This window comes from Salvia miltiorrhiza, chromosome 2, assembly GCF_028751815.1.
Source record: "Salvia miltiorrhiza cultivar Shanhuang (shh) chromosome 2, IMPLAD_Smil_shh, whole genome shotgun sequence".
In the NCBI taxonomy this organism is placed as follows: Eukaryota; Viridiplantae; Streptophyta; class Magnoliopsida; order Lamiales; family Lamiaceae; genus Salvia; species Salvia miltiorrhiza.
This window is the reverse complement of record NC_080388.1, coordinates 67,549,457-67,693,635: the sequence shown is the minus strand read 5'-3', so window position 1 is coordinate 67,693,635 and position 144,179 is coordinate 67,549,457. Positions and strand designations below refer to the sequence as shown.

Below are 144,179 nucleotides of genomic sequence, written 5' to 3'. Positions count from 1 at the left end.
TGTTCAAACATGGCATAATGAAAATATGAAAGTGGAAACAACAGATTTGATTACTTTAAAGTCACCGGAACAATATAAATGATGTGTAAAAACGAAAACACAAGCACAAGGGACAGGGTAAATATAAGTCTCGTTACAAAATTTTGCTAGCTTTTGAAGGTTGAATTTTGCACTGGAAATTATTCATGCATTGGATCTACAGTACACGCGAATACCATAGTAATGGATTTAAGATTATTTGCTACACAACAAATAAGTATGATTATTGTGTTTATTATCTCTACACATGAATTAATTTATATCTTTAAATTGTATTTTTAACTATTTCTTTCATTGTGTATCATCAAATGATGTGAAGAAATAATAATATTACACTAGAAAATATACACCCAAATATGTTCTTAAATGCAAGTCTAAATTATCTAATTTTTTTTAAGAAAATCCTTTAGTGGCTCTTGTAAAAGCTTAAATTATTTAAAAAGCACCTTCGTAGGGAGCTAAAATTTAATGAAGTTCTCTTAAAAGTTCCATGATGCCCGAGTCTAAATTGTATGCTTTTTTTAGCCCACACGAGTTTAAAACTACACATGACACCACAAGGATAATTACAAAATTGTGTAAACTCTTGGGAAAAAATGTACCATTGATCTTTGATATGGGTTGAATGTACATAGAATTCTTTGTGAGAGCAACATCATTTATTGCCGTAGTTTATTTATCAAATTTCCTACAATTCTAGTGTTATACTGTGCTTTATTAATTTAAATTTAAATTTTGTATAGATTGATGATATTACAAGTGCTTGACAAACTTGGGCTAAAAGTGGACATTTGGGAGTATAAAAACATGGCCCAAAGCTTGTGAAAGCCCAATAGAAGAGATCATGCCAAGTTGGCAAGTTCAAAGAATCATAATTGTACACTATTAGAATTATATCTGAAGAATGACAAGAAAAACATAGAATAAAGGAATTGAATATATAATATACATGTAGTTCTTAAAAAAATATTCTGTAGAAACTAGGATGCATCTATGTAATACAATCATACATTTTTTTTAATAATAACTAGCAGAAAGAACATAGGTTATACGTGTAATTAATGTTATTTTAATTGATAATTTATTATATTAAAAAATCTATTAATTCATTTTTTTTATTAAATAATTTATTGGATGAATATATTTATTTATAAGCTTTATCAATAACTATAGATATAAAGTATTCTTTATAGATTTTGGTGACAAATAAATGTATATCAAAATAGATTTATATTTTATAAATATAATAATAAATATATAACATGGGTAAAATAGGCAATTCACAAGTTGTACCTTAGACTGCCTTAGGCTCTTTTTCTATTATATACTAGCAGAAAGAAGTGTAATTAATGTTATTTTATTTGGTAATCTATTATTTTAGAAAATCTATTAATTCATTGCTTTTATTAGATAACTTATTAAATGAATATATTTATCTATAAGCCTTATCAATAGCTATAGATATATACCACATAGATTTAGTGTAATATCTAATGAATTAATAAATTTTTATAAATATATAATATGTAAAATAACCTTAAAATAAAATATATAGTAGAGGTAAAATAGGCAATCCACAAGTTGTGCCTTAAAATGTCTTAGGCTCTTTTTCTATTAGTATATATAGATTACATAGCTCTTATAAGTTATAATGAAGTGCAGTATGTTAATAAGACGCTTATCCTCCAATCAATAGGTCAGGGGTTCGAGTCACGTAGGGGTTAGGGTATGAGCAGTGGCGGATCCAGGGGGGCTAGAGCCCCCCCAAATTTTGATTTTTTTTTTTAAATATAGAAATTAAAAATAATAGTAATAAACTAAATACTCTGTTAAGAAATACAAACGGGACAGACTGAAAGCTAGCACTAATAATAAACTAAATACTCTGTTAATATTTTAGGTTGTTGAACTAACAATACAAGAGCTAAACACTCGGTTTTCCGAAGCTAGCACTAATTTGCTTAGATGCATGGCGTGTCTTGATCCGAGAAATAATTTCTCCCAATTCAACATTGATCAACTTTGGGCCAGGTGATTATTTATTATTTCCACAATTACTAGCTCGGGTTCGCCAAGTGTCTATTCATAGATTATTTGTAATGTAATAGACATGGTAATGAATGAAACTATTGTAGGTTTTTATTATTGTTGTTGATCTAATGACAAAAAAACAATTATTTATTAATTACTATATATTATATCCCAAAATTTTTTTCGGGGGCGGAACCCCCGTGCAAGTTCAGCCCCCCCCCCCAACAAAATTCCTGGATCCGCCCCTGGGTATGAGTGAGTTTTTTCCTTTCTTTGGTTGTAACAATTTTTTTAAAAAATAAAATAATAATAATAATAATAATAATAATAATAATAATAATAATAATAATAATAATAATAATAATAATAATAATAATAATAATAATAATAATAATAATAATAATAATAATAATAATAATAATAATAATAATTGAAAGAAATGTATAGTCCCCTTTTAATACATATACCATAGAGGAAAAACGATACATATTAATTTTCAAAAACAAAATATCAAATATGCCCATATTTTATAAAATTTATAAATTTAACCCATTGATTATATTTTAATAATTTTATTTCATGTCTATTAATTTTAATATAAGGATTCCCATCAAATCGTCATCGTTGGCTGATGACCACTGCACCATCGCCAACCAATGATTACCACCTCGCTTCCGAACGCAACGCTTTGCAACATCACCACCACAACAACATTAAATCCACTGTCACTATACTTTGTTGTAAATCCATCACTACCATGTATACTCAAATTGAGGTTCGACGCTCGATTAAACATTGATTAAAAAGTTCGAACGTTAATTTTTCAATTATATTGAAAAAAAAAAAAAATATATTGATTTAAGGTAGCATGTTAAAAAGGAGCCTAATACTATGACATGCGACTGTCAACATAAACAAAACGATGTCGTATTCAATTTGTGAGGTGAATGTACAAGTAGTTTATCTTAATAATATGATTGTGGGGTAATTTCAGCGTGATAAAAATATTTCTTAAAAACATATACTAATAAATTGTTGGGCTAAAAATACCACAAATATATTAAATTAGGGTAATCCTTTTAAAAAATGTGTAACGATGTGGTTTCATCCACATTTATCCACAACCGAATGTCATCTTCCGTCGTCAACTATGCTATTGGTCTCTACACTGGCTAGGCATGTGAATAAAGGGTTTAGAAACTCTTGGGCTTTGGGTCTGGCATAAGATTACAAATATTTTTTGAGCACGATATATTTAAATAGAAATATATTTTAGTTCTTAGATTCTGAAATTTATTATGGGTTCATAATTTTTTCGAATTAGTTTATGGTCCAAAATTTATATTTCATAGGTGGCAAAATTCCATTATTTTTAACTTCATTATTTTTAAGTCTAATTTGCATAATAATATCCCTCCCTTGAATACTAAATGCGCCCCATCAATTTATCACGCATCTTTTCATAGTGACCAAATTATTTTACATAAAATACAAAGTAGAACGAAAACGACTTCGAAATTGGACATATTCTATCTTTGTTGCAAAGCGCAAATGTTGGGAATCAATATACATGTGACATTTGAAAGATAGGGGTCATTTTTGTATAATTGCTAAAAACTTGAAATTAAGGTGGGAATGACTTTTCATAAGTTATTTTGTTTTTCAATTAAAGTATTGACTGCAACTTCCAGCAAACCAACTCAAACATCGTGAGAGATTTTTTTGCTATTTGTTTATTATTTTTACAACCAACAAAAAACATATATAGTAGCAATCGAATAATTTTGGTAGTATACATGTAGATGAACTTTCAACAAATTGATGCATTAATTTGTCATGAGGAGTAATATGTGCAGAGCAGAGAAATGATCTTTATCAGAAAAACGGACCTCGCCAGAGGAACGGATGTTGTCAGAGAAATGGTCCTCACCAGAGAAATGACCTTCGTCAGAGAAGTCACTCTTGCCAGAGGAATGGCTCTCGCCAGAGAAATCACCAAAGAGCAGAGGAATTGCCCGCCTGGGAGCAGATTTACCATTATGCCCTCGACCACGCGGGGAGCATGTTTTTAAAGATGAATTTACTATTTTGCCCTTAGCATGTAATCTATAAATACTCATGCACACGCACTCTGTAACATACGCTCTCATTACTTTTCAATACTATTGCAATTTACTCTTGTGCTCTCAGCAATTTAGCAATTCTCTCTCACTTTTTCGATCAAACACTAGGTATAATTCACGATTCAACGACAATTCACCGATTAATTCCATACCTGTTCATTTATAATTCACCAATTTGAATAAGATCGAAAATAAAATCATACAAACTCAAACACAAAGTAGATTTATATCACATTCAACACACGTACTATAAGCCAATTTTCCTAGACATTTTTCAATTCTATAACAGTAGGCTATACAAAATCTATTGAATTAGAGGGTGTTTGGCAGAACTTATAAGCTCCTCAAAACAACTTATAAGCAGTTTAGGAGCTTATAAGCTCCTTCAAAGTGTTTGGCAAAATAAGCTCGTAAACAACTTATAAGCTTCAAAAATAAGCTCCTCAAAAAATAAGTTCCTTTATCCCAACTTATTTTTTTATAATCTGCAACAATCATTTTACAAATATTTTTCAACTATAATTTATTATTTTCATCATTAATCATTTAGGTTCATTTCTCTTCGATTTTCTCTCTCTAGATTATAAGCTCAATTATCCAAACACTTTGACAACTTATAAGCTCTTAAAAATTACATCTTATAAGCTCTTGAAACATTTTATAAGCTTCAAGAGCTTATAAGCTCTTTAAAATAAGCTTAGCCAAACACTCTCTTAGTTAGATATCCTATAAATAAAGTGGAAATTTAACTACCAATTCAAGTACAAAGTGGATCAATATCATTTTGAAATACGATAAACCAATTTCCTACACTTTATAATTCAGTTATATGAAAAATATTTGTCTTAAATCTTAATTACAAAATCTGAAGCATGAGTTAAATATCCTTTGACATAGTATAGCAAATCAAAAGATAATATATGAAAGCCGACCAAATAAAATGCCAAGTTGCTTGGTTTCATTTTTAGGATCTACTTCAAATTTCCACCTTTCAACTGGGAATTTCGACTGCAAGGTTATGTTGTTTGTTTGTTTTTTTCTTGTGAAAAAAAGTGGACGAAAATTTTGAAATATAAACATGTTTAGTTTAAATATGTTTGGTTAATTGGTTACAAATTTTTGTATTTTTTTTGGAATTGTTTTGAATTTAAATATTGTTTAAGAAAAGACGATATGAATAATAATATGTAGGTGGAGTGAGTTTTACATAATTGTTCCTCTATCTTCGATGACGTGAACGTCACATAGAATTAATATGTACATATCACAATTTATAGTGCCGGCGGGCATGGATGATGGATGGGAGGTTCTTGCAACTAATATTAATGTTACCACCATATCGTAAAAATTATATAGCTAGTATGAACGGTTTAAAAATTGAAAATGAGAAAAAATGATAAAAAGAAGAATTTTTTTTAGTAGGGTTGTCACATCTTGCGGGTCGGGCTAGCCGGGCCCAACCCAGCGGGCCTTGAAAATGAAGCCCAACCCAGCCCTATACGGGCCGCGGGGCGGGTCAGGCCAAAACGGGCCAAAAAATTGATAAATTAATAAATATATATATATATACATATATATATATATATTTACTTCTAAAAATTAATAAATTAAATCAAATTTAAAGAAAAAAAATTGAAGACAAATTCGATAAAACAAATAACAACCACCAAAATAATAATACAAAAATATTACTCCCTTTCAAGTCAAAATAAAGTCCTAGATGCGGCAGTGGCTCCGGTCCTAGCGGCGGCACCAGTCCGGCCTGGCCATGAGGTTGGTGCACTGGTCCAAGTCCAAGCAACTGCTCCAGTTCAACCACTTGTTGCTCCAGTCCAAGCAACTGCACCAGTCCAACCACTTGTTGCACAAGTGAAAGTAGCTGTTGGATGATAGGCCCAAGCTGGTGTTGCGGTGGCTGCCGCTGGACCATTAGCCCAAGCTGGTTCTGCACCAGTCCAAGATGTGGTTGCTGCTACGGGACCATTGGACATAAAGTATAAATCTAAAATTTAGAGTTGCTTTACAGCCATTTTGGAGGGTATTGTGAATTCTTCTTAGACCTATTGTATGGCTTTCAACTAATTTTTGGGAATTAGCTAGTGGGGATTTTCATAATACATGATCACTAATCAAAAACCTTTTTTTTTTTTTTATCAATTTAATTCAATCATTCGGTTTTATATCCGGATCATGAAAAATTTCCTAGAATATAATGAATCGTATCATAAGATGGTTTCAGAAATATTGCATGTCCTGTTTCTTTAGACCTTTAATAAGGGAATTGAAAGATTCATAGGATATAAGCCATTGAAATACAAAAAAATAAGAAGACTAACGAAAGAACTTAACCAAGCCTCAACTATTTTATTGTTTAGGAATGGCACGAAGCATACTGTTCATATTGAGTACAATGTTCCTGTAAAGACGGCGTTGAATACATCCTTGAAATTTATTAATTTATTTTAAAAAAAAAAAATAGGGCTAGGGCAGCAGTAATCCAGACAGAGATTAGGGTGCCCTTTGATGATGAGTAGGGCTGTCAAACCCTGCGGGCCGGCCCAGCCCGGCCCAACTCAGCGGGCCTAGGTAATTTTTTGGGCCGGGTCGGGCCGGCCCAATGTTTCAGCGGGCCTCGAAAAATAAAGCCCAGCCCTATACGGGCCGCCGGGCGGGTCGGGCCAAAAAATTGATAAATTAATAAATATATATATATTTTTTTTACTTCCAAAAATTAATAAATTAAATCAAATTTAAAGAAAAAAAATTGAAGACAAATTCGATGAAACAAATAACAACCATTAAAATAATAATACAAAAATATTAATCCCTTTCAAGTCGAAATAAAGTAAAAGGACCACCAATTTGAAAGCTTAATCACGTTCGTAAGATGCTGAATTAGAAAAGAATATATTTTTATAATGATTAGTAGACTAAGAGTCTAAGACTAGCAGATTAGGGAAATTTAATTAAATAATGATTTAAAAATCATAATTGGCTAATTATTACTTATTAGACTTATTTTAGTTATTATATTGAAAAAAACCCGCCTGTTTTCTATTAATTAACCGACCGGGCCAATTTGCCCCAAAAGCCCAACGGGCTTTTCGGGCCCGCGGCCCGATGGGCTGCATGGGTCAGGCCAGATAGGCCCGATTTTTTTTGGCCTAAAAAACCCTAGCCCAGCCCAATCAAAATTACGGGCGGGCCGGGCCACTTTCGGCCCATTTTGACAGCTCTACTTTTAAGAATAAAACAAAATCAGCCAATTTGTGCAGAAATTAAAGATAGGCCGATTCAATCGGTAAGATCATAGGAGTTTATATGTGTTAACTATTGTGGCATTTTCTGAAATGAAAATCACTTATTTCTCAAAAGAAAAAGAAAAAAAAGATTGGTCCTATCCAATTCAAAGAGTGAAATTGAAGATAAATTAACCTACAATTTATCAACCAACATGTTTAAAAAGTGAAGTTGCATATGGTTTGTGGTCCGAAGGAAATTTATATATGCCAATGGATCAAAATTGTTGTCCACAAATCAAAGTTAGCATCATTATGAAAAGATATGTATAGCAAAATCTATAGTTTGGAATAATTTTCTCAACTCAGGCCAACGGCATCTTATTTTCACATTAAAAGAAAAAAAAGAAAAAACTTGGTTTTTTGGAAGTATATATAATGATGTCCGGTACTACATGTGAAAAAAAGCAGGTCTAATGTTCTTACCTACACCTAAAAATATACCGATAAGTGGTAGACAAGATTGAGGTATTTCGAATGTTTGAATTGACACAAAAATTTAAAAGAACTTCATTTCTTTGCCAACCATAGATTTATCATTTCAATTATTCACAATTTATATATAGAGGAAAATGGATGGACTGATTATTAGCGTGAATCTGTTCCCACTTTCAGATCATTTTCACTTAATAGTAACGATTCTCTTTGACAAGCAAGACGTGTTTAAAATGACTTCCCCAAAAAATAATTAACTAGTTAATTTCTGGAGTAGTAAAGGAAAAAAAACCATTTTATATCTCATAGTTTGACCTTTTTAATAGCATACCCCTACTCATGAATAATTATCCTATCATATCTTTTTCAAATCTAATATATGACTGCCATTGTCGACGACATCCTTCTCATAAATCCAACAATGACAACCAAAAATTGCGAGCACCTTCACAATTTGAATTTGTGTTTTGGAGGTCGCTAACAAGTAACAATGGAGGTCGTAGGGTAGATTTGAAATATATATATACTGTATATGATAGTATAGGATTTTATTGCACTTTTTTTTTCAGTTTTGTTGACCTTATAAAACCCTGCTTAATTTGTTAAAAGTGATAGCTTAAAGTTATTCAGGTTCATTTAATTATGTTCTCCACCTATCATTCAAAGCGAAACTCATTAGAAATAACTTGTTTTAAATATTAAATATATAATCATCTCTTACACCTTCAAAATCGATTTAAATCATGCATCCGCGTTTTACTTCTAGGAAGAAAATAAATTTAAAGGACAAAAAAAGTAGCACTTGGTTTATTTATTTTTAAACTCCCATGCACATCATAATATTCTTGATACAATGCTCTGATTTGTTTGCATAGAAAACACCAAAAGTTTAATTAGTTTGATGATATTAAAAACAAAAGAAAAGAAAAAGTTATTCTTACATCGATCTATCATCTATCACCGCTCTTTAGGAAATTAGGACCTACGTTATAAAATTCAATAGAATTCCACATTGTTTTTATTTCATTATTTCAAAATCGTTTTTAAAATAAAAAGGCAAGCTCTGCAATAATTAGCAATATCATATTCATGATGCAGTAAGCCTCAAGTTTAAGGTTGTCCGAGAAGATTAATCTAAGATCAATATCTGCAAAAAAAAAAACATCAACACAATAAATCTTGGAAGATGAAGAATGCTTGTTCAATAAAGGCGAACGGCAGCTAGCTAGTCATGTAAGAACCACCGAACATACAGAAAAAAGTAAAACTTGAGTGTGCGTGTGTTGGTCAAGCAGTAAGAGTTTAATGTCTAAGGCCAAGGTCTTGAGTTCAAGTCCCCTATGACACGGCTTTTAAATTTCTTCATTTAATACTGTTAATAAAAAAAAAGTAAAACTTGACACAGATAAATACTCCTATTATATAAAATTAAAGACAAACTTTCTCGGACGAAAATTACGAAATCTATTCAAAACACAAAATACATGAATCAATGTCTCCAAAACCATGAAAACAGTGTGTTTAAAACGAATCCTATTTTGAAAAAGAAATCAAAATTCTAAAATAAAATCAAATAAAAAAATATCTAAAAATTAAAAGGGCCAAAAAAGGCTTGAATTGATAGAATATGGGCTTAGAAGCCCATATATGACTGCAAAACATTGTGCGTTGTCGTTTCTTGCCTCGCTATTCCACTTTGGAAAATATCTTATAATACTCCCTCCGTCCGCCAAAAGTAGACTACTTTGGTTGGGCACGAGATTTAATAAAATTGTTGATGATTTTGATGTAGTGGAGAAATGATCCCACCACTTTATGAGATGTGTGGTTGAGATTGAATTTGGGGTGAGTTTTTTTGTAAAAAAAGAGTGTTTGTAAGGATAAAAGATTAAAGTGGGTGGTGGGACCATTTCCATAAAAGGAAAGTGGTCTACTCTTTGCGGACGCCCAATATAGTAAAAATGGTCTACTTTTGGCGGACGGAGGGAGTAGTAGCAATTATGAGGTTGGCGTCAATCCAGATCCTGCCACTGCCCCAACTTCACTCCATCCTTACTCATCAGATACACATCACTACTTACTGCACATAAAAAAATTATCTGTTCATATTAAAACCAGTATTTTTATCTTAATATATAATATTGCATGTGTCCAAAAACAAAATTTGAGATGGTTAGCTAAGCTATGTAGCTGCTCCACCTACACTACCCTGTATATATGTTTCCAAATGAGATGTGAATAAATTTTGCAAGAGTCCAAAAACAGAAATGAAGTCTGAAAGAGCAGATCCCAATGTTATTAGTCCACCACTAATTGAATAATGAGCGCACGTTGGCTCTCTCTCTCTCTCTCTCTCTCCATCCATATCCTGCTGGTAAGGAGGTGCAGACAATGGTTGACTCTAATAGAAGAGTGAGGTGCAGATTGATTGAGTGGAAGAGAGACCCAATGACTTATGTCCCAATGGTTCAAATGTTGTTTCATATATTCTTCATGTAAAGCCCATTGTCCCACCATCCTTTCTCTCTCCCTCACTTCAATATCATCCACCAAATACTATACATACACATACAACTTTTTCTTGGATCTATTGATTGGGATTCCCAAAGTCAACTTTCTTGCACCTACTATAAATTGGTCCAATTGAGGGCAATGTAAATCACACTTGAGCTCGTCTCTTCACATTAAGTTTTCTTGATCTACTAATATAAATAGACATATGGAAGGCGAAGACGGGACGTCCGCGCCTTCCACGCCTGTGACGCCTGGAACACCAGGCGCCCCTCTCTTCGGAGGCTTCAGGAATGGGAATGGGAATGGGAGAAGATCTTCTCTCCTTAAATGCTTCAATGTTGAATCTTGGTCCTTGGAAGAGGGGCCCTTGCCCCCTCTCTCTTGCTCATTGCCTTCACCTCCTATCTCTCTCGCTAGAAAGGTAATTCATTTCAAATATTTACAACTCGAGAGTTGTTAGCTGATGCATGATCATAATATATAGGTGGGAGCGGAGTTTATAGGGACACTCATATTAATATTCGCGGCGACGGCGGCACCAATAGTGAACGAGAGGAGTGGAGGGGCGGAGACGCTGGTGGGGCTGGCGGCGTCGTCGGGGCTGGCCGTCATGATAGTCATTCTCTCCACCGGACACATCTCCGGCGCGCATCTCAATCCCTCAGTCACCCTCGCCTTCGCCGCTCTCCGCCATTTCCCCTGGAAACATGTAATTGTAGCTAATGAATTTTGATGTGAGAAACTATATATATATCTAATATATTGATTTGCAGGTGCCAGTGTACATAGGTGCACAAGTTATTGCATCAATATGTGCTTCGTTTATGCTCAAGGCCATATTTCAGCCAATGATGGGAGGCGGGGTTACTGTTCCTGCAGTGGAATATGCTCAAGCATTTGCATTGGAGTTCATCATCACCTTCAACCTTATGTTTGTTGTCACTGCAGTAGCCACTGATACAAGAGCTGTAACCACACTTTCTCTTGCTTTTTTGCATATATATTTCTGCCAATTACATAACATAAAATTAAGTCCAAATTTCGATGACCATTAATTGCAGAGACAAACTCTAGCAGTATTAATTTCCTAGACAAAGAACCCAGTCGTCCAGCTGATGCTCACTTTCTATTCTGCCAACAATACAGTAGAGAAATTAATTGTCTAAAAATCTAGTATTTGTTTTATAGTTGTTGCTTGTAAATAAATTGTTACTATAATTATATGAAATCAAGGGAAGGATCTCAGATCCCACCTCACTAAGATGTAAGGTTAAATTAGTAGAACTCGCCGACTTTGGAATATTTTATTTTGACTTAAACTCAAAGAGTTGGAATTATTACCTTGTATGTGTATATCTGTATTATATTAGTACTTAAATAAATGTAAGTTGTTGTGGCAAAACAGGTGGGCGAGCTTGCGGGGATTGCGGTTGGAGCTACTGTTATGCTCAATATACTCATAGCCGGGTAATGCTATCAACTCTCTCTCACCAATGTCACATTTTATTTTATTTTTTGACAAAAAAAAATTAGGGGATATTTTTTGACAAATTACTATCCAATATTTCAATATTTTTTTTTCATAATGTTACGAAGATCAAATTACGACATATTAAAAGTGCAGCAGATATAATGTGGAAAAATAAATATGGAATACAGAAAAATAATTTCCACAACAAATGTGAATTTTCGGGTGCAAAAATTTGAATCTCATGACATTATTTTTATTTATTTATTTTTGGTTCCAAATCTCATGATATTATTGAAAAAAATATTATGACAAAATATAGTAATTTCCCCCTCTCTTTTTTTTAGACGAATTTCCCTTTTTTTTTAATTGAATTGATTTTCTGATTATTACTGCCCTAAAAAACCTTTAGAAAGAGGGAGAGAGATTGCAAGATGGTGTAATCTACTTGAATCGAACTAAGACTAATATTACATTTGTTTATGTAGAATTGCATATGATATATCATAGTACTTTTTTTTTGAGGTGGTATACGAGGCTAAATGTAAGAGCTCACGCCTCTTAACTTGTGTTATTTCAAAAAAGTCATTGATTTGTTGAGAAGTCATAAACTTAAGTAAAAATCGTTCAAAATAGACAAGTATATAAAATAAAAATAAATCAACACAAAAAATACCACACTTGGATTATTAGGACGGTCCGAGAAGCTTTTGGATCATAAATGAAAACTGTAGAACGAGAAATAAATATGAGCTATTTTTACTGGATACATATGTAAACATTCAAATGATTTTAAAATACCAGTCTTTAATATTGAAACATCACATTATTATAAATTTATGACTGATAGAGTCAATACTAAAATCACGTTATGCTTAGACATGAATTAAAAAGAAAAGAAAGAAAGAAAGGAAAATGATAAAGAAAAAATCACGGCGGCATTAGGCTTAAATCACATCCAAGATTTGGTTGGAAATCCTAGAAGAACACTCAGTTTTGCTTGTCAAATTGCAGTAAAGATGTGGAAGGACTGAGTCACTGAGGCAGGTACAGAACCAACATTTCCCTTTATAGCCAACCCTTGATTGTAAATACTCTTTCATTTCAATGATAATACTGACATTGAAAACAACGTGTTATTCAATATTCATTACACAACAATCCTACTAAATATAAGCATAGTTGTGGTTTGGTCAAAGGCTCCAAAACCTCTTGCCTTTTACTTTAAAGTACAGTTAGGATTCTATCTCCTTACGTGGTGAACTGAAATACGAAATAAAACACCAACGAATCTCATTCCACGAAAAAGGTGGGAGACAGAATGCGTGGAAGGAAAAAGTCGGCAACCAAACTCACTAACTTCTACAAGAGAGAGAGAGCATGCATCTTGCATCTCTCAAACTTAGTGGTGCACGTGGTCGGGGAAAAAGCTCCATGATCATCAATCATTCAAAGTTTTAACACAATTTTCAAACCAAAAGCCATAAATTTTCATAACATGACACTCTTGATGTCTTTGTGATGCAGGGAAAGTACCGGAGCATCGATGAACCCGGTGAGAACTTTAGGGCCAGCGATTGCTGCAAACAACTATAGAGCCATATGGGTGTACCTTACTGCACCAATCCTTGGAGCTCTTGCCGGCGCTGGTGTTTATTCTGCCGTTAAGCTGCCCGATGAAGGCGACAAAGCACACGACAAACCTTTGGGAGAACATAGTTTCAGGAGATGAATTCAGATGACCTGGCATTAAGGCAGGCAAGACTACACATATATGTATACATAAGTCACATGTAACAAGATGGTCAATGTGCGCTCTCTCTACTATGTATAGATCGAGCAATATATCTGAATACTACTTGGCTGGGAAAAGAAGTCCACATGTTTATGAACACTCCTGTAACTTGAACCTGCACACACAAACATGTCTACTCAACTTATTTCCATCCCTAACTCTAGAGTGTCACGAGCATCTTTGTATGAGAGTTGGAGCTTGTTTAATGGCAAGAAGCTACGTGAATTCCTCTTATGATAGCAGCAATTAAGTATTGGTACATCATCAGCATCAGACTCGATAATTAAACTCTGTATCAAAGGCAAACAGTGTTGCTACTCCAAACAGGAACGACAATCAAGTAATCAACAAGCAAGTCTACAACTCCATAGAGATCCTAAGATCCATTTCACAAGTATAATGATATCACTGTCAGCATTCTTCTGTCACAAAATTCTTTTCCTCATGCTAATTCATCTTGATAATTAACTCAATTATGTGATTCTCACGATTTTCAGAGTCTCCTCCATCTTCAAATCGTTTTTTCTTACCATGCAGAGACTTTTCTGGATTGTTCACCAAAATGGGGCAGAGAAAAGTTTTTGACTGCCTTAGAATAATGGCCAACACGAGCAATGTCATTCACAATATTCTTCCATGCATATGGTGTTGTACTGTCGTTGTGCCTGTTGGAAGGGAAATAGAAGGTGGAGTTAAGATGTACTCTGAAGCAAACCAAGTCTAAACAAACACCATAATCAGTAACGATGGCTGCACCTGTTGAATCATGTTGTTCTCAGTTAGGGGAACCCATTGCTGTCAAACTTTTACTACACCTTTCTTGTAAATTCAGTCCTTCACCTGTCCTAAGTTCTAATGTTGGGATAACTGCAAACACAGATAATTATGCTAAGCATATGCTATACCAGTTTATACCATTCTCTTAAAAGACGACAACAAAAGATGAAAAATATAGCATAAGGCGAAAAGGAGAGCAGCAGGCAACCACAAAGAGTGCAGTCCAAACCAGTATGAAGAATCTTACCCATGGAACTACAGTTAAGCTCAATTTTCTAGTGGATTATAAAGTTCTTTCTAGCAGTATGAAGAGCAGAGTAGAGCCTAATTTTCTACAACTCACAATGGGAAACGGGCTTCACTCTAACAAGAACGTTTATAAAACGAGTTTATTACCACAAAATCAGAGTCAATAGTAGGAGTTACTCACTTTTACATCTCTATGACATAAGTCCTTTTAGTCTATCTTATAATAATGCATTATCTTTATTTCAGCTAATCCAGCTCAGTCTAACACACAGCTTTGACTCACAAAACTTCTCCTGCACAGCGAATTAAAGAAGCCACAACCAAAGCAAACTAGGTGAACTTCAAACTTTTTTGCAACAGAACAAGGTATAGTTATATCATATGCTTATAATACCAAAACATAGAATACAGTCACCAAATACACTTTTAACATACCTGTAGGTTATTAATGCTCCACCTTCTTCAAGATTTAACGAATAATCCCTTTATTTTTCTTAACAAATAACCCACTGAATATTTATCTCAATCTCATGATCATAAAACTCATCTCGAGGCCAAATCCGAAAAAAAAAAAAAAAAACAATAAACAGCAATACCAAATTAACCAAATCTGCGCTTCCAAAAATACTCTAATTCGCATATTCAAATATTAATTTGTATCTATGAGGATGCAAAATGAAATCATAAACCAAGGTTACTTTCTAATTTTCATCGTGGATGCTAACATACACAGTTTTCGCCATAGTGTGTGAATGTGAGTTTACATGGAGTGGATGATGCATCGTAGCATCGATACGGGATTCTTAATGACAAAAACTGCCCGATTGTGGCGTTTAGCCCTCTCATGTATGATGTTGCTGTAGTTTCCTTCTGATTGCCCACGGCTCGTTGTTTTTCCTCTTATTCAACACCACCTCCGGTAATGTAGCTCAGAGGCAGCGGCGCCTCCTCCAAGGCCATGATTCTCGATTGATTTTGTGGCGGTATTGCTGCTGTAAGTCGACGCAAAATAATTGATACTCTTGGAGAGAATAAAGCAGAAATGGAGGGGAACGGCGACCGCGAAAATGGTTTGAATCAAAGCCCTGACGAAATATCGAGCAAGTTTTCTTATTTATATATTGGCCTCCTAACTCTCCATCTGCTGCTTTTCTTTTCTTTTTCTTTTTTTTAAGAAGAGGCTCCATCTACTGTTATTTAGACTTTAGCCTCTCTCTTTTGTTAGTTTGGTGCAATTGGATCCCAACCAACCTCTTGGCTGAGTTTGTAAGCTTTTTGCGACAATTTATAAGTTGTTTAGGAGCTTACATGCTCATTTAAAATATTTGGCAAAATAAATTATTAAGGAGATTATAAGCTATAAAAATAAATTATAAGTGCTTATAAGCTGCCCAAAAAATAAATTCCTCTATTTCAACTTATTTTCTTATTATCTTATAAGTAACACTCATTTTACAAAAATAACTCATCCATGATTTTTTATTTTTATCATATATAATTCTAATTTCATCTCTCTTCAATTTTTTCTCTTTAACAAAGATTTTCTCTCTCTAACTAAAAATTCTTTCTCTAGCTTATAAGTTAAATTATCCAAATACTTTGACAATTTATAAGAGCATCCACAATGAAACACGCGAACCCCTCACCATTGCCGAGCTAAGGAGGCGCGCATTGGGCGCGGTGCTATGCACCGAGCGCGAGAGGAGAGAGAGAAGGGTGGGGGACGTATTTTACACAACCCAATCAAAAAATAATGGACTAAAGAAAGAAAAAATATTGATTAAGATGAGATGGGGCTCGCTGCTGCAAACAAATTGGCTCGAACGAAAGGGGCCTACCTGCGAGCCTGGAAGCTTGGCTTGCGAATATCAATACTTTAAGCTTTTAAAATATTATATCTTATGAATTCTTGAAATATTTTATAAGCTTAAAAAACTTATAAGCTCTTCAAAATAAGCTTAGCCAAGCATCCTCTAAGTTTATCAGTGATAATTGAAGAGGTGGTCGAACGCCGCATTGAAAAATGAAAAATAGAATGAAAAGGATGAAAATGATGTTGGTCCACCGAAAGTTATATGAGATCAAGATAGTATCTCTCTCTTCTCTACGTTCTACAATGAAAAAGAGATGGAGTATTTGTTTCCATTCGATTGGCTCTTTAGATTTTATATAGATAAAATTATCGTATCTTTTATTCTTTCTTCGTTCATGTTAAGTGTAGTATTTTTATCATTTTGGTTCGTCCACAATAAGTATAGTCTTTATAACATATACCCTTATACTTTATTCCATTCTCACAATATTTACAAAAAAATTACCTCATAAACTATTTATTTATCACCTAACAAATCAACTTAGCGGGCCATTTCTTTACTTTATATGCATTTCTCAATACTTTCTTAAAATCTGTATATTTCCATCCACACCACACTTATCGTGGACGGATGGAGTAAAAAATATTACAAAAAATTCAAAATATCAAAATTTATATTTTTCATTCTATATAAACAGAGACCAATATTTCTATATTTCAAGTTTTCAACACACTTTCAAGCTCTCTTATTTTTTTTCCTCTACATATAACATCTATTATTTCATTCTCTATTTTTCAATTAATCGATGCAATAATTTTTTTTGTACAATTCTCAAAATTTCAATCATTTTCAAGACTATTATCCAAATTTTGCTTATATTCCAATCTCCAGCGAATTCCTAGAGTTTAATTATTATATGAATTATGAATTCTCACATAATCCACTTCATTTCCCTATTTCTGAATATCACAAAACCTCTGGAAACATCTTTGAATGGTCACTTCAAAATATTCAACAAACACGCACAAACTCTTCAAACAATCCACTGAGTTAGATTGATCTATAAGATATAACACTAATGCCTACTTTGTATTTCGCTAATAACAATTCAATTATTAACATCAACTAAAATAGTGCCTCATTTTAGAAAAGTGATGAAACTATGTATAAGCAAGCAGATAATCTAGAAATTAGAGGATAAGGTCCGTGGAATCATTGATGCAATGTTTCAAATGCCTCAACAAAAATATAATATTATAAATTACTGCATACAAGAAAACGTATGATCGAGGAATGAGCGGGCAATTCAAATAAGAAATTGAGAAAGCAATTCAAACAATTTATACAAAAACATAATTTTAAATTTATTAGAATAAGTTTAGCTAAACACCAGGTAAGTCCTCTCTTTGTTTTAATGACTTTCTAGCATTCTTTATTTGATTAATCTTTCAAACAATGTGTAATATCTTATGTGCTAATCAATTGTATAGTCGTTCTCTAGAATTTTAATTTGCTTTTGCTTTTTTTTTTTGGGTCTATTTTGTGTCTGTATATGTGACGTTTCATGTGAGGATCCAACACATCCAGTCATCAAATGTTGGTTGGACTTTTCGTCAAAGGTTATAGTACTTGGTAAAAAATGATATTTTCGATCAAAATAAAAAGTTAGATACTTGACGTAACTATTGAGAACAAAAACATGATTACATAGTCATAGACTATAATATTTACATAATCATATATGTTTGTGTGAAGATATGGAGCTCATATTAGTGGATTGATGTCCTCCAGTTGTGATCATTGAAATATATTCAATTTATTGGTGAATTTGAAGCATCATACTAGAGGTTTCAAACTCAATCATGTGGCTTTCCATATTGAACCGGACCGGTTTAATATTCTCGACTCACACAAAATGGAGTCTAACTATGGGCTCATCAGGATAATCGACGAGCCCAAAGACTTGTCGGTTAAACCATGCACCCACACTTCATTGCCCAACTAATTTTTTAAGACCAACAAAAATACTATAGGCTAACTAAAAAGGCGATGGCCCTCTTCTAAGTAGGACATAATACCGAGGTTGGAGAAATCAAAAATGAAAGAAAGGGTATTAAATTTTGAATTATATTTATTTTATTAAAAGTATTTTAAATAAAAAAATATTTAAAATTTCGAATTATTAAGTTCGTATCAAAAATATATCGCATCTATTTTAACGAGGGATAATAAAAATTTATGTCTTTAAGTGTCTTCTTTCTTTTCCCTAATTTTCTACATGATAAATTAGTGAATGAATCATACTCCTCAAATTGTTATCCCTCAATATGATAAATTTATTAATAAAAGAGAACACCCTTATAATAAATGCTGATGGGGCGATTTAAACAAATTAAAAGCCTTATTTATCTAGTAAATATAACTATAAATTCATTCTTCTCTCCAAAAAAAAAAAAAACTATAAATTCATTCCACTGTTGATAGTATCTCTTTAGTCTTTTAACATTATTATGATTTGTGCAACTTGCTTCTATAACATCTGTTAAACCACCATTAAAAAAAAGTGTAAATATATGAAACTACCCACTTTGATAAAATGTCTATGGAAACTACCCACTTTGCTTTGATGTTGATAGGTAGACATTGAAATTTGAAAAAGTTCTTACACTTTCTTACACAAGTACAATTGGTGTAAGAAATGTGTAAGATAGGTAGTTAAGAATGGTTCAAAATCTGAGAAAATGACATTAATTGCTAACTCACGTCAGTTTCAAGCACTGTAGGTTTAAAAAATTTGATAAAATAGGCTACGTTTGTGCGTTATAAAATATCAATACGCAGGAAAAAAGTTTCAAATTTAGGTATATTGTGAACAAAAAATATTCTAAAGCCAATGGAGTAACAAGCCTCCCATAAACCCAAGCCGCCTGCATAAGCCTCGAGGTATTTTCACGCGCGGCTTTTGCAGAAGGCTAGGGTTTATGGGAGGCTTGTTACTCCATTGGCTTTATAATATTTTTTAGTTGACAATATATCTAAACTTGAATTTTTTAGTTTTTTTATTAATGTTTTATAACCCACAAACGTGCCCTCATTTCGTATTTTTTTTTTATATATATATATTTTCTAAAAAAATACATTATTAAATTGAGGTTTATTATAAAAGAAAAAGAAAAAAACCCTTGAGAGCACAAAACGCAGACTAAGGGCAATTCTAAAAAAATACATATGAGTGATCCAAAATGATGATATTTATATAAATAATTAAATAGATATAATCGAAAAATATATATATATATATATATATATATATAAACAAATACGAAATTAGGGCACGTTTGTGGGTTATAAAACATTAATGCAAATGCTAAAAAATTCAAATTTAGGTATATTGTGAACAAAAAAATATTTTAAAGCCAATGGAGTAACAAGCCTCCCATAAACCCAAGCCTCCTGCAAAAGCCGCGCGTTAAAATACCCCAAGGCTTATGCAGGAGGCTAGGGTTTATGGGAGGCTTGTTACTCCATTGGCTTTAGAAAAAATAATTTGTTCACAATATACCTAAATTTGAATTTTTTAGCATTTTTATTAATGTTTTATAACCCACAAACGTGCCCTCATTTCGTATTTTTTTATTTTATATATATATTTTCTGAAAAAATACATATGAAAGACCCAAAATGATGATATTTATATAAATAATTAGAATGACCCAAAATAATTCACGGATATATATACTGGAAATAATTCACAACAAATAAACAATAGGAATCCACATTGATTTGTAGTAATCCACATTGGAACCAAAAAAAGATAAATGCGCCTTTTGAGATAGATTGGACGGCAAGCTTACGGGTTTTGCAAAGGGGAATTTGACCCAATGAGTACAAGAGGAATTCAAGGCTTTTGTTATTATAAGGCTCACGGGTTTAATTGAAAGAGAATCTCATGTCCACTCAAGGCTTGAAAGATAATATCACGGGTTTGAAGAATGAATTCAAGGATTTTGTAATTCAAGAGAATCTCACCCTTAGGTTAAATATACCCAAGCCGCCCCACTCATTCAAACCAAAGCCGCCCATTTGCAAATTTTGTGCTCCTTCAAGAATTCATTCGCGGCTTCAAGAATACAAGGCTTCAAGTCATACTCCATGGCTTCTTCCTCAAACCAAGTAAGCATCGAATCTCCTTGAGCATATTTTATGTATTTTAAGCATGTTTATTCGTATAAATTGAGCTTCTTCTTTTTTTGAGGCGATGATTGACTGTTGAAGCATGTTTGTTTAGAACCGTTGCTTTATTTTACTTTCTTTGATTTTTTTAGTTCGGTGGATTTGATTTTTGTGAATAGGGATATTACTTTGGTGGATTTATTTAGTGTATACAGACAATTCTCGTAATTAGCTAATGGAGCTTTATATTAGTTTGGTGGATTTATTAGTTTAGGTCCTTTTATATGTTAATTACGCATAAAATAATAACATTTTTTAGGTTTTTCATAATTATAAAATTAAATACATATTATGTGGGGCGATCAGTTGATTTCAGGGTCGCCGAGCATTAAGTGGGGCGATCAGCATGCCACTGACTATAGGCGTAAGATAGCCAGTAGCATCTTCGAGTTTTGCGTACCAGCTGATATTTGATTATGTAGTTTTGACATTTTTATGACTATTTTATGAAAAAACAATCCTAGTTGCTTGATATTTGAATATCTGTAATTCAATATTTCATTTCACTTTTTGATCAATTGAATCTTACATAAAAGTGAAAAATAAGCTGAATTAACCAACAAGCCTCCCAAAAATGAAGGTCTGGAGGCATAAGCCTTTGACCAAAACGTCAAAGGCTTTTAGCGCCGGCATATCATTTTTTGGAGGCTTGTGGGTTTTTTGAGCTTATTTTTCAGTTTTATGCATGACCAAGGCTTCATAAGTTATATTATGTCATGTACTCAACTTTTGTTCTAAACATTATATGTTTGTCAAACTTCTTAGTCATAATTACAACTCATAGTTGTCATGACATGTCAATGGTGGTCATAACTATAGAAGTCTAATTTCTAATTACAATTTGTAAAATCTGAGAGTTGAAAAACTTCTAAAACATCATAAAAACTCTAAAACTCCAACAAGCCTCCCAAACATTTGTGTGGGCGATCACAAGCCGCCCATAAAATGATGAACGGCTTTTGCTCGTGCACTCAACTTTTTGGGAGGCTTGTTCAATGTTTAGAGTTTTTATGATTCCTTAAATATATTGCAATTGATATCCCAAAGAAAACCATTTATTATTATCCGTCATGAACATATCAATTAATCCAATAAGTGTGAATATCTGTAATGTTATTTTTCACTTTTATATCGATTGAATCCTATATAAAACATGTAATTAATATGAATTAACCATCAAGCCTCCCAAAAATGAAGGTCCTTCGGCACAAGCCGTGCACAAAAAAAGACAAAGGCTTGTTCTTAAGTACAATCATTTTTGGGAGGCTTGTTTGTTAATTCATATTAATTCCATGTCTTACAGATAAATTGTTTTCACAATATACATAACTAGGAAGAATATGAGATAATCACCATGAATATAATGTAAAACATGCTCTTTTAATTAAAACCAACATACAATCAAACATGAAAACGATAATTTATACGAAGAATATGAGATAATCACCTTTTGAGGCAGAAATTCAACACAAATTGCACCACCTCTCGCAAAAAATCACTTCTCAAATCTATGAGTATTTGAATTTGTGTATTCTCATTCACACATGCAGCCTTTATAAGGACTAATATTAGATTCCTTACAAATTCACGTGAAATTTATTGTTCATTTAGTACAATTCAACCTATTATTTCATGTGCAATGGAATGCGTGCATAAAGTGAGCATTAAAGCCTCACTACCATCCAACCTTTTGCAGAGTCACATTCTCTTACATTTCATGTCAGCATGTACTTTTTTTTCTGAAAAATTAACAAAAAAAATACAAATACAAAATAAGGATATGTATGTTACGTTGAAACATTCATGACAATGCGAAAAATTACAAAATAATATATATTGTGAAACTAAAAAGTATTTCCTACCTAGCAGACCAACAAGCCTCCCAAAAATCGTTCGCGGGAATCACTAGCCTTCGGTGAATTTACACGAGGCTAGTGACGTCGACTAATAGTTTTTGGGAGGCTTATCACATTTTTAGCTAGATAACATTATATTGGTTCAGAATATATGAGGTTGGATATTTTTAATTGATAATTTCCTATTATTTTATGTGCAAATATATATATAAAAAAAAAATACGAAATGAGGGCACGTTTGTGGGTTATAAAACATTAATAAAAAATCTAAAAAATTCAAGTTTAGATATATTGTCAACTAAAAAATATTATAAAGCCAATGGAGTAACAAGCCTCCCATAAACCCTAGCCTTCTGCAAAAGCCGCGCGTGAAAATACCTCGAGGCTTATGCAGGCGGCTTGGGTTTATGGGAGGCTTGTTACTCCATTGGCTTTAGAATATTTTTTGTTCACAATATACCTAAATTTGAAACTTTTTTCCTGCGTATTGATATTTTATAACGCACAAACGTAGCCTATTTTATCAAATTTTTTAAACCTACAGTGCTTGAAACTGACGTGAGTTAGCAATTAATGTCATTTTCTCAGATTTTGAACCATTCTTAACTACCTATCTTACACATTTCTTACACCAATTGTACTTGTGTAAGAAAGTGTAAGAACTTTTTCAAATTTCAATGTCTACCTATCAACATCAAAGCAAAGTGGGTAGTTTCCATAGACATTTTATCAAAGTGGGTAGTTTTATTTTCGTCCCTAAAAAAAATTGATTCTTTTTTCTACCAATGATCAGTCTGATTCAAATATAGTTCCTTCAATATACGTTTATTACTTGAACATTCATCCATATAATATAGAGATATGCATACATAATTACATATACAAAGAAAAATAATTACAATAATATATATGGAGAGAAACGCGATAATAAGAAATGTCGTTTTAATTATTTCGGGTCCCCTCCTAACAAAAAAAATGATGATTCTGTTTAAGAATAGATGAGAAACAGTGATTCTTATCCAAAAACCCTACTTTAGAAACATGGGACATGTGATATATGAAGGCGAGATTTTTGCATATAATTAATATTATATATAGCCTTATAAGGCGGCAGTAAGGTAGCAGAGCAGCACCATATTTACATTCAGCTTTCCATCAAATTGTCGGCCACTCCTAATTTTACATTGGCAATTAAGATTACTAGCAATCATAGCTAACAATATAGTACTCCCTCCGTCCATGAATCATCTTCCTATTTGGGGTTCGGCACGGGTTTTAAGAAAGCTGAAAAAGGTGGTGTAAAATTGGTGTAAAAGACTAAAAGGGTAGTGATAATGTATTGTGATTACTTTTAGTAATCTTTCACTAACTATTTGGCATATTTTATTAGGTGAATTAAATGAAAGCATTTAAATGAATAAATTGGAAAATAAATAAACTGAAAATTCAAAAATAAATAAATAAATAAACTTGAAATTCAGAAAATAAATAAAAAAATAAACAGAAAATTCAGAAAATAAATAAATAAATAAACTGGACATAAAATTTTCAGAAAATAAATAACTGAAAATTCGAAAATAAATAAATAAACTGGAAATAAATAAATAAATAAACTGGAAATAAACAAATAAACTGAAAATTTAAAAATAAATAAATAAATAAACTTGAAATTCAGAAAATAAAAATAAAAAATAAACTAAAAATTCAGAAAATAAATAAAAAAATAAACTGAAAATTCAGAAAATAAATAACTGAAAATTTGAAAATAAATAAATAAACTGGAAATAAATAAATAAATAAATAAACTGGAAACAAATAAACTGAAAATTCGAAAATAAATAAATAAACTTGAAATTCAGAAAATAAATAAAAAAATAAACTAAAAATTCAGAAAATAAATAAATAAATAAACGGAAAATTCAGAAAATAAATAAATAAATAAATTGAAAATTCAGAAAATAAACTAGAAATAAATTTTTCAGAAAATAAATAAACTGAAAATAAATAAATAAACTGGAAATAAATAAATAAATAAATAAACTGAAAATTCGAAAATAAATAAATAAACTTGAAATTCAGAAAATAAATAAACTGAAAATTCAGAAAATAAATAAACTGAAAATTCAAAAATAAATAATTAAATAAATAAATTTGAAATTCAGAAAATAAATAAATAAATAAACTAAAAATTCAGAAAATAAATAAATAAACTGGAAATAAAATTTTCAGAAAATAAATAAACTGGAAATAAATAAACTTGAAAATTCAGAAAATAAATAAATAAATAATTTCGGAAATAAATTTTTCAGAAAATAAATAAACTGGAAATAAATAAATAAATAAAGTGGAAAATAAATAAACTGAAAATTCAAAAATAAATAAATAAACTTGAAATTCAGAAAATAAATAAACTGAAAATTCAGAAAATAAATAAATAAAATGGAAATAAATAAACTGAAAATTCAAAAATAAATAAATAAATAAATAAACTTGAAATTCAGAAAATAAATAAACTGAAAATTCGAAAATAAATAAATAAAATTGAAATCCAGGAAATAAATAAATAAATAAACTGAAAATTCAGAAAATAAATAAACTAAAAAATAAATAAACTGAAAATTCAAAAATAAATAAATAAATAAATTGAAAATTCAGAAATTAAATAAATTAATTAATAAATAAACTGGAAATAAAATTTTCAGAAATTAAATAAATTGAGAATTCAGAAAATAAATAAATAAATTGGAAAATTCGAAATATCCTACTCCATTTAATTAACTTCAAAATTGGATTAATTAGACAATTAATGGTAAAGTGTGGTGGGTTCAATTGGTAAGGTGTAGTAATTTAAAAAGTAAGGGAGGGTATATGTGTCCAAAAAGCAGAGTAGGAAGTTAATTGGTGGACAAAATTTGAGAGGCAAACAGGAAGTTGATTCGTGGACGGAGGGAGTATATAGGAATAGATTAAAATAAAAATAACTCTTAAAATATAAAATATAAATTATTTTTAGTTTGTAGATCATTAAGATCTTCGATATTGATTTATCACCTTATTGGATGAATTCATGGTCTCAAATTCGAATTTTATTGGTAGCAAAAATATTAATTTTTATATACGTACGCAGCGAATTCATACGTGTTTTATATAAAATTCATACATTTAAACTAGTTCGTATTTTATATGTTAAGAAGTGTTTATGCCCTAACTCATATATATATATATATACTAGCATTTGCATCCCGTGCAATGCACGGAAAAACATTTTTAATTTTTGTATTTATATAAAATTAATACTAATTCAATTATTATACTTATAAATATAATAAAAAATTAATTTTAATTGAATCTATTTGAATTGAATATTGAATAAATTAAAAAAAATCACAATTATAAAATTTGATATTATGAAAAACAAAAAAATAAGTTAAAAAAATTAAAAATAAAATACTAATTAAAAAGAATTTAAAATATATTTATTCAAAAAAGATGAGAGAGGAGAGAGAAATTTATAAAACTTTAATATTTAAACAAATTTAATTTTTACATTTTAAATCAAATATTTTCATAAAATATATCATATTAAAGTTCTTATCGTGATCTTTAATTTGATATGCATATTAAATATTTTATAATTAATCGAATTTCACAATTTTGGAAAGAAATGTAACAGCAAATAAGGAGTTAAAGAAAATGAAAATAAAAAGAAAAACATAAAGTTTAAACATAAACCTTCAATTTTATTATAACTACAAAATTGTCACTCAATTTTGAAATTAATGTAAAATTGATTTCAAATTGAAAACTCCCTTTTTAATATAGTATAGATATATATATATATATATATATATATATATATATATACTAGTATGCCAGTCCGTGCGATGCACGACGATCATCGAAATTAAACAATATGTTTAAATAAATAAATATAAATATTAAAAAGAATTAAAATATAAACAAATACTAAATATGTTTCAAAAATAAAATAAAATAATCATCAATTAATCCAATAACTCAAATTTGAAAACATTAAATTTTCAACTTAATTTATATAAAGTGTAAAGATAATTATAATTATTAAACAATTGAAAATTATTTGATAAAATTAGCATTAATTATTATTAGTAGTGTTAGTATTATTATAGTCTTTATTATTATTATTATTATTATTATTATTATTATTATTATTATTATTATTATTATTATTATTATTATTATATGTCATAATAAATCAATAAATATTTTCATACACAAACATAAATAAAAATTCATATTTGAAATTATATTTTGAATATATATAAATAATTATTAATCTACAAAGTTATATGAAAATTAATACAAAAAAATTATTCAAACAAAGATTTATATAGTAAACCAATATATTTTCATTCACCTTTGTTACATTCTAAACCATTGTAATTAAAAAAAAAATATGTAAAACACAAAATATGATATCTACTTATTTTAATTTTAAAAACATAAAAATAAAAATAAATACATATATCGAATATATATATAGATGTCTAAAATTTTATATAAAATCGTAGCAAAAAAAATTCAATTATATCTATGAAATCATACATAAACATGTTATGCACAAAAAAGAGAGGATAAAACCACAAAACAAAAGAAAATGAAAAATTAACATTATATCTAAATGAAAAAAAATAAGTGAAGGATACAACGAAAACAAAATATAATAAATCAAATTAAAATAGATCATTAAAGAAATCTGTTTTTATTATCTTAAATCTGTTTTACAGTTATTATATCAAATTAAAGCTAATTTTATGATCTTTAATTTGATATGCATATTAAATATTTTATTATTACTCATATTAGTAATTTTTAAAAAGAAAGAAAGAAAAATGTATAAGATAAGATAAAAAAGAAAAGAAAAGAAGAACACAAGTTTGAATTAGAAACTGAAAAACTGTCGACTATGTAGTCAAAGTAAGTGGATATATATTTTAATAATTGAAATTTAAAAAATAACTATAATTTTAAAATATGGTGAAAAAAAGTAGTCGTTAAACTGCTCTTTTATATAATACTATATAGATATATAGATATACTATATTTTATTCAATAGAGATTTTTTATATATACTATATTTTATTCAATAGATAGCTTGTGAAGTTGCAGTCCCATTTATGGCCCTAGCTAGATAGCTTAGATCTAGACAACAACATGCATGTACAACATTTACCATAAGTATTTCTAGAAAATGGGCAAAACCCACAAGACAAGACATGATAAATTAAAAATGAGATGTCGTGACAATACAGAAGAAGATCAATAGTAAAAAAAAAATACACAAAAGGAGCATCTATATATATATATATATGCAATACAAGAATATTACCATTGCTGATGAGATAAGAACTTTGGTAGACATATATGCACCGTAACACCCTCCTCTCTACCCACTTGCTTCTACTGCAAACCATCACCTTCATATACACAGCATACATTACTCGTCTATATATTAATAGCCACACATATTAAAATAATTGAAATTGAAAATTCCAGAATTTTTTTTCCCAAAATTAAACAATTTCTTGTGCCCCCACCACACCGTACATTCACAAAGTATACCCTAGCTATCTATTTCCGCATGTGATTATTGTTTTGAGACAATTATATATATATGATTTGTAGTTTCTTTTATTTTTGTAAAAATAAAATATAGTCAGATTTACATTCTGTTAATTAATGAAATTGATTTGGAAAAAACAAATTAAAACAAAAAAACACCTTCTTCCACAAACCTCACTTTGCTTGATGAAAGAAAGATAGTAGCCACTACTTATTACTAGTAGTAATTATTTCAAAAGATAAAAAATAAAATTTGACGGAATTCTTCATGGGGCAAAATTTGACGATGACGCGAAGGTGTGGATGAGATCCATGCGTGTTTCCGAATGGGATCAATTTGCACATTCACATCACAAAATCAAAAAACTGACGTGAAGGTGGATTAGATTCGTTTGTATTGTCGCATAAATAAAAGTTAGTATTGGTTTAAACTTAATTATGACTACAATTATATATGGTCATATAAAAACTAAAAATATGAATAACATGCATTTCATATGTTTATATATGTCCCCACCCCACATGATGATACCTAGCTAGTAGCTATATCCATTCAATGATTAGCTAGGTGTTTGTAAGTGTAAATTCTAGTTCCTTACCTAGTACAGCAGTATTTATATTGCAGTGAATTAGCATTTGCAAAGTTTGTGAGTAGCTCAAAATAGGTTTGATGGAGTCAGAGCGATGCAAATCATCACACTCATACTTGATGGAGAAACAAGAGAAGATGAATCCGGTTTTGGATCTATGCCTCTCTGTCTCAACCAAAGAGTTTGAAGAAAACCGAGTATTCTCATGCAACTACTGCACCAGGAAGTTCTACAGCTCGCAGGCCCTCGGCGGCCACCAGAACGCCCACAAACGCGAGCGCCGCGCGCCGCCGCTCCACCCATCTCTCACTATGCATGGACCCAATCTTAAGTACTACAAATTTGGTGGGAGGAGAGCGGCCCCTCCGCCGCTCAGGGACACCACCGCCACTGCCGCCAATCAACAAGACTTCAAAATCTTGGATTTGTCTCTCACACTCTAACTCTTATTAATTACTTTCCTTGTCTTCTTCTCGCTACTTTCTCTCTAATAATGTATCAATTACTGAATTTATTAGCTACGATCGTATTTGATTTTTTTTTCTTCTCCCTCACAATATTCTTAATTTCTAGCTAGGTGTTCTCGCTATAAAATTGATCCCGTTTTTGGGAGCAAACAACATTTTGTTACTATATGTGGAATTACCTTTGTTTGTTTAACTTAGTCCAAACCAATGAGAATTAATGACTTGAAATGGGAAAATTACGTTTCACATTCTAAACTATTGATAATTAATTATCATGGGTTTTGGCAAATAAAATCAAAAATACAATTTTGACGTAACTTTTAAAGTGCGGCGAATTAAATCACCATTTTTTCAATTTTTACAATTTCGTCCCCTCAATTTTTACCGATCGCCGGAGTTTTCCAGTTTGTGTGGATTAGATTACATCATTTTTGTGAGTCCTAAACGACTGTGTTTCGTACAATTTTAATTATTATTATTTTCTATATTATGAAAGGACCGTATCATGAATCTGCACCCTAATTCAACTATTTTATTGCAAACGGTGTCGTAACATAAATATTGAGTGGTTTTCTGAGCAATGTATGAATGTAATGTGTTGGATGTACGATGTTTGAATGAATTAATGTATGAATTTTTAGTATTAATAAATATATTTTTAGCTTTCGATTCTGAATTTTTAGATTTAATGAAACATATATTCGAAAAAGAAGAAAATTTAAATATAATTACAAAACAAAATTGTACTCCATCTGTTCCATTGATCTTGTTCTGTTTTTCTTTTTGAGTTGTCCCATTAATCTTGTCATGTTTCTAAATTTGATAATTATTTTACACTACAAACAATATGGTCCCACACATTTACACACTTTTACTACATTAATTATACTTTCCTTAATCATCGTGCAAAAAAAAAATGGGACAAGCCTAATGGAACAGAGAGATTAATATTTGAAATATACAACAAATAGACAACGGTCGATCGTTTGTTGTCTATCAGAGAATAGACGACTGTCAGCCCGATCGTCGTTTATTAGCGCCCCTACATAGACTACACCTTCCTTTATGACATGCGTTTTTCTAATAGATGACGGTTTTAATTTGGCCCGTCATTTATTAGCAAAATTCTTGTAGTGACGTAAGCTCCAATTCAACAATCCGACAATCGATAATAATTGGGAGGTACGAAATTGCAAAAATTAAAAAGACAGTGATTTAATTGGCTACACTTCAAAAATCACATTAAAATTAAAATTTGAAATAGTTTATGATTTTATATGTCAAAATCCCTAATTACAATAAATATTCCAACTATCTAAAAACTAACTAAACTACTCTGATTTTTATTTTTATTATTTATAATTTCAATAACTACAAAATACTATCGAAAATTAAGAAGAAGAAGAAAAAAATAGTCTTTCGTTCGATTTCTAATGAGTTATTCCAGATTGTCCAAAGACCAACAGCTCAATTGTTTTTTAATAAATATATTATACTATCATTTAAAAAATAATTAAAATTCCAAGCTGGATGCCAAAGGGACGCGTCATAAATCCGTTGCTGTAAATCGAACAAAGGAGATACATATTGTTAGTCTTATTACCAATAATTTAAGGAAAATTTGAGGTAGTTTCGTTAATTGAGTTATAATTTAGATGTAGGTTGTATAATTATTTTCAATTGAAAGCTATATATGATATCTCAAACTATTTCCATATTTGTTGTACATATGAAATTATGAATTGGTTAGTATTGGAATGAGAAGAAGATGATAAATGGATGGAGACAAGTAGGTTTTCCGTATAAATGAAATATTAAGTACAAATGATGGAAATGAATCATTTTAATTGAATTCATGTGCAAAGTTTTAAATTTTTTGTCACTTTTATATAAGGACGTTGCATTAAGTTATCAAGCCGTACACGCCGATAAGAGTGGGTGCATGTGTAATAAAATCATACATGTGAAATGGATCCTTCGTAGATATGCATAACGGGCCCTCGATACTTTATTTTTATTAATTGCTCCCAACAAATATATATATATACCAAGTTACCAACATATATTGACCAATTAAGATTAAATACCAACAGATATTGAAATGATATATATGACTCCTACGTAAAGATTCGCAGTCACTATATTGGATGCTCATGGTTTTCTATCCCAATCCATAGTAGGTAAAATTCAATTTATATCATTGATATTATAGATATACGATTATCATCAAAAAATGTACTGATATTATAATATATAAAGCTACGATCCAATTTGTGTAATCCGAATGTCTATTGTATATGTTGGAATAAATAGTTTATTTAATGTCGTAATTACTTTGGTAGTTAATGGAATTAAATGATATTTTTGGAATCTACATGTTGAGTAGATTAATTTGGTATATTTACTTATTCAAATCTATAAAGAATTGAATGAGTAATTAATGCCCAAAGATAATCATGGTTCTGAGCACCTGTTTGCTCAAACCGTGCACGTGGCGACGGTTCAAGACCAAAGAGACATGATGGTTTGAACCTGTTTGTCCAAACAGTGCACGTGGCAACGGTTCAAGACCGAAGAGATACGATGGTTCGGATTTGTTTATCCAAACAGGGCACGTGGCGGCGGTTCAGGACCGAAGAGACACGCTGGTTTGGAGCACCTGTTTGGCCAAACAGTCACGTCAGTTCAAGGAAACCCCTGGACTACTATAAATAGGACCCTCCAGAATGAGATTAAACACACCAACAAATTCAGATAATTAATCTTGTCATATTAGTCTAGTTTACATACTCAGTCCCAAGTATCAAGCCGTTCGACCGAATAGCAATCTCCTAGTGCTAAGGACTCGTCTATCATCCCTAAATCGTTGTATCTTGGGGGCAATTACTGTAGATCCGCGAGCACATAGCGGAAGTAATTTTGGCTTACGGAGAGAGAATTTATTCTCGCCTCAGTTCTGCATCTTTTTTATTTATGGTCATTCTATTTTCTACACTACCAAATAACAGTATAAAGCTACCATGTTAGATGCACCATGCCAAAAAATTATCTAGCCAAGCTACCGTAGGATTTCAAATTAATATACAAATTATACAAACATATATGGATACAAAATAAAAACATTTGATATTAATCACACTCAGGGCCAATCCTGAGAAAAATGAGGTCCTGGGGCTAAATTATAAAAATAGGCCCTTAATATATTAGCGCATCAATATATTAAAAATAAAAATTTCCATTACTTATAAAAATGATTTCATCTAGCATTTTTACTTGCAAAATCATTTACGATATCGTTCAAATCTATGTTATCTAAAATCTCTTAATAAAGATAATAGAATTAAAATGAAGATAAAGCCATCTTATAATTGGAGGATATAAAATGAATGACCAAGATCTTGACAAAACCATTTTAACTAACGATTATTATTATCTATTTAAAAAAATTCCACCAAAATATCTAGATATTTTTCTTTCAAATTTTCTATTAATTTTGAAAGGGGTTTTGGAACTTTTAGTTACTTTTTACTGATTTGCATTTCATAATATTTTTTAGGCGTTAATTGACTGTAAATCCACAAACTATTAGTGAATTTTGCTATTTTTTCAACTACATAAAGTTGCAATATGAATACATAAACTTTAGCTCATTCATGAATTTGCCCTGAATTTTAATTTTGTTCATACATGACAAAATTAAAGATGATATAATATATACACATTATATTAAAATAACTTATACAAAATTTCTACTGAAATATACACAATACTATATATATAATGAATATATAGTTTAATTTTAAAATTTGTATTTTGATAAAATTAACAAATACAACCTAGCAAAGATGAAATTTAAAATTTGTCATGATCAAGAATCATAACATTTTAAAATTTGTTTATTTTATTCTGCTTTTTTTTTTACTATATGGTATTATTTTTATATTTATATTTTTTATTATAACAATTTAATGCAGTTACTAAGATTAAACTTATATTTTTTTCATTTTAGAACTCTTTAGCTTAAAATATAATTTGTAGATAAATAATTATATATATATATATATATCTTAAAAATAGAATTTCTAGTATGATTTACATTTATTAAATTTTTAGTACGCTTTTGTATGATTATTATTATTATTATTATTATTATTATTATTATTATTATTATTATTATTATTATTATTATTATTATTATTATTATTATCTTGATAAAAAAATTAGAAAGAAAATATTATTTTCAAAAATAGTAAGGTGATTTTTGGCAGGAAAACATAACTTACTATTTTTGAAAGTGATTGAGCTTTTATATATGTATATAGATATTGTCAAATCATTGAGCTCTTTAGTGACATTGACGATCTCAAATACGTTTTCAACAATTTTAAATTTGAGAAGCTCATTTTAGAAGTAACTAGCATTGTCAGCATAATTTTACATTTCGATTTGAACTTTGAAGTTTTAATATAATATAAATTTGATAATTTTTTTTGGAGTATTGCCTAATATTTTTAGTATATATAAAGTCTATAATTAATAAGATATATTTAAAATTTTGGGCCCTCAAAATTATGTTACAAAATTATCATCAAATTAATTTGAAATTGATTTTAAATTGAATTTTGAATTTTTGACAATAAATTATGTTATCTAATATTGTTTAGTATATATAAAGCATATGATTAATGGGATATATTATAGGCTTTAATGGTATATATTAAAAAAATTGGGCCCTCAATTTTTTGGGGCCCTGGGCCGTCGCCCATGCCTGCCCGCCCTCAGGGCCGGCCCTGATCACACTCAACATACGTACTCCTCGTCTAAAAAAAAACATACGTACTCCTGAAATTAAGAAAAGAAAAAACCAAAATGAATTCAATTTTTTTTTCGAACCCTTATTTTGTGACTACGAATTGAATCTCAACTATGGTAATGGTAAACTTAATATGGTGTATATATGATATATATGATAAATAACACTTGTAACTTTATAGCGCACCAAGTAAAAATAAATTAATGATACTAACTACCTTTCACATACAAAAGTAATTAAGGTAAATATTACTTTATATTTAAATTATAATTTATACACCCGATTTATAAAAAAAAATATCATAAATAAAAAATATTTATTTAAATCTCAAATTATCAGCTTTATATAAAAAATGTCTCACGCTAGTCTCCTCCTTTCTCCCTTGATCACCAGCACATCATCTTCCACGATTGATTAAGATTAGCTCGCAGGTAAGGAAATGTCTCACCTAAAGGAGTTACGACGGCGACAGGCCTTCGCATTGTCCGTTGGTAACATGAACATCGACGGTGTTATCTCCGGTGGCATGACCGATGATGGCCTGCTTGTTCTTAGTTTTCACGGCAAAGGGCCCACAATGGCTTTGCTTGTTGTAGCAACAACATTGTTTTTTTTTTTTTTTGATAAATTACATAAGTAAATAAAGAAATTTAAAGACCGCGCGACGGAAGACTTGAACCCAAGATCTCAGGTTTTTGGACATTAACCTCCTACCACTAGGCCAACACACGCACACAACATTGTTTGATGAAAGCACACATAAATTTAGATCATAATATTTTTTTTAAGTGTTAGTGGGATATTGTTTTATGCCATGTCATTTAAAATATAAAAATAAAATAGTTATGTAATGGCATCCAACCACATCAAGATTTTGGGGTTCGAAAAATGGATGCGCAATATTTTTTGTATAAAGCTGATAATTTGAGGCAATAAGGTGGTCTTGGGTACACCCGGGTCGACTCGTACCCAAATCCTGACCCGCATCCTGATCCAAACATGCATCCTAACTCAAATTGTGTAAATAACACTATTCGGTTATACAAATGACATTGTGTATAAATGACACTATTCATAAATATAAATGACAATTCTTGTAATTAACTCTATAAGATTGTAAATGACTTATTAAAATGCGGTTTTATATAAAAGGAAAAAGAAAAAGGATCTCATGAAAGCACAAAGACGCAGACTATGAGATAGAGACTCAAAAAGAGATCAAGGAAAAACAACGAACAAAGAACTCCCAAGCCTGAAACAAGGGGCCCGAGGTTCAAGAAGGAACTCGTCAAAAGAAAGAAAAAAACAAAAAGAGGAAACGCAGGAAGCCTAAAACTTAAGCGTACAGAAACTCAATCTCAAGAATGATCCATGTTGTTGCAGAAATCGTCCATCTCCATTTCATCCGACCAACGTCCTTTGGAGATATTATTCATAACACAGATACTAGCACTTCTGCTATTATCGATAACAAACTCCCTCGGCTTCGCATGACGGAGTCGATTCTTTATGCTATCTTCCAAAGGTTGTTGGAAGCGCGGGCGCTCCATACCCTTTGGAGGACGTCCCCGTCGTTTAGGCGGTGATTGATCAACAAGTAATTGTATTCCCTGGCTAACCTGCTCTTCAAACCGATAAGTACGACTTGCAAAATCTGTAGTAGGATAGTCTTTAACATTCGTCCCAGACGGGGTCTCCATCTCAAGATCCTCGTTCACCTCCTCGTCACTATTAGCTGGCTGAATAATCGGCTTCAAAACAGCCGTATCCGGCCCGTAAACTGTAAGGTCAGCCATCTCGCTTGATTGCTCCGCCGTCATCAAAGGGGCAAAGGAATTCCCAGACTTCTGCTCTCCCGTGGTCTGCTCCACTTGAGCACGCTCCGTCAGAGCAGACTTCACCTCAAAAGCTTTAACAGATGCAACTTGCAAATGATCCGAAGAATCATTATTATCTACCGATTCCAAAGCCTCAGTGTTATGCAATACCGAAGCTTGTACCACCGCCTTCCCGATAGCGTGCCATTCCGGTCCGTTGCCACTCTTTTCCACCTCATCTGTTGTCTTTCTCTGTGATTTGTCACCCTTGCGACATTTCTCCATCGAATGGCCCGTAATCTTGCATCGATGACAAAAAATAGGTATATATTCATAACTGAACTCCACCGAAAACTCGTAGTCCCCTCCATCAATATTAAGCGTCATCGGCAAAAGCTGTGCCAAATCAATTTCCACCAACATACGCACAAAGTGTCCAACATCTTCAGTCATAGAATTTCCATCAATTTTCAACGGCTGTCCAAGCCAACTTCCAATACCCGAAATAATTTCAGGATGCCAAAACTCCACAGGCAAACAATAAATCCGAACCCACACCTGAGCGAGAGAAGAGGATTCCTTGTAGGGATTAAAGTAACGTACCCAATCACGTAACCGAAGCGATCCAACAGATAAATTCCATAAAAGATTAGCTTTGGCAGTGGCTTTATCCTCTTGCGACTGAAATCTAAGAGTATAGTAACCCTTTCCCATCGGCATCAAGTGCCAGGGAGAAGAAATTTTCCAAAGCGATTGAAGTTCCGCCTTTAACTCACGAGATTGCCTCGGCTTATCGCCTTTATTTAACAAAAGTCTGCCTATAAGAGCATGCTTAAACTTCTTCAATTGAGAATCCTGAATATCACGTGGTATAACAAGAGTACCTTGATCACCATGCCTAACCGGACGAAGGGCACAAAAATTATGCGCTGGTAAATCCGGCTGTCGAACCGTTTGAGGGGCAGTAATCCGAGCGTATGAGACGTTCTGTTTTTCAGTCAAATTCACAGAAACAGGTGCAGCAGGGACATCCACCGTGCTCTTGAGATTAACTTGAAAGTTTTGCTTAGAAACCTCATTTGAGGGTTTCAAATGATGTTCAAAATTTGCAGAAACCGAGGGGAGATTGAGGGCTCCTCTGTCTGATGTCGGAGCGGAAGCAATCGTCGCAGCAACACGAAAATCGGCGCTGGAGTCTTCAGCCTCACGCAGAGCAGCAGGATGAGGGAACTTCTGGGGAGAAAGAACAGTCGGGGGACGCTGCTGGGGAGACGCTCCCGATGTTCGTGGAGAAACATTTCCGGAGACCTCTGCCGTCGAAACCATCGGAAACTCGGCGCTGGAGCGTTCTGCCTTACGCAGGACCTCCGCCGTCAGCGGCGCCATCAGATCCCGAAGGAAAGATCAGATCGGCAGCGGAGATTGCAGCGGCGACGTCGAGTTCTAGGCGATGAGGCGTCTAAGGTTGAGAGAGAGCAACGGGCGTTGAGCGACGCCCGCGGCCTTGCCGGAGCAGCTCGCGGTGGAGCTCGCGAGGACGACAGATCGGGCGAGAGAGAGAGCAACGGGCGTTGAGCGACGCCCGCGGCCTTGCCGGAGCAGGTCGCGGTGGAGCTCGCGAGGAGACAGATCGGGCGAGAGAGAGAGATCGCGGTCAACTCTCTCCAAATCACGATCAGATCTCTCTCTGCGTGCAGGCTGCGTGCAGATCGCCTCTCTGCGGTGGCCGGGTGCGTGCCGATCGCCTCTCTGCTGCTGCTGCTCGGAGGCAGCGGAAAGAGTCAGGTGTCGGGGCGGTGAGGCTCAGAGGTGCGGCGGCTCGACGACTGAAGTCTCAGGCTCAGAGATCGCGTGCAGATCGGTGGCCGGCTGCGTCCAGATCGGTGGCCGGTTGCGAGCATAGCCGGGCTGGTGGCGAGCAACGCCGGACTGGTGGCAGATCGGCGAAGGCGGGGTGGTCAAACGCCCGCTAAACTATTCCCATATCCTTGATGTTCAGATCTCAGTTCAACGTCGGATTGGTGGCAGATCGGCGAAGCCGGCGAGCAACGCCGGGCTGGTGGCGAGCAACGCCGGACTGGTGGCAGATCGGCGAAGGCGGGGTGGTCAAACGCCCGCTAAACTATTCCCATCGTATCTAATAAGATTGTAAATGACACTATAATATCTTATATAACAATCTATAAGATTGAAAATGACATATTACAGTGTCATTTATATAATTGAATAGTGTCAATATAAACAGTGTCATTTATTTAACTAAATAGTGTCATTTACACGATTTGGGTCAGGATGCGAGTTTGGATTAGCACGCGGGTCATGATCTGGGTACAAATCAACTTGAGTGTACAGTACACCCAAGTGTATAGGAGATTTTGTATAAATAAATACTTATGTGGTATATATAGTTAGGGACATTTTTGATAAAAACGGATATAATACAAGATTTAAAGTGATATTTATCCAAAACTAATACTGATAAACTTATTGTATGAATCACTTTACTTAACCCGAAAATTGGTTTCTTGTAAGGCAAAAAATAACATTCAGAGATCTAGTGCACTATATTTGGCATCCACTTTGTGATCTATTATAAATTTGGGTTGTTAGCGCCTAAATACATCAATTTTGGGGGTAATTTGATTTTATATATGAACTTGAAAAAGTGTAAAGAAATATATGAACTTTAATGTTATATCAATTTTATTACAAATTCAAATATTAGATATTTGAACTCCATAAAATTTTACGATTTATGAGTTTAAATATGTCTTATGTCTTATACGATGTCACAAATTCTAAAAGTATGATCGATTCCTCATCGTCTTCATTGGCCTCCCTTTATCTTATAAATGGCGTCGGGGCTGTTGCCCCTCCACTCATATTAGTACTATACCGTCACAATCGCTTTAAAGATAGTACATTTACTTATTTTAGTTCTTTTCCCGAAAACCTATAATTTACCAAGATAAAATGGGGGACATGTTATTAATAACATGATTAAAGTACTTAGTCATGGAATAAATGATATAGCTATAGGTAGACAAATCTATATGAGTAGCACTATTTGGATAAAAATAAGGTTAAAATTTTTTTTAAATCAATTTATTTATAAATTTTGATTCAAGTTTAAAAGGGTATAATTAGTTTTATTGTTTTCTACATATTGTAGTTTTTTCGTAATATTTTAATAATTTTTTTATTTTTTGTTATTTTATTTATAGTTTGTGTACTTTAAAAATAATAATAATTAAAAAGATTATTAAAAAATAACAAAAAAATTACATTATAAAGAAAACAATGAAACTAGCTAAATTCTATTTTATTCTGAATCAAAATTTTTAAATAAATTTATTTTATAAATTATTTCATCATATTTTGTCCAAATGGTATTACTGAATCTATATCAAGATATTAAATAGATATCGTACAACTACCACAATAAATGTTGCATTAATTTCATTACAACTGAGTATTTCATATGTATTTCAGCTAACAGAGCAGCACATAATCTAGCTCATGCGCCGAGAACTTTCTCAATTGGTCGGAAGATATCGTAATTCAAAAATTTGAATGAATAAACAAAATTTTCTCAATTAGTCGACACACGTATTACTAATCAATCTAAATTAAACTGCAGCAGACGAACGAGAAAAAAAAAAAAAAAAAAAACTAACTAGCTTCGATCAAAAGGTTCTTAGCTTCTTCTAACATGAAATGATGCTAATAAACAATTCTGTGCAACAATTTCTCCCATCTTCCAAACCCTCAGTTTTATGACTTGTACAATGACAAGGCGTCAGGGCATTTGTTGCATACAGATTCATCGATACCAAAAAGAAACGACACGTTTTGTTATCTATTTCTTCTGAATATAAGTTTTCATGCTTTCCATCCAGCGTATGTACTCATTTTTATCCTTGTACCTCATATAGGCATGCAAAAACTCAGCCAGCTCGTCATCTACACCCCTTGCCTCTAAGAAATCGTAGAGAGAATCCTGAAGCTCATCGTCCAATTCCCTGCACATCAAAACTAAAAGGTTAAGAAACATGCTCACCACATTTTTTAAGGAACGTGATGTATGGCTGAACGACATACTTGAATTGGGGACCCATGTACGGCCGACCTTTTAATCTGCCTTGCCCACGGATAAATACATTGCGTATCTCTATACAACCTGGCCACCCAGAGCAAACAAACTCCAATATGTCCCCGTCTTTCCCCTTCATGACATCAACTATCAAAGTAACATGAAGCTTCACATCCTCCTTATCATCATGCATTTTCATGGGAACAGATCCATCAAACATAGTCACCTCTATTTTTATCTCCTCATCCTCTCCAAATTTCCTGCTTAGTCGAATCCACTGCTCCCCTGGTAGTTCATCAACCTTGAATGAATTGAATTCTGGTATAGGCTGTATGCATGAAGATTGTCAGGTAATTCAATTCATTTTCTTAATCTTTTTTTTTTGGTACTAATATTCCTATAATCCTCATTCAAGAAAAGCAAGCTAGATGCTTCTAGAATTGTTCAAACAAGATGAAAAAAGTAGATTCTCCATAAATCACAATGAAATATATAGTCATTTCATATATGATGGAGACAAGACTTTTGTGATTATTACAGACATCCAAGGTAATAATACCACGAAAGGCACGAAGAAAGAATAATTTCATCTGCAAATGTTAGCTAATTCACACAACATGAAGAATTTGATTATAGCATGAGACTAAAGCAAAAATGGCAATGCATAAATGCTTTTCCCAGTTTGAGAAGAAGACTAGCAAACCTTCGAATATTTAAATTTCATGCATAAATGCCTTTTAGCAATAATGCTCACTATATCCGAGTTAAGTGCACCTTTGATACATTATACTCAAGATTAACGCTACTCCCAAATATTTGCATGACCATTGTAGCCAATATCAGTAAGTTAAAGCAAAAACATGACAAGTATAAAGAATACCTATGAACAGTCAGGGAATGATGAGGACAGTGGAATTGGGATAGAGTTTTCCTTGAACAACCATTTGTAATAATTCACATGCAATGGTTTTAATCCCTTTCCCATTTCTTTTACCTTCACGAATATTAATTGAGTTTTAGCCTCACAAGATAGGAAACACTAAGCTATGGGCATAGCATATGCTAACAGTCAAACCAATTCATGAGGGAACTTCATGAATTATCTTATGAGTCCATCTACCAGATTTCTGCCTGAGACAAGGTTTTGCCATATAAGAGAAAAGACAAGCACAAAAGAGAGAAAGCCTTTGAAGAAGAGAAAAAAATATATGCCAAGAGAATGTAAGAAATCATTTTCTCCAATTGAACGTCTCAAGATACACCTTTACATCACATCATATTATGTTATTAACATGCCGATGAAGAATAAGATGCTAACGCCTAAAACAATGGAAGTTTTGTCCCTTCTTGTGATTATAGTGTAGGATATTATATGTTGATCTGCTTACACAAAATGCAATAGTGTCCTAAGTGGTATAAGGAATTAAATTAGCCAATAGAATAGTACAACAATTAGAAAGACTATTGGCATAAACTTTGGGTGTCTAATTAGCAAGATGATTTTCCTACCTAATTTACATTTATGTAAGTACCTATAAATCACACACCTGCATGCAAAAATGGTAGCAATTTTTATAGCTGTATGGCTATCAACTTGTTCGAGATCATTCATGGATTTTGTACAACTCTCTCAAAACTATTAAAACTAGCTCTATCAACCTATACCGACCTACGGATAAACAAGATTGAAAACGTGACTGGAGGCAGTAAAGAAGAGCCATCAAATCATGATAGGAGAATCAAAGTATTGCAAAACAACATTCCCATAGTCAAATTAAGTAAAATGTTGACCATCTCACAACAGGGGAAACAATCATAGGCAAGGCAAGTATTGGATCCACAAAGGCAGATGTAGTCAAGACAAAAAAATAATAGTCAGCAACGACTTTTCCAACCCTCCCACAATGTCAATGGATAAAAAAATAAAATTAACGAAATAAATAAAGAAAGAAAAAAAAAGAAACATTCTAGCTTTCATGGCACTCATGCCATCAGAAGGCTTGCAAGGGCTGAGCATTTTTTCGCTACATAGAGACCATAGGAACATCTAAAGTACCAACATCCTTCACTATTATGGACAGAGCTTCTTCTGGTTGGTTCATTGGACAACTTAGCTAACAAAGAAATACAACTATGGAAGTCCTTGTAGTGCATCAGACTTTAGTGGAGTGGTGAGGACACCCAAATGAGAGAATTGCCAGGGTTAGATTTTTCAAACTTCGAATGTCAATTTCGTATTTTCTAGTCTTGTGGAAGCTAGTTTTCTGGTAGCTCACAAAGATAAAGATACACAAGGCACCAAAAACCGACCAGTCTACTCATGCAGGAAGAATAAACTAAGGGGCATAAATGTATCATGGATACAATTAATAATTAGGAGACATTATTAGCATGATATTTGGATCTTTGATTAGCAGAATATTTAGATGTGTTTTTCTTTTAAGGTGAATATTTAGATGTTCTAATTAGCAAGAATCATGGATCTATGATAAGGAAGATTATTTTCTTTAGTTATTAACATATATGTACTTAACTATAAAGTCGCACCTGAATGCCCAAGGTGGACAGAGAGTTATTTGCATCTCTATGGTTATTAGCTTAGCCTGAGGGGCAAGAGTTACATCTTAGTGGAGAGTTTCATTCATGGCTCTAATTCAACTCCTTCAAATTAACATTACCTTTTTTCATTTACTCCCTCTTGGCTCTTAAATCTACCAGCAGTGACACGATACCACTACAAACAAAGTTAGCAGTCATTCTTTGTCATATACACTTAAACCTCAGACCCAAGCCCCACCAGATAATTACAGTAAAAATTTTATGTCCATTTACAACAATACAATGTTTCACAAAACGAAACACCAGCTGTTACAGAACACGAAATTCCAGACGAAGATGGAAATGAAGAAAATGCAGTGGTGAATCCTCAACTTGGAAAGGAATACACTTTTTTACTGTTGATTCATGAAGGAATCGTAAACGAGAAGGCGTTTCTAAACACTCCAACTCTCAAGGTGCAATTCACAAAATACAGTTAAGTTCTCACATAGAATCATATATCTGCCTTTTCTATTAGCCACAAGTCCATGAAGCTACGAATAAAAAAATTACAAAAGCTCAAATCATTGCCGCTGCACAAATTCATAGCCAAAAATAACATAAAATGTAATGGACAGTCATTAACATAATAAAGACAACTTAAATCATTCATCGATCCAAGGCAAGTTTATTCCATAAAGAGTAACAAGATTGCCCATATTAGAGCAAAAAAAATATCCAAAAATCAAACTTCCAAAACACCCAAATACTCTCATCATCATCAAAACATCACGCATCAGTTCGTTAATTCATATGAATAAAAAGTGCTCGTCGATGGAAATAAAACAAAGACAGAATTTAATACCACAGACGGCGGGGAATGGTCGAGCTCGTACTGGATTTCGCTCCGAATGAGGCGAGCAATGTTGCCCTCGAAGGCCGATTTTCGCATATCGTTGACGTAATTTCTAGTTGGAGTCAAAAACTGGGTGAGGGGTTTTGGGGGTTGGTGAAAGACAAGAGTTCTTACGGCCCCTCGTAATCCTCGAACAAGACGATGAGCCATTTTCGTGTAGATTGATGCAGCAGATGTGAACTGCAACGTTCTCAAATCTCAAGGGTTTAAGGAGGGTTTTCCGGGTGGAGATCCTCTACTGCGACTTCACAAAACCAAAATAAATCGAGTATCTTCTAATTGGTGCACCTGTAATTATTTGAAATGTTAATCTATCTATCTATCTATCTATACTAATATTAAAGCAAGGTTTTCAGTTGCCAATTTTTCCCGCCAAGTTACACTTCCTTTAATCTACTGAATAATTTGGATCAAATTTATCTGTTGGGTAATAGGTTCAGTGCACTTTTGGCTCCAATTTATGGAGCCCAAATTTGAATTTTGAATATGCTAAGTCAGGTTTACTATCTATAAATAGCAGCAATAAATATGAATTCTTCACTACCACATCTCAGCTCCCACATTTCAAATTGCAGTCGATTTACCTGCTATTAGGCGTTGGGTTGGGGAGTTGTCGGCAGAGCTGCTAAAGAGTCGCCGGACGGATGGGCCGAGGCCGGAGGAAACAGGACGACGAAAACTGATAGGCTACACAGTGAGGCGGAGCACGGCGCAGGCTGTTGCTGTAGAGATTTCGAGGCGAGCGGCGTGGGCCGGAGGGGGCGACGAGTGGCGGAAAACAGAGAGAGATTGCAGACGAGCTGAGCTGGTAGCGTGAGAATAGGAAGAAATAGGGATTAGAGGTGAAGGCGGCGCTTTGCGATGTCTGTAACTGTAAACCTAATAAAGAGATACAGTCATTTTATTATTACTACTAAGGCATAGATAATTTGTATTTTTTACCTTAACACTCAATTTGATAGGCATTGTAAATAATAGATTAGGCCCGCATCAAAACCGAAGCCCGCAGCAAAATCACTGTGCGGCTGAGAAACTACAACCCATGCTCACCCCCAGTTCATTAATACCGAATGGACAGTGATTGAGATTAAAGTGGTACTTTACATTTTTATCCATGAAATTAAACGCTGCATCTACGCCCCCAACCTTGATCCTCTCACTCAGATGGCATTTTCCACCCCCTTTCTCTCCAAACGTCCGCCTCGCCACCGCCTCCACCGCCGCCGTTAGCCCCCTCCCTCTCCAGAAACCTCACCTCGATCGGCGCCATCTCCATCGCCCTCGGCTTCGTCGTCTTCTTCTCCATCCTCCTCCTCGCCTCCTACATCTGCTGCCGATCCTTCTCCCGTCGCCGCCGCCGCTACCGCGGCGGAAATCCAAACCCCAGGAATTCCACGGAAAACAGCATCTATCTCCCGCTCATCATCTTCGTCGCCGAGGACGACGAGAGCGAAAACGACGCTGTCATAGGGCTGGGAGGAGAAGAAAACGGCCGGTGCAAAAGGGGGCTGGGAGGAGAAGAAAACGGCCGGTGCAAGTTTTTTTTTTTTTTGAAACACCCTGAATCGAATTTCCCTAGCAGAACACTGTAGAACTAGAACAGAAGTCCAGGGAGGGGCTCTCGAGGCAGACGGCGCAGTCCGCAGCGGGGCTGCTGGCCTTGGCGGCGAAGTCGAAAAACGGCAGCTTCTCGATGTCGTTTTGGGACATGCTGGTGCTCCCCAGGCTCTCTCTCTCCACCGCGTTGGTGTTTCTCTCACTGGAGGTCTGTACAACAAATGGGTGGGAGGTGGGGGGTGGGGGGTACGTGTGGTTTCTGTTCGGTCAATTTCATAAATAGTGGAGGTTAACATGGTAATTTCAAAGGATATGTCATCCCTTTCGACTTATATCTGGAATGCCATCAAACACCCAAAACAAGATATACATATATTACTCCCTCCGTCCCTAAAATAACTTCCTCTTTTTCCATTTTGGGACGTCCCCCAAATAACTTCCTCTTTCTTTCTTTCCATTTTTGGAAACCTACCCCACCACTAATAATACTTTATTTATTCTTACTTTTCACTTTTCACCACTCCCAATACTAATTATAACACTTTTCACAACTTCCAATAATAATTATATCACTTTTTCTCCACTATCAATACACTTTATAACTTTTTATTAAAACCCGTGCCGTCCCCAAAGAGGAAGCCATTTCAGGGACGGAGGGAGTATTAACTTTATATCAAACAAAGGATTAGTTAATTAAACTCACAACAACTGGATTAATTATCCAGATATAATTAATATCTACATATTTAGTGGATTCAATCAAACGGGCCCTAAGTTAAGAGGTTTTAGGAAAGACGAAAAAGAGATGATATTAGAGGTAGAAGTATTTTTCATTTTATAATGATTATTATATTTATTTTTAATTTTGTTTTTGATTGTTGAGTTTAATTAATTTTTTTTTATTTGAGCTTTAGATTTTGGGCTAATTAAGTATGGACGTTTAATACTTTTATAATTTGAAATTTGAACTTTTAAGAACCCAAAATTTTAATATGAAGTGTGGGCTATTAATTCTGTTTTATAAATGCCAAAATTATAAAATTAAAGGTGACCTAATTTGTTAAATTTAATTATTTTTTTATGTATTGGATGATGATTTAATAATAGTTGGACTTTTAATTTAAGGTTACTTCATCCAATTAAGTGTTCAAAATTTTCATATTAAACATAATTGTTGATTCCTATAGAAAAAAATACTACTCCATAAGTTATTGAATGATATACATTATTCATATACTACTAATAGTTAATTTCATATATTATAACTAGGGTCCAAATATGATAAAAGTAACAACGATATAAATTACATAAGTTAAATAAAATTAACAAGCTTTATGGACTAATATATAATTTAGAAAAATATATAGGTAAAATTGAAAAAAAAAAAAAAAAAAAAAAAAAAAATAATAATAATAATAATAATAATAATAATAATAATAAGAGTGTAAATAAATTCAACTAGAAGAGTAAATTGAAATTGACAAAAAAATAATAATTTACAATTAAATACAAAATTAACAAATTTCAATACACTTCAAAATAAAAAATAAAAATTGTTGACAAAAAATTAAATACAAAACCACCGAAAATTTTATTGTTACAATATTAATTATAAATTTTAATTTCTTCCTTTTTCTTCTCATTTTATAGGTAGGGCACATTATTCTCATTTTCATGTAATTATATCTAGGATAAAATATGCAATATAAATCTTTAACGAAAGATCATGAAATGAACTTTAATTTATTAATTTTACTATTGCAATATTATTTATAAATTTTAATTTCTTCATTCTTAGTTGTTTGGACATTCTAGGCTATATAAGATCTCTATTAGAGTTTAATAAACCTAATTGTTTGGTAATATAATATTTAATACAATTATTTTCTCTCTCTGTTGATATTAGTTTTATTAATAATTATTTTATCAACATTTTATTATACATAATTTTTTTAAAATACTCTTATTGTGCATCAACATCACACGGGATACAACATTAGTACTAATATTAAAGCTTAGATTTCGAAGGGAATGTGTTTCCCGTCAAGTGCAGTATTGTTTAGTCGAGTGAGTATATAAAAGCTGAGTACATCAGTGTAGTGCCATTTTCCCGTCTAGACAGTATCATCTTTTATCCCTAGTGTCATCTTTTATCCAATGTGTAAGATGTTATTCGATAATAGTCATTCAAATATTACAATATCCATTAAACAAATGCAGAAACAGACTTTGGCTCCAAAAAATTGATTAGTATAAATAACAGTTCATCTCATTTGATTTTATGTAAACTTTATCTCTGCTATTTTTTTCCACATAATCTCAAGCTTCTGAGTTGAGAGGCCAAAAAATAATGGAAGCATTGGAAAAGAGAAATTGTAATTATCAAGCTTTTGACTTGAAAGATCAAAAAAGAGGGGAGCGCAAGAAGGAGAGGATCTAAGCACTCACCAGCTCAATCTGATCTAGAGGGTTCAGAATCCATCGATTCGAAAGTGGAAAATCGATTCGCATGTAGAGAAACAAAAAAAAGTATCAACATATGAAATATAATAGGTATTTCTATGGATTGATTTGAAGGGTACTATGTTTTGGTTAGATTCAAAAATTAGAAGAAGAAGAAGAAGAAGAAGAAAAAGAAGACAAAGAAGAAGAGAGAAGAAGAATCTGAAAAGAAAGAAGAAAAGAGACAAAAAGAAGAGAGAAGAAGAAGCTGCAAAGAAAGAAGAAAAGAAACAAGAAAAAAGGGAAGAATTAAGCGGCGCTGGTTTAGAAATAAAATTAGGGTTGCTCAAGTTCTCTTTTTTATATTATTTAAATTATTTAATTATTTTTGTTTTACCCAAAAATAGATTGCTTATTAAATGTAATTGATTTTGTTGGTTTGCCTCTGTTTGCGTAAAGGTTTTAAACTTCTTTTTATTTGAAGTAACAATTTAAGCTTTAATTTCAAGCTATTTAAACCAATTAAAAATTCAAAAATTGTTATATCAAATGTTGGTTGTTGATAGCTTAAAAAAAATACTCCCTCCGTCCCAAACGAAATGTCCTCCTTCTTTTGGGCACGCTTATTAAGGATGCATTATCTACCTAATCTAGTAGAATATTAAGGAAATTTCAATTTCTACTAGATTAGGTAGCATATAAGATTCAATGACATTTCATGGCATTATTTCAATTTCTACTAGATTAGGTAGATAATGCATCCTTAATAACCGTGCCCAAAAGAAGGAGGACATTTCGTTTGGGACGGAGGGAGTATGAGATATTGAAAATTACCACAAAATTCGTGTACTTTATTAATTTTATTTTATTTTTATTTAGTTTATGTATAGCTATGGTACAATAATAATAATAATAATAATAATAATAATAAATCAAAAGTTTTTTTCTGGGCTAAACGTAATTTAGAAAAATATATAAGTTATTAAATACTCCCTCCGTCCATGAAAGAACTTCCTAGGAGGGAGTGGCACGGGTTTTAAGAAAAAATATTGTTGAGTGTATTGAGAGTGGATAAAAGGTAGTTGAGTGTATTGGGAGTGGTGAAAATGTGTTATAATTAATATTGGGAGTTGTGAAAAGTGAAAAGTAAGAGGATTATAAGTGGTGGGTATAGTCCAAAAATAGGTAGGAAGTTATTTTGTGGACGTCCCAAAAAGGAAAGATAAGAAGTTCTTTCGTGGATGGATGGAGTATTTTATAAAGTTGTATAATAAGGAATGTAGAGAGTATTAAAATCATGGATTATGATTGTGTATATAAATTCTATTTTATTAATAAACGTAAAGACACTAAAAATAATACTAAGTTTTTTCTATTAAGTTTAATATAAAATTAATTTTCATTCAGTTATCCAATATGTGAACCACTTTTGTGTTATATATAAGACGACGAAATTGAAATTTATTATCTCACGATTCATCTTTACTTACTTACAATAATACTAATAAATAAAGAATTACATGGATATGAATCATACAAATATAAATAAAATTATTTAATTAAAAAACGTAAACTAAAAAAAAAGAATTAAATAAGAAGAGTTCATGAATGGTGTTATAAGATTTCTAAATTTTTTATTAATTAAAAAGGATTGGGTTCCAATTTAAAAAAGAAACAAACAATTCATGAGTTGAATAAATAATTTAGTGGAAATTAATCCATGAATCCAATATTTATAGAGAGACAATAAATTAATATAGAGAATTTGTAGTGTTTTATAATATGATCGGTGTTGTCACAAAAAATAGGGTTTTATTTTAAAAATAATGAGTTTTGTATTTATAATCTATAACTATTAGAGTTGATCTCATGTTGGGTCTCCCTTGTGCGGATCATGGCTCTGCGTGTGAACCAAACTCGACTGAGCCATGATCTCACATAGTCACATTAGGAGCAGTGTTAAAATGATTTACTAATTATAAATGACATTAAAATAAATAACAAATGATACTTTATATATTGTATTGTTCAAATGATCTCATATTAGGAGCAGTGTTAAAATGATTTACTAATTGTATTGTTAGTGGAGAAATGAACCCAATTGATGAGGCATATGTAGTATAATAAGCAAATAAGTTGATATATTTAACATAACTATGTATTGATTTGTTGTGGGGTAATGTCTATAAATGAGAATGTACTATTGTTTATGAATGTATTAAAACAACAAAATACTACTCCCTCCGTCTCACTTCTCTTGACACACTTTCTTTTTTAATTTGTCTCATTTATAATGACACTTTTCAAAAATAGTATGCGGTCCCTACCAGCTACACACATTAAGTAAATGGTTTCCACCTACTTTACACTCTTAATCCCTTATTCTTAATTTTCGTGCTCAAAATAAAAGTGTCAAGATAAGTGAGACGAAGAGAGTATTTTTACGGGACATACAAAGTATATTATTTTTTCTCAAAAAATATAACATGAGTTGGTTATATAGTTGCAATGATTTATATACTTTGAATTATATATATATATATATATATATATATAATTTATAATTAATGTCATAATTTAACCCATAAAAAATATTGCTTCTCGAAAAATTATTATCAAATAACATAAATTTCATTATTTTTGCCGTTGAAGACCTTATTTCAAATATGATAGCTGCATGTAGACCTAATATACTTGTGTGTGTTTGTGTGTGTGTGTGTGTGTGTGTATTTTTACGGAAGTAGGGGGAGGAAGAAGAGAAGAGCGAAAAATATAAATGAGCGGGGTTGAGGATGAAAGAAAGCGAGAAGAATGAAAGATAGATTTAAAATCAAGGTGAATAAGTGAGGATGGGATAGAGTTTACTCTATACCCCTATTAAATTAAATCGAATGTATAATGCATTTTTAATATTTTTGCATTTTTTTTTATATTTGTATTATACTTAGCTAGGTTTATAATATTTTTATTAAGTTATAAGTTTTTTCTTATATATAAAATGGTTATACATAGTTTTGATCAATGAGTTTCTCTTATTCGTGTTTAAAGTATAAATTTTGTTGTAGATCAATTTGCAATAATGTAACTTTGTAATTATATGATTTATTATTGTTTGTTAATTTTAGAAAATGTCTTACTATGACAAATCGTATGTGATAATATCTACAAAGATTTGCATTTTAATGCAAATTGTATATTAAGTAAAGGAGTCTCTCGATTATGTTATAATCGTAATTCCAGTTTAACATCTTCAATTCCATTAAACTGAAATGCATATGGCATGTGTAAAATTAGATAATGTACTTATTTTTTATATATATTTGAGTTAAATGTATAAGTGGTATTGTTTCGTTAATGCTCCTATGGAAAGAACTGTACATTATCGATTTAAAGTTTATATTAATCCTACTGAAGATTCAATATTAAGTATGATGCAAAGAAGACTACTAGGCTACTAGCATAAGTACTTATGGTGAAAGATAAACTTATTATTTGAAATGAAGCTTTCATGATGTACAAATAATATTTTAAGACTCCGATTGAACTTTGCTACATATAATGTCAATATCTGTTGAATCTTATAAATTTTTTCCTTTTGGAGCAAAACTATTGTATCCAGTGTTGATTTTATTCAAATCTTACCTGTCATCCCTAAAGGTTTCCAACAAAAAATTGTTAATTATTATCTTCTTATATTTTGAGTAACCTCATGATTTTGAGATATTGCCATTGGATATGATACTTTAGCAAGTTTCATCTACTAATGAAGCTCATGAATTGGAAGAATTTTCTGCTTGGGTTGCAACTTACAAGTAGATAGAATCATTGATGATTCAAAGGATGTTCATTGTTGTTAAAATACCAAGCGATATTTTGCTCGATTATTCTGGAGATTCGTTACATGAGATAGTGTCTAAACTTATTGTGATTATGATTTTTACTTACAAGATAGAGATCTACTTACTCCTACGTTGGATGTTGTTGATATGATGAATCAATATATGATCAATTTCATTAAATATGATGTTCATAATTATTGAAGTTTAGATATTGCATGTAAATCTAACTCAAGTAGCAATTTGTTAGATGAAATTTGTCTAAGTTTTTAAATAAAAATAAATGTTTAGATACACATAATCATCAATTATTTTAAAAAGTTAACGTTGTACATAAGATTTTAATACCTCGATTGCCGTTGATGGTGTCGAATCTAAGATTACTGTTCAAGTTCTAACATTTACTTGTGTCTTATGTGATGATGATTAGTACAAGTTAGCTAGAGTCAATCTGCATCTAGAGTTACTAATCGTCGGAGTCTTAAAATTATGATATATGGATATGATGATGAAAATTGTACCTACTCATAATATTGTTCATAGGTAAGTTTTCCAGAATGTTTGATGTTGGTATTTTTAATATATTACTTCATTTGTCTGTGAATTTTTATCTTTTTGAAAACTACTTCTTATATTTTAAACCCATTCACTCTCAATATTTACAAAAAGATACGACTATCTAACCCATTAACTTTGATTTGTCTTTTTCTCCACTCAATTTAAAAGGATCTCTTTTTTTACTTTATACACATCTCACAATCATTTATCAAAACACGTATCCCATACAACACTACAAAATTATTATTTATTATTATTATTATTATTATTATTATTATTATTATTATTATTATTATTATTATTATTATTATTATTATTATTATTATATATATGTGTGTGTGTTTACATTTATTATATTTATTTTTTCTTATATTAATTCCATGTGTATTGATTATTTCTACGTGCAAAAATTTTACATATTTTTAGACCGTGTATCGCACGGGTATAACACTACTTGTTTGAAATGCATTTGTAAATTGTAATTACATCCTTTCATGCTTTCATTTAGTTGATTTTGATGCATTACATTAGTTCCTCATTATTGGTTTTAAATCAACCCTTCCTCCTCAAATAACTAGAATACGAACGATACGAATTTTAAAAAAAATATTACAATTAGTATTGAAAATGACAAAAAAACAATATTATAATTAATAATAAAAATGATGAAAGATTAAGAAATAAAAATAAAATAAAGTATTATTGATGGTGGGGTAATGTTCCAAAATGAATAGGAAATTATTTGGGGTACATTCCAAAAAAAAAAATATAGAAAGTTATTCGGCTGACGGAAAAAGTATATTTTATGATATTTTACTAAAATTCATTGGCTTTCTCTAGCAGTTCTTTTTTCTCTTTATTTAAAGAGGATTGATAAAAGAGGCGGGCCTGGGTCAGGCCATACGCCCTCCCTATCTAGGCCTTCTTTGAAACTCGAACTAAGGCCCTATTGTGGACTCAGGCCCAAGTGTGCAATTTTCCTTTTATAAAGATAGCGATGACGTTTTTGTGGCCGCTTCCTAGTTCGGAAAAGTAAACACCAAGTTAAAATTTAGGCCATTTTTGGAACAGAAAATCTCTCGTACATTCGGGTGTACCGTACACTCGAGTTGACCCGCACCTAGATCCTAACCTGCATGCTAATCCAAACACGTATCTTGACTCAAATCGTATAAATGACGCTATTCAGTTATACAAATGGCACTGCTTATAATTGACACTATTCAATTATATAAATGACACTGTAACATTTTAAAATGTTATAGTGTCATTTTCAATCTTATAGTGTTATTTAAAATATTATAGTGTCATTTACAATCTTATAGTGTCAATTACAAGAAGTGTCATTTATATTTTAGAATACTGTCAATTATACACAGTGTCATTTATACGAAGTGTCATTTGTGTAGCAGAATAGTGTCAATTACATGCAGTGTCATTTGTATAATCGAATAGTGTCATTTACACGATTTGAGTCAGAATGCGGATTTGGATCAGGATGCGGGTTAGGATCTGGGCACGGATCAACCCGGGTGTACCCAAGACTACCTTTTTTTTGGAAATGTTTAAAGTTGAGACCAAAAATTACTAATCTAATAAAATTTGGATAAAAAAATATGTTTTTATTCAAAAAAATTTGGAGTGAGTTGACTCTTTCCATCAAAACCTAGAGATATACATATAGTAGCAATTCATTAATTTGTTGTTATGATATCACTTTTTAAAATATAAAAATTGAGAGAGAGAGAGAGAGATTAGGTCCACCCGTTAATTAACGATGCACCATAGCAACACTCGAGCACTCTTTTTAACCTAATCACAAATCATTATTCCATGAGATACTATTTTAATCAAATTAATAAATCAAAGGGGTCCATCAGCACAGGCTCCTACGCACAATGGATTATTAAAGTTATGCTGTGCACAAAAGAAGCATTATAATTATACCGTACTCCAAAAAATGTGTTATAATTATACCAATAAACACACCCACTTCACCTCATCATGAGTTTACGTTACTTTCCCCCATAATACAAATGTTCTCTACGAAAAAAAATAAAAAATAACATAACTACAGCTCAGATTCCCATCAATCACCAATAAACTTTAGCCCCATATTTTCCCCACACATTTAATTTATATGCTCCCCTAATTCGCCAAATTTTGACACTGCGGCAACTCTTATGCCGTCTCTCTCTCTCTCTCATCAACTCTTCCAAATTTGAATCAATTCCATCATTTTCACTTCTCTCTCACATTTCCATCATTCTCTCGCAAGGGCAATGTTATGCAGGAAAAGTTCAGTGAAAAGTAGGCGTGGATCGATGGCTGTGAATCTAAATGTGTATGATCTAACCTCAATGAATGGCTATGCCTACTGGCTTGGACTTGGGGTCTACCATTCTGGTGTTCAAGGTCACTTCATTTATATCTAATCTCACTATTTATTTGTAAAAAGGGAATTAATATATCATGAATTGTGGCATGCAGTTGATGGAGTGGAGTATGCATTTGGAGCTCATGAATATCCGACAACTGGGATATTCGAAGGCCACCCAAAGCAATGCGATGGCTTCACATTTCGGAAATCTATTCTGATAGGCTATACCGATATGAGTCCCGGTGAGGTGCGAGCGCTGATGGAGGATTTCTCTTCCAAATACAAAGGAAATGCATACAATCTCATCACCAAAAATTGCAACCATTTTTGCAACGACGCTTGTCTTAGGCTCACCGGCTCGCCCATCCCCAGCTGGGTCAATCGCCTCGCCCGCATAGGTAATTCATTCTCAAATTGATTCATCATTTTTGTAAATAAACAATTCATTACTCCTACTTGTTTAGGTTCGCTTTGTCATTGCATCATTCCTACCAACTTGAACTCGACTAAAGTGGGAGTGGGACACCATAAAGTTGAAGACAATATGGAGAAGAAGAAGCTAAGGAGCCGCTGCAATAGCTTCTCTACTTCCTCCTCCAATTCCTCGTCTTCGCCTCCCTTAGCGGCTACCATTCGCGGCAGAACCTCTCTGCCCTCGCATTTCGTTATTAATTCCATTGCAAACTAGCTACGTATCTCAAAATATCAAATTTTTGGCATACTTAAAATTTACTTTTTTTTTTCTTTTTTCTTAATTTTCCTTTTCTTGTGTAATCTTATAACGTTAATAGTTTGGTGTGAGGAAGCAGTCATGCGAAAACCTGTACATGAACATTCGCAAGTGAAATGTGACTTCTTTTTTCAATTTCTTTGGGTATGATATCCAATCTTATGGATTAATTAATTTCTTATGTGAATTTGATTGGAAAAATATTATAGATGACATATATCGGGTGGGAAAGTCGTGCGCTAGCTATCACAAAAATCAACGGCAGATGAAGGTAGGAACCCACGGTCATGGCATGTGTCAATCAATCATTTCAATGCGTTACTCAAACAATGAATTTAAACATCCGTATATCATATAGTTGCGGTAAATAAATAAACACTTCGTTCGTTCACGAAAAAAGTTGTTTTAATTAGTATGGAGAGTGGTGAGTTATAGTCCAAAAATAGGTAGAAAGTTCTTTTGTGGACATTCCAAAAAAAAAAGTAAGAAGTTTTTTTGTGGATCGAGGGAGTATTTAATATTTCCAAAAAATGCCAAAACGACTTTATTAAACAATTAATCATTAAAAATGTTAACAGAAAACTGGGCAAATAAATAAACGAAACTCCTCACTATCATTTTTTATTTTTTTGAATTATTCTCACCTATCAAATTAAAAAAGTAGTGTTATAAAACCCCCCATGTTTATTTCCAGTCATTTTTTCGACTTAATTAATTGCATGAATTATCCAAAAATGCCATTCACTTTATAACTATATTTATATGTTTTTTTTTGAGAAGATATTTATATGAAGTTATTATCATTTCTTTGTTGCATTTATCAAAGATTTCATCATTTCATGGGCATAGATCCGTCCCATAAAAAATATGCATAATTTTTTTATTCGTCCCATAAAAACATGCATATTCCATTTCTAATAATAATTCTTTCACTAAACATCACAATCAACATGAGACAATTTCTTCGCTCACACTGTAATTTACATGATGTTTTAAAATTCATGCCGTCTCATATATATTATGCATGTTTTTATGATATGGATTGATATATTTGTGATTGAGTAGACATTTTCACAATTCCGTGAAACGCGGCTAAATTTTATAAATTTCCCCCAAATAATAATCCTTCTATTGATTTAACTGTCATTTTTAAATGTAACAAATCCTGACATTGTTAGTTGGAATCAAACATTAGAAAGTGGAGTCGAGACTTTTTTACTTTGAAAAAATCTAATCAAATTGAAGGAACAACTAACGAACCATCAAAGTGATAGTGACTTTAATTAACTAAAATATTGAAAATAACACATAACCTCTTTTTTTTTCTTCTTTTTTTTTTATATATATGTTTTGAGAATCCTCAACTCAACCTCCGGTGCGTACTCTGGACAGATTTATATATACTCGTATACAATAATTTGTAAATTACGCATAAAAAATAATTTATATTTGAAAATCAAATGTGACAAGCTCACATTTAATTCGATTCTAATTTTTGTTCGCATTTTTATATATAATTGGTCGTTCAACTAGTAATTTTTATTATACTTTCAATTGAACCAGACAAAACCCATTATCAATGATCCAATCTCAAATCATGCAAAATTTAATAATCCAATTAATCTAAACAAGAACTTGTGAGCTCAATGGATTAAAAAAGAATGAAGAGTGCAGGCAGATTGATGATTAGAGAATATGTTCTTTAAAGACGTGTTATGTTGAACAACTTTGTAGCTTAAGCAGGGGAGCTTTTATTGGTTTTACCAACCAGAATGGCTTTATTTATATATTAAAGTAATATTGTGTACGACATTAAAGTCCAAGAAATAGCTGCAAAGGGAGGCATTGGTGAATTACAGCACATCCACCACCATCACCATCACCAAATCTCAGTAAAATTTATGTTTGCTTGTGGTGAAATCAACCTATCTTGGGGAAATTGTGGGGATAATTATTGCTGCTACACTACCAACAACCACGCCTTAATGAACCGTCCTGTATAATCAAAACCACACTGGAAAATTCAATGTTGTCTCATTGGTTTTTTAATATGTATATATATAAATGATATCATTTCATCCGTCTCAAAAAAGTGTGCATTTATCATTTTTACACACCATCTCATCACTAACTCCATCACTTTCTCCACTCCTAAGACACCCATCTAACATTTTATTAAACATGTGTCACCAAAGGTGATGTACACTCTTATGAGACGGAAGGAGTATTATTTAGTACCTCAAGTCTGAGATAATTAATACTCAATATTATTCGTTAATATTATAAAAAAAAATATTATTCGTTAATATTGTTTATTCAATGATTTTTTTTACGCTTTTTTAAGTTTTAATTTATTTTAATAGTAAGAAGGGCACAAAAGTATTTTTAATATTTAGGGTGTATTCACTATGGTTGAAATTTTATCATAAAAAAAATGAGAAATAAGAAAATATGGATAAATTTTATATTACCTATCTTTTCTCACATGGTCTCTAAGATGGAAAACATGGGATATAGTATCATATCAAAATAATAAAAGTATATGTTTTTCACTCATTTCATCGAAGAAAATGTACCTTTAAATACAAAAATGCACACTATTAAACATAAAATGCATAGTTTTAAACACAAAAATGTATAACGTAAATTCAAAAAATTTATAATTTTCTAATATTGATATCTTCCTATTTTAACCATTTAATCGAACAATCAAAGTATATCATATGATTAATGTTAAACACAATAATTACATGTAAATAATTAAAAGATCTTACATTTTTCTAAAACCGAGCTCTTCTTATTTTAATGAGATTCCATCATGCAACTATAGTATTTATCTATATTTTTAATGTCAAACGGGAAATTGATTAATATTGAACCCAAAAATATATAAAGTAAATTTACAAAGTATGCCTTTTTACGATAAATACCTCATCCAATTTTTAAAAATGAAGAAAAAAAAAAGGCAGAATATGCATAAACTCTTAATCATTCTCCATCATTTGAACATGAAGATTACGGTGGATGCATCATCTTAATGGATGAATATAACACATGAGTTCGAATCCTGGAAATTAAGTTTTATGTTTTTTCGGATGCATTAAATTTAACGTTAAATTCTTTAATTTTATAAAAAAATGTATTGTCACGTTCTCACGAAAAATATAGTTCTCACGATAATCACATCCTTAATATATATAAACATATTAAAATAGATTTATTGTACTCCCTACGTCCCAATAATGAAGACACACTTCATTTGGGCACGGAGATTAAGGAGAGATAGTTTAGGTGTTAAAGTATTGTGGCCCACATCTAATTAAACTTGTTTAATTCTTCTTTTTCTCTCTTAGTTCCACCATTGTTGTAACCTCATTTTACTATCTTTTCTCCTCCGGCGGAATCGCCGGCGACCACGACCGCCGACCACCGTCGAAACAGCAAGAGCAAAATTGAAATCTACCATTCCCATTCCTCACATTCCTATTCCCAAATTTGAACCATGAAAACCGAATCGAATCTAGAAATTTGAACCATGAAAATCGAATCCAGAAATCGAAACAACACAACAGAAAAATCGAATCATGAAAATCGAAACAACACAACAAGAAATTGAATCCAGAAATCGAAACAACACAGCTAGAAATTTTGTTCTCCCCGATTCCAAAATTTGAACCATGAGAATGGCGGCGGAGATGAAGGGTTTCAGAAGGAGGGTGGTGGCCTCACTGCTGCGACGGCCGGAGAAGAAGAAGAGAAGAGGATGTGCGGCGGTTTCAGACCCGCACGTATCTCGAGCGACGCCTCCGCCTCCGCCTCCCCAGAACCATATCCACCACTATCTTCCTCTCTCAAATCGAACCTAGAAATTGAGGGTGGTGGTTTGGCGGATCTGGGTTTTTGGGGGAAGGAGACCGGAGACCGGAGCCGCTGCTGTTCGGCGGGGCTAGGGCTCGGCCCTCTGCCCCCGTCATTGTGTGCGCGAGCGATCAGAGTCTCACCGGGTGTTCGGTGGTCGGAGGGGCGAGGGGTGCTCGGCGGTGGCCGTGGGTCATCGGCGGCGACTCCGCCGAGAAGGGGGAGGAGATGGGCGGCGGGTTGGGAGTGGAGAGAAATGAGGGAGGCGGCTGAAATGTGTAGATTTAGGGTTTTGTACTAATTTATACCATAATTAAGGTTCAATTAATTAGTTATAATTAAGTCCTAAATATTTCCTTATTTGGAAGTGTGTCTTTATTATTGGGACGTCCCAATAAGGAAAGTGTGTCTTCAATAATGGGACGGAGGGAGTATAAAATATGTTCACTATGTATTAAATATGATGAATTTTAAAAAATAGAATTCGAATATAAAATCATGAATTTATTCAATAAAGTGATAAATTCATGGAAGATCTTTAAACTTTAAACACCGAAAATAATTCTTAATTTATATTATAAAATTTGTTTTTACTTTAATTCCCTTCCTCTATAGATACTGTAGTGTTAGAGAGTGTAACTTGACTAGTGTCATAGATAGAATCAATCTGACTGTAAAATATAATCCAAAATCGAAATATTTGCTTCTTATTAGGAACTGTGACACCACTTATTTGAAGAAAACAAAAAAAAGAAGAATGTGGATGGTGAAGAGAATTTGGCAAGTGGGAACTCTGCTTAGATCTTATCCAATCAAAAAACTTGTCTTAGATCAAGCGACATTCAGAGGATGTGTATCTCAATTGTCGGATTTGGAAAAATTTAGATTACAATTTATATGCGTTGGTGCACATCTTTTCAAGTAGCCACATATCAAACCGCAACAGTCATGTAAGGTTTCACAACTTGATAATTACGTTCCATTAAAGATAGTATGTATAACTATTCTATTATAAATGGTCTACTTTTATAAATAAAAAAGTTTAATTCTTTTATACTAAATAAAAAAGTTTAATTTTTTAAAAAGTATAAGTTCTAGTATTTTTAAATAATTTACACGTTCTTTTTTATTTTCATATGAAAAATTTTAAACTACTTATAATAGAATGGAGGGTGGTGATTATAATTGCTGGTTAATTTAAGTGGTATTATGTATGGGTGTAATCAAACTGAATAATAGTATGGTCAAGTTTGATTTGTTTAGTATCGAGTCGAATTCCAAACTTTGTTTATCGAATACTTTGAAGCTCACGAGCTTAATCGAGCGTATACGAATTTTTTGAATTTTATATTCAAAATATTGATTATTTTCTTTAAAAAATAAATTATTTCATTCATATTTATTTTTTATAACGAACAGAGTTAATTAGAGATTTAATATAATTATTATTAATTTTATTAGATAAACATAAGTTGTACTTATTAATAATTTATATTTTTCAAACTAAAGTCACTTAACGAATGTGTTCACGAGCTAACGAGCCGATTACTGTCAAGTTCAAGCTTAGTATGTTTATTTATCGAATTTCTCTAAACGAATTTGAACAAGCTTTTTTTGAGTCGAGCTCTAAATAGTTTGCGAGCGGCTTGGTTTATTTATAATCCTACTATCATATACTCCATTCGTCCCAACTAATTTGATCAATATTATTTTTTGAACTGTTCCAACTAATTAGATCAATTTCTTTATATAGAATGATTTTTTCACTTTATTCACTTTATCACAAAACACACTCTAAACACTGAACACTGAATAGGAGTATATGATATTACGTAAGTTTATCACTTTCCTTTCTATAATTACTTATTTTAGTTTTTGGTTTCTCGTTTCAGCAACTCAAAATACTTGCTCAAATTTTTATTAACTTTCTTGTAGATATTGTCTGTCATTGTATTTATATACGACTAATAATATGCAAGCGTTTAATGAATAAACTCAATGCGTAAAATAAATTTTATTTTAGAACTACTAAATTTTAATTGTGCTTTTTTTTAAGAAAATTTTAATTGTGCTTATTAAGATATAAATTAGTAATTTTTAATTAAAATTAATCAATTTTTAATCCTCTTAGTGATATCCATTACTTGATTAATGATTTGTTTTTAAATTAACTATAAATTGCGGATGTCCGAACTCCAAACACATGTTTTGCCTAGAATAATTATGTAAAACAAGTTAAATTTTATTATTGGAGGTAGTCTTGGGTACACCCGAGGTGTACCGTACACTCGGATTGACCCGTACCCAGATCCTGACCCGTATTCTGATCTAAACTCGCATCCTGATTCAAATCGTGTAAATGACAATATTCGATTATACAAATGACATTGTCTTTAATTGACACTATTTTGTTATACAAATGACATCACGTATAAATGACACTATAACATTGTAAATAACACTTTGTACAAATTGACACTATTCACAAATATAAATGGCACATTCTGTAATTGACACTATAATATTTTAAATAACACTATAAAATTGAAAATAACACTATAACGTTTTAAAATGTTACAGTGACATTTATATAACTGAATAGTGTCAATTATAAACAGTGTCATTTGTATAACTGAATAGTGTCATTTACACAATTTGGATCAGAATGCGGGTTTGATTTGAATTAGCATGCGGGTCAGAATTTGGGTACGGTACACCCAGGTGTACAGGAGATTTTTTGATATTATTGTGTTCAAATTTAATTTATTTATTATCGAGTCGAGTCCTGAATTTCATTTATTGAATAATTCAAAGTTTATGAGCTTAATTTAAACCAACTTTCTAAATTTATATTTATATTCAAAATGTCAATTGTTATCTTCTAAAAGTAAATTATTTCATGCATAATATATTAATTTATTACTTTCTTATAATAAATAGAGTTAATTAAAATTTTAACACAACTAATTATGGTATATAAATACTAATAATAATTTTATATTTTTTAATTAAATAACTTAACAAGCTTGTTGTCGAGCTAACTATATAAATACTACCAATAAACTTTTATCAAACTAAGTTTCAAATAACTCGTGAATAAGTTGAGTCATTTAGAGTCGTACTTGACCCCACCCAACTTCCCCAAGTTTGAATAATTTGGCATCTTGAATTCGATCATGGTATCCTTGTAATATCAATTGAAAACACTTTTTCCCTTCAGCTCAACTGTAATGTAACTTCCTCCTACCCCCCAAAAAAGAAAAGGAACAGTCCGTGAGAAGAAACGGTACTCGTTCAAAGGAACATAAATCATCACATTTTTTATTTGTGCAATTGTACCCCCAATTTTTCTTTCTATTGCCAAAATGCCATCAAGGACACACAATTTTGCATCTTCTTTTATTGTGCCATTCTCCTTAATAATTTTGATATGTCATTCTTAGGTCTATTCGTGGTAACTTGATTTGGCCACTTAAAAAAAATTGAACGGATAAAATTGCAAAAATATAAAAAATGATGACTTAATTTACTACCAACTTTAAAAAACATGTTAAAATTACAATTTCAAAATAATTAATAATTTTATTTGTCAAAACACCTTCAAAATCTTACAGCAAAAACAATGTCCCAGTGTCCCACCATCCTCTTCTTGCTAACATACCAATTACAAAAAAGATTTTAAAAAATAATAGGCTACTTTACAAACAGGACACTAAATTTTTCATCTCAAAGCGCTATCAATCAAGAATTATGGAAAACAACGAAAATAACCCAGATGCATGAGTATGTGCAAGAACATACGCTGAAAGCTTGAAGAACTTAGTATCGTCGAGTTGCAGAAGTTAATCAGAAAAGAAACGGTTCCAATGGGAGGAATTATTATTGTGCCATCTCAGAAAGATGACAAGTGAAAAGTGAAAGAGCATCCTGTAAATGATACGAGCCAAGGTCTTCCGGCATGGGTGCCCTAAAAACGGTTTAAAAGCAGCTCAGTTGATCCTCGTCTGGCAAACCCTAGCTCGCCGCTATCAGAAAGAAGCAGACTGGAGATTTCTTCTGCCATCTTTGAGAACACGGCTCTGCAACATAAGTATCTAGTATATTAAATCGGACAGATTAGGGCGACGTGTATGCTAGAATTTGAAATTACAACAAGACATCACTAGTATTATGCTTCTCATCATCTAAACAGTAAATAATTACATACGCCAGTGTAACAACCTAAAATAAGAAACAATCTTGAGCTAAACAGCCTATAATGAGCTTCTCCAGACAAAGAAAAACATCAGCTAAAATATTATGATAAGTAAAAGAGCTCTACATTAGAGCTCTTTTATCTCCCATCAAAGCAAAACAATACCACACATAATGAACCACGGAAACCTTATATAGAACTCTGTTCCTTATTCCTTTTCAATTTCTTCCTCTTTTATTTATATCCTTCATTATTTTGCCAGACAGATCAGTGACATGACAGCTATAAGCATGAGTCCAGGATGAAGAAAACAGATATGGTTAGAGTAAGGTTTAAGTATCAGCATGTGATGGGAAGCTAGCAATGCACTGATAGCTATAAGCATGAGTCCAGGATGGAGAAACCAGTTAACAAAATAATGGACCCAAAGGATGTGTAGAACAACCTCAAAACATGAAGTTAGAAATAAGAAACAACAGAAGAATCAAGAATAAGACAACACAACCAAGCCGTGGACCTAACCTACAAGTGTTTTATACTTTTTCTCTGAAGGGATAAATATCAATACCTTGCTTCGACTGATAATTTGTTGCCCCAAACTGCCAGAGACTTGCTCAAGCACATGCATCATTCTTGTTATCAAGAGTATCCTGCCAAAAAGATATTTTATTGTTATTAGAAACAATGTTTGCTGATCATCAGAATAGTATGTAACCCATCATAATCCCATCGAGAAAATCAATGCTCGGGAAAGTTGTTCATACAAAAGAGTCAGGATGTTTGATCCAAAGGTGAAGGTGATTTATCAGTAGACTCGTGAACTAGCAAATTTCCCAACCCAAAATAAAGAAGTAGTTATAACTTATAATTCTCAGTCTCATGTGTTCCTTGAGAAAATCATCCGAATTTGTTTTACCAAACCCAACCACTAAGAAAAAAAGTTTGGGGATCAATGTACAGATTTTGGTAACTTTTCTCTAGTTCTACACTTCTATTGGAAAACCATGTTGATGGTGTTCTGAGAGTTAGAAGATCATAGCAATTTCTCAAACATCCCTTTCATATAATTAAGATTTGAATTGAGAAAGCTTCTGAAACATTTTTAGCACCTCATTCAAACAACTGATATGGGCACCAAAAATGAAGAGACCTCAGTTGCTCTGGATTTTTCTGTTACATTGTGATATACTGATATCTTATGGTTAAATAAACATATAAAGCTAGAAATTCTAGAAGACACTTGCAGAGCTGCAATCTTCAGAACTTTTAACTTCTTGGATTTTTATTTCTCCTAAACAAGTGGGCTCACAAGGAGAGTATCTGTCACAGAGTCACAGGAAACATAGCATATTAATTAAACAGAACTTAAATGGATTCAATAAGATGAAGACGCCCCAAAACACTCTTACCTGACAAAAACAGAGAAGGTGCAACTGAAGTTAAGAAAACAGAGTGCGCTTTCTGCCAGATTCCACACTCAAGAAAGTGATGTAGAGCTTTCGGAAGATCCCCAGTGTAACTGTAAAATATTGCCTGCATGAACAGAAGGAAGAAGTGACCAGTAAGAAAGAAAGAAACTATTTCTCACAATTAACTTCCCACAGCCTAAAGTAATTTTACAGAAACCACGATAACATGGTTCAATGGAGATATACAGTCTCATAAGGTACCAGACAGGTGTGAGAAAAATTCCAGAACAGGATCATTGAGAGATAAAGCAAAGGCCAAACTTTAATGACCAATATGTGCAAAAATAACTGGTTTAAGGAGGACAAACTCACCAAAGCTTCATGCAACCACACTAAATGAATGCCTAGACTTTCAATGAATTCCCTTTGTGAGTCACGAGTATCCAAACTTCACAATATTGAAAGAGGATTTCCCTTATGACTCTAGCTTGAAGATAAGGATAATCTTCACGGTGAGGCATTTGAAGTACAACATAGATGGCTCAATGGCATTGCCTAAGGCATAGCAACTGAGAAACAAATGCCATGTCAAGGACATGAAGATCGGTTTAACTGAAAGCACCAATGGCCTCTAAAATTGTAAAATGATGCCAAATCATGTGATAGTCAAGGGGATCATTCGTTCAGGCGGAAGCACTGAACATGGTCTTTAAAGCACCAAACTAAGGATAAACCAACAAACATCTATTATAATCAACTACACCAGCTATATAAGGTGAAATTACTATGCTAAGTTTCAGAGCTGATCAAATTACATGGTCTACAACAGCTTGGCAGCTTGCCATCTGATTACAACTTTCTTGATCATATAAGTTTTTCAGACTTGTGCAACTTGTCTCTCACCCTTTCAAGACTAATCAGGCAACATCGCCAACTCATTGAGGACTAGTAGATAAACCATGAAAGGTAGGGCCACTTTCCATTATTCACTCTTATCCCAGGCATACCGGAGATATAATGATCCCATTCATAGAGATAACAGTTAGAATTATATAACTAAAAGTATGAAAAATTATTGAAGCAAAATGATATCAATCATAGTCTGACATAAAGAAACTATCTTAAAACTTGCTGCAAATTTCTGGAAAAACATGATTGCCAATTCATACAAAAAAGAAAAAGACATCAACATCATAAAGGGAAGTATAACCATATGAATAGTCGATTTGCAACAGAGAAGACATTGTTCAACCTGGATACAATTAGAACAGATGATCAAAACCAACTACTGAGCAGAACATAATACATTCCCAAGATGCATATCTCACTAGGCTAGTTTGCAAATATCTTCATACTCAACAGCTTTGAGAACTCTTCCATCATATATTCCCTTCTCAATCTGCACCTTGGCACAAAATCTATCAGTATCAATTGCCAACAACCTCGCAATCTGACCACGATATGCCCCATTTACTATCTTGACAAGACCCCCTATCTGAGGAAGAACCGTCTCCAGCTCCTCCTGATCAACCCTCAAAACATGCTTATTCTCGAGCATCTCAATCTCCCCACAGTATTTATCAATCACCTTACGCACGACGCCCTTCTGCTTGTAATACCCCTTATCCACCAAAGCTTTACTCATAACTTTCACAACAATCCCTGGGCAAACCCAATAGTCCTTCCTATTGATCCTTTCCTTAGCTTTCTCCTCCTCCTTCATCAACTCATCTAAAACTGATGCATTCTTACTTGAACCCTCGCCTTCCCTCCTCCGCTTCCCACTAATACTCTCTGGCTCGACCTCATCAAACAACATTTTAGTACTATCCCCCCGTTTTCCATTCATCTCAGCGTTCTTCTTCGACTGCCCCAAGCTCAACTTGATCTTTGCACCGCCCTCCTCATCATTCTTCTCCAACATTCTCGATTTAGCAATTCCCTCTTCTTCCCCACCCTTGTCGCTCCCCATCATCTGCTCAGCTCGCTCAATTTGCTTCTGAATCTCCCTCTCCATCTTCTCCTCCTCCACCATATCCGCCTTAAGCCGCTTATTCTTCATCCTCTCCTTGAACAAAGTCTCCGAATCGTTATCGATGTAAGTGATGAACCAGCCTTTGGGGGTCTCTTCGACCTTGCACTTGCCGGTCTTCCCCAAATACTTGATGAACTCCGTCAGCGTTGCCCACTGGGTGGAATTCATGTGGACGTGGTTGCGGTCGGCGATGTACTCGTTGTAGACGACGGTGGCGGCGATGCGGCTGAAGCGGTGGCTCCGCTTCATGTGCTCGAGGAACATGGTCTCGAACTCCTCGGAGTAGCCGCTGATGATTCGTGTGGGGTTCTGGCCGAAGACCTGCATCTGGCGTTGGTGCGATTCGCTCATACAATGGCATTTGAATCCGTTCTCGTCGCGGCATTGCTTTTGGCACATCTGGCAGTACCATCGCAGCTTCTGCAGACCTTTTGCCTTGATCCGGTTCGCGATCGCCTTTGGGGTTAGGAATTCGTTCTTCCCCATTTCAGGAAATTCGGGCGAATTTGAGGGTTGGTTGCCGAATTATAGGGATTTTAGTAGTTTAGGGTTTGTGAATTGGGGGTTCCAACAATGATAGCAATATCTAATACTATATGACTGCCATTATCGACGACATCCTTCTCATAAATCCAACAATTATTATAACCATAAAATGGGAACACCTTCAAAATTTTTGAGACGATAGTATAGGATTTTATTGCAATTTTTTTCAGTTTTGTTGAACGTATACTTTTTTTTTTTTGATAACTTATTCAAGAAAATAAAGAAATTTAAAATCCAACCCAAGACTTCAGACCCATGTTATTTAGGTTCATGTAATTATGTTCTCCACCTATCATTCACACCGAAACTAATAAGAAATGACTTGTTTAAAATGTTAATTTGTTAAATATAATCATCTCTTACACCTTCATTCTCAAAAGAAAAAAAAAAATCTTGCACCTTCAAAAATCGATTTAAATCATGCATCCACGTTTTACTTCAAGGAAGAAAAGAAATTAAAAGGAAAAGAAAAAGTTGCACTTGGTTTATTTAACTCCCATGCACATCATAATATTCTTGATACAATGTTCTGACTAGTTTGTATAGAAAACAAAAAAACTTGAATTCCATGATATTAAAAACAAAAGAAAAGGAAAGGTTATTGTTACATCGATACATAACAAAATCTGAAAATCACACACAATCTCAAATCCGGTATAAAGTTCATGTGGTAATTTTTAAAAATCAACCAGGACGCAATACCATTACAAAAAGATTCAAAAAATTTAAAATTAAAGGCTACTCTACACAGTGGATACTAAAATTTTAATCTCAAAGCCATCAAACAAGAATTCTGGAAAACAAAGAAAATTACACAGATGCATAAGTGCAAGAACATATGCTGAAAGTTAATCAGAGAAGAAACACTTCCAATCGGAGGAATTATTATTGTGCCATTTCAGAAAGATGACAAGTGAAAAGTGAAAGAGCATCCTGTAAATGATACGAGCGGAGGTCTTCCGGCATGGGTGCCCTAAAAATGGTTTCAAAGCAATTCAGTTGATCCTCGCCTGGCAAACCCTCATCGCTATCAGAAAGAAGCAGACTGGAGATTTCTTCGGCCATTTTTGAAAACACCGCTCTGCAACATAAGTATCTAGTATATGAGAAGGGGCAGATTTAAGGTGATCCAATAAGGTAAGACCAAAGGAAAATTTAGGCCTTAGGAAACATGTATACTAGAATTTGAAAGTAAAACAAGACATCACTAGTATTATACTTGTTATCATACAAATATGAAAGTAAGAGAAGAAACAATCTTTGAGCTTAACAGACTAATATCTGCTTCTCTAGCAAAGAAAATGCACTGATAGCTACAAGCATGAGTCCAGGATGGAGAAACCAGTAAACAAAATAAAGGACAATGAAATTGCAGCAACTGGCTTGACAAGGATAGATCCCAATTCCCAAAGGATGTGTAGAACAACCACAAAACAAGAAGTTAGATGCTAATAGTGCAAGTCATAGTTAGAAATAAGAAACAACAGAAGAATCAAGAACAAGACAACACAACCAAGCCGTGGACCTAACCTACAAGTGTTTCATACTTTTTCTCTGAGGGATAAATATCAATACCTTCCTTCGACTGATAATTTGTTGCCCCAAACTGCCAGAGACTTGTTCAGGTGGCTAATTAAGACAGCACATGCATCATTCTTGTTATCAAGAGTATCCTGCCAAAAGACATATTGATTTGATTGTAATTAGAAACAATGTTTGCTGATCATCAGAATAGTATGTGACAAATCATTCTTTGGGTCACCTATACAGTTTCTCAAAGAAAGAAAGGCCATTGTCTTTGGTATCTATAAATTGGAATAACAAAAGGAACAAGAAGAAGAACAAAGAAAAAGAGAAACAAAGAAACCCAATTTTTTTATTTAATAATCATGCTTTAAATAGTTTATAAATCATAAGAAATCCATTCCATTCATCAAGGAGTGAACTAATCTGGCAACAGTGGCTCATATGAAACTTCACCAAACCTTGCATAATATCCTGTTCGTTGATATTATTAACAAAGAAGACTAAAAACTAGCATATGAGCATGTTGGGAAAGTGCAGCTAAAAATTGCAGGAAAGCCAACTAGCTCTTTGAACAATGTAAGTGTTCCTAAAAAAAAGCAAATGTGTTTCCGATTTGATGTGCAGAACTAAAGAATATCCATTTCAAGCTCAATGAGGATTACAACAAATTAATGAAAGAGCATAAGTTTTACAATCATAACGTACTTCCATAACCGGGCCAGTGATTTTTTTTTAAGGAAACCGGACCAGTGATTTAACCAGTCTACTTACTAGTCATTCAACTAGTGCAGCGAAAATTATCTATATCTCTTATGTTTCATTTGAAGTAATTAGATTTAGATCTTGAATATCAGAGCAAAGACAAATAATTAACCAAATAAACATCTAACACAAAGTTTACTATAACCAAATGCCATGTTCAAACTTCCTACAAAAAAAATGAAAATAAAAGCTTCAAGTAAAAACTGGTCAAACAGGTGTGACCATATTTGATGATTTGATCAGTCTGGTTCAACTGGGATGCCCAGTTTTCTTGACCAGTCTGGTCACCTAATCCTAGGTCAGTTCAATTTTTGTGAACAATGCATGCAGCCCTAAGACTATAGACATGGACATTACCAGTTCTGTCATGGTGCTATTGTCTTCCTGCATGGAACTCTTCAATATATAGAACGAAATATAAATTCCTGCCCCAAGGTCCCAAAATTCAATCTCCGACTTATAGTCCTCCATGGATGTAGCTAGCCTCCATATTTCTGTATGCTTTTCTGCATCAAATTAACTAAAATCACTATTTATGACAAAAGGAAGACTGGAAGAACAGTGTGTTAAGTGTTCAAACTAAAATCCTAAAGGAAACAATCCCATCGATAAAATCAATGCTCAGGAAAGTTGTTCATATAAACAATCAGGATGTTTGATCCAAAGGTGAAGGTGATTTATGAGTACACTAAATGCTCGTGAACTAGCAAATTTCCTAACCAAAATAAAAAGTAATAACTTATAATTCTCAGTCTCATGTGTTTCTTGAGAAACTCATCTGAATTCTTTTTACCAATCCCAACCACTAAGAAAAAAAAAATTGGGTATCAATGTACAGAATGGTTTAACTTTTCTCTAGTTCTACTGGAAAACCATGTTGATGGTGTTCTGAGAGTTAGAATATCATAGCAATTTCTCAAACACCCCTTTCATATAATTAAGGTTTGAGTTGAGATAGCTTCTGAAACATTTTTAGCACCTCAATTCGAACAATTGATATGGGCACGGCACCAAAACCGAAGAGACCTCAGTTGATCTGAAATTTTCTGTTACATTCTGATATGCTGATATCTTATAGTTATATAACATATAAAGCTAGAAATTCTAGAAAACACTTGCAGAGCTGCAATCTTCAGAATTTTTAACTTCTTGCATTTCTATTTCACCTAAACAAGTGGGATGACGAGAGTATCTCTCACAGGAAACATATAATTAAACACAACTTAAATGGATTCAATAAGATGAATACGCCACAAAACACTCTTACGTGACAAAAACAGAGAAGGTGCAACTGAAGTTAAGAAAATAGAGTGTGCTTTCTGCCAGATTCCACATTCGAGAAAGTGATGTAGAGCTTTCGGAAGATCCCCAGTGTAACTGTAAAATATTGCCTGCGCGAACAGAATAGAAGCAGTAAGAAAGAAAGAAACTATTTCTCACAATTAACTTCCCACAGCCTAAAGTAAATTTACAGAAACCATTATAACAAGGTCCATTGGAGATATACAGTCTCATAAGGTACAAGTACCAAAACATGTGAGAGAAAAATTCCAGAACAGGATCACTGAGAGATAAGGCAAAGACCAAACTTTAATGACCAATATGTGCAAAAATAACAGGTTTAAGAAGGACAAACTCACCAAAGCTTCATGCAACCACTCTAAAGGAATGCCTAGACTTTCAATGAATTCCCATTGTGAGTCATGAGTACTCCAAACTTCACAATATTGAAAGAGGATTTCCCTTATGACTGTAGCTTGAAGATAAGGATAATCTTCACGGTGAGGCATATGAAGTACCACATAGATGGCCCAATGGCATTGCCCAAGGCATAGCAACTGAGAAACAAATGCCATGTCAAGGACATGTAGATCGTTTGAACTGAAAGTGCCAATGGCCTCTAAAATTGCACGCTGATGCCAAATCATGTGATAGTCAAGTGGGTCATTTGTTGAGGCAGAAGCACTGAACATGGTTTTTAAAGCACCAAAATCATTTTCTTCTCGGGCATGAAGAAGCATAAGATAATAAGCAAGGTCAAAACGATTATTCAAAACCCAGTTGCTCACATCTTCTACAGGTCCTTCATCTATGTAAACTGGAACAGGGTATGGAGCATCTCCCTCATTTAGAAGCTTCTGGTAAGTATTAAAAACAACAGGTAATGAAATGTCGGGTGGAAGTTTATACCACATCAATAGTCCTAGGAACCTTTTCCAGTCAATTTTTACACCATGTAAGGCCCTATGAATGTTTCCAGCCAGTAATTCAAGAAGCCTCACCCTATCCTCCTCGATAAAACTAAAATCCAGTCCATTTTTCCTCCAAAGAACAAGCTGATGAGCAATATCAGCACGACTCGCTGTTGACCCACCAGCCTGGCTCAAAAGACAAGATAGTCTTACATCCCCTCTAGAAGCAGCAAGCTCTACAGCAGCATCCATCTGTCTACCAGAAAGAAGAAAAAATATGTGTTCTAGATCACTCAACTCATTTAGTGAACTGATATCTTCTTGTACACGATGGTGAACACTCTCTTGCAGCCAATAGCTGAACGCAGCTCGTCTAATAAGTGGAACTGCTTCCTGGTCGACGTCTGGATAACTTTCCTTCACATCTGGTATCATATCCACCTCCTCATCCGCCTCCTCTTCTGTGAGCTTCAATTGCCCACCCATTTTCCTTGAGGAAAAGAGAACTTTAATTAATTCCCAAACCAATACTTGGTGCATCAATAGAACACGAGTGGCAGATGATAAGCTCGGCACTTCTAGCTGCTTCTCTATGATGTCTATATAACTCCGACAAATATCTGGAAGAGTCAAGCGGTCACAAATAACCTTTTGAAGTTTGAGATTGAAGGCTCCCAGTTCAACTTTTTTTGTTTCACAACTCAATTCCTTGTGAATATTGAGGGGAGAGCTGAAACAAAACTCAGTAAGTTCCTCCTTCACTTTGTTGCTCTCGTCTCTTGTCACTTTGTCAAGTGCAACCTTTTCGATATTGATCACAGAGGATAATACAGCTTGGGAATTATCACTACCAACAGGCATACCAGAATGGACAAGTATACCATTTGGGCCCCAACCTACTCGAAAGGATCTTCCCATAAATAGTGCTGCATCAACAATATTACAAGAATGACTTCCAGTTACTGGTGTTTTCTTTGTAAGATCCAGCTCAAAGCCTTCAGATTTTCCCGTGGTTAGATGCAAACCTTTATTTTGTTGGGACATTAAAATAGCTCCAGGGGAGAGAGAGCTAAAACCCCCAGGGTTATACTCCTTTAAAGCTAATGGAGTCTTGCGAATGGAAGGGGTGTTTGAATTATGAACTGTCTTCCTGGATGAATGATGTAAAGGAGATCTTGAGGAATCTTTAGCAAAAGGTGGATTATCATATGGAAGCCTGCTAGTAAGACCCTCTACCTCATCTTCCTTGGTAGGAAACAACAACATCCTCAAATCTTTCATCCTGTCAGGATCAAGACCGAGATGAGCAGGAAGAGAATGTGAAAGGAGTGTCTGGTATTCTGAAGCATTGTCTTTATCATCTGATACCTCACTACCATTCATACCTTCAGCATCTTGATCTCCAGGGGACACATCATCCATTGGAACATCGTCTTCATCTTCCTCACCCAGGCCAAATCTACTAAAATGTTGTACCGAGAATTTCCATTCACGGTTAACTGGATTAAATGAAATGAATCGTGCCCCTTGACTTTCTGCCTTGCACTTCAATTTTTCTACAACTTTTTTTAACTCTGCCTCATTCAAATGACCTAATGGCTTTGTTTGAAGTAGTAGAGTTACTTCAGCTGGCTTGTTAAGGCCATGCCCGACCAACGGCTTGGAACTGTCATCTTCATATATAACAATCTCACATCTTCTGAACTTGACGATGGAATCCAAATCCAAGCATCTAACATCTGTTTCCCCAATAAACTTAACACATCCATAACCAACCCTTCCAATTACAAAATCTTCAACTCTGCTGCAATAACCAGGGTTTGAGAACTCACGTATAGCCAACTCACTTATGCATGGTTTTGTATAGTAATCAGAACAATGGAGTGTTGGTAAAGAATTTTCAGCATCATGCAATAACTGACAGGAAAGAGAAGTAGCTGCACCATTCAAAGAAACTCTTCTTCGTTTGTACTGAGACTCATGAATTGAAGTAGGCTTTAGCAGAGCTAGATTTACTTCCATATTTTAGCTCAAAAGAATTTCAGCAGAGCCTGCAATCCTTCATACTATGCTCCAAGCCACTGATTACAGCACAGGCTAGTCAAGTTAGCAAGATGAACACACGATCAACACTGCAAAGACACGTCTATAGATGGCACAAGCCGGTATTGAACAAAGAAGATCAATAGGCAGAAACAACTTGATATTCATTTCTCAAGGGGAACTTCGAACAATTTAAAAATCAGTCTATATTGATTCAAACTTTCGCAGAGGAGCAGCCATAAGAATCTTACAATCCAAGAATCATTCACCACAAAACAACATAAATAAATCAAGAGGGTAAAACAGCATCTTCAATCTCCAAACAGAAAGTAAGAAATCAGAGCACCCCGTGTTCGGAAAGCCCTAAAATTAGATCGCCCACGGTCGCATTCATGCTTTTATAAAATCGCAACACACATTGCCCGCCACAACAAAACCAAAAAAAATGCAAACTCAACACTAAAATACGGGAGTTGTATCTGAAAGTTGCAATGGAAGAGAGCCTACCGGTTTGAATTGGAGCTGTGATTAAGCAAGTGCAGAGAAAAAGTAGTGAGCAACGTTTACTGGGCGGGAGGGGAAATAGGAAAAGAGGGTTTTAGTTTTTGGGTTTTGACAGTAAAGGCGCTGTTTAGATCGTGAATTTTTCATGGAGATTGGAGAGACGCTTTCACCTTCAGTTTTCTTTTTCTTTTCCTTTTCCTTTTTATTTTTCCAAATATTTTGATCGTAAAATATTGCCTTAAAAAAAAGGGGTAATTCTATTCATAGCCTCATTTTTACTCTTCATAGCCCCTTTTTAAAAATTATAATAAAAATAATAATAGATATACTATTTTACCCCTAGTTTCTAAATTAAATTTATGATAAATCCTCAAAATTATGTAGCCATCGTATTCTAAAAAATATGAACTCTAAAATCCAAAAAAAAAGCATAAAACTCATTGAACTCTCTTTTTACAGTCTCAAAACAAAAAATTTATAAAAACCCGAAAATAAGAAAACAAAAATTCAAAATCACATAACCAGACATCCAAACAATAGATAGAGAGCATAATCGTACAGTTTCTTGATTTGTGCCTACAACACAATTTCAAAAGACGCCATCTTCACGAAGAAATCATGGAAGATATACTTCCAAAATTACCGGTGAAATTACCATTAATTTTTTTTTCCTGCAAAATCACCATTAAAATTGAGATGCACACATTTCGAAATTATGGGATTTTTAATTGGCAGAAAACACTTCATAAAAAAATGTTTGATTCAATTTACCTGAGCAACGTTCTATGTTGTCGATTTTTTGTGAACCAACGAATACCATTCCTTCGTCTCCTTTAGTTGATCCAATGAATACTAGATTGATGGGGTTGCTCTGCGATTTCAAGTGACAAAGAAGAATTAACTTGTGGAAGCCATCCGCTAGAAACTCCAAATCATAGTTGGAAATTTCTAGGGAATGGATCCCCTGCTGTGCACAGCATGGTGCTGTGCACAAAAATAAGGTAAATGGGTGATTTAGTATTTTTCTTTTTTGTATTTTTTTAAGTTATGTATTTATTTTCTTCTTGTTTTTTGTGCACAGCACCATGTTGTGCACAGCAGGGGATCCATTCCCAAATTTCTATTCACAGCTATGTTCGGAATACAGGGCTATATGATTTATTAGGGATGTAATTTGAAGGTTAGGGATAAAATGATTAGTTATAACTTATAAGTTGTATTTTATCTCCCAAAAAATATTATAAGATATGTTTATATAATAAGTATATACTAAAGATATAATGTATAAAATATGATTAGTATTATACTAAAGATGTCTAATTATATATATCTTGTACAAAAAGTTATGTTATATAACAAATTTCAAACTATAAAAAGTTATATTTAAGTATTTTAAAAGTTAATTGACTAATTAAGATGTATTTAGCTTATATAATAAATACTATTAAATTATAATTAGTAAATAGTAATATAAGACTATATAAGTTATCTTCTTTTAGAATTAATAAAATAATTATAAATATAAGTATATATAACTAATTAATATTATTATAATCATACTTCTAATTAATGATGACTTATAATTTTTAATTTATTTTTAATAAATAGATACTTTGTAAACTTACTGAAAATTATTTGTTTTAACTATTATAATTATCTTAATTATTCAGAAAATGAAATATATAAAATTAATAATTTAATGAACCTATTCGCGAACCTATTCGCGAATAGACTCACGAACCTATTCACGAACCTGTTCGCGAGCCTATTCGCGAATAGACTCACGAACCTATTCACGAACCTGTTCGCGAGCCTATTCGCGAATAGGCTCACGAATAGGTTCGAGCCGAACATATTCGCGAGCTCACGAACCGAATATGTACAGGCTCGAGTTCGGCTCGTTAAGAAAACGAACGAATTTCGAACGAGCTTTTTTTTAGCCGAGCTCCGAATAGTTCGCGAGCGGCTTGGTTCATTTACACCCCTACTTATAGGGTTAATTATGTGAAAAATCATGAACTTTGGTAGGATTTCCAAACATTTCATAATTTTTTTTTTGTTAAAAATTTCATGAATTTAATCGTCTGAACAATTTTTCCATGCTTTTTTGCTCCAGTGAAGCTCCGAGATGACATGGCGCCTACTATGACTGAAAATTGACACATGAAAAAAAAGAACAAAAAAAAAAACAAAAAGAAATGAAACACCCATCGTCTCCCCCGGCCCCTTTCCCCCACCCCCCAAACCCTAATTTCCCCTTCTTCCACCCACCGTCGCTGCCCCTACTATCATCGGAGGAGTAAAGCCAGTTGCCGCCCCCTCCGTTACCTTCCCCCACCACCACATTGCCGGTCGATTGGCAATTGTAATCCCAAAGTTCACACTTGGGCGAAATTGCTTTCAAAGAGCCTCGCCGTATCATCCTGTCTGACCTTGGCCGGTTTGGTCTCAACCAGCGCGGCCGCCACAATTCTCTCATAATCGCCACCGCCTCTAGCGACATACGCCACCAATGTCGCTTCTTCCCTCAAAATAGACTCGTTCATTTCGTGGTTTCTGCAATTTCTGTTGCTTAATTTGCCGAAGGGATTGGGGAGAAATTTCAATAAGGGCATGAAATGGGGGTAGTGGCCGTAGGGGGCGGCGGAGACGGCGAGGAGGTTGGGGCAACGGTGGACTTCGGCGAGTTTGTTGCGTTTGGACTCCGGCGAGTTTGCTTCATTTTGACTCCGGCAAAAATCTGCACTCCGGCGAGCTCGGACACCACTTGAGAAAGAGAGAGAGGGGTTTGGATTCAAAACGACGTCGTTTTACCCTCAACTAAACGACGTCGTTTTGATTCACCGCCGGTGACGTGATGTCACTTTTCAGGTCGCTTAAAAATGCCATGTCAGCACTCAATTTGAGGATTTTTGAAAATCATGGAAAAATTGTTCGGGCAATTAAATTCAGGGAATTTTTTATTACAAAAAATGAAGTTCATGGAAAGTTTGGAAATCCAACCAAAGTTCATGATTTTTCGCGTAATTATCCCTTACTTATACGTTATTAATCTATTATCACACTCATCTGTGCTATGCACGAAAATCATTAAAATTAGGTGATATTTTAATAAATAAATAGATATAAAATTACATATAAATTATGTAGAGAAAATTATTTATAGTCGCAAAAACATTAAACTATTTTTTTTTTGATAAGAAAAGTAAATATTATAGAACGAAAAGGCACCAGTAGTACCAAGAAGATTACAAACTCAGCGGGGATTCATCATTCGACAAAAACATTAAAGGGAAAAGGTGCAAATTGGCCCCCGAAGTAGTAGCCCCTATAGCATATAACCCCTCATACTCACTGTGTGTGCAACTAAATCCCTAAACTCCGAGAAAAGGGTGCAAATTCCCCCCTCTGACTAACGGCTGTTAACGACGTTAGGTCAGAGGGGGGAATTTGCACCCTTTTCTCGGAGTTCAGGGGTTTAGTTGCACACACAGTGACTAAAGGGGGTTTTACGCTATAGGGGCTATTACTTCAGGGGCTAATCTGCACATTTTCCCTTTTTTAATTAACTCTCATCTCTCTCACTCAGCCCTCTTTCTCTCTCGGCCACTGCACCGCCGCTAACGGTGGTTGAATCAACAAGTTGTAGGATCATCTTTTATCAGCAACACAAACGATTAATCCATCAAATCGACATTATATAGAAATAGCAAAAATAAGTAGGTTATGATCGTTACATTGTGAGAGGCGTCAAATTTGGCGATGGCGCCGACGCCTTGCCAAACATCACAAACTCGCGAAGCTTCGAGGCGGCAAGCTTGCTTCTGCGGCGTGATTTGGGGGCGACCTTCGCACTGTCTTTTGTTGAAGCAAAGCACAGAGGATGACCGCAAGTTTGAGAGAGCAGCCAGTGGTGATGGAGAGCGTGCGCGGCGCTCTTCGTTCGAGATTCGTGCGGTGGAGGCACGCCGGTGCTAAGGTTCAATCCTTCGTCCTCTTCAGAGGAGAATCGAGCAGGAGACAGCTCTCCGGCCGGGTGCGGCTGCACTGGAGCCATGGATTGGCTGCTTGCCGGCCTTTTAGCAACGGTGGCGGCGATTTCGCCGTATTTGAGAGAAAGAGGCGACTCCTCATCGAGAAAAGCTAGGGCTCGCGATCTATCACAGATTGAGATAGAGAGCATGTGGTGGGTGTCATTGGTGGTACGCGGCCGGTTTGCCGGATATCGCAGCGGCGATTTCAGACCGAAAGGGGGAATTAGGGCTCGCCCTTGACGTTGAGCGTGTGCAGCCGAGAAAGCTCCGGGGTTTAGGGCCCAGGAGAGAGGGAAAGGTGCGGCGCCCTCGGCCAGCCTCGCCGAAGCTTAAATCAGCGGCGGCGACGATCAGATTTTGGAGGAGGAGGGCTTCCTGTTTTTTTATGCGTGACTTTTTGAGAGAAAAGAGAGATGATAGATAATTTAAAAAAAAGAAAGGAAAATGTGCAGATTAGCCCTTGAAGTAGTAGCCCCTATAGCGTAAAACCCCCCTTAGTCACTGTGTGTGCAACTAAACCCCCGAACTCCGAGAAAAGGGTGCAAATTCCCCCCTCTGACCTAACGTCGTTAACAGCCGTTAGTCAGAGGGGGGAATTTGCACCATTTTCTTGGAGTTCAGGGGTTTAATTGCACACACAGTGAGTAAGAGGGGTTATACGCTATAGGGGCTACTACTTCGGGGGCCAATATGCACCTTTTCCCAACATTAAACTATTAGTATTTGTTTTTTTTTTTATAAATGTTTTCCTAATTATATCCGACAAAGTTTTCAAAATTTGATTTACAATTTTAAGTCTAATGACAGGATAACAATTCAGACAAAGTTCGAGTTATTATAATGCTTATAGAGGAACTTCTTTGATTATAGAAAAGGGCGAAAAACTGTAGAAGGGTTTGATGAGTACGTATCATATTCATTAAGAAAAATAAATAAGAAAATATGACAAATTCAAATTCAATTCCAATGAGAATGACATTAATTAATGATTTCAATAGATGCATTTTGATTACTGACGGTCAATAACTATATTGAAATTGTTGAATTATTTTAAAATAAGAGGGACGATATAATCGATAATGCAGTCGTGGGGAATGCAATTATTTTTTGTTGAATTTTACATTTAAAAAGGACTGTGAATTTGATTTTTATATACACGTTTTTTTTCTTTTTGAATTAACAAGATATCTATATAATATATAATCAAATAAGTCATTACTTGGCATGCAAGTGGGACTTCTGCATCACACAAATATAAAAAAATATCTATATTGTATATAAACGAGACCATTATACCATACAAAGATGGAAAAACTACATCATACGTAAATGCGATATTGAAAGGTCACCGAAATAACAATATAGTGTGTTGCACTTATTTGCACATTCCAACTAATCCAGTCTAGTCTCTACGAATCACCTGCAAATTTTAAATTACAAACGAAAAGATACAAATATTAGAAGTCTCTCGAGATACCGTAATTTGACTACAACTAAGGAATAATATAAACACAAAATCTTGAGTACACTTGGTTGTACCGTACAATCGGATTGACCCGTACTCAGAATAGTATTATTTATATGGGTTAGGTTAGGATATGGGTTCAAATAAGGGTGTGGGTCAAAGTTTAAGTGAAGATGTAACTCGATTGTACGGTACACCCGAGTGTACCCAAGATCACCTCTAATATAAATTCAAATATAATGATAATTGTATATAATATAACTCTCAATATATTGATCGTTGTATATCGATGTAACATATTACTTACGTGAGTGGACGTGGAAATGTATCTTATTTATGCATTTTTTTCGTTTTCGTTGTAATAGACGAACACTCTTTTTTCTGTTTTTCTACTGAAATTTCTTTGAAGATGGTTTAACGAGGTTCGACACTTATAAGAGTCATTTTGTTTCTAAGGGATTATAGTTTTTTTTTCTTTTTCTTATTTTAATAAAATCACATTTAATTAATCAATATAATCTTTTAGTTAGTATACTAAGGGGCATTTATTTTGCATGATTGATAAAATGGATGATTGAGTATTTTTATCCTCAATAGTAAGATTACTTTAATCTCACCTTTTTAATGGAATAAGAATCAAGCAAAACTAGCTTGGAGGATAAAAATAATCAAAGGCCTTGGGATATCCCAAAATTACAATCCATCAAAATAAACAAAGGATTAACCTTATTATTTTTATCAATTAAAGCTTATCCACTGAATTAAACGCCCCCTAATCGGATATGAAGAAAAAATTATGGAAGCCATATTTGATCACATATGATCCTCTGTTTTAAAAGATCAGCGCAAAAGGTTGGAGTGCCATATTCCATATGTTTTGAACAAAAATAAAGAATGATATCATGAACAAAAGAGACCCTCTTCAAATTGAGTAAATATGAAATAAGGGAACACATCTATTTATTTATCCTATCATTGTAATTTCCACGCACGCGCAATCATCGTTTTACCTTTTCTCTGTCGCGTACATATATGTGTTTTTTTAAGCTATATGCATTTGCATACTTCATTCATCCCATAAAAAAATAGGCGTGTTTATTATGAGTGATTAATTTGGATATATAAAAATATGAGAGCCTTGCACTGGTGTTTGAGACGGGCCAAGAATTGATGCCCAATTCGAACGCATCAAACATCCATAAGAGTGTCTAACACAAATTTTGATGCAGAAATACTAATTTTTCTCCTGGAATAGTATGTATATTTTATGTCATTTTGATTTATTCATAAAAATATGTACATTTTATTTTGAGGTGGTCTTGAGTTCAACCGAATGTACCATACAGTCAGATTTCATTCATATTTAAACCATGATCTGCACCCTTACTTCTTACTTATTGAAAAAATTATGTATAAAATCAAACAACCTTAAAAAATTAATGTATTTAAACACTAATAACTCATTTTTAAATAGATTGGAGTAACAAATAATTTCATTGTGGCCTTGTGGGTGGGGTATTCGGGTAGTGCATTAATTATTATACCACGAAAAATGAGCAAATCATTTTGCACGAGTCTTCTCACATATTTACTGATGATAACCATCAAATTGTAATAGAACAAAAAACTTATTACAGCTACATTTAAAAAAAAAACATAATTACTAGTCTTTCTTGAAGATAAACCGTACGTATAAATTTTAAACAAATTTATATATTTTAAAAACTGCTTGACCATAGACTCGAAAGTGAGAATTTTGATTTTAAAAAATAATAATTCTATCCATGGGCCAATACACATAGTAAAATTACATTTCATTCGCTAGCACGATCTTAATAAAAATAAATAAAAGAGATGTAACTATATATCGATTATCGAGTTTAAAATTAACTACAAGAATACATTATTACTTTTAAAGTGAATTGGCGAGTAATTGATTAACTTAACTTTTCTAATTGATTCCACTTCTATAGAACAATGTGTAAGGATTTTGATTAAAATTCTTAGTTTTGCAACTTGTCAAAATTAACCGCAATTGAGTACAAGAGAAAAATCAATATATTTTGGGAAGGGGTGAGCAAACCCAACCCGGATCCGCCGAATCCGCCAGGACCGACGGGTTCGGTCCAGACCGGACCGACCCACCATATATGTTCGGTCTGGGTTGGGTCCAATTTCTAGAACCAAATTTTTTCCGGGTTGAAATCCGGTCGAACCCGCCGAACTCGAAACTGACCCATACACTTATAAATTTAATATTTAATTTATATATTTAATATTTATAATAATATTAATAAAAACTTAATTAAATTACAATTTCTAACCGTGTAGGCCTTTAGTTTTACCCTACGTCTGGAGATTGAACACATTTCATTATTTTGAACATAAGTACAAATTAACATATTTAAATTTTTGTTTGATATGGCTAGATAGATTGTTAGTCTTTTTCTTAGAGTTGGGGTGAAAGGGGTAGTAATATGAATTCGAAATCTCTATTCTATACATATGGATTGTACACTGCAGTACAAAAGAATTGTGCAATCTAATCAGGAAAAAAAATAATTATGGCCTCGGCGGATCGGACCCGAATCGAACCGAACCTGTTACTCGGGTTTGGTCCGAGTCCGGGTCGGTCGGCACACATTTTTCTGTTCGGGTTGGTCTGTCCTTTCAAAATTTTCGGTCCAATAGGCCCGACGGGTTGATTCGAGTTCGACCCGCTGCACACCCCTAGAAAAGAAAAGAGAATGCACGTACATAATTTTATTTGAGAAAAGACAGAAATAATAATAATTATATCGTTCTTTTTGAAATATAATCATTATCGTTTTTCGATGACTACAACTTGTGAAATATATACAATCTAATTCTATCTACTCGGCTCCTTCAAAAATAATTTTACTCCTGCATAATTTTGGTCACTTCTATATATACAAAATAAGAAAATCAATTACCCGTGTGTGTATATATATAGGAAGTGTTGTAGATCCCACTCTTTATCATAAATTCTACTATTTTCAGGTTTAGTATTTTGTAAATCCTACTATTGTCATGTCAGTTTTAATATAAAAAGAAATTATGACAAAATTGCTACAACATTAAAATTCGTGTATTTTTTTTTTTTTTAAAGTTCATGTATAAAATCAAACTACCTCCAAAATTGATGTATTTAAACGCTAACTCATTTTTGAATAAGAACTGTGTGGACTTAATTTTTATTTTAGAATGAAAGTATATATGACTATGTCTGCTTCCCGTCGGCCCGCGTCGCCCGCGAGTCCGTTGACTGCAAACTGTGCCGAAATGTGCAACCATTCTTCCACTCTCTTGCAACAGCTGCAGCTTGCAGCCACCACCGCGCCGCCATTGCTCTCCGGTCTTCAAACAACCGCAACCTATAAAAGTTAAGTAAGTGCCTTTTTCGATTTGTTGAAACAGTCGCAACCTTTATTTTGTTTTCTTTTCATTTCGATTGCTATGATATGAATTATTTTTGTTGGTGGTATTTTGAATTTTGGATTATGTTTATTTGTTTAAATATTGATTATTGAATTATTGAAATTTAATTATAGGTGAAAAAAATTGCACAAGATTCTATCAGGTTGACTCGGTTGGGTCGAAAATCAAAATCCGTCTTATTTTATTTTCGACCTATTTGAAATACAAGTTTCAATTGGTCGATTAATTTTTTCTTGTGTTGGTCGATCATCTGATTTACTGAAATTCGATCGATCAATCGGCTGATTGATATCCAATAAATAAAAGAGGAAGAAATTGAGAAGGAATAAGGAGCAGAGTTGTATATAAGGTTTCCTTCCGTGGTTGATTATAATTTAGAGCTTTTTTACTTATCATAATATTTTAGCTGATGTTTTTGTATGTCTGGAGAAGCAGATTTAAGGGTGTTGAGCTCAAGATTGTTTGTGATTTTAGGTTGTTAGAGTGGCATATGTAATTATTTAGTGTTTAGATGATGAGAAGCATAATACTAGTGATGTCTTGTTGTAATTTCAAATTCTAGCATATACACGTCTCCGTGTTCTCAGAGATGGCAGAAGGTCTGCTTCTTTCTTTGCCACACACGAGGATCAACTGAGCTGCTTTGAAACGTGTATGATTATGTTATGTATCCACAACCTAACTTTCCATCATTCTTGTATTTAAAAGCATCACCTGTTGAAATTAGAGTTTGTGTTGACACTAGTTACTTTTCCCATCGTCTCTATTTCTCCATAAATAATTTGAAACCACTCAAATTTGACAGTGGCAAGATATTATTGAGATTTCTTCATACACAGTATGTGTTCTTAGTCCAATGACATCATCATTATACACCTAGGTACAGATCTCCAACAAAATTTATGTCTAAGCAAACAATGCGACTAACTCAACGTTCTAAGACCTTTAATCCAGTCTATTTCGACTCGAAAATCACCCAGTAAACATAACATCTCTATTAAAATTGAATTGTGACTAACTCAACGTTCTAAGAGCTTTAATCCAGTCAATTTCAACTCGAAAATTACCTGGACCAGAGATGGCGCCTGGGATTCCACCTTCTGCATTCAACGAGAGTGACATGCCCACGACACGAGCCGGGTTCATCTCGAGCTCTGCGTCTATCACGTTGCCTCGCCATGTTGGCAGATATCGAGCGAGGGGGATCTGCAGGATAGGAAACAAACATAGTTCGTGATTAAAAAGAGAGTTTAACTTTGCTTGTGTACCAGAACGAGAATTGTTTCTATTTCATGTTCTTCAATATTGAAAAGACAGATACCACTCTTTGAAATCTCTTCTATAAAATTTTACTACAGAATTAAGTTGTTAAATTTTTCCATTTCCAAATTAGGGTTAATCATGCTTTGTATCCTCAATTTTCAGCATTTTCATAAAAAATGTACCCAACTTTTGTTTTCTACTAAAAAAACACACCAACTTTCAGCATTTTCCAAAAACAGTCCTGCTATACAAAATCTGGCGATGGAATGATGAATCACCTCATCATATTCTTAGGTGGAACGACGTCATTTTACTGGGGTGGGGTGGAAAGAAAGATTGGCATATTTTGAAAAATGCTGAAAGTTGAGGACACAGCGTGATTAACCCTTCTAATTACTAGGAATGAATAATATTTGCCTGCACGGACTTTATTAATGTAAAATGATCCTCGTCTCTCAGATGTGCTGTGGAATGTGGGTGTGCATTTACGTCCAGTGTGCTGAGTTATCTGTTTGAGAGGCGCTCGTACTGCTTTTATGGCCACATTGTGTGTGTGTGAGAGAGAGAGAGAGAGCTTGCCTTGGCAATGTACCAGTTGTCCTTAGGCACATAAACAAATGCCTGCCACGAGTTATCTTCTTGTTGCCCGGGAGAATTCACCCAATTCTCCGTATAAATCTGCATCGCAGTCAGATTTATCCTCAATTAGCTTATTCCTAGTCATATAAGCATTCATTAAAACTGCATATGAACGAACTCAACTCACTTAAAGCATTAAAAAAAATCCTCTTTGATGTTTCCAAAGTTCATAACAGGGTCACATTACTCACAGTAGATATATAGCATCGCCCATCTCCTTTAAGTTTCAGAGCTAATGTGTCGTACCCATCCAGATCAATGAAGCCATCAAACTGCAAAACATGTGAAAAGTGATTCAAACTTGCACGCTACAACAATCATTGGTTGGAAACAAAGATAAAGATCTGTATTTCTCCGGCGTAGTTTACCATTACCTTCTTAGATCTCATTCCGCAGAATCCACTTCTAGTTATATTCCATTTAGTACCTTCAGCGACATCCAAAGAAAGGTTTCCAGAGAATACACCTGTGACGTTTAGGTAGTATTATCAGAAATACGAGATTTGGAAAGATAGTGCTCACCTAGTAATAACTTATAAATGCTGATGACATATAAGATATTTCATTGATGCATGAAACAGGAACTATCACCCGATTAAGGGAATTTGAATGCATAAAGATAATATCTCACCGATTTCCGTGAAAAATAAGTGAAAATTTCAGATGAGCCAATTCGTATGAGAAAAGGGTTCTTTTACTAACCAGTACCACTTGATCCATTGGTAGACTCTTGTATTTGCAGCGACGCTGATGACAAACCTGAAAATGTAATTTTCGCCGTTTTAATAGTTTCACTTGGACCTTACATATTAAGATCCGGCAAACAAAGATTTTTACGAGTATCAATACCAACAAAACTATCAGTTTTAACTGAATTTTATCGAAAGTTCCAATACTGATACCATTATATTCGGAATCTGCATACAAATGCCATCGCTTCAGCTCCTCTTTCGTGTCAAACTTAAAAATATACCGTTCGCTTGGAGGAAGCAAGTCTTCAGGCTTCCACAAAAGAGCTACAAGCCAAAAGAAAACAACAAACACAACACAATCCGATTCAACTCACTTCTTCGTATACTAACATACAACACGAGCAGCATTCTACCTAAACATGCAAATAACTTTGATTATACATTTTCTATCCTATCTGTCCTTATAACCCCATCATCAACGAGCCGTATTTTTATGTAATTAGTCCGAATGCTTATTAATTAGTCTGTCTTAACTCTATTTGTATATTCTTGAACCAGCTGTTTTCAGAACAGAAAAGTGTTCTTGTGCAAGGAAGGACAAACAGATTGAGGTTGGTTTTCTTTTCATTTAGAGAATATTCGTTTAGCTCAGACTTTGCTGCTAAACAAAACCTTCCCTTGAAATTGATGTTGAAATCTGTAAAATGCAACGTTTCTGTGTAATTTTGTTTCAAGTTATATATCTTGATTTTCCTGGCTGTTTGAAGATGTTTTGTTTGTTCACTTTTTATTCCATATATATGTTCCCTTTTTACTTCTTTTTTCCCTTTTTGTTTTCGAAATTCTTAACGAGCATCATACTTTTCTATACCATAACTCTAAAAAATAAAAATAAAAACTAATCCAAATTTGATACTTACAACTGCAGAATTCACATGAGATTATTGTTAGAGCTAAGCAAACAAATTCATACAAACAACTCTACAATGCGAATAATTTGGCAAAAAAAGGGAACAGAACCCCCAATATCAAACACTTCAGCTGATGAAGCAAACAAAAATAAAAACTACAAGGCAATTGGAAATTTTACCTCTTTTAGTTGCATTAACCGAAGCTTGCCATAATCCACGAAACCTCGACATCTACTCAATTGTTTTACGCGAATCGCTAAAATAGAAAAACAATTTATTTTACGCTTAACATGTATCGGCGTGATTTAAGCTGCGAAAACTGAGGGGAAAGGAAATTACCTGTAATCGAATTCGAAGCCAACAAGAAATTTTGATGATTTCTACACGGATTTCAAGTGCAGTACTAGCTGAACTGAGGAATTGAAGAGGTGGGAGGGATCGATGAAACGACGCCGGGCGCAGATGATAACCGAACACGATTTTCGGGCAAATAGTTGGAAAATTTTAAGATCAGCCATAAGAATCTTACAATCCAAGAATCATTCACCACACAACAACATAAATAAATCAAGAGGGTAAAATAGCATCTTCAATCTCCAAACAGAAAGTAAGAAATCAGAGCACCCCGTGTTCGGAAAGCCCTAAAATTAGATCGCCCACGGTCGCATTCATGCTTTTATAAAATCGCAACACACATTGCCCGCCACAACAAAACCAAAAAAAATGCAAACTCAACACTAAAATACGGGAGTTGTATCTGAAAGTTGCAATGGAAGAGAGCCTACCGGTTTGAATTGGAGCTGTGATTAAGCAAGCGCAGAGAGAAAGTAGTGAGCAACGTTTACTGGGCGGGAGGGGGAATTGGAAAAGAGGGTTTTAGTTTTTGGGTTTTGACAGTAAAGGCGCTGTTTTGATCGTGAATTTTTCATGGAGAGACGCTTTCACCCCTGAATGGAATTCATATCTCCTTCGTCTGGTCGAGAAGGGAGAAAGCCCGGAGAACCAGGCTTGCTTAGCTTACAAAGCTAGCTTACTAAGGCGAAGGAATTTGTCGTTGATTGCACGAGTTAGCCAGCAAACCCCCCTGACGTCTCACCACCCCGGAGCATATACATCCACACCATCGATGAAGACTCAAACCTTGCCCCGAAACCAACCACTCGGATGCTGCAACTTTTCTTTTTCTTTTCCTTTTCCTTTTTATTTTTCCAAATATTTTGATCGTAAAATATTGGGCCGACTAAGATTATGGGCTCTGGGCCTTTTAGAATTAAGGGAAAAGTGCAACTTCTAAACGAATCGAATCGAGTTGAATATCATAATTTTGTATTTGTATTTAAATACTAACCGAATCGAATCGAATCGAATATTTATCGAATACGAATATCAAAATTCGAATATCGAATCGAATACGAATTATTTGATTAGTTTACAATCGCAATGATAAAGCGCGACTTGTGATGGAAGAATGACTTCAATTTTTAAAATTTTTGTCATGTCAGTTTTAATTTTAAAAAAAAATTATGATAAAATTGCTACAACATTAAAATTTATGTATTTTTTTTATTTCTTTTAAAGTTCATGTATAAAATCAAACTATCACCAAAATTGATGTATTTAAACGCTAACCAATTTTTGAATAAGAACTCTGTGGACTTAATTCTTATTTTGGAATGAAAGTATATATGACTATGTCCGCTTCCCGTCGGCTCGCGTCGCCCTCGAGCCCGTTGACTGCAAACTGTGCCGCTGTCAACCATTCTTCCGCTCTCTTGCAACAGCTGTAGCTTGCAGCCACCACCGCGCTGGCATTGCTCTCCGGTCTTCAAACAACCGCAACCTATAAAAGTTAAGTAAGTGCCTTTTTTGATTTGTTGAAACAGTCGCAACCTTTACTTTGTTTTCTTTTCATTTCGATTGCTATGATATGAATTGTTTTTGTTGGTGGTATTTTGAATTTTGGATTATATTTATTTGTTTAAATATCGATTATTAAATTATTGAAATTTAATTATAGGTGAAAAAAATTGCACAAGATTCTGTCGGGTTGACTCGGTCGGGTCGAAAATCGAAATCCATCTTATTCTATTGGAAATACAAGTTTCAATTGGTCGATTGATTTTTTCTTGTGTTGGTCGATCACCTGATTTACTGAAATTCGATCGATCAATCGACTGATTGATATTCAAACCGAACGATGCACACTCCTAGACGATGCACACTCCTAGACGCAGTATGATTGTTTCTATTTAATTTATTTTTCTTGCAGCGACCATATGTATGATATCAGATACATACTAATTATAGAAAACTTTTTAATGATCTTAGGAAGGAAACATTAGTTATTGGTTCCTCAAAGTGAGGCATGAATTTCCTCAATCACACAATTGTTGTTCAAGTTTCTAGGACTTCATGACGTATCAAAGCTCCATATTTTACCGAGCCACAATTTTAATATACGATATTCAACAATTTAACTTAATTAATATTTTATATCATTTTCTTACTGATTGTATTGATGAGTAGTGTAATAACTGATTATAGTTCTTCACACATATATTTAGCTTTAAAAATTAATATCAATAAAATCTTATGTAATCACATATATAAATTGATGATGATCTTCTGTAAATACAATAAAACAATTCGTACACATATATATTGTAGACGTAAAAAAGTACTCCCTCCGTCCCACTCCAATAGGCTCGTTTTTCTTTTTGGGATGTCTAACTCAAATAGGCTCATTTTCTATTTTGGGTAAAAAAGTTGTACTTAATTGGTGTGGACCACACCACTTTACTACCACTTTCATACTTTCATACTAAAAAGTAAGTTTTCTTAATCTCGGTGCTCAAAATATTTGAGCCTATTGAAGTGAGAGGGAGAGAATAATTAATTAGTTGTATTGATAATTACTTTTCTTTCAAAATCCCCAACCCCATTAGAAACTGATTAATTAATTAACACATTTGCCTAGAGCTAACTGTAATTAACTAAATTATCCAAACAATTTAATTAATAATTCAAGAGTAGTCATAATATGGATGGATATAATATGGTCACATGCCTACGATAGATATATTAATATGGCACTAAATCATGATATGAAAATATATACTCACATATACATGTCGGTACGTAGATGATAAGTATTTATATTTAGAGTTTATTATATTACTTCACATTAATTATTAATGAATTATATATATAATACACATTACACCACAACATGTGACATAATTTGTACGTGATCGATCAACTTCTTTGCCGAAATTCAAGAACTTACTCATGTCGACAACATATAATGTTTGAGACTTTGAGGATTTAATGAATAACTAGAGGTTTTTGGATAACAGCAACTATATTGATTTTTTTTTTTTTGAAATTACAAAGTATCTGAATATAATCAATTATGCAATCCGCACGCAGGCGGGACCTCAACACCAGTGAAAAAATATCACCACACGCAGACGAGAAACGCCCCTTGTGTGGGACTTCAACACCAAACAATACAATAACTGCACACAGGGAATACAATACCACCTAGAGTGAGAAAACATCACCGCACGCAGCGAAATTGAACTCAAGACCTCTCATAAAAGATAATCTTTGGATGTGTCAACTTTGTCACTAGAGCAATCCTCCTTAGCAAGTATATTGAAATTAGAGAACAAAAAATTTGGATGGCCTACAATTTTTAAAAGTGGACCAATAACGTTAACTAAACTAAAATTTCACTTTCACATACATTTGAAAACCTAGGATCACTCATGATAACAGCAAGAGGAAAATTGAAAGCTATATGACTACATACAAATGCTTAACAAAATTCAATAATAATTGGATATATATAAGTATATAGGAAGCATGTGGGAGTGAGCTAATCTTAGGAGTGAATGAAGGAAGGGTGGGCAGAATCAGTGTGTTTTGTATCAGTAGTATTGGATTTTGTGCAATCTAGCATTGAAATAACGGTCAAAAATAGCAGCCATAACCCAACAAACCCATGAGGACACCATTCTGTGAATTGTAGAGAGAGAGAGGCACATGGCCAACGCCTTTCCTATGTTTAGCAATTCTGACATGATCTATCACATATGATATGGATTGTCCTCACTTTTCTCCTTCGATATACTGTATTTTTTTGAGGCAATTTTGTTCCTTGAATATTATACTAATGCTTATCAAAATATCTTACTCTATTTAACTGTTTTGTGCCATTCCCCCCTGTTGTAAGAGCTTTCCATCTTGACAAAAATACATTTAATCTACTCTTTGTTGAAAATAATTGGCATATGCATGTCCCATACTAAATCATATGATGCTCTTCATTCCTCAACACTTGCCTGCGGAAATATATAGAGAAGCTTTCATACGTTTAGTATGCACTAATTTATAAACGATAAGAACATACAAACAAGAGCCACTTGAGATAAGAAAAATATAAATAATAAATAGTAGTGAAAAACATTAATATCCTAGTGGAAGCCACTTAGCAAATCAAGAAGTTGTAATTATAGTTTATCATATGGTATGTCCGAGAAGATGTAGGATTTCCACAACATGGAGTATGCCCTCATAAGAAATACGCACAAATCAAAGATTCACATCGGTTTTGTTATACTATACTGGAAAAGGAAAGATGAAGAGTGTGGAAAGTCTTGTGGGACCCATTCCCCTATTTATTTCTCTCTGAAGGCCGCAAAGTTTCCTTACAAAACTACACCTTACACACCCTTCCCCTTCCCCTGCTCTCTGTCTCTCTCACTCTAGACATTCATTTCACGTACACACTTCCTGCTCAAAGAAGCGCTTCCGCCGCCGCCATGGCTCGACCGCAGCAGCGCTACCGCGGCGTGCGCCAGCGCCACTGGGGATCTTGGGTCTCCGAAATCCGCCACCCATTGTTGTAAGCTCTCCTCAACTCCTTACACCAATTCATTCATATTTTATTACAACTTAAATAAAATATTACCTTAATCATATCACATTTCCTACTTGTCGATCGATGACTCATGCATGCTACATTTATTAATGAGAATGCGAAATTCAAAATGATGGTTCAGAAAGACAAGAATATGGCTAGGCACGTTCGAGACGGCTGAGGACGCGGCGAGGGCGTACGACGCGGCGGCGAGGATGATGTGCGGGGCGCGGGCCCGCACCAACTTCGCGTACGACGCGAGCGAGCCGTCGGCGAAGCTGCTGTCGGCGACGCTGATGGCGAAGCTGCAGAAATGCCACGTGACGTCTCTGAAGATGGCTAACAAAGCGGTGAAGCAGAGTAGCGAGGCAGAGCAGCAGGCCGCGAGGCCTCACGATGATCAGAATGAGAATGGGATGATGATCAAGTCCCTTGAAGATGATCAGATTGAGCAGATGATTCAGGAGCTGCTTGATTATAGCTCAATTGAGCTCTCTTCTGTTATGGACAATTAACTTTCTTTATCACTTGTCGTTCAAGCCCACATGCCGTAATTAGCTCTCTCTAGTCTCTGTGTAATTAATGGGCCACAAAATTTTAGCAATAAAAATTATTTATTCCAAGAATTTCTCCCACGCTACAAATGTTGATCATAATTTGCATTAATTGAAATCAAATTCACACTCCAATTTCACGTTGCATCCTATATTTGTGGAGTCAATTTTCACTTTTAAATCTTACATGCTTCAACCATTTAATGATATTGTTATTATGATAATTGGGTGATGAGATAGAGAGAGAGAGTGTGAATTGTAACTGGGCTGGTGTATGTAGGTGCCATAATTAACAGCTGCTCCTCACTAGCAGCACAGCAGTGCTTTAGTTTTTCCCACTTTTTGACTCTTACACAGACACGGCAATATTATCATTTAAAACCTTTGTGTTTTTGCAAAATGCGACAATATATAATATCTAGGTTTGATATTGTCGCAAAAGCCATTTAAGGTGGAACCTTAATCACGCGCATCATAATTCATTTTGACTATTTTAAGGAATGCATCAATGCAACTTAGTTTTTGCTTTAATTTACCTGATCATCACTAATTTCAACTTCATGTCTTATCAAATACTACTACCACTTTTGTTTCTTAATTACTAATACTCACAAGTCTCAACGGTACAAGGGAATTTTAATTCCATGTTGTCCCCTCTGTATACATGCGTGACACAAACATACAATTTTTATTAATTTTAATTAGACTAGGATCTCATATGTACTGCATAACATTGACTTTTTCAAAATAAATAAATTAATAATCATCCAATATATATATAATCATGCATGCCATAACATCTTTGCCTAGTGAGCATTAGGTATAACCTAAACACTAATTCATATGCGTTACCATCAACCCACCAGATCGAGTGAAAATAATTTGTGTGAAATTGTTAAACTTTTTCCCCCTAGAAAAACATTCTTCAAATCTACAATTTTTTTATATTTATTAATTTAAATTTAAATATCACTTTAAATTATTTTCACACTATCAAGCTCAAACTATCAAAAATTAATGTTTATTTAAATCATAAACTATAAAGTTTATATAGTATATGTTTATTTTCTGATTCTGAAATCTTGATGTGATTCATAAACCGACATTATTTTATGCCCTAATAATTAAGGGGAAAAAAGAAAAAAGAAAACATGTTGGACAAAGAAAATGACATGAATCCCATATGATTAAAAAAAAAACTAAAAAATTAGAAATTATCCCGCCTTTCTTCCCAACCCTTTTCGTCTTCCCTATGGTGGTTGGCAGCAGCGTCGACGAGTAAAGCTCGCAATCTTCCAAGCCCTTTACTTCTCGGTTGTGGACAGATAGAGGAATGTGAATTTTTGACGCTGTAGTTGCGATCTTGTTGCCGCCGCCAACTGCCACTGTGAAGGGACCAGGGCTTTCAATTTTCATTTTTTTTTTCTTCTTTTATTTTTCTAAATTTTATGAGATATTGAAGATGTCAATCGGACACCCCATTCGATTTTGAACTAGCACAATCGTATTAAGTGTTATTATGGGTAATTTATAGGATTGGTAATCGATCAGGTTCAATTTTAACCGAATTGATTTTTCAATTAATCGGAATTGAATAAGAGCGATTTCACTAACCACTAATCAAACCGATTAGAGATTCGGTTAATCGATTATTTGTTTAATTTTTTTTAAATACACTTCCATTGCTATTCAAAGGATTTAAACTTATGCCCTTAGAAAGAAAGGGTAGAGTGTTATCCACTCCACCAACTCATTTTTTATGTTTACATAGAAAAAAGAATTATTTCATAGAAACTTGTAATTATTTTTTATTTTTTTGTTTTAATTTTAATTTTTATAATAAATATAATATTTTAATTATTTATTCAGTTTTAACCGACTGGTTACTAATTAACCAAATCCTAGATAATTCGATAATTGAAAATCGAACCGGATCAGTGAAAATTGGTTATTGATTAACCGATTAACCGAAAATTTGATTCGCGTACAATTATAACCGATTAACTGACCCGTTTTACCACTCCTAGTCATTTGAGTTGAAATTTTTTTGGGCTAAAAATTCTCAACCATTTCCTTAACTTTCCAGCTTCGTGCTAATCGAACTCGTAAATTTACATTAAAAAAAATAACTAATACTTCCTCCGTCCTATTAAAAGTGGCTTGTATTTCATTTTGGACCGTCCCAAGTGACCTATTTTCATAAATAGAAAATTTTAATCCTTTAAAAGGTATAGGCCCTACCACTTTTAATCAATTTACACATTCTTTTTAATTTTCGTGTCGAAAAGTTTTGAGCCACTAATAATGGGACAGAGGAAATAGTATATTTCTTTTGATGTAGTATATTCTTTATGGACATCAAATAAGACAAGTATTGTAAATTTATGGACGGAAGGAATAATTGTTAAGAGTTAAGAATACACATATTTTTCCTAAATAAGTAGTTTGTCATTCAATAACTTTTACATTTATACATTTTATGTTAAACATTAGACTACAAACACATAAAGGTAATTAATTAATGATTAAATTTTTTGAATATTAAATCAAAATATATTCCACAAATAACATTTGAAAAAAAATCCTTACTTCCTTCATCCACAATATCATTTCACTTTTGCTATTTTGCTTCATCCACAATATTATTTCCACTTTCATTTATAGTAATAGGGTTCACATAACACTTTATTTTCCTCTACACATTTATAGTGGGACCAAAACTCCACTCATATCAATACTAACTATTATCAACTACTATTTAGCATTTTCTTAAAACTCGCGTCATCCACAATGTGGAAACGATATTATGGACAGAAGCACTTTTTATCTATACTGATAAAAGTAAAGTGATGAAATTTTAAAACCAAACAACATAGAAAAAATCATAATAAGTCCAACACACTTGTTATCGAATCAGTCCTATTAGACTCGGTCTATTTTTCGGGTCAATCCTATCAGGTTGTCGGACTATTTGGTTACAGATTATTCAAGTTGGATTTTTTCTATTTAGAAATTTTCAACCACAATACTCTTAAGTTGTCAGTTTAATCGGATCAATCTGCGAGTTTTGAATTGAATTGACATTTCTTCATTCATGTCATTTTTTTATAAAATTCAAAATGAATATTTTAGTTACTAAAACACAAAATGACGTCGTTCTATCCGATATTAGCCAACTCCAATAAGATTTGAAGACTGAAAAAATGGATGCAAAAATTTTAATACACAATTACTTAATTATTTCAACAATTAATTTTTTAATAATTTAAATATAATTGATAATGTAAAAAAATTGAGTTGAAAGTGATATTTCCTTAAATCCAAACTTCGATCCTTTTTTTGCATGATAGCACTTTTCTCAATTATCTAATTTCTCACACGCTATTTTCTGTAAATTGAGCACTCACTGTACATAGACTTTTATTTAGATTGATGAAGCCACACTATAATTAGTTAAAAAAATATAATAATTTATTTATTTTTAAAATAAAAAAGAATTTAATTATTTCATTATATTGTCTATATTGCAGTTATTATTACTTTTAAAATAAAAAATTTATAAAAAATAGTACAATATAAATAATACAGTAAAATAGTTAAATTCTTTTTATTTTTTTTATTTTTTTTTCATATTTAACTAATTTATGAGCAATGGGTACACAATTTATTTATGCCGTCAAGATCAGAACTCCAGCTCGAAAGCGCCAAAAAAGAAGAAGAGTACCTTGAAATTATCACTAAAATAAATACAAGGTGCTTGACGTTTACAACTACAACTTTGACTAGTAAATAGTGATGATAGCCGCAATTTTAGGATTTTAGTCTGATTTTAACTAGTTGAATCATCTCTTTCACAATTTAATGTGTATTACTCGGTATTACTCTTAATTTATTATAATTTTTAATTATAATTTCTTTAATTTTAATTTAGGGGTTAATGCCGCTAAATCCTATAATTATATACATTTTCGCGTTTTGCATCAGTTTCAAAATTTCTGCCACAGTATATCCCAACTAAGCCTCCGAGCGGTTTTTGCATCCGGCGAAGAATTTCGACGACTTAACTTAATCTACGTGTCAAATTTTTTGATGACAAGACGAAATAAAGTTCACGTGGCTTAAATTGGTTGACGTGTCCATTACATAAATTATTTATTTATTTATTAAATGACATGGCTTCCAAAACCCTCAGAACGATGTGGCTTCCCTCCCGTGGAGAAGCCGCCGGCCGGGTCTTCCCTTCTGGCGAGAAGTTGTCGGCCGACTCACCATTCAACCGCTTTCTCTCTCCAGCGAGATCGTCACCCTCAACCTCCATCTCTCTCCCAGCCCTAAAAGAAAATCCTAGATCCCCAAATTCCACCATCCTCCTTCAATTATCGGCGACCGCACAACCATAGAGCCGTCGCCACCGCCTAACCCTAGCCACCTCTCGGATCTGGCTATCCACTGCTCAACCCCGGCCACCGCCACTCGTATCTCGAGCGGTAGTGCCGCCCTCTTTTTCTCCCCTCTAAACTCCGGCGAGAATCCGCCCAATGGAGCACCCCTACCCTCGGATGAACAGCAGCAGCAGAGTCGCCATCGTGCACCCGAGCCGTCACTCAACTGGCCCCTCCAGCTTCTCCGTCTCCCAGCCTCACCAGATCTAGCCGAGTCTGAATCACCTTGACTTGGGCCGAGTCGCGAGCGAGTCGGGCCAGCGTGAGCTTCTTGTAGTTCTTCTCCGACATGCCGCGGATTAACAACCATGGATAGAGGTCGAAACTGAAGGCAGAATGGAAAGAAATCGCCGGCCTCCCGTGATGTACCTCGTGCATTGAGGATAGTACGCTTCTGGAATTATGAGAGAAGAAGCCATGGGTCTTGGAAATCGTGGCAAAAACATCGAGGAAATTGGGGTTGGAGCTGATCGGGAGTGTTCTGGAAAGCGCGAAGGCCGCGAAAACAGAGAAACATGCGAAGAAGACGAAACGTCGTTTCCTGATTAGTAATTTCAATTAAACGTGAGGCAAAACGACATCGCTTTGATTATCGGAATTAAATGACATGTAGATAAGTCCGGCTGCCAAGTCAGCTTCAATTTTGCCGGAAAACTACATAGAATGCAAAAACCGCCCGGATGCTTAGTTGGGATATACTATGGCAGAAATTTTAAAACTGATGTAAAACGCGAAAACACAAATAGTTATGGGATTTATGGGCATTAACCCCTTTAATTTATTGTAATTTTAATTTTCACCTTGATTAATAATGTCTTCAAATGATTACAAAGGAGTATATAAATACTTCTGTTCGTCATTAAAATTAGAGTTGGGTCTTACATGCGACCGATCGCATAGTATGCAATTGGTTACTCTTAATAGCATAAAATACACATTTGTTCGTACAAATGTATACTTATATAGTAGTACAAGTTCTCATGAATAAAAGTAACACTTATCGTGAATAAATGAAATACTTTATATATATTACATTTCATTGTAACAATAATTACTTTTTATACTACAATGATTACTTGACCAAATAGATAAGAATATACGTATTAATGAGTGAAAATAACTAAAAGTAAAAGTTTTTATGAATAAAAATAAACATTATTATGAAGAAATGTAAATCGATCGCACCCAAGAATTTGCCTAAAAATTATTATACTTTTGTGATTTTTTATGTCTATTAAAAGTATGTTATTTTTTGTTTTAGAAGATGACCACCCTTCCTTATATTTTATCACTACGAACCCCTTATTTACAAAAGAATTACTTATAACACACACTAGGGGTTCACTAAAGAATTACTTATAACACATGACATACTTATGTAACCCTGAATCACTCATTTCGTATGCGATGAGACCCTTTATTAACTATAAAGGTACAAATACATTCACCAACCAGTAACATTAAAACTTGTATCATCCCAAGTACTATAACACGATCTTGATGCAGATTACACATGCCCGACTTCTCATGTACAGTAATCTGATTTTGACAGGCACAACAGTTCTGTTAATTGTACATATGGCACTTATTAGAATATGTGTTCCAATGTAAAAGAAAGTTGGTCACGAAAAATTTAGATATATCTAATTAGCACTGCACTGATTCAAAATGTTGTTTTTAATTTATTAGGTTTAAAATTTACAATTTCATGTAAAGATTATACAATTGACCCATTTTTAAACGTATCATATTAATAAACTAAAATAGGGATCATAATCTAATGTTTAGCTTATAATGATCTTGCCCACATGTTGACCATATTTCACTTACTTATCACGAGTACTTAGACTGTTAGACAATTATGTCTGAAAGATTTGAATTTAGAGCACTCGTAGTGGATGCTACGATAGGGGGGTCTTGAGGCATCCACCCTATCGGGTCGCCCACTGCAGCCATCGCCAATTCGAGGCTGCCCCGATCTGTCGGGTGTAGCCTGATAGCCTTTATATAAGGCGTGTGTTTTACACGAGCCGAATTAAAAAAAAAAAAGATTGTGAAAAAAAGGGTTGTTGCCCATTTGACCATTTTTTTTTAATCAAACGGTCATTCGACCGTTTTTCAATTTTTTTTTCTTTCTCTCTTCTATAAGTGTTTCTATCTTTTTCTTCTTCACACATCTTCTCCTACCTCTTCCATACTCTTCTATCTTCTCTCTATCAAATTATCTCTCAAAAGAAAAAAATGGATCCCAACAATCCAATTGGTACAGCTCAAATTAGGTTCCCGACCTCTCCGGCGAAGACGATTATCATCCCAATTTGGCAGGTATCAACTTGGAGTAGGAGGAGCCACCGGCCGCCCATAGTGCGTCGAAGTCCAAGAAAGGCGGGCGGCGGAAGATGATGGCCTTCAAGGAGAAGGCGCCGGCTTCTATGCCGGAGGAAGGAAGGGCCGCTCGACACACATACACCCTCAAGGAGACGGACCTTATTGTCCGTGTTTGGGCAGATGAGACCAACGACGCCATCCGGGGTGTAGATCAAAAGAGAGAGGCCTATTGGGGCCGGATTCTTGACCGCGTGAACGCCCTCCTCGGCGCTGCCTTCAAACCCCGCCAAATAAAGGGACACTTCGCCCGAGTGTCTTCGGATGTGAAGTTGTGGGAGAATGTTTAGGTGGAGGTTTGCGCGAAGTGGCCTTCCAGCCATTACGACGACATGCTCCAACAGAAGGCCCAAGTCATCTTCCAAGCAAGGAGCCCAACTTCTGGCCCCTTCAACTACTGGAATGCATGGATGATGCTCTGAATAAACCGAAATTAAGTTCAAGTCCATGTACCTTGAGGGCGACGTTCATTCCTCCAAGAGGACGAAGACATCGAAGACGGGCGACTTCACTACCTCGGCGTCGGGCGAGGAGAACACGTCTTGCCGGCCAATTGTAAACAAGGCGGCGAAGGCGAAAGGGAAAGGAAAGGGAAAGGCGTCGCAAAGCTCCGAGCCTCCACCCGAATTCGTGGAGAGGTTGGACAGGTCGGACGAGAACATTAAACAAATGATGGTCAAGGTAGCCAAGAAGAACGAACTCCATAGGCAGATACACGACGATCAGATTTTATTTATGAAGACGGATGGCATGAATCCGGAAACCCTCGCCCTCCACAAGGCTCGTTGCGTGAAGATCATCGCTAGGATGAAAAAATCTGGAGATCTTTAGGATTTTAATTATGTTTTTAGTTTTTAATTTAGTAATTTTAAATTATGTTTTTGGTTTTTTTAATGTAATTTTTAGGATTTTTAAAATTAATGAAGTTTAATTTTAAGTAAATGTGTTATTTAAATTTGTGCAATTAAATTTAAATGAAAAATACACAAAACTAAAAAAATCAGATCAACTATCATGTTATCCCACTACAGCCTCCTTAACCCAACGTGGTTTCCCCTCTATCAGGTCAGCTATCAGGTCGCTCCCACTTTGAATGCTCTTAGAAACTTATTATAAAGAAAAGAAGAAAAATAACTATACATGAAGTTTTAATAATATGCGTGCAATCGAGATTCAGGAAAAGAATGTGCAAGAAATTACTACACGATCTTAACTCTTTAATTATAAGGGCTCGTTTCCACTTTGAAAAATGCTATCTATTCATCGAAAAGTATCTCATTAATTTTTCTGTCATGTGTAATGTTTGAAATGAAATACAAATAAGATTTGTAAATATGTAATCAGATGAATGGAAATGCTAATTACAAATCCGAAAGTCGAAAAATTGATATATAGCTTCAAGTTGCGTCATGGTCATGTTATTTTCAAGCAAAATGGGCATTTAAATGAGCATGTGATTTAGGGTGCAAAGCCATGTTACTCGTAGACTTTTCCACACTATATATGTTGGATTTTATTGGCCATGATGTATGATGTATTTACCCAAATGGGGCTCCATTTTGCGCACGATTGCATGCACATGGATATATTGTTTTTCTCCTTGGAAATTCAAACGCCAACAGACAAAGATACTTGAACAACTATAACTTCCCAACTAACCAACCATCCTCTTTTCAGCTGCTGGAGTTTCAATTGTCGACGGACAACTCAATTGTATATTTAGATTTTATATTTTACGTTGATTCACTTATATATAGCGCTTATTTGTCTATTTATAAGATGTTTAATTAGAAATTAAAATATTTAATAAAATAAGAAATGTAAATTTATAAAATTCAAAAATAAGTTCCAACATATTATAAGTTCACACAAAAATAAGCTCATCTTATTTTTTTAAAATTGTATAAGCAACAATCATTTTACAAAGACTTATATATATATATATATATATATATATATATATATATATATAGGGTTAGGTTATATTGAGAAGCTCAAATGTGTTGAGAAGTTGAGAAGCAATTTAATAGATGAACATGCCAATTAGTTTTTATGAACACGAGTTTGATCTGGGGTTCGATCATTGGCGGTGACGTATTTTTTAACAAATTAAATAGATTCGTATGTTCGTCAGTTATATTTGGTATGTTCAAATAATTTATTGATATAGGGTCTAATTACCATGTTCATCAAAATGTACTAACATGTTCATCTATTACATTGCTTCTCAACTTATCAACACATTTGAGCTTCTCAATTGAACCACTCCCTATATATATATATATATATATATATATATTATGTTTTGTTATTTTTAATATATACCATTTTCATTTAATCTCTTCTCAATTTTCTCTTACAATCTAACTTTTATATAATTCCATCTTTAACTTATAACTTAATTATCTAAAATTTTGATAGTTGATAAACTTTTGAATATCATGTTTTACAAACTCTTGTAATATTAATAAAATAGTAAAAAATATTTAATATTTAAAATAAACTTAGCAAACACTTAATTAGTGCATTTTTGTTGTCTTTTGAAGTAGTTTTAACATTATCCAAATTATAAAAAAATATAAAAAGAAGAATGTATGTGTGGGGTATTGATATAGAGGACGGTGAAGTAACATGGACGCATGTGGGTATGCTTGGTTCCGGCAATATTTTGCGACTCATTCTATCTTGATTCTTGGATACATATTAATTGCAGTGATTTTTTATTTTTTTTTAATAGGGATTGTGGCAAATAAAATCATTGATATATTTCGAATTTGCAATTTTCACGTGATCTTTGAAGTGTGACAAATTAAATCACCATCATTTCAGTTTTTGTAATTTCATCCTCCCAATTTTTTCGGTTGCCGGAATGTTGAATTGCAGCTTACGTAGATTACTAAAGACAACATTAATTTTTTTTTTTTGACTTAAACGACGTTTCGTACAATTACATTTAAAATTTTCTCTAAATTATAAAGCGACTGTATCCTATATTTGCACCATAATTTTTAATACTCCTATACAACAATTTTATAAAAAAACAATGTCGTAACATGAATATTATGTGGCGAACTAATCCACCTAAACTCCAATTCAACAATCCAATGACCGAAAGAAATTGGGAGGACGGAATTGTTAAAATTGAAAAGATGGTGACTTAATTTGTAATACTTCAAAAGTCACGTTAAAATTACAAATTTAAAATAGTTCATGATTTTATTTATCAAAACCCCTTTTTTTATAAGAATAAAAGGGTAATATTATATGAAATCACGAATGACAATATGCGAAAGTTAGTTTAAAAAGGCCAATTTTTAGATCATTAAATCATCAATCCCAATAACACAATTTGCTAAATCATGAGTAGCTAAATTAGCGAATAAAAGGATAATATTAATTGCTATGATTAATCCAAGTAATATAATCTTTTTTCCTCGAGATTTTATGTCACTGTTAGTTCTGAGGGGTCTCTTGTGCAATCCGCAGAGTGTGGATAAATATTTTATTAGATATTTCAATATGATAATCACAAATATCATAAAGTACTTGAGCGACTCATCCCGTACGAACAATTGCATTAGAGAATTTATGTTATTTATTTATGCAATTTAATTGGTTGACACTGTCGTTGTTAGGTTCTATAGTTTCATGGATAAGTAGACAACAATTCAGAAACAAATTAAAGTTTAGGGACGTTCTAGATGGAGATGACCTTGGCCAATTAATAAACTCTCTAAGATAATAATATTCTCTATCTCAATTTGGTATGTAAATTAATAATTTTTATAAATTGATTTTTTATGAATGTCTAACACACCTGGTGTCCAAAAATCTTTTCCCATTCATAAGATAGCTAATTTTTTAGATTACGTACCCATATAAATTTATAGTTTCATCAACATCATAAATTAACACTCTCCTAAATTTACAAAGATAACTAAGATAATGTAGATCAAATACAGATTTGTTATTATTAATTTGCTTTCGATTTGAAATTTAAGTCAAATTAAATTTAATTTCTAATTTTTCTCAGGGCGTCGAAAGCTCCTTATGTATCGTTCTCGAACTGCAACAAAAGATTACGAAGGATTTTCGATGCTATCACTACTTTTTTCTTTTGTATAACCATATCTAATTAATGTATTATATCATCTGGAGCTTCATCATTAGCTGGATTTTTAATTATAGTAATCTCTCCGTTCACCAAGAGTGTAACACTTTTGGTGGACACAAGTTTTAAGAATAATAGTTGATAGATGTGTATAAAGTGAAAATGAGTGGTTGTTATTGAATTGAGTGTGGAGCCAATAAAAAACGAGTGATTGTAATTAAAATGAGAGAGTGGGGTTATTTCCTAAAAAGAAAAGTGTCACACTCTTTGTGAATGCCCAATCGAATAATTGTGTTATACTTTTGGTGGACGGCTTTTTCTTAGCTTTGGATCTCCAAACATGCTTAATTTTCACTCGGATAATCCAATTAGTGATTGAATTCATATGTTATTAAATTTAAATTTACTAAATTAGATTCAAGTTAACTAGATATAAAAAAATACATCTATCAATAATAAATTATTAACTTATTGATTAACTAATACTCACTCCGTCCCAACTTTTAGTATCCAACTTTCATTTTTTGATCATCCCACATTTTGATATTCATTTCTATTTTTAGTAAAAGTAGGTGGGGTACTTACTCCACTTTAATTATTTTAACACTCACATAAAAGGTGAGACCCTTATTCAACTCACAACATACTCAATCACTTTATTATAATATGTTTCACTCTCAACTGGATACTAAAAGTTGGGATGGAGAGAGTAACTTCCTAGTATAATAAAATATCACGGTCCTAATAAAATTTATTTATAGAGATTCTACTATATATACACATTGTAGGAAGCTCATAATATATAATCTAATATTTAATTTACAATTTTCACATGGCACGATTTAATTGGCCATAAATTTTAATTGCCTACACACATACAATGTAAAAAATGTGAAATTATCTTAGACATTAAAATTTGTAAGATATGTTAAAATTCAAATTTAACTTGTATAAAATGGCATCTTCAAAATTTTATTGGTGTTTGATTGTCTTTGAATTAAAATGTTACCAATTTTAATTGGAAACACAAAATTCCCCATATAGAAAAGAAGAGAGCAAGTCTTAACGTGTATGGGTCCATGAGGACTTGTTGTGGAAGAATTGTCTTTATCGGCCTACAAAAGTTGGTTGCATGTATGTTATAAGGTGAAGACAACTCAAGAGATTTTGGGAATCCTTGTAGAAAAAATATAAGACCCAAGATGTCGGAATCAACAAATTCATTTCTTTAGTCAAACTTGTAGACCCCAAGATTATGATGGTGGATAAGGAACTAGATTAAATAATTGGAAATATAGGTTCCCAGATATATATATTTAGGCCTTTTCAATCTTAATTTACTAAAACTAAATTTAGCAATCACAAAGTTCTTCCCAAGTATGTTGGTTTAGAGAGAAAGGTTATATAACCTTTCTTCACATCTTATGACCTTTTAAATGTTAGATTACTTAGATTGATTAGATTAGTCATATCTAATTATATTAAGTGATTCACACAAGTTATGACCTTTTAAATGTTAGGTTACTTAGATTGATTAGATTAGTAGTATTTTAACGTGACATTTTCAGCTTCAATTTTTAATTAATAGAAGAAGAAGAAGGTATTTTAGTAGGTTATTTTTTATAAACCAAGAAGAGTGTTTTTTTAAGGATTAACAATGAATCTCTGGTTCCCTCATTGTCTTAACTAAGATTAATAGGATGTTTGACTAAACTTATTTTAGACAACGTATAAGATGTAATGAGTCGAGAGCCTGAAAAATTATTAAAATATTTAAATAATTGAACTTATAAATTAAAAAGTGAATTGTGAATTAGAGAGATAAAATACTAGCGAGAAAGAGAAAATTGAAAAGAAATAAAGCTAGAAGAGTATTGAAAACAAATCATAATAAAATTATTTTTGTAAATTGATTATGTATTTAGGATGAGATTGAAGAACTTATTTTTGAAGAGCTTAAAGTCATTGAAGATTAAACAACATATTAAAAATTTAAAGACTTACAAATACACTAAATTAAGTTGTAAGTATGAATTATCCACATGCATTTGCTATTTCCACAACAGAATCTCTTTATTTTATCTACTGACACTCTCAAAGGCTGTGTCAGGTTCTATCTTAGATCTGTATTTTAGCATATATAGATGTATCATCAAATCCATGTATATATAAACATATTATAAATCCAACGGCACATTAGAATCATTACTTATATCTTTCTCTTGAAAATAAATTAACTAAGAAGGCTTCATCAAATACAACATGGCAGAGTTTATGCACTGAAGCACAAAGCAAGATAATCTTCTGCAGCTGAAGCCATCTAATCTACAACATTAAACACAGTATCTGCCACAAAAAATGTGACAGCGCGCGATTGCACAACTATATGGTTTCTAAGCTAAACCTTGAAGCATAGTTATTTTTCATGATTTGGATCCTACAATCATTACATTACAGGTGCATTGCTTCACCAGCTGATGCCCATATGTTTCAAGCACCAGAGAGCCCCCTCCGCTGCATCCTCTGCCGCGGCTTTCTTGCTCGTCTGAGTGTTGCCGAAACTCTCCACGATCACACGCCCTTCTTCTGAGTGAATGCTGACCTTGAAGATGAACCTATTGCAGATCTTGAAGCATTTATACAATAATCCATCACAAAGTAAAATATGGCAAAGCTATACTAGAAAGTACAGAGATGATGAATCCTTGCACCTTCATGATTCTATCCTAATTGAGATGATGAATCAAAGGTGTTGTATAGACGAACCAGGTTAGCAAAACTCATTTTTTTTTTTTTATAAGAAAATAAATTTAATTGAAAGCCAGCAGTTGGTACCAGAGGTACCAGGAAACTTTACAAGATCAGTGGAGATGTGTCGCATGAGATCCAGTCATTAAAACACGACTCAATGCCTAAAACCCGAAAATCTTGCCCCAACTCCACATTCTTGCTTTTACCTCCAGAACCAGATTTTTTATCTCCCAGACTTTACCTTCAAATCTACTCACATTACGACACTTCCATAGAACCCAATTGATGCAGCACCATAACACCATTAAGAACTTTCTATTCCTTTTCCCTTTGCCCAAACCTGTGAACGAGATAAAGTGCGAAACCACGTTTTATGGACGCACGAAGCAAATGCCGAGCCACCTGTGAATTTCGTCCCAAACCTTCTCGGTCTTTGAGCAATGTAGAAGCAAGTGATTAAGCGACTCCTCCTGATGAAAGCAAGCATTGCAGCTGAGTTCTTCTTTGTTCAGCAAGATATTCCTCCTCCTAAGATTGGTGCAAGTAGGTAGTCTGTTTTGCAAGATTCTCCAGGCCGTAACTCTCGCCTTATGAGGAACTGGAATACTCCAAACCTTCGACAGGATCTCGTCCGCTGCTGGCGCCTCGTTCTCTGCCTCTTTGATAACCGCATACGCTGATCTTGTTGAGTAAGGGGCCGTCTTTGGCCGCACTCCAAGACCACCCGTCAGCAGTACCTGCCTTAAGGTTAAACACAGAAATGACACTAAACAGTTGATGCTTCAATCTCCCTTTCGAAAAACTCTCGTCTCCATTTCAACTCCCATTTCCAGCCCCCATTCTCCCACCTACCCGACTTGCTAATGAGGACTTCCTTGTTAGCACTAAGTTGATACAATCTAGGGAAGACAAACTTGAGAGGTTATGACCCCGCCCACCTATGACTCCAGAATTTTGTGTTCCGCCCACTCCAATCTTAAGTCTAATGTTGTCAAAGAACCATGACTCAGTCGAACCTCCAGCCACCGATAGAATTTTAGACCACCATCCATCTCTAGCCCTACCTCTCCCCGAGCATCCCACGCTCTTCTCTCCCCACACAAGGTTCCCATATAAAGATCTAACTACTCTAGCCCACAACATCCCTCCCCATTAAGAAATCTCCAAATCCATTTCACTACTAACCACTCGATATTCTTAAAGCCCAGCCCCCCCTCTTTTTTTGGAGAACACAAATCATTCCACTTCACCCAAGAGCGTGGTTAGCAAAACTCATTTGTTAAGAAGCTATTGTACTAACACTAAACCTTGAAGATTGGAAGTTCAATGAGAAGAATGAGAGAACTGAAAAGCCAAAGTTCAATTATGCCACTGTGTATTAGCGTCTGACCGTATGCGTTCACAAGTGAAGAAACCAACCTAACAAGGTTAGACTAAATCCATGTAAACCTAACATGAAGGCGCATGAGGAGCATTGAATGATCAGATTCAGTGGTGGAAGCAACTAAGGAAAGGGAAGTTTGCCTCAATGACATGGATCAAATAGAAGTGGACAACGCATCCTAACAGTAGCAGATGCAGTCTGCAAAAAGTATACGGACAACAACGAAACTTCCCACTGAAGGAAGAATATGTCTGTTGTCTCAACTACCAGCAGCGAAGTTTGAATTGTGATTTCTCCAACGGATAGTTAATTCAAACTTCTATTTATTTAGAAGAGCTAACACGACAGATATAAAGAAAAAAAAGAGGAGAGTGTGTGTCGTCTCTGCGTACGCAACCACATACCAAGAGATGCCAAAGCTCAAAAGAAGACACATCTGGACAAGAGTGTAGAGCTTAAAGAAAAAATCTATATCGTCCATGGTTAGCCGATTGGAAAAAGGTCCATGGTGAAGCTCGAAGCTCAACGAAAAAGAAGACATCAGTTCAAAAAGCTCCATTCTACTAATGTCTCAACCTTAGGAGAACCTTTTAATCCTTCTTTTGCTACAGAGCTTAAACGTCATATCCAAGCTTAGACGAATGAATCAACCTTCAGAAATGTTCTTCGTTGTAAGGTGAACTCGGCCCTAGTTGAAAACCTGAAATCATTAAACATAAACATACATCCAGTGCTAGGAGTTTGTCGGCTAGTTGAAAGCAAGTTGTAATTAGAATAGTTTGATCAAAATAGATGTAGGGACTATACATTCTCTATGTCATTTACCGCTTTATGCTATACTCTATCTGTTTTAGCTTTACGAATAGCCTGAATTTAGTTTTCTATGCATGAGCTCCTTAGAACTATCTTTATCTCAAAGTATTCAGAGAGACACCAAACGACTACGAGTATAAACAATCTGAAACTAACTAAACAGTGTGAGTCTGTAAGTTTATCACAAGCTATCAGCTCAGCTAGTTCCTCACCACTTGATTTTAGTTACTTTGATAAGGTCTACGAGCTAGATCATCGACTCTGTCAGAACAGACATTCAACCAAAGTGACTCTCATGACTAAAGGTTGACGAAGGCGTCCTTGTTTCAAGACGCAATGCATTGTATGGTCTGTTGTCCAGAAATATTTTACATCTATCAGACTTACTTCGGAAATAACAATCTTTTATAGCAATGATAAACTACATGCTGTTTAGTAAATACATTGGCATGGATGTAAATATCTCATACAGGTTGATTATTCACCACAGAAAATCTCACTGTTTATTCCTAGTTTAAACAAAATTTTGGAATCGACTTGATTCAGCCCCTTATTTAGAAGTGTTGTCAATTTTGGATTCCATTCCAGTGTAGAAACCTATCTATAAGTGATTTCAACTTTTACTTCAAATCTGCAAATGAGGTTACCATTTACTCCCTCCGTCCCACGAATCTTGACACGTTTGGAGTTGTAGATTAGTGTTTTAAGTGTGTAGTTAATAAAATATAAAAGTGATAAAGTAGGAGAGAGAAGGTAATAATTATTACCCAAAATGGAAACGTGTCAAGATTCGTGGGACGGCCCAAAAAGGAAAACGTGTCAAAATTCGTGGGACGGAGAGAGTACTATAAATACGTAATAATTACTTTAAAATCGCATTAGTAATTATAATCTATAATTCCTAAAATATAAATTCTCGGATGCAACCCACTGATATTGCAAGTATTAATTTTTTCCGTTTTTCTAGTTGCATGAAATTCATGTTACGGTTATAGTGCCGTCAGATCATGCGACAGTATCACATGAAATTCCCGTTTTCTTTAGAGCATCCACTATGCTGGGTTTTTTCTCAGGTAGTTGATGTGCTGGCATGGGTAGCACCATAGGAAAAAGCAATAAAATGAGGTGCAAAAGTTTTAAGGAAGTAATTTTACTACCCGGGTAGTAGTAGCAGCAATGGTGGGTTCCACCAAGTATTTTAAACTAATTTCTATTTTTTGTTGTGGTTCCCAACTACTTAAATCATTTTTTATATATATAATGGTAAATATAATAATAATAATAATAATAATAATAATAGTGGGGTCCATAAATAGTTAAATATGAAGTAGTGTATGAGTGAGTTGAAAAATAAGGTAGTTGTTAAGGTGACACATATGTGACACCACTATTAGGTATCACCCCAGTGGATATTCTAGAAATACAAAACTCACAGTTTCTTATGAGCGGGACCTTCTTCATTACAGCATTCAAAGAGAGGCTGTTTCCATTGTTTTGCAGAGCACAGGTGATGCAGATACGCCTTCGCCGACCCCTTCCTTTCACAATCTGACAAAATTCAACACAAAATTCTTCCGATTTTAACCCAAGATATGTACTCTCTCACAACGAATTGAGGGTTTTGCATATTCAAGAACCCATCTAAATCAGACTCGATTTTTCGAAAAGGAAATGTAACGTGTGATTAAATTGGAAGAATAATTTACCTGGTTGAGTGATTGAGTCAACAAAAGCAGCAGAAATAGGTGTTGGGTTGGAGAAGTTGGGGTCGGGGCTTCTCCACTCTTGGCGCAGCATCGTATTTTTATGAGAGAATACTTTGTTTGCTGCTTACAAAGTAGCACACCTATTTTATCGTCTCCGTATACTAGATTTGTGTCACGGGTATTCACTTTGATTAGGGGTAATTATTAGATTAAATTTTAAATTATTTATCTGGTTCTAAATTATTCTCAACTTTAATTTAATTAAATATCAAAAATATTTTTATTAATACTCTACTTTTGTTGCCGGAATCACTACAAAATATTTTGTTGCCGGAATCACCATAATCGTATGGGAGCTCGTAAAAAAATCATTTTTTTTTGGAAACAGAAAAAAAAAAAAAAAAAAAAAATCAATTTTTTTAAAGAGGCACTCTCCCGTGCAACCGTTGCATCGTGCAACTGATTTCTAAATGACACTACTCCAACATACAAATGACACCTTGAAGTTCAACATACAAATGACACTTGAATATCTTCAAGTGTCATTTGTATGTTGAAATAGTGTTATTCGGAAATGTTCAAGTGTCATTTTCAGAATGAAGTAGCGTCATTGTGGAAATCAGTTGTACAGAAGTATTTGTGTTTTTTAAAAACTGTCGTTGCATTTTTTTGGTTTTTTATTTTTAAATTTAAAATAGAAACAATAGGGCCGAATGACCCTATTTAACATACAACATCAAATTTTGTCCACCATTTGAAAAAACATAAATTTTGGTCATTTTTTCTATGTCATGACTATTCTACCCTTCTCTCTCTCTCTCCTCTCTCTTTCTCATCTCCCCCTCTCTCTCTCCAGCGGCGCCGAGCTTGGAGAATTCGTCGGAGCTCTCGCGGCTTGGGCAGACTTCGTCGGAGTAGAGGATGAGGCGACAGCGGTGGAGGAGATCTGATCTGATGAGGATGAGGCGGCGGCGGCGGCAGATCTGATCTGATGAGGCGGCGATGGATCTGATCTGATGAGGCGGCGGCGATGGATCTGATCTGATCGTTGCGTCGCCTCCTCCATCGGCAGATCTGATCTTCGCCTCCTTCGATTTCAGCCATCGACAGATCTGATCTGTGCTGCACGTATGGCACTTATGGCACTATATGTGCACACTTCCCCCTAGGGTTTAGATATTCCATTTAGGGTTTAGATTATCCATTTGGGGTTTAGATGTTCCATTTAGGGTTTAGATTATTCATTTAGGGTTTAAATGATGTTGTTGTTTCTGTATTTGTGCTGCACGTATGACACTTATGGCACTATTAGTGTCATAAGTGCCAAAATGACTATTTTATTTTGGATTTTCGTTGGCATTTTTGGCCTATTAGTGCCATAAGTGTCATCGGAAATCCAAAATAAAATCAAAGTAAAATCTTGGCACTTATGGCACTAATAGTGCCATAAGTGCCTAACCCGACCTGGCACGCGACCCGCGTGCCTGATCCTACCCGGTCCGCCTCATTAAGGGTAAAAACGTCAAAATCAATAAAATTGGCCAAAATTTGTGTTTTTTCAATGTGTGGCCATAAATTGTGTTTTATGCTTCATTTTGGCTACTTCAAAATTTTACTCTTTAAAATAGTTGTTGGACGACCAGTTTATAATTTTTTTTGAAATCAAAGTAGTGGTATTTTTAGTTTATAATGTACTTTTATATTTAGTTATTGTAATTCCAAAATTCAAATTTAATAAAAATTTATTTTAAAATTCAACTTTCAAAAATGAAATGAAAAATCTATAGAGCCTTATGTTGCGAGTATGGCTCTATACATATATAGTTCAAATTTAGTGTTATAAAAAAAATATAAAAATACATAATTCAAATTTAGTGTCAAAATAAACTAACATTTTTTTAAAAAATAGTGAAATATATAATTTAAATTAGAGTAATTATCATATTAAATTAAAGCTATTTTTTCCTGCCATTTTTTTAAGATCATTGTTCTTTTATTTTCTACTGCAAAAATGCCTTCCACACACGAGAATCTGCCTAATACTACTTTTTGAAGCATTTTGGTGCATCAGTGAAGTCTCATAATATTTATTGGAATCTGATAATTGCTTAAGGGGTTTTGGATTAAAATTTTGGAGGTGGTTTGGTATTTGATACAGCATGGTTTGAAAAATATAATTTAAATGATTTTGAAGCTTGGTGAAAATTTTGAGTTCTTTGAAAGTTTTTTACGTCCTACAGCTTACATGCGTGCATTTGTTGCTTGAGTTTCTGTTCTGAACTAGGTTCTTTCTCCCCATATCGTTGATCCTACTGAAAAGTAATCTAAATTATATAATCTAATCAGTTGCTTTTCTGAATTTGTATGCATTGATGATATAATCTGGATGTTTATTTATTTGAATCAAACTTCCATACTTTTATTTCACTAAGTGATAGTATTATGATGTGAATAGTAACAACATATACTTCTGAACTTTTAGGTAATCAAAATGATATGATATTTATGATTATGAGAACTAGAATTATGCTTATTTGCCCGTGGACTCCTTTTCTCATTCTTGGCTATCTTCATTTGCTCTCCAGTGACCTGCTGCTTCTTAATTCAAAGTGGCTTTAACTACCTCTGCAATTAGGTTTGAAGGTTTTGAAAAAAGGTTTGCAATCTCATTTTTTGAACAAAGCTTCTTTGATCTCTTTCAGAATCCCAACTAGATGAAATCTTACGCAATTTTTGATTTTTTTTCCCTTTTATTTTGATACTCATTTGAGTTTCTGGAAACTAGAGTTTTTAGTAATGATATCAGTAACCAAATGATTTATGAGAGTGACTTACATGCTCTAATCTCTGAATATTTTATGCATTTTCTGATTTTTCTCCCTTCTATTTTGATATTCATTTGAGTTTCTGGAAACCAATTTCTATGATGATAAAGTTCTTGTTTGCATACACTGAGATGCATGTCTGTTGAGATTTGAGGATTGAACATTAGTATTCCTGAATCATGAGTGTATCTGGCGCCATATAGTCGATCTCTAATCGAAATTTCCAACGTTGTTACCGATGTGATCCTATCATGAATGGCAATAATTAGTTTATATGGCTTTGTACTATGTTGATTTGATTGGCTTGCTGCTTTGTTAGTTGTTGTTTCCTGACATCACGTTTTTTATTTTTCAAGTAAGTTTGTGTCTCTCATTTTTTGACAATTCACATAGCAAATAACAGCAAACTTTATAATCAACGACTAACAATGTTGTGGGAATGTTGCTTGACTGCATAGATTTTGATGTGGATGATGAGTCGGGTGGTTGTGGGTAGGGATGGCAACGGGCCGGATCTGGACCGGGTCTGGTCAATACCAGATCCAGATCCGTTTTCATATATCAGATCCAGATTTGGATCCAGATCCGCGGATCTGAAAAATTTGGATCCAGATCCAGATCCGCCAGATCCGCGGATCCACGGGTCCAGATCCATGGATCTACTATTTTTAAATTAAAAAAAATCACAAAATTAACATCTAATTTTCATCATCAAAAATTCTCCATCAAAACTTCATGAATTATAGATGATGAATAGATTATTCAATTACATCATCAAGCTATCAAAGGAAAAAGTTCAAATAAAGATCAACATATGATTTTACCAAGAAAATTCCAGCATCACAAGATTTATGAGTTGACGAATAAATACACAAGGCTCTTATTTCGGAAAAATAACTCTTTGCCAAATAATAATGTAATGTCTAATAACTCTGGCGGTGACATGATTTCCTGAATCTGCCACAAATGTCCAACAAAGCCAAAGAGCTTCAGCAAAGCTACTGTCACTTACAGCATATAATGCCAAGCCTCCAAATCCAATGAGGAACAGGGTCGCAAAGAGTAGTGCGTCGGAGATGGAGATGGGCAGCAGCCGCAGCACGCAGAGTCGCACCGGCGAACTGGAGAAGGTCTGAAGGTGTCGGCCGAAGTGGAGTGCTTCGAGAGCTCCGAGAAGGTGGCTGGCGAGCTGGAGCTGGAGTGGTCCGAGAAGGGAAAGAGGGGCGGCGCCGCGGCGGGCGAACTGGAGGAGGATGGGCGTGTGTCGTGTCTGCTGCAACTGCCTGCTACTGTCCCCACCTTCGCCGGCGGCTGGCGGGCGAATTGGTGAGGCGGCGGGCGGGCGAGGGAGTGAGGGAGAGTGGCTGAGGCGGCGGAGTGAGGGAGATTGGGAGAAGAACCGAGAGTGGAGAATTAGAGTTGGAAAGTAGGGTTTCAGTTTTTAAAGTTATTCTAATTTTTCTATTATTTTAATTTTTTAATATATCTAATACTATTAATAAAATAAATATAAAAAATAAATAATATATTTTAAATAAAATCGGATCCATGGGTCGGATCTGGGCCGGATCCGGATCTCAAATTTCAAGATCCAGATCCAGATCCGTTTTAGAAAGTGAGATCCAGATCCGGATCCAGATCCGTGGATCCAAAAAATTGAGATCCAGATCCGTAAAATCGGATCTGGATCCACGGATCTGGACCGGGTCCAGGATCCACTGCCATCTCTAGTTGTGGGTGCTGCTGTACGGAGTCAGGAGAAGAGGGGAAGCCTTAGTGTGGTGTGTGTGTTGTTGGCCAAGTAGTCGAATCAGGGGTAGAGGGCGGAGATGGTGGCAGCGTATGGCTGCTGCTATCGGCCAGAGTGAGCAGATGATAGAGGGAGAAGAAGGTGAGAGTGGAAGAAAGAGATGTGTGGTTCTACCATTTTAGGTTTAAGGATTTCAAAGGATTTTGTATATTTTACTTTATTGATTTGTGGAAATTTGAGTTGTTGTTGTTGCTGCTAGAAGTTGTGTTTTGTTATTTGTAGTTGGGTATTTAAGTTTATGAGGTGTTCTTGCAAGTGTTAATTCTTAAGTATATTTAGTTAATGGGGAGTTATTTTTCTTTATGAATTGTGTGTGAACTTAACATTAGATTACCTTAATGTGTTCTTCAGCTAAGCTCCTCAAATCAAGGTAGAGATCAACTAATTTAGCAGGAACTGTAACACACAACAATAAAATGAATGCCCAGTGAAATTAAGGCATGATCTTCATAGAATAGTACTGAAAATAATTAGTAAAGAACAGACAAAACAAACTATTGTTGCAGCATGTAGATAAGCATGAAATTTCTGCTGAAACAATTTGTTACATGGATTGTTAATGACAGGAAGAAAGTGAATCTCTAATCTTAAGAGTAATCTGAACAACCTAGGGGCACTTAGCACAAGTTCACACAAACATAAGTAGCAGTTTTGCAGAACAAGTAAATTGCTACCCTTCCTATTTCCCCAAATCTTATCGATAGTCATTCCCCAGTGACTGATCAAGTTCTAGGGTAGGGCATCGGTAGTTGGATTAGAGCATCCCAACAAAACAGAAGCAACAACAAATTACAATGCTCCAGAATGTCCAACATTAATTAGATGCTACCAAATTAATCATAAAAGGCATTGTCTGTAACATATATCCGACGGGTAGCGGGTGACGGGTAACCGACGGGTAGCGGGTTGGTGGATACCCGACGGGTGGTGGGTATCCGTGGGTCGCGGGTATGAGTGTCAAATAGTAGTGTACAAGAAGTTAAAATTTTCTCTAAAATTTGCTGCAGTTTCGTGGTGATTTATTTGTTGGGTGGTTTATTGCATTTGTTGGGTGGTTGATTGTAGGATGTCAACGCCGAGAAGTAGCAACGCCCCTACCTCTCAAGCCTCGACGGGTATCCGACGGATACAAGTGGCGGAAACCCGATGGGTAGTGGCTATCTGCAGGTCGCGGGTATGGGTGGCAAATAATAGTGGGTGACAAATAATTTTTTCCAATATACGTTTCGCTTCATCTATTGTCAGCAAGTATGATGGTCCTAATAATTTGATAAGCCAATGATTTTTTTCCATGTTTCATAATACGGTTAACCAACATGTTAACTAATCAATTACGATAAATTGGATCATCTCGTTTTTCTATTGAAAAAAAAATGTGTCCTCTTCTCCCTTCGAATCAAACTTTTCCTTGCCATAACGGTTCAGGTCCCGATTCATTCAAATTAAATTAAATTAATATGTATATGTTAAAAAAAAAATACTCCAGGAGCAACTGTTCATGGCCATTATGGAGAAATCCTATACGAAGGAGATACAAGGGGTAGTGCAGGAATATTCACCTGTTGTCCATCGACTACGCCTTTCGGCCTGACAAGTTTTACTATACATTAAGCCCAAAAAAAAAACAACTTCAATTCGACTCAACCAATCCGGTATATTTTCCACGTTCATAGGAGTGCGTCTATGCCGCCCAATAGCCTTTCCTTTTCCAAATTTTTTTACGAATACGCTTTTTTGATGGTAGAATCAGTCGGGGGCATGAGAGGTGGTGGTTTACCCTGCGGCGGATGTCAGCGAGTTACACACTAATTGTATGCGATAGAAACAACAGTTATTGCCGTTGGTATTTGCTATAGCCTATAGGTGGTGGGCCGTTAGGAGGGATGGTGTAATGCTTGCTGCAATCAATTCGAATCAGCAGCGCATGTGTTCTTGACGTGCCCAAAAACAGAAGCAGTGTGGATCGAAATGCAGAAATGGTTGGGAGTCTGCGCTCCACGTCCACAAAATATTAATGCACACTTCGACGCCTTTACGAACATGGGAAAGAAAAAGAATTGCAAATTCCTCTCGGCATTATGGATGTGTGTCAATTGGATGTTGTGGAAGTATCGTAATGATAGCAGGTTTGAAGGCAAGACATGGGAAATTCAAAGCTTCGTCCGGGAGGTTAAGGCCAGATTCTGGAGCTGGAACAAGGCGTTTTGCTTAAGTGAGAATGATTTGAGTTCTGTTACTTGGATGACCGGCAGCTTACTCTGCTATTTTCATTGTTGACTGTTTTTTTTGGCACTGCTGGTGCCATTGTTTCTATATAATACTTCTTTTTTCTGATAAAAAAAAAAAGGTGGTGGGCCGTTAATGGCAATTGCAGTTCACGGTGGTTTATGATAAGGGGCTGTAAACGAGCCAAGCTACTCGTGAGCTATTCGACGTTTGGCTCAATAAAAATTCGATCGGTAATTTAATAAACAACTCGTTTAGCTAAACAAGCCAAGCTTGAGCATGATGATATTCGGCTCGTTAGCTCGTGAACAAGCTCGTTAATTGATTTATCTTAAAAACATAAGATTATTCATTAAATATCTTACTATATTTTATACTATAATTAGTAATATTTGAATTAAATATCTAATTAACATCATTTATTTACATGAAAATAGTAAATATATTACATTTTTGTGAATAAAATAATTTATATATTTGAAAATTAACTTATGTATTAGGAAAATAACTAAAATTTTAAATAAAAATTTAAATTTAAAAAACTCGATTAAGCTCGGCACTGTATTAAACTCAATTAAAGCTCGATCGATAATTAAGCAAATAACTCGATTAGCTAAACGAGCCAAGCTTGAGCAAGGCACTATTCGGCTCGATTACACCCCTAGATAAGACCAGATAATCACCTCACTGACATAAAAAAAAATACCAATCATGGTTATATGTATTTATAGAAATCATGTGCCTAATTTGAAACACCTCATGTCGACTCAAAATTACGATAAATCCATTCGACTCGATTAATTTACCTTTACTTACACATGAAGCAGCTCAAAGAATTTTCAAATTGATTTACATCACATTGAAACAACCTAAACCCATCAAATTATATACCAAGACTAATTCATGGAAAGCATAAGTTGTTCCATCATGTAAGACTAATTCACTTGCTTTATACTCCCTCCGGCCCCCATCCCGAAAGCTTGAACAATATTCGTTTTCGGGTTGTTCCGTTAAGCTTGAGCACTTTTCTTATATGGCAAAAGTTTTTTCATTTATTCACCTATCATATCTAACACACAAAATATTACTAACCCTTTAAAACTCGTGCGAAAATAAATTGCTCAAGCTTCACGGGACGGAGGGAGTATATATCAGTACCTAGAATAGATCACAGCCTTTGCAAACGATAAATCATTACATCCATTTGATCAATTGTTACTCCTTAATGCTCTCTAAACCAGGCTGCCAATGATGAAGATGTGCAAGAGGCGATCTTGTGGACCCTCTCTCTCCTCTGCCATCTTTTTTATTGATGAACCAAGTGCATGAAGACTGCTCCTTCTTGTGTTTGTGCAGCTGCATCTGTGACTTGAGCTGCAGCCTGCTGATGGTGTGAAGGGGGACCACGTAGTATTTCTGGCCAAGGGCGAGGGTGGTGGAGGCTGAAACGACGGCGTATGGCTGCCGGAACACGTCCGGGTGGGCCACGCAGCATTTGGGGTTGCGGCTTAGCAGCTCCGCGGCTAGAATAGGGCGGTCGTGTATCTCCACACGACCGCCCTGATGAACTATCTTCACGAACATATTTTTGCTACTTTTGGTACAAATCCAGCTTGAAATAAAATACATCTTACTAAAATTCAATCATGACCAAGTTTTGAGGTTTGAGATTTTATACAGCGCTTTGCATACATTTCATGTGGATTTTGGTGGTTAGAATTTAGCTGAATTGCTAAGATTCGGGCGCTTTTAGTTTTTTTTTTTTTTATGGGACTTTGGTAATATCCCATGACAGCACTTTTGTGTTTTTAATGTTTGGATGGATCACCAAATTTTGACATTTTTACTCTTGATACCATTATTTTGCGACTATATATTTGGTAGTTCGGATATTTGAAGCTTGATTAGTGCAGCTAATGAGTTTAAAATTCGAGATGACTACAATGTTTTGGCAGAAATGGATGGATTTTTTTTATCGAGTTTGATTTAGGTAATACTTTTTGTGGCTCAATGTAAAGAATTTTTATGCAGAGTTATGTTGTACAGTTCAGTCACGCAAAATCCGGCAGTCTGCAACTTTACTTGCGTAAAACAAATTCCATACAAGTTGATTTATATCATGTACAATTCAAATTCAAAAATATTAAAATAGGTATTACGAACTAATAAAACGCGATAAATTCTATGAATTCGTTTGAGGTGATTAATTTTAAAATATACAAGATTCGAACTTAAGATGATGCATTCATTCAACAAATTAATGAATCAAACATAGATTTTCATGATCTAAGAATTAAAAATATTTTTAGGTTATATTTTAAAATGAGATTTTATTTTATTCAATCCTCCAATTAATTAGTTCAAATGAGCCTAGGTGTTTTATCATATAAAATATGAATTATTTTCAACTTCTAGATTATAAACATCTACTCCCTCCGTCCGCCAAAAGTATTCCACTTTGGCTGGGCACGGAGTTTAAAAAAATTGGAGATGATGTTAATGTAGTGGAGAAAGGGTCCCACCACTTTATGAGATGTGTGGTTGAGATTGAATTTGGGGTGAGTTTTTTGTAAATAAAGAGTGTTTGTAAGGATAAAATATAAAGGTGGATGGTCGGACCATGACTTAAAAAGGAAAGTGGAATACTTTTTGCGGACGCCAAATATAGTAATTGTGGAATACTTTTGACGGACAGAGAGAGTATAATATATAGATTCATCATTTTAATTTTTATTCCTCAAATATTGATGTGGCCCGAGGGATGCCATACAGAATTATAATTGAATCTTATAAAAAGAAAGGAAAAGTAACAAATAGCCCCCTATCATACAACCCTCTAACACGTTTATCATCCTATCTTTTGATTTTGGGCTGTTAGCCCTTCAACATCTCATAAAGAGTGCAAAATGTCCACTGCTCTTAACGGACACTTAACACCGTTAAGTATTTTTCATTTATTTTATTTTATTTTTTAAATGGGCCCCACTAATATATTTCTTAAGCAAAATACACTCCTACAATAATTCTACGCAAACCTCAACCTTAATTAATAATTAACAACTACCATTAAATATAAATTCACATATTTGGAGAATAATCGACGAGTATGCAAAGATTAAAATATGCAAGAAATTGCTGAGAATAGTAAACCTAACACACTAGCCACAAATTCATGTGATCTCATATCCAAAATAAAATAAAAATTATTGAATTCTCACATTTTCTAATCAAGGGTTAGTTGATAAAAATCAAGGCACGAAAACTTGTCTGCTTTTACAAAGCTTGATATAACTAGTAAGAAATATTAGTAAGAAATTAAAAAAAATGAAAAATACTTAACAGTGTTAAGTATCCGTTAAAAGCAGGGGGCATTTTGCACTCTTGGCGAGATGTTGAGGGGCTAACAGTCCAAAATCAAAAGATAGGGAGGTAAACGTGTTAGGGGAGTGTATGATAGAGGGCTATTTGCTACATCTCCCTAAAAAGAATTACTATAATAAAATCTTATAAAAATTATGTGGTTGAATATGGCGTCAATTCTATCAACATTACATATAAATTGAAATATTTTTTCATAGTATATTATACTGTCTATTTATAATATTCTGATATTACGTTAATTAAACTTTTATAACATATTTAGTTTAAGTATACAAATTTGTAAATTTTTTTATGAAATAATTATATTTAATAATTGAAAGTGAAATTACAAAATTAAAACTGTAAAAGAAAAGTAAAAAGGACAAAACGAAAAAAAAAATGCTCCTACTAATTCGAAAGGTGAAAAAAATGAAATTAAAGAAGCATTTGAAGCAACAATCATGGAGTTGAATTATCATTAATGCCGGCCAAATTGGCCTATTCTTTGGGTCCAGGCCAAAACGATGGCAATATACAACCTCTCTAACTCCAATTTCATAATCATTTGGAATCAAATTTAGTATAGATATCAAATTTGCAGTTACTGACAATAGAAAGGTCCCAACAGCGTGTGATGATAGTTTTTTTGAAAGATTAGTTCAACTCAGTTCCCAGTGCCTCCATGAATACAATCCATATATACACACCAACTAACTTACACGGCTCAGCTTGCAGAGCTGCTCGTCTGAGACGCGATAGAGCAATCAATTCTTCGTCTTTACATGCTGTACAAGCCAAACCATAATCTCCTACTTGTCGAGAAGCAAGCTTAGTTCTGCTGATCAAAAAATTATCCCTTCTCGAAAGCAAGTTATGCACAGGTCGAGATTGCAGAATCCGTCAGTCTCAGTGATCCGCCGAGATCTACAGGCACAAGTGGTATGAACGAATGCAGGACATCCGTTATCAGTGGTCTATAACTCGGCTCCGGTTGCACACATAACACCGCTATGGCAGCCACCTGCGTGTGCAATCATAAGAACAAGTATATAGCAAGAATCTCAAAAGATGGCAAAAAAAGTTTCGGGTGTTGATTGATTCTGTGTAAGAACTTTACTTGATATAAATGCTTCAAATCCATAGTATTTACTATGGCCGGATCAACAATATTTGGGAGCTTCATTCTGTCGGTAAGCTGAGGCATCGCCTGCTCGTTGAAGAAGGTTAATATATAAGAATAATGACGTGTGAACATATTTGACCAAGATTTACGTACCCAGGTGACTATAGATTGACATTGAGCTTCAGCTACTCTCTCGACCGGCCTTCTTCCCATCAAAAGCTCCAAAAGAACCACGCCAAATGCGTACACATCACTCTTGTCAGTAAGCTTGCCTGGGTGATTGTTGTAAGAACTTTTAAGGACTTGTCTATAAAATATTTGAGACTTCATGGAAAAAGTAGCTCCAGAAATGTATACGACATATAGGTCATTTTTTTTAAATCATGGTAGCATATAAGAAATAAAACAACATCTCCTTGATATTTGTGAGATATGAAGTTTGAAATCGAAGCAGATATATCATACTTCCCTTTCAAGCATTTTTACATTTTACAACAGCTCAAAGAGTTCTAAGTCATGGAAAACTTCTATCCGGGTTACACTAGTTCATACCAAATTGTTAATTCAAAGCTCACTAAATTTCATCCCTCATAATCATAGCCTTCTTCCAAAGGAATATATTCTCTCTCATTTAAAGCAGAAGATTGCAGCAATTTTTAGAAAGCAGTGTGCTTTTTATGGCAAATTTATCATTGATTTTCTAAGGGAACAGTTATAGGAGTAAATTTTCAACAACTGAATGTTTCCCCCTAAAGGAAATGGTCTTGCAGGGGACATCTGAGCAGCACTAAAATGGCATAAGAATCAAAACGGATGGGACACCATGTCTTAGTAATTTCAAGCCATACGGATTGCGAGAATCGGAAATGGTCCTTACCATCCAGCAGGTATTCTGGTGCAACATAACCCAAAGTTCCTGAAAGCTTGATGTTAGCCTTGTTCGAGTTCCCTCCCGTAATTGCAAGGCCGAAATCAGAAAGCTGAACCAAAATAGAAATTAGTTAATGAAATCATAAGTTTCCATTATGAGTGCTATATGATCAAACCAAATTATACAAATCATATTCCCAGTCATGTTACCTTGGCATGAAAGTTGGAATCCAGAAGAATATTCGAGGATTTGAGATCTCTATGGATCACGGGAGGGCTGCATCGCTCATGGAGGTACTCTAATCCTCTTGATAACAATTGATGAAGTTTGGTAGCATCAGGAAACAGACAAGGAAAAACAAACATTTTGCAAAATCAAGAATGAAAATCAGTACCTAGCAACATCCAGAGCAATTTTCATTCTCAGATGCCAAGTCAATCTTGATTTATTAGGTCCTGAGGCAATCGATTCAGTAAAGTGAATCGGGGGATAGACCGAATTGATGCTTCACATTGAAAAACATACATGTAAAAAATAAAGATTACCATGCAAGTGGAGTTCCAGAGATCCATTCTCCATCATTTCATAAACCAAAAAACGAGCTTCACCATGTATACAATATCCTAAAAGAGAGACTATATTCTGATGCTGAATTTTACTCAGTGACTCAACCTCATTCTGCAATGCGAAGACGATAAATGAGCAATAATGAACATCCGCTAAAAGACTCTCAGGGAAAAATTTAGGATATACCTCGAATTCTCTTTCAGCTTCCAGCCCACCAGCATATATTTTCTTGACAGCGGCATGGAAGTGGTCATTGAAGTGAGCTTTGTACACACGGCCTAACCCGCCTTCGCCTAGAATATTGGCTTCATCGAAGTTGTTAGTAGCAGTCACTAACAACTGGTACTCGATTGCAGCAATCGAGCCCTTCTTGCCCCCGATTCTCATAGAAGGGAACTTGTCCAAAATCGGACCAAATGAGATGCCGTTTGCAGCATCTGTCAATGCATAATTATAAAGATTATGTATTCGAAAGCTTCACAAAAACTTGTACATTTGATGAGACTTCAATTTAAGTGAAGAGAAACCTGAATTTTGGTGGCTTTTTGCATTGGATTTCTTCCTCAGTCTGAATATCCAGAAACAAGATAACAGCAGCAATATCACACCAAGAAGAGATGAGGAGACAACGAGGGCGACAAGGATTTTCTTGTTTAAATCCTGGTGGTGCACTAGATTCACTTCTGCAACTTCTGATCCCATGAAATTGCAGAATCAAATAGCAAATATATAATAATAAAATCAACAAATATAAAATCATCACCACGACACCACCACCCTCAAGCTCCAATATGCCCAAAATTTAACCAACAAAAGTGGGCTAAAGTGACAAAAAATAGAAAGAAAGGGGAAAGTATTATAAATAAATCCCAATTAGTCCACCATTATGATTTAGAAAACCTTTCTCGAAAAGCTGCACAATGCCACAAAATTAAACATAAAAAAAAAAAAAAAAGAACAGAAAAAAATCAGATGTAAACATGATTATCTAATCTAGCTGTCCAAACTTTCAAGAATAACCAAAAAAATCGAAATTTCTTCAAACGCTAAACTCAAATCTCAGCAAGAAGCAACAACTCGAAAAATGTGGGAGAAATTACCTGGAGAATGAGCTCCCAGATCAGAAGAATTCTTAAAAAAGGGGTCTTTTTCAGTGGGAATAACTGGGTCAGCAGCAGGAGGGTCGGGCTTCACATCGAGTGGAACAGAGAGCGTAGGAAAACTAAAAACCCAAATTGATAGCAGCAACAAAAACAAAAGATTCATTCTTTGTGTAATTCTTTTCCCTTTTGCCTTGTTCTTGCAAGAAATTAATGGGTGTTACAAGGAAAAGCTATTTGGGTTTGTCTGATACTGTGCGCAATTCAAATTTGAAATGCTTTAAAGGTGGAAGTGTTTAAATGTAGTGTGTGGTTTTGAAAGAGGTGTAAAATGTTATGGTTTCTTTAATGTGAGAAGGGGACAAAAGACTGGAACAAGATTAGTCAGGAAAAAGCAATGAGGTTCCTTTTTTTGCTGCCCAGGAAAAGAAACACTGCTGCCAATTGCACTACAAATCATGTGGCAGTTATTAAAGGTGTGAACCCCTCCTCTCTCTCTCTCTCTCTCTCTCTTTAAAGAAGGTCACGTTCTGTTCGATGGTGTTGGAGTGAGAAAGAAAAGAAAATGGAGGCAAGATGTGTGAGAGAGAGAGAGGTTAGTGGGGTCCAAATTTATTTTCCCTCTTGTTTAGCTGTTTCAAACATAGCTTTAAGTAGAGATGGGGAGTTCATTCAAAAAACAAATTAGAAAAAGGAAGTTTATTTTTCTTAAATAAAGTTGAGACTTGAGAGGAAGTTATAAAAGTACTCCCACGTCCCGCAAATCTTGAATCAATTCTTTTCGACACGAAAATTAAGAAAATATTATTTAACGTGTTAAGTGTGATAGGTGAAAATGTGAATAAAGGAAAATTCTTTTGCGATATAAGAAAATGATTCAAGATTCCTGGGATGGTCGAAAAAGGAAAATGACTCAAGATTCGTGGGATGAAGGGAGTACTAATTTTTTTATTAATACAAACAACTTATATTCGATTATTTTGTTGGGGGAGAAAATTTTGGATTTAAACTCAAGTAAAAATAGTAAAGTTTTTCGCATTTTTAGTAAATTCAACTATACTTCAATTAATTATTGACAGCGCAGTTAGACTGAAAATTAAAGAAGTTATATATACCTGGATGAGTCAAACTTTTGACCATGAGCTATTACAAAGCCAGATCTATATTAGTTTAATGATAAATATAGTTTAATGATAAACATCGCATTAAACCTTAAATTATACTAATGTGTTCTTTTTAATAGATAAATTTATCATAAAAACGAGCGATAACAAAAAATTCTCCTTTTAAAATTCTTTCTTTCTTTCTCCTTATTTTATATAAAAGATAATTTCACAATTTTTCATTTTTTTTTCACTTCAACGAGGGATAATATTATCACACCAAAAATGAAAAGATAATATTGTCCCTTCTTGAAATGAAAAAGAAAGAGTGAAAAATGATGAAATTTCTTTTGTAGAAAATGAGAGATAAAAAAAATAGACATTTGAAGAAAAAAAATGTTTGTTATCCATTTTTTTCCTATGATAAATTTATCAACAAAAAAGAACACACTCTGTATAGTTTAATTATCAAAAATATCTCAAATTATAAAAAATATTTTTTAAAATTTTAAATTATTAGGTTTATATCAAAAATATCTCGTGTCTATTTTCTATTCCTCGTAATCATGATGTGGCTCGTTGGATGTCGCCATGTAATTTATATTTTATTATTTTAAATGAAACGTCATTTTGTGTTATCATTTAGAAAATGACGTTTTTTTCACGTCAAATGATTCAAATCAGGTTGAAGGTCAATCTATTCCGCGTGAACTTATTTTTTTAAATGGTAAGGCATAAAACAACTTCATTTGTGTCATGTCATTTAATATATTATATATTATATGGTGACATCTGATGAGTCACGTCATGATTACATGGACCGAAAAATGGACACTAACTTTTTTGATACAAATCTAATAATAATTTGAAAATTTAAAAAATATTTTTTATAATTCAAGACATTTTTAATAAAACATGTTTTATTTGGAGTTTGATATTATATTTAACCTTAGCCTGACACTATTGCAAATGTAACAAAACCATTTATAAAGTTATACTATTATTTTGAACTGCAAATGAGATTAAATATTATACTAGAATAGCCCCGTGCAATGCAATGTACAATAATAATTATAGTTAAAATAAAACATAATATAAATAAATTAGTAAATAAAATCTCAATATGTTAAATGAGATTATATATAATATAGTTTTTATTAAAATAATATAATATGTTATTATATATTCTATAATAATTACATTATATTTTATTAATAATTTTTTAATATAAAATAAATATAAATTAAAATATTAAATTAAGAAAAAAAACTCAAAAATGTATAAAATATGATTTCTTGTTTCAAGGAAAATATTATTACTTAAAATGTATAATTGCTCCATTTAGTAGTATCTAGTATGTTAAAACTTTAAATTATCGTAACTTGGTCATTTTAAATCTATTTTTTACATATCATAAATCAAAATAAGGTCGAAGTTCTTTTTATGATCTTTTATTCAAGGCATATATTACATATTTTATTTAAAATGTAATTAAATAAAAATAAAGAATGTGTATATACAAAATGAGAAAAAAAAAATAAGAAACTTAAAATTTAAAGATTAGTGGTGAATTGGCGATTAATTGAGAAGGTAATGGGTTATTAATTTTATTTTTATGTATTGATTTTAAATTTTGCATAGATTATGATATTGATTTTAAATTGGAGATTCTATTTTTAATATATATAGTAGTAGTATAAATTTGCATTACAAATTTTAAGCAAAACCCTACATGCATTATATCATCATGAATTTTGGATGGATTATACTTCTTCCATACGCAAAAATTGTAGTGTGGTTTGGAGGGTATAAATTTTAATAAATTATTAGGATATGTGTATCAATTATATATAGAAAGGGGTATATCAAAATTAAGTGAAAAAAGGGATTCAGTAGAGTTGATATGATATGTTAAATAGTTGAGTATTTTATAAATGTTAAGTGTGAATGGTGTTTAAAATATAAGAATAGTTTCTAAAAAAAGAAATACTATAATTTTTATAGACGAATAAAAATAATAATATAATACAATTTTCGTGAACGCAATGAATATAATTTTTAATCAATGCAATAAAATTAGGTAATGAAATTTTTACTCGAACACAGTACAAAATTGAATGTTGGTAGTAGGGGTGAGCGAAAAATCCGAAAACCGAATAACCGAACCGATCCAAACCGGAATTTTAAAATATGGTTCAGTTTTTTCGGTCCGAAAAATCGAATTATATTTATAATATATATATATATATATATAATATTTTAATTGTAATTTTATAATATCTAACTTTTAATATTTTTTTAATTTTATAGTTTTTTTTTTGGAATTTTCGGTTTTTTTTCGAAAATTTCGGTTTTTTCGGTTTTTTTTCAAAAATTTCGGTTTTCTTCGGATTAATTCGGTTTGGTTCGGTTTTAATTATAAAAATTTCGGTTAATTCGGTTCGGTTTGTTCGGTTAATTCGGTTCGGTTCGATTTTTTTTTAAATCGAACTAAAATATGATTTGATTTGGTTTTAACAAAAACCGAACCATATAACCGAATGCTCACCCCTAATTGGTAGAGGAAGTGAGTATAACTTTTTGTGGATGCAGTTAAATTAGGTAATAGTAATATTTTTACTGGAAGACAGTAGAAAGTTGGACGCAGCCAAACCCATGAGATTCGAATTTTCCATTATCTATTTTGTGTTGAGAGGAAGTGGTTATTTTCTTGTTTTCCACCAAATCATGAAAAGTGCAATCATTCCATTCGCTTTCCACATACGGTACCCTCTCTCATAATTCACTTTCAACTTCAACATCTTTCATCTATTCAACTAATCACGCATAGCCTTTCATTACTTTCAATTATGATTGCAATATGATACTAATTCATGCGTAAATAAACAAAAAAAGCTACTTTGAGATTATCATTAATTTTATGGATCGTGATTAATTTCAGATTGAAATTCATATTCTTGTCGTATTTATAATACTACCAAAGATTACATGGCATACGTAAAGAGAATTATAATAAATTCTTTTGAATGCATTAGACGATTAATTTATTTTCTAGTATCATTTACTACTTTATTACATTTTCTTAATCAACTATTGCGTGATTTCTCAAAAGTTTATGTTTAACTGTAATGAACACCCTCAATTTGTACATTTTAATGACTTATTACGCTAAAATTGTTACAATATCATATTATTTGACTAAATCAGTATAAGTTGTCTAATTTAAACTATGAAATTAAATTTCTTATTTTTTGGTATGTTTATACATACTAGTATAATTTTTTTGAAAGATTCTAGTGATGGATTGATTAATGCATGATGTTAAATATCTCATATTTAAATCCATCATCACATAATTTTAAAAATTATTTATCCAACAGTTTTTTTTTAAAGAAGAAGAAAAAAATTAAGATGCAATATTCCATGTTGTTGTAATCTCTCTAATATCAACGTTGCATAAATTGGGAATAAGACAGCCTATCCAACAGAATTAGCTGAAGAAAATAACCCATTATTGTTTTGTGTAACTAAGATAACAACATTACTTGTATGGCATGGCGACTATTGGCGAGAACAATTTGCATTCATCACATCATCACAATTAATTGCACCGACATCTTTTAAACTGCCAGGCAAATTTTTTCGAATATACCACAATGTGACGGATTTTTTTTTTTTTTTCATTTAATGATACGATATAGTAACAGGTTTTATTTAGATCCTAAATATTTAAATACCAAAATTTATCAATTTAAAATATAAACAAAAGTATTTATTTAAAACTGAAAATAATGTAATTCCACAAATTTTGTTTTTATATAAAATTTTAAAACGTGTATGTTTATTCGAGTGGATACATCAACATGTTTATAAAATCATATAGTATGACAAAGCAGTCGACACCATCAGATCATAATAAATAAATATATGAATGTATCCATCAGTGGGTATGAGATCCTCCTCCTTTAGACTTGTGACTAAAATTGAGTCAAATTGAACAGAACCAATAAATTTGGGAGCTGGCCATTGCCAACAGCCACACCATGCAGCTGGGTCCTACCCTTTTTTATTTATTTAATTCAAATTAATTATTTATCATTGTAATTATGATTAATAATTTTTAAATGGATATTAATATTCAAATTAAAACTAATAATTTTAAGTGAGATTCACAAACTGTAACTATGATAAATATATTATAATTATCCTCTAATTAATTATTAATTATAATTAAAGTAATTATTGCGAATGTACGCATAATGTGATCATTCACACACAAGTCTTTGCATGATTGGTTAAGCTTGATTTGGTATGTAAAGATGTTCAATTTCAATTTCACAAAAGTTTGGGTACAATCGGGTTGATCCACACTCAAATCCTAACTCACATCCTGATCTAAATCGTATAAATAAAATCATTTGATTATACAAATAACACTCCCTATAATTGACATTATTCGGTTATATAAATGACACTGTAATATTTTAAAATGTTATAGTGTCATTTACAATCTTATAGTGTCAATTAAAGGATATATCATTTTTATTTTTGAATAATGTCAATTATACACAGTGTCATTTACAATGTTATATTATCATTTATATGCAATTAATGTCATTTGTATAACCGATTAGTGTCAATTACATGCAGTTCATTTGTAATAATTAACCGAATAGTATCATTTACACGATTCAAATCAGAATGTTAGTGCGGGTCAGGATGCAACCAGGTTGTACCCAATACCACCTTTTTTAATTTTACAATTTTTGCCCGTAAAAGCTTTAGTCACACTAAACCGACCGAACTTGTTACTCCTATTAATTTTGTTAAATGCTCTTTTGCTGTCAATTTTTTATTTCTAGTACTACTTGTCTACTTGTGAATTCCATATGTATAATTGATGATGTTCCAAAAAAGCAATCAAAATCTCGTTCGAACTCAAGTTTGGATCAACCACTTATGGTTTGCAATCTTTTGTTAAAGCTATCGTGAGAAGTTCAATATATCCCTAATAATCTTTTGTCTCATCTCATAAAATTTGTCCCCATGAATGAAATGATCTCACACAAAGACTTCCTTATGAATTGATAAATCAAATAAAGCAAGTTGACATCTAGATTCGATTTGATTTAGTTTGGCGACAATAAAATTAGGATTTTGATTTTCTTGATTCGGCTGGTTTGCAATGACAACCGCCCTATATATAATTCAAATATATGTGGAAATAAAATCTATCAATATGAGGAAGTAACACCACTTTCGCTATCACAAAATCTATCTATTATTAAATAGAATACATATTGAAGGCCTCTCCTTCATTCTCTATCATATGTGGCACTCCCACAAGTGAGTATTTTGATCATTCTCAATTCTATATTATATGCCATTTTTACATCTTTGCTTCATCCATCCCACATTGAAATTATCCTAAACTTCATCAATTCATAATCTATATAAAAGGTTCAATCTTCATGTAGACATTAAGCCATTTATTTTTTCCACATTGATATTATATTTAATCATTGGAAAATATAGATAAAGAAATACTTATAATATGTATTTCAAATATATAGTTTTCCACATATTTTTTTAACTGCAGTAGATTTTCACATTAAATTTATAATAAACTTCATAATTCAAAATATAAAAATTCAAAATTAAATTTCAATATTTGCAAACCTAAAAAAAAGTATAGATGTTTTTGAAATAAATAGGTTCTTAAACTGAATTTGATTAAAGTAAATAAAATGATCGTTAGATATATTTTAAATAAACAAGTAATTTAATTTAATTTGGTCACATAAAATAAAGAAAATGATAGTAAGATATATATTAAATAAATAAGTTCTTCAATTTAATTTGATCATGTATATAATCTGAAATAATCCTCATTTTCACATTAAACTCATAACCTAAATAAAAAGCTTAATTTTCATTCATATTTTAGCTTTCATCATTCTCGCGTTAATATTCTATTCAACTAAATCACTGAAGATCTAGATAAAGAAATACCATGAATACATTAGATCATCTATCTTTCCCACATTGATATTCTTTTAAATTTAATCATGAGAAAATATTGATAAAGAAATACTTATAATATGTATTTCAGATAAAAAATAGTTTACCACATTTTTTTATAGTTGCAATAGTATTTCACATTAAATTTATATTTATGTTAAACTTAATAATTTTCAAGATCTAAAAAAATTGTAATTAGATTTCGATATTTGCAAACCTAAATAAAAGTATAGATGTTTTTGAAATAAATAAGTTCTTCAATTGAATTTGATCATATAAAATAATACTTACATGTATTTTAAATAAATTAGTTATTCAATTTAATTTGATCATATAAAATAAAGAAAATGATACCAAGATATATATATATAAAATAAATAAATTCTTCAATTTAATTAGGTCGTATAAAATAATTTGAAATAAATATTCATTTCCACATTAATCTCATAATGATATATCTAAATAAAATGTTTAATCTTCATTCATATATTAGCTTATCATCGTTCCCGCATTGATATTTTATCATTCTCACATTGATCTTTATTGAACTTCGCCATGAAAAAAAACATAAATAAATCATCACGTATCTAATAGGAAAATGGAATACTCCTATGTGGCATCACCATATTTTTGTATTTTTATTTATCCTAATTCTCTAAACATTTTCATATTTATTCATTCTTATTTATCTAAATCTTCTCATCGAACATTGATTTTTTATGAGATTTCACCAAAATAAAATCTATATAAAAGGACGTTCTTACTCTCCAAATCAAAAATTCACATTTAATTGGTGAAGTGATTGAGATTAATACAATTTAAATTGCAATAAAAGTTGATCAAATTTATTTAATTGAATAAAAAATTATTTAATTTTTTAAAAAATAAATACTTGTGATTAAATAAATTATTTCTTCATTTTAATTTGGTCATGAAATAAGATATTTTGCATAATTTTTTTTATTACACATTGATTTTTTTTTTTATGAAAATTTACCAATTGAAATACTAAATAAATTGATATGATATAATTTGAATATCACATCAATTTTCTCAAGCCTTAGACGAGATGATTCTCAGAACTTTGTTATAGTCTTTGAAACTTCAAACAAGATGATTCTCACGAATCGGTTTTATTCTTTCAAACTCCAAATGAAATGATGCTTAAAACTCAATTATGATATTTAAGCTCTAAATAAGATGATGTACAAATGGTGATTTTTTAAGCTCTATACAAGATGATGTTTAGAAGTTAGTTATAATCTCACAAGCCAGCCCTGGTCTTTCAAGCTCATAATGAAAATGATGTTTAGAAGTGAATTATGATATATTTAAAGCATCAGATAGTGATGTTCAAACGATTGACGCATTAAGTCAAACATAGTATTTTAGGATCTCGACGAGATAATGCTCAAAAGTCATATATCGTATTTCGAGTTTTTGATGATCATGAGATGAGATGATGCTTAGATGAAAAATGAGATCTTAAATTAATTCTTATCCATTAATATATTAAAAATGTACAAAATTTATATAAACGGGTATTTTTACTATTCTAACAAAAAGTTATCCTTTAATTAACGATTATAATTAAGATTATTATAGCGTAAATTCTATTACATCAAACTAAATTAATTAAAAATTAATTACTATATTATACAAAAATAATATAAATAATTTAAATTATAATTTAAAATCCCGTCGAATTTCGACGGGTTATACACTAGTTTAGCTAATTAACTCACCAAATTAGGCACGCCTCCCGCATTAAAAAATTGGGAACTAAGTCGCTGAATTAAATTAAAATCTGAATAGAGAATAGGAATATGAAAACGAAGTAAAATAAGCACAATAAACCGGCTTTCTGGAAAGTTAAATCAAAATAATCCCTGTGTCAGAAAATCACAGTAATTGAATCTATACACAAATTTCTTATGCATACTATTGCTGTATTGCATGTTCTAAATGACATTTATATGTGTTATATTAGACGTTTTAATAAGACATTTGAAAGTATGCTATTAAAACATGTGAATAATTTGCACTATATGTGCCGTGTGCGTCCACCGACCGCACAATGAACATCCTCCAAATTATAAGCCACGTTGTTTCAATAAAAAAAAAATCATTAATCCAACACATCCAAATTCATTAAAAAAAAAAATCATTAATCCATTTGAATTCCTATTTTCCGTTTGTACAAAAATTCAATTTTGTGGATTTTTTTTTTTATATATATGTATAATTTATGAATTATTACATATGATCGAGACTAGTATATATTGTGTAATACCGGTCTGTATACACATAAAACTTCTCACAGCTACGCGAATTAATACCAAGAGAAGTACCAACGCAGCAGATAACAAAAAAAAAAGATAAACAAGAACACACGAATTGGTAACTCAGTTTGGTGATAGAACACCTACGTCTGGAGGCCTTGTCCAGGGAAAACGATTCACTATGAGATATTAAATTACAGCAGGACTCATACAAGACTCAATCTTCGATGCCTCTATAATTTTCTAAAATCTCGACACTAGTCATCGTTGAAAGCTAGATATCACTAACTTCCTAGTGTGAACTCCGACGAACACACTTAATCCCAAAACCTCAACCAATAACTCACAAAGGAGATAACAACACTTACCTTGCTATCGACAATAATTAAGAGCAAGGTAACAACCAAAAGCACAAGAACTCAAACCAACAAATTAAGTTCTTCAAAGACGATGTGCACATGAACTGCTTGAGAAAAATATCAAAAAAGCAGCAGCCTTCTTCTTGGTTGATCTTATATATATATATATATATATATATATATATATATATATATATATATATATATATATAGGGAAAAGTTCAATTGAGAAGAACAAATATTTTGAGAATTGAGAAGTAATCCTATCCATTCAATAGCTGAGATCCAACGACCAAGATCTGATCTCATTCCATGCGTTAATATTGATCATAGGGTTATGATAGTAATTTAGGTTATAGTCAAATCAATTAGTTCCTTCTATTTCGACTAATCAAATCTCTATATATATGGAAGAGTTGAATTCATGCATGCAAATCTTTATAATTCTTTAGTTTTTAGTTTTATAAATTATAAATTATTAATTATTAATTATTATCACCCTCAAACCCTAATAACATTTAGTTCGATTAATTAAAATTTTTGAAGCTTTTTCTAGAGATTTTTAATGGATTGCAGAGGTATGGTTTTTGGTTGCTTGTAGAACCCACTCATTTGCATTCATACTGTGCAATTGTCCATATTATTTTGTAATGGACGATCGTTCTTAGCACTAATATTTATAGTTTCATTTATCGTATTTTAATCTGCTGGAAGGTATATACAGTACCTTTTGATATTTGCGTGGATAGTATCTAGAAATTGCATACGAGTTCAGATGATTGTATTTGCGTGGATAGTATCTCCTAAACAGTTTTCTTTTTTTTTTCATCTCTTTTAATATCGGACGAATCGTAAGTTGTGTTCAATAGATGTTTTCCAGATGTTCACGAAAATTTATACACAAATAATCATTAATCAACTGAAGGAGATAATGAAAATATATTTTTTGTCAACCCAAATTAAATTGTTGCTATTGTCTCTTATATCACTGCACTATTGAACAATAAATTATATATATATTTTTTAACCTTATATTTATCCCTACCAAAATTATAAATTAAAGATTTAAGTCTTCAAAATTATCACTGCACATCAAATACAAACAAAAGAACGAACATATGAAAAATAAAACTTATACTATTGTTAATAACCAAGTGTTAGAATCCAATTCTTTCAATAAAGGTACTATAAATTTCAATAAAATATCAATTTAATTAAACTAACTCAAAACTAAATTATACTATCAGCCAATCAACAACAAGTTGACGACGTTCAAGCTTGGATCCCTCAGCTTGGCTTAATGCCTTCTGCATGGACTACCTTGTCCTTTTGGTCATAATTCAACTGAAAGCGGAAGAATAAAAAAATCATGAAGCAAAATTATAAATGTAAAAAATATGGTCATGAACTTAAAAACAAAATAATTTTATTTTTTTTTGTACCTTCGCGCAACCCCTCTTGAACGTCAATTTCTACACCTATGAACAAATACAATAAGTGAATGGAGTTTATTATGAAAACAAAAAAAGTATGAACTGATTTATATTTCAATGAACCTGCAAGCCTTTTTGGTTGAACTTCATCAATTACACATGTGAACATCAAAATGAAACCATCTTGGCTATCATTTAATGTAAAAAATATGGTCATGAACTTAAAAAAAAGAGTATAATTTTCTTTGTTTTGAACCTTCACACAACCCCTCTTGAACGTCAACTTCTACACTTACGAACGAAAACAATAAGTGAATGAAAACAAGTTAACAATTATAAATATAATGATGACTCATCATAATGCACTAAACTTCAATGAAAACAAGTTAACAAGTTCAGCAATGATTATCACTGTATGTAGATTAATGAAACAGATATAATTTTATAAAATAGGAAATTAGGATAACTAGCAAACACCGGTAATTTTAAGCAAACATATGAACTTGCAACCAAAATACATTGAACCTAAATTTTCAACTTATGAACTTTCAACCAAAATACATTGAACCTAAATATACATATGCTTTGAATACATTAAAAAAGTTAATACTTTTATGAACTTTCATTCAAATTATATTGAACATAACTATACATATGTGTTAATTATATTAGCGAAAATGAAACATAATTAGCGAAAATGAAACATGATTCATATTCCCTGAGACAATATACATTAAACAAGGAAAACTAATAGTTATGTTCGAAGTAATACATAATTCTGTGCAGATATGATGTGTAAAAAATTACCAATATATCTTGATGCAAATTTAGTTAAAAAATATTCAATCAAAACATAACCTGCCAAAAAAAAATAACGAGCACATGAGAAAAAAATCTTCAAAATCTTGAGTATTCAATTCAAGATCCCCACTAAACACAACCCAAAAAATGAAAAACACATAAATTCAACGGAAAAAACATAAATACCTCTTTCCTGAACAAGTTTAGTTCGCCGAAATAATACGTTACTGTTCATAAGGTATTTATAAGAAACAAGTTAATTCATAAGGTATTTAGCTGTAAAACAATTAAGCAACAAGTTACCTCCTCCGTTCTTGAGTTCCATGGTTTCTTTTGTCGAACAGCAGATGTTGCTGAAATAGAAAAATGGAGACAGAAAACTATGAGGAACGATAAGGTAGAAATTCGTAGATATCTCAATAGGATCGTTATCTGTAACGATTGGGCAAGAAATCAGGGATAGAATGATGATTTCCTTAATTGTAACGAACTATAAAAGACACAAATATCCTTTTTGATTTTAACATGAATTTCGAGCAGAATGTTTAATCACTTAAATGTATAAAACAATTGAATATGATGCGTTAGATCTAGAGAAATTAAGGGTTCAGATTTCTTCTTAGTTCTTAATCTTAGGGGGCTTCTCTATTGAAGCTAACCCTATATATATATATATATATATATATATATATATATATGTAGTTTGTCAATTTTCTGGTTTATAACATGACTTTATAATTTGATCAGAAAATACATCAATTTTCAATTTAATCGCAATTATAACATGACTTTATAGTCTGACAAGAAAATTCACCAAGTTTCAATTTATTTTCAATTATAACATGACCTTATTTAGATTATTTTTCATCATAGATGTATTAATATTTATTGTATTTATATTAAATTGTTATGTATAAAATATTGTTAATTAATTGATTAATTTTTATAAAAATTAAGTTAGATGATTAATTATTTCATAATATATATATCAAGATATTATATTGATGGTTTAAAAATACATACACACACACACACACACACACACACATATATATATATATATATATATATATATATAAAAATTTGATTTTAATATTCTATTAATATATTACATATATAATAAGTATTTATTTATTTAAATTATGAAATTATAAAATATTAGGACCAATAAATAATTTAGGTACATATATAATAGAAACTATGTTAAAAAGTAAATAATATTATATATTATTTACATATAGATGTATATTTATCAAATATATATGTGGGTGTAAATATATATATATATATATATATAGTATATTGTGAGGTGAAAAGAAAATTATAAATATTTAATGTATTAAACTTTGATATTATTATACTAAATTAATTACAAGGTCATGTTATAATTGAGAATAAATTGAAACTTGGTGTATATTTTTGTTAGACTATAAAGTCATGTTATAAACCAGAAAATTGACAAACTACATGTATTTTCCAGCAATAACCCCATATATATATATATATATACAAAGACTCCTTCTTTGAAAAGAACTCGTCTTTGAAACCCTAGCCACCAAGTCAGATGAATTAAGAGGTCTTCATTAAGTAGAACTCTGCATGGTAATCATAAACTTCATGTATATCTCTAAGAGAAATTCGTCAGCAATGCAGTTGATAAACATGCATTTTTACCTCTTGGTGTGTCATTTTTTATGTTTAGTTATGAGGATTTTGTGTGTTTGTTGATTTATTTGAGCTTATATTGGTTTATGGTCAAAAACTTGTCACTTGCTTGTTGTTTGAACGAATTTTCAGAAACAATGAAGCAGAATTTGGAAGAATTGGCTGAAATAAAAGTTGTAGTTCGTCTCGATAGGAGTTTGTGAGCGCAAACGGATCATAAATCGGAGTTCGGACGGAGGAGAACGAGCCAAAACAAAATTGCTGCGCAAAGCGTCAGAGCTCGCGCGGTCGGCTCACGCGGCCGCATGCCACGGCCGCGCGACGGAGCAGATTTTGCTGGAAGACCGCGCGGTCCAGGCGCGCGGCCGCGCGAGTCGCCGAGGTTTCGCCCAAAAGTCCATTTTTCACCCTTTTATGCGATTTTTGGGGTATTTTTGAGTCCTACTTGACCTAGGGCATATAAATACTCCCCAAGAACTTATTCTAAAGGCTTTTTTATCATATTTTACTTTTCTTGAGAGCTGAGAGAGATGGAGAACAGAGCAAGACTGAAGATTCTCGATTTTACTACGGTTTTTCTTGTTGGATGTTTATTTGTTTTATTGAGAATTGTATTCTAGTTCATATGTCTATGTGTGGCTAGAATCCCTTTTTCCCAGGGTTTAGACTTTAGGGAGTAGACATGATTTGAAATTTTGACTGTTTGATTCAATTAATTGAGATTGTTATTCCTTTTTATGTTCTTGTTATAATTGTTTGCTTTATTGATTGGCCACCAATTTAGCATAATCATATGTTTTAATTTGATATCGGGAGATGATAATTATTACCTGAACTAAGAACATAGAACACATATATTTAATTCTAAAGGGAATTGATATTTGTGAGGGCGTTAATCCTATGAGCTTTTAGGAGTTGCATGTTAGAAGTGCAATCCGGGGACGATAGCCTTGCATGTAATCAACGGTTTGTATGCCACGGGAGTGGGTATGAACTAGCTTAGAGATTGTCTTAGGAATCGTCTTATTAATTGAATTGAACATGTTAGTTAGGAGAATATTGTCTTAGGAATCGTCTTATTAATTGAATTGAACATGTTAGTTAGGAGAATCTGTTGAAACCTTTGCCTTGGAAAATCTCCTCTTTTCTGTTTCTCTGTTTCGCAGCTTGATTTATTTTCTTTCCTACTGTTTATTTTTTTAGTTTTAAAAACAAAATTCTCAATTTCGTTTGTCCAGATAGAGTAGAATAATTTAGGATATGAATTGATAATAATTAGTCTCTGTGGAATACGACCTTGCTTGCTACTGTACACAATTGCACCCGTACACTTGCGGCGTGTTAAATAAAATAGCGAACAGCAGTATCACGTTCGGTATCAGAAACCAAAGCTATATAAATGACAATACATAAAATAGAGTAAATCATACTCTAACATATTGCATCTGGAATTAGCAGCATATCTACAAGTATATCGTAGTATACTAGTAGCATGAATTTGAAGGTATGCGGTTGATTGGATGTACATGAAAATGACATAAAAGGCAAGTTGTTGTAATGATTTACCCATATTATAAGGGAAAAAAGTGAAGACAATTCAACAATTTTATGTTTGGCAACCACATGATGCCGTCATTATCAATCCATCATTATTTTTGACAAGATATCAAATTATTTGGTACTTACATGCACTACTTACATCACATGATTCACTCGAATTGAAATTTAAATCTCCAATTTGCTTCAAGATCAACTTTCAATATTTATTTTACTGGTTTTGTGAGAGCAACTTAAATTTGGTCCTAACATTTTTTCCGGTACGTAGCATGTCAAGGCTGTTGAAATATTTGACTCAAATCAATCAAGTTTGCTTCTTGATATTACATTGGAAATTAATTATCTATATTATTGAAAAATAATGATTTTCCGACAGTCCAAATTAATGGCCACGTGGTTGATGAACTTTCCACAATAAGATTTTGCTCGATATTTATAAGCTTTGAAAAATAGCTTATGGATCGTTTAGAAACTTATAAATTCTTACCGAGTATTTTTTTTGGTGGCAATTCTTACCGAGTATTTGATAAAATAAAATTTTAAAAAACTTGTAAGATGTAAAAATAATCTTCAACAATCTGAAAACCACCTAAAAAATGTCCTGAATGGGACACCAAACGGTGCAACCTTCTGAGTGTGAACAGTGAGGTTACGGGTTTAAACCCCACTGTTCCCCTCCCCAACTCCCCCAAGTCAAAAAAAAAAAAAAAAAAACCCTCCTATAAAATAAGTTTCTCAATTCTAACTTAATTTTTTATTATAATAAGTTATAATCATTTTATAAAAATAACTCCACTATACCTATCCTTCCAATTTTACCTTTCTTGCATTTCTCTCTAACTAGTATTTTTTCTCTTTAATTATGATTTTATATTTCTAGTTTATAAATTCAATTATCTAAATATTTTGACAATTTTAAACTTTTGAGATATTAAAATTTATAAGCTTTTGAAATATTTTATGAGTTACTTCTTTTGTCCCCCAAATAACTTATTATCTTTATTTTTTTTTGGATCATCCCTCAAATAATTTTCTATCCATTTTGGATTACTACCCCACCACTAATAATACCTCATTTATTCTTGTTTTCCACATTTTCATCACACTCAATATTAATTATAATATATTTTTATAATTTTCAATACTAATTATAGTAGTAACATTTTTTCACCATTTCTTACTCTCAATAATTTTATCTTAAAACTCATGTCCCTCAAAGTTATGTTATTTAAGTGACGAGAGGAGTATTAAAACTTATAATCTTTTTCAAATAAGTACAGGCAAACACCCTCTTATTTATAAAGTGTGAAGTGGTTGAAACTGAAACATCTACCGCACTCGAATTTCCTTATACAGGTAGTTTAGACAGTGTAATCACATGAATATGACCATATATTAACTTTTATTCAATACAAATATTTTCTTTCAGGGAATTTCAATACAAATCTTTTAGTTACGCTTTTCTGGAAAACAACGAAAAGATGAAAATTTTATTATATACATATAAACTAGATCTTTTCTGAAAATTTACAACAATACACATTTGATGTTTTTGGAATTAATAATATACATTTATACATAGCCAACGTGGAAGACATAATTTTTCAAGTAAAAAAAAACAATCATGTATATAGAGAAAGACAAGATTTGGTACTAGGGATGTCAAAAAAGCCCGAAATCGACGGACCGATCCAAATAGACCGATAAAAGAGAAGGATTAGGGCTAAAAAAATTTAGTTGGATCCAAAAGAAATTTTAGCCCGAATGGTTCGAACCGAAAATAGCCCGAGCCGGATAGAGCTAGCCCGAAAATCGGGTGGATTTCTACATAGATTTCATACATTTACATATGGTTTCCCTAAAATTAAATCTCAAACCGTTGGATTATGGGTAGATCAATAGTGTAAATCTATTCCTATTTTATATTTTAAGAACTATTTTTAACTCACAAAAACTTGCGCACACCCAGGTGTACAGTACACGCGGGTCGTACTCGACCCGAATTCTGACCCGGATCCGACACAACTGGACTATACTACCTGAATGTCAAGTGTTAATGTTATTTCGATATAGTGTTAGTGTCATTTCAATATAGTATTATTGTCATTTTCGAAATAGTGTCATTTGTAAAATAAAATAATGTTAGTGTTATTTTCGAAATAGTGTCATTTGTAAGATAAAATAGTGTTAGTGTCATTCAAAGATCGTGTTAGTGTTAGTGTCATTTCAAGAAAAATACGGGTCAGAAAAGTTCAAGTGGATCAGGATTCAGATCAGGATTTGTGTGTGTGTGTGTGTGTTTATTTAAGAATGTTTAGGTTTGGTTTGAAACTTAAATTAAATTAATTAATTGGACTTAATTAAAGTAAACTTTGCCATTTTTAGAAAGTAGTCAACAATAGTGGGACAACCCAAAAAGGAAATGTGGTCAACTTTAATGGGACGGAGGGAGTACCATATTAGAACAATAAAAAAATAGGGCAAATTGCATGAAAATACCCCACTTTATACCAAAATCTGATTTTTTGACAATCTTTTCAATTGTAGCCAACACTTGAACTACCTTTCAATTTGTTGCAATTAACTTCCGGCGTAATTTTCCGACCAAATTAAATATGAGTTGGCAACCGGAATGCCCACGTGGCATCAGAAATGCCAAATCACACCTCACGTCACCCTCACACGTCACCCTCTCTCTCTCCCCCATCCCCCTTCCCTCTCTCCCCCATCGGCTCTCACCCTCTTTCTCCCCCATCCCCCTCTCTCTCTTTCCCATCCCCCAACGTGGCATCAGAAATGCTGAACTTGAGCCTTGATTGTTGACTGTTAAATGTTAAGTGTATGGTTGCTGTGAGAAAGAGCGGCGGTCAGCGGTGGCTTCGAGCTGATGTCTGGCCGGAGCGCTCCAAGAGAGAGAGAGTGAAGCCGAGGGTGCGTGTGTTCTGTTGGCTGGGTCGGAGCTCGGCGGCTGCGGCGGCCTGGCAGCTGCTGTCTGTCGAAGCCAGAGAGGGAGAGGGAGAGAGAGAGAGAGATATGGGGCGGAGGCGGCGTCGTGTGTGGCGTCTTCGCTGCCGGAAATTGAAGCTTGGGCGCAGTCGATCTAGATTTTGGGGATCTAGGGTTGGAGGCGGTGGTGGCCGGCTCTTCGCTGCTGCTGCCGTCGACTGCCGGAGTCGAGAGAGGGGAGGTGGCTGTCGTGGTTTAGGAGGCAACGGTTTTTTTTTTCAATTTGTGTGGGTGTGTGAGCTATCGTGAGAGAGGGAGACAGAGGGAGATGGAGGTCGGGGGCGGCGGCGGCGGCGGCGGCCGGAAGCCGGCTGCTGTCGTCCGTCGGAAGGGAGAACGGAGGGGGGGAGCTGGGCGACTGTGTGGGTGAGAGCCGATGGGGGAGAGAGGGAAGGGGGATGGGGGAGAGAGAGAGAGGGTGACGTGGGGTGTGATTTGGCATTTCTGATGCCACATGGACATTCCGGTTGCCAACTCATATTTAATTTGGCCGGAAAATTACGCCGGAAGTTAATTGCAACAAATTGAAAGGTAGTTCAAATGTTGGCTACAATTGAAAAGATTGTCAAAAAACCAGATTTTGGTATAAAATGAGGTATTTTCGTGCAATTTACCCAAAAAATATTATATTTAGACGATCGATCTAGCCTAGGTGTATCACAATAAAGTCTAGACTCAACACATACAAAATAGATCTAGCCTAGGTGTATCACAATAAAGTCTACACTCAACACATACAAAATAGGTGCCTAGTTCGTAACTTTTAATTACCGGTTATTCTAAAAACATTAACTTTTTCTGTGTGTGTGTGAAAATTATGAGCATTCACAACGAAGTTCGACCTAGGGCTCAGGCCCCATCTCAGCAAGCCACACCCCGCTATCAAGCCCGGTGGCTCGCAAAATGAGCTCAGCTCAAAAGCTTTAATATTAGGTGTATGCTTGCACGCGCCATATTAATATATATATATATATATATATATATATATATATATCAGAACCGATCACCTACCCACCGTGGGCAAGCATAACGTGCCCACCATTGATGTGGCAATTTTAATTAGGAAAGATAACTAATAAATCTTACTTTAATTAAAATTATCTTACTATAATTACAATTGACACATCATGGTGGGCACGTTATGCATGCTCACGTTGAGTAGGTGATCGGTTCTGATATATATATATATATATAGGGTGTGGTTCTAGAGAGAACTACATTATATGTGAGAACCATCAAATCAAATGCATTCACTGTAAAAATTAATGTATTCGCTGTTAAAATTAATGCACTCAAAAAAATAAAAAAAATTGCTCCCTTCAGGATTCGAACCCAAGATCTGCATTCATCCAACAAGATGATGCATCCACCGTAGATCTTGATGATCGAATGGCTGAAAATGGTTCTCTGTTCTTTTTTTTATTTATGGTTCTTTCTTGAACCTCTCCCTATATATATATATATATAGGGAGAGGTTCAAATAAGAACCACTAAATAAAATTAGAACGGAGAACCATTTTAAGCCATTCGATCATCAAGATCTACGGTGGATGCATCATCTTGGTGGATGAATGCAGATCCTGGGTTCGAATCCTGAAGGGAGCAAAATTTTTATTATTTTCGAATGCATTAAATTTAATAGCGAATGCATTAATTTATATAGCAGATGCATTGATTTTAATGGTTCTTATGTTCTCACGATAAGTGTGGTTCTCATTATAACCACACCCTATATATATATATATATCTATATATATATATAATTAATTAATTTCGACCAATGCAACTTTTGAATTTATTTTTTATTTTTAATTCAAGAAGACCAACACGTACAAAATCAAATTATTTTCACTTTTCTTTTCATAATGCATTGCATACTGTAAATAAATATACTCTCTTCGATGGTGAGATTCAGTATGACTTGAGACTTGACAGTAGAGAGTGGTGTACCACTATAGCAATATGGCTCGACAAAATGTCCTTGTAATCACTACCCTTCACCATAAATAGACTAACGTCCCCTATTAAAATTGAATCTTTTTTTTTTAATAAATTACATAAGTAGATAAAGAAATTCAAAGATCGCGCGATGAATGACTCGAACCCAGGATCTCAAGTCTTGGGCATTAACCTCAAGTTTTGAGGCTTAGTGTCACAAGTTCTGTAGTTATGTGGTACTACCTCTATCTATTAAAAGTATACTACTCCTTCCGTCCTACTCCAATAGGCTCGTTTTTCATTTAAGGTTGTCCCACTCAATAAGGGAGTACTATTTAGTCTTTTCATAAGGGAGTACTCTTAAAAGGTTAATTTGTGGTGGACCACACACCATTTAACTACCAAAAAGTGAGTTTCTTAATCTCCGTGCTGAAAAGAAATGAGCTTATTGGCCTGGGACGGAGGGAGTACAATTTTTGGTTGACACGAGTTTTAAGAAAATAGTTAATAGATAATATTTTAAGTAAAAATGAATGGTTGTGGTTGAATTGAATGTG

The 144,179-nt window shown here is 33.4% G+C and overlaps 10 protein-coding genes and 3 long non-coding RNA genes across 22 annotated transcripts; 5 read left to right on the top strand and 8 right to left on the bottom strand.

Moving 5' to 3' along the window:
* Positions 1 to 10,091: 10,091 nt before the first annotated feature.
* Positions 10,092 to 13,938, top strand: LOC131011161 (aquaporin NIP6-1). Its single transcript, XM_057938961.1, has 5 exons — positions 10,092 to 10,862; positions 10,926 to 11,150; positions 11,215 to 11,409; positions 11,847 to 11,908; positions 13,437 to 13,938. Exons 1-5 carry the CDS (start codon positions 10,647 to 10,649, stop codon positions 13,639 to 13,641), a joined length of 903 nt encoding a protein of 300 aa, XP_057794944.1. The 5' UTR covers positions 10,092 to 10,646; the 3' UTR covers positions 13,642 to 13,938.
* Positions 12,697 to 15,970, bottom strand: LOC131011162 (uncharacterized). 2 transcript variants are annotated; one of them, XR_009096771.1, is made up of 3 exons: positions 15,166 to 15,924; positions 14,461 to 14,571; positions 12,697 to 14,369 (listed from the first exon to the last, which is right to left on the bottom strand). It is a non-coding gene; the product is annotated as an uncharacterized LOC131011162 (long non-coding RNA). The 2 variants fall into 2 exon arrangements; XR_009096770.1 differs by having other exon boundaries at positions 14,461 to 15,970.
* Positions 15,971 to 28,904: 12,934 nt separating this feature from the next.
* Positions 28,905 to 29,267, top strand: LOC131009913 (zinc finger protein 7-like). The gene has a single exon (XM_057937313.1). It carries the CDS (start codon positions 28,905 to 28,907, stop codon positions 29,265 to 29,267), a length of 363 nt encoding a protein of 120 aa, XP_057793296.1.
* Positions 29,268 to 39,461: 10,194 nt separating this feature from the next.
* On the bottom strand, positions 39,462 to 47,794 carry LOC131011156 (uncharacterized protein At2g39795, mitochondrial-like). Of its 2 annotated transcripts, XM_057938953.1 has the most exons (5): positions 47,474 to 47,794; positions 44,053 to 44,273; positions 43,418 to 43,756; positions 40,023 to 40,342; positions 39,462 to 39,943 (listed from the first exon to the last, which is right to left on the bottom strand). In XM_057938953.1, the coding sequence occupies exons 3-5, from the start codon at positions 43,616 to 43,618 to the stop codon at positions 39,781 to 39,783; spliced, it is 684 nt and encodes a 227-aa protein (XP_057794936.1). In that variant the 5' UTR covers positions 43,619 to 43,756; positions 44,053 to 44,273; positions 47,474 to 47,794; the 3' UTR covers positions 39,462 to 39,780. The 2 variants fall into 2 exon arrangements, with proteins under 2 accessions (XP_057794936.1, XP_057794935.1); XM_057938952.1 differs by lacking the exon at positions 47,474 to 47,794 and having other exon boundaries at positions 44,053 to 44,347.
* Positions 47,795 to 53,805: 6,011 nt separating this feature from the next.
* LOC131011165 (deSI-like protein At4g17486) lies at positions 53,806 to 55,106 on the top strand. The gene is made up of 3 exons (XM_057938963.1): positions 53,806 to 54,276; positions 54,352 to 54,639; positions 54,706 to 55,106. The coding sequence occupies exons 1-3, from the start codon at positions 54,144 to 54,146 to the stop codon at positions 54,927 to 54,929; spliced, it is 645 nt and encodes a 214-aa protein (XP_057794946.1). The 5' UTR covers positions 53,806 to 54,143; the 3' UTR covers positions 54,930 to 55,106.
* A 7,420-nt stretch (positions 55,107 to 62,526) lies between these two features.
* Positions 62,527 to 67,241, bottom strand: LOC131007608 (KIN17-like protein). Its single transcript, XM_057934519.1, has 4 exons — positions 65,686 to 67,241; positions 64,434 to 64,557; positions 63,593 to 63,674; positions 62,527 to 62,908 (listed from the first exon to the last, which is right to left on the bottom strand). Exon 1 carries the CDS (start codon positions 66,952 to 66,954, stop codon positions 65,761 to 65,763), a length of 1,194 nt encoding a protein of 397 aa, XP_057790502.1. The 5' UTR covers positions 66,955 to 67,241; the 3' UTR covers positions 62,527 to 62,908; positions 63,593 to 63,674; positions 64,434 to 64,557; positions 65,686 to 65,760.
* A 423-nt stretch (positions 67,242 to 67,664) lies between these two features.
* Positions 67,665 to 86,763, bottom strand: LOC131007607 (nuclear pore complex protein NUP96). Of its 4 annotated transcripts, none has more exons than XM_057934517.1 (6): positions 86,685 to 86,763; positions 70,944 to 73,627; positions 70,571 to 70,694; positions 69,661 to 69,809; positions 68,590 to 68,687; positions 67,665 to 68,095 (listed from the first exon to the last, which is right to left on the bottom strand). In XM_057934517.1, the coding sequence occupies exons 2-6, from the start codon at positions 73,515 to 73,517 to the stop codon at positions 67,900 to 67,902; spliced, it is 3,141 nt and encodes a 1,046-aa protein (XP_057790500.1). In that variant the 5' UTR covers positions 73,518 to 73,627; positions 86,685 to 86,763; the 3' UTR covers positions 67,665 to 67,899. The 4 variants fall into 4 exon arrangements, with proteins under 4 accessions (XP_057790500.1, XP_057790498.1, XP_057790501.1 ...); XM_057934515.1 differs by having other exon boundaries at positions 70,944 to 73,576; XM_057934518.1 differs by having other exon boundaries at positions 70,944 to 73,641; positions 86,685 to 86,746.
* Positions 82,576 to 87,707, bottom strand: LOC131007609 (probable complex I intermediate-associated protein 30). 3 transcript variants are annotated; one of them, XM_057934520.1, is made up of 9 exons: positions 86,845 to 87,707; positions 86,685 to 86,761; positions 85,805 to 85,918; positions 85,605 to 85,661; positions 85,277 to 85,368; positions 85,094 to 85,174; positions 84,843 to 84,941; positions 84,068 to 84,206; positions 82,576 to 82,936 (listed from the first exon to the last, which is right to left on the bottom strand). In XM_057934520.1, the coding sequence occupies exons 2-9, from the start codon at positions 86,734 to 86,736 to the stop codon at positions 82,632 to 82,634; spliced, it is 939 nt and encodes a 312-aa protein (XP_057790503.1). In that variant the 5' UTR covers positions 86,737 to 86,761; positions 86,845 to 87,707; the 3' UTR covers positions 82,576 to 82,631. The 3 variants fall into 3 exon arrangements, with proteins under 3 accessions (XP_057790503.1, XP_057790504.1, XP_057790505.1); XM_057934521.1 differs by having other exon boundaries at positions 82,633 to 82,919; positions 86,845 to 87,704; XM_057934522.1 differs by lacking the exons at positions 82,576 to 82,936; positions 84,068 to 84,206 and having other exon boundaries at positions 85,030 to 85,174.
* On the top strand, positions 82,816 to 83,759 carry LOC131007611 (uncharacterized). Its single transcript, XR_009096178.1, has 2 exons — positions 82,816 to 82,949; positions 83,114 to 83,759. It is a non-coding gene; the product is annotated as an uncharacterized LOC131007611 (long non-coding RNA).
* A 3,415-nt stretch (positions 87,708 to 91,122) lies between the features above and the next one.
* On the top strand, positions 91,123 to 92,055 carry LOC131007606 (ethylene-responsive transcription factor ERF003-like). Its single transcript, XM_057934513.1, has 2 exons — positions 91,123 to 91,414; positions 91,572 to 92,055. Exons 1-2 carry the CDS (start codon positions 91,332 to 91,334, stop codon positions 91,942 to 91,944), a joined length of 456 nt encoding a protein of 151 aa, XP_057790496.1. The 5' UTR covers positions 91,123 to 91,331; the 3' UTR covers positions 91,945 to 92,055.
* A 13,062-nt stretch (positions 92,056 to 105,117) lies between these two features.
* On the bottom strand, positions 105,118 to 109,907 carry LOC131007605 (ribonuclease 3-like protein 1). 2 transcript variants are annotated; one of them, XM_057934511.1, is made up of 3 exons: positions 109,576 to 109,907; positions 109,303 to 109,417; positions 105,118 to 105,536 (listed from the first exon to the last, which is right to left on the bottom strand). In XM_057934511.1, exons 1-3 carry the CDS (start codon positions 109,664 to 109,666, stop codon positions 105,389 to 105,391), a joined length of 354 nt encoding a protein of 117 aa, XP_057790494.1. In that variant the 5' UTR covers positions 109,667 to 109,907; the 3' UTR covers positions 105,118 to 105,388. The 2 variants fall into 2 exon arrangements, with proteins under 2 accessions (XP_057790494.1, XP_057790495.1); XM_057934512.1 differs by having other exon boundaries at positions 105,118 to 105,547; positions 109,576 to 109,744.
* A 10,335-nt stretch (positions 109,908 to 120,242) lies between these two features.
* On the bottom strand, positions 120,243 to 124,138 carry LOC131007603 (probable receptor-like protein kinase At1g80640). Of its 2 annotated transcripts, XM_057934510.1 has the most exons (10): positions 123,458 to 124,131; positions 122,885 to 123,049; positions 122,544 to 122,794; positions 122,336 to 122,468; positions 122,185 to 122,245; positions 122,000 to 122,096; positions 121,797 to 121,899; positions 121,073 to 121,191; positions 120,914 to 121,003; positions 120,243 to 120,817 (listed from the first exon to the last, which is right to left on the bottom strand). In XM_057934510.1, exons 1-10 carry the CDS (start codon positions 123,621 to 123,623, stop codon positions 120,668 to 120,670), a joined length of 1,335 nt encoding a protein of 444 aa, XP_057790493.1. In that variant the 5' UTR covers positions 123,624 to 124,131; the 3' UTR covers positions 120,243 to 120,667. The 2 variants fall into 2 exon arrangements, with proteins under 2 accessions (XP_057790493.1, XP_057790492.1); XM_057934509.1 differs by having other exon boundaries at positions 120,243 to 121,191; positions 123,458 to 124,138.
* Positions 124,139 to 134,341: 10,203 nt separating this feature from the next.
* LOC131011164 (uncharacterized) lies at positions 134,342 to 136,045 on the bottom strand. The gene is made up of 3 exons (XR_009096772.1): positions 135,760 to 136,045; positions 134,665 to 134,700; positions 134,342 to 134,566 (listed from the first exon to the last, which is right to left on the bottom strand). It is a non-coding gene; the product is annotated as an uncharacterized LOC131011164 (long non-coding RNA).
* Positions 136,046 to 144,179: the final 8,134 nt, after the last annotated feature.

What these genes read in the sequence shown, in the direction of transcription:
- LOC131011161 (XM_057938961.1), top strand. Translation starts at nt 10,647, where the DNA reads ATGGAAGGCGAAGACGGGACGTCCGCGCCTTCCACGCCTGTGACGCCT. An exon ending in GCCATTTCCCCTGGAAACAT is followed by an intron (nt 11,151 to 11,214) that starts GTAATTGTAGCT and finishes ATTGATTTGCAG; the next exon opens with GTGCCAGTGTACATAGGTGC. An exon ending in TAGCCACTGATACAAGAGCT is followed by an intron (nt 11,410 to 11,846) that starts GTAACCACACTT and finishes GTGGCAAAACAG; the next exon opens with GTGGGCGAGCTTGCGGGGAT.
- LOC131009913 (XM_057937313.1), top strand. Translation starts at nt 28,905, where the DNA reads ATGGAGTCAGAGCGATGCAAATCATCACACTCATACTTGATGGAGAAA.
- LOC131011156 (XM_057938953.1), bottom strand. Translation starts at nt 43,618, where the DNA reads ATGGCTCATCGTCTTGTTCGAGGATTACGAGGGGCCGTAAGAACTCTT. An exon ending in ACCATTCCCCGCCGTCTGTG is followed by an intron (nt 40,343 to 43,417) that starts GTATTAAATTCT and finishes TCATGCATACAG; the next exon opens with CCTATACCAGAATTCAATTC. An exon ending in TACATGGGTCCCCAATTCAA is followed by an intron (nt 39,944 to 40,022) that starts GTATGTCGTTCA and finishes TTTGATGTGCAG; the next exon opens with GGAATTGGACGATGAGCTTC.
- LOC131011165 (XM_057938963.1), top strand. Translation starts at nt 54,144, where the DNA reads ATGTTATGCAGGAAAAGTTCAGTGAAAAGTAGGCGTGGATCGATGGCT. An exon ending in CTACCATTCTGGTGTTCAAG is followed by an intron (nt 54,277 to 54,351) that starts GTCACTTCATTT and finishes TGTGGCATGCAG; the next exon opens with TTGATGGAGTGGAGTATGCA. An exon ending in CAATCGCCTCGCCCGCATAG is followed by an intron (nt 54,640 to 54,705) that starts GTAATTCATTCT and finishes CTACTTGTTTAG; the next exon opens with GTTCGCTTTGTCATTGCATC.
- LOC131007608 (XM_057934519.1), bottom strand. Translation starts at nt 66,954, where the DNA reads ATGGGGAAGAACGAATTCCTAACCCCAAAGGCGATCGCGAACCGGATC.
- LOC131007607 (XM_057934517.1), bottom strand. Translation starts at nt 73,517, where the DNA reads ATGGAAGTAAATCTAGCTCTGCTAAAGCCTACTTCAATTCATGAGTCT. An exon ending in AGTGGTTGCATGAAGCTTTG is followed by an intron (nt 70,695 to 70,943) that starts GTGAGTTTGTCC and finishes CTGTTCGCGCAG; the next exon opens with GCAATATTTTACAGTTACAC. An exon ending in ATAGCACCATGACAGAACTG is followed by an intron (nt 68,688 to 69,660) that starts GTAATGTCCATG and finishes GTCTTTTGGCAG; the next exon opens with GATACTCTTGATAACAAGAA.
- LOC131007609 (XM_057934520.1), bottom strand. Translation starts at nt 86,736, where the DNA reads ATGTCGAGGTTTCGTGGATTATGGCAAGCTTCGGTTAATGCAACTAAA. An exon ending in CAATGGATCAAGTGGTACTG is followed by an intron (nt 85,369 to 85,604) that starts GTTAGTAAAAGA and finishes TAAACGTCACAG; the next exon opens with GTGTATTCTCTGGAAACCTT. An exon ending in ACAACTGGTACATTGCCAAG is followed by an intron (nt 84,207 to 84,842) that starts GCAAGCTCTCTC and finishes CCTATCCTGCAG; the next exon opens with ATCCCCCTCGCTCGATATCT.
- LOC131007606 (XM_057934513.1), top strand. Translation starts at nt 91,332, where the DNA reads ATGGCTCGACCGCAGCAGCGCTACCGCGGCGTGCGCCAGCGCCACTGG. An exon ending in GAAATCCGCCACCCATTGTT is followed by an intron (nt 91,415 to 91,571) that starts GTAAGCTCTCCT and finishes ATGATGGTTCAG; the next exon opens with AAAGACAAGAATATGGCTAG.
- LOC131007605 (XM_057934511.1), bottom strand. Translation starts at nt 109,666, where the DNA reads ATGCTGCGCCAAGAGTGGAGAAGCCCCGACCCCAACTTCTCCAACCCA. An exon ending in TGACTCAATCACTCAACCAG is followed by an intron (nt 109,418 to 109,575) that starts GTAAATTATTCT and finishes GAATTTTGTCAG; the next exon opens with ATTGTGAAAGGAAGGGGTCG. An exon ending in GGTCCCGCTCATAAGAAACT is followed by an intron (nt 105,537 to 109,302) that starts GTGAGTTTTGTA and finishes GATCTGCAATAG; the next exon opens with GTTCATCTTCAAGGTCAGCA.
- LOC131007603 (XM_057934509.1), bottom strand. Translation starts at nt 123,623, where the DNA reads ATGAATCTTTTGTTTTTGTTGCTGCTATCAATTTGGGTTTTTAGTTTT. An exon ending in AAGCTGAAAGAGAATTCGAG is followed by an intron (nt 122,469 to 122,543) that starts GTATATCCTAAA and finishes TTCGCATTGCAG; the next exon opens with AATGAGGTTGAGTCACTGAG. An exon ending in ATTCCAACTTTCATGCCAAG is followed by an intron (nt 121,900 to 121,999) that starts GTAACATGACTG and finishes ATTTTGGTTCAG; the next exon opens with CTTTCTGATTTCGGCCTTGC.